General features: G+C 40.2%; 14 protein-coding genes across 22 annotated transcripts in view; 5 read left to right on the plus strand and 9 right to left on the minus strand.

Moving 5' to 3' along the window:
- Positions 1 to 7,352, plus strand: part of galnt14 (UDP-N-acetyl-alpha-D-galactosamine:polypeptide N-acetylgalactosaminyltransferase 14 (GalNAc-T14)) — a 194,687-nt gene extending 187,335 nt beyond the window's left edge. For all 3 annotated transcript variants that reach the window (XM_084378396.1, XM_084378395.1, XM_084378394.1), the window contains one exon: positions 4,449 to 7,352. In XM_084378396.1, coding sequence (XP_084234522.1) covers positions 4,449 to 4,607 — 159 coding nt within the window. In that variant the 3' untranslated portion in view covers positions 4,608 to 7,352. The remainder of the gene's footprint in view (positions 1 to 4,448) is intronic.
- A 412-nt stretch (positions 7,353 to 7,764) lies between these two features.
- Positions 7,765 to 17,700, plus strand: angel2 (angel homolog 2). Of its 3 annotated transcripts, none has more exons than XM_084378192.1 (9): positions 7,765 to 7,948; positions 9,857 to 10,842; positions 11,099 to 11,319; positions 12,108 to 12,177; positions 12,400 to 12,830; positions 12,939 to 13,065; positions 13,607 to 13,676; positions 14,400 to 14,530; positions 14,801 to 17,700. In XM_084378192.1, the coding sequence occupies exons 2-9, from the start codon at positions 9,864 to 9,866 to the stop codon at positions 14,962 to 14,964; spliced, it is 2,193 nt and encodes a 730-aa protein (XP_084234318.1). In that variant the 5' UTR covers positions 7,765 to 7,948; positions 9,857 to 9,863; the 3' UTR covers positions 14,965 to 17,700. The 3 variants fall into 3 exon arrangements, with proteins under 3 accessions (XP_084234318.1, XP_084234316.1, XP_084234317.1); XM_084378190.1 differs by lacking the exon at positions 7,765 to 7,948 and adding an exon at positions 8,747 to 8,873; XM_084378191.1 differs by lacking the exon at positions 7,765 to 7,948 and adding an exon at positions 8,747 to 8,873 and having other exon boundaries at positions 13,610 to 13,676.
- A 4,274-nt stretch (positions 17,701 to 21,974) lies between these two features.
- On the minus strand, positions 21,975 to 60,359 carry vash2 (vasohibin 2). 2 transcript variants are annotated; one of them, XM_084377615.1, is made up of 9 exons: positions 60,272 to 60,359; positions 58,058 to 58,485; positions 47,601 to 47,689; positions 47,330 to 47,386; positions 45,481 to 45,555; positions 38,668 to 38,905; positions 38,411 to 38,554; positions 34,587 to 34,705; positions 21,975 to 29,349 (listed from the first exon to the last, which is right to left on the minus strand). In XM_084377615.1, exons 2-9 carry the CDS (start codon positions 58,376 to 58,378, stop codon positions 29,280 to 29,282), a joined length of 1,113 nt encoding a protein of 370 aa, XP_084233741.1. In that variant the 5' UTR covers positions 58,379 to 58,485; positions 60,272 to 60,359; the 3' UTR covers positions 21,975 to 29,279. The 2 variants fall into 2 exon arrangements, with proteins under 2 accessions (XP_084233741.1, XP_084233740.1); XM_084377614.1 differs by lacking the exon at positions 60,272 to 60,359 and adding an exon at positions 59,592 to 60,265.
- Positions 60,360 to 60,600: 241 nt separating this feature from the next.
- LOC311271392 (uncharacterized protein) lies at positions 60,601 to 64,777 on the minus strand. The gene is made up of 8 exons (XM_084377037.1): positions 64,529 to 64,777; positions 64,031 to 64,333; positions 63,621 to 63,890; positions 63,464 to 63,523; positions 63,151 to 63,240; positions 63,019 to 63,047; positions 62,296 to 62,361; positions 60,601 to 62,155 (listed from the first exon to the last, which is right to left on the minus strand). Exons 1-8 carry the CDS (start codon positions 64,587 to 64,589, stop codon positions 62,051 to 62,053), a joined length of 984 nt encoding a protein of 327 aa, XP_084233163.1. The 5' UTR covers positions 64,590 to 64,777; the 3' UTR covers positions 60,601 to 62,050.
- A 5,224-nt stretch (positions 64,778 to 70,001) lies between these two features.
- LOC311271521 (uncharacterized protein) lies at positions 70,002 to 74,448 on the minus strand. 3 transcript variants are annotated; one of them, XM_084377230.1, is made up of 10 exons: positions 74,365 to 74,448; positions 73,826 to 74,167; positions 73,442 to 73,693; positions 73,264 to 73,296; positions 73,088 to 73,174; positions 72,967 to 72,995; positions 71,985 to 72,041; positions 71,700 to 71,768; positions 70,891 to 71,042; positions 70,002 to 70,666 (listed from the first exon to the last, which is right to left on the minus strand). In XM_084377230.1, the coding sequence occupies exons 1-9, from the start codon at positions 74,423 to 74,425 to the stop codon at positions 70,920 to 70,922; spliced, it is 1,053 nt and encodes a 350-aa protein (XP_084233356.1). In that variant the 5' UTR covers positions 74,426 to 74,448; the 3' UTR covers positions 70,002 to 70,666; positions 70,891 to 70,919. The 3 variants fall into 3 exon arrangements, with proteins under 3 accessions (XP_084233356.1, XP_084233357.1, XP_084233355.1); XM_084377231.1 differs by having other exon boundaries at positions 70,002 to 71,042; positions 73,826 to 74,164; XM_084377229.1 differs by having other exon boundaries at positions 70,002 to 71,042.
- A 2,209-nt stretch (positions 74,449 to 76,657) lies between these two features.
- Positions 76,658 to 78,293, minus strand: LOC311271688 (uncharacterized protein). Its single transcript, XM_084377480.1, has 6 exons — positions 78,209 to 78,293; positions 77,796 to 78,068; positions 77,369 to 77,437; positions 77,180 to 77,281; positions 77,061 to 77,089; positions 76,658 to 76,971 (listed from the first exon to the last, which is right to left on the minus strand). Coding segments are annotated over exons 1-6 (597 nt in total). The 5' UTR covers positions 78,210 to 78,293; the 3' UTR covers positions 76,658 to 76,848.
- Positions 78,294 to 82,216: 3,923 nt separating this feature from the next.
- LOC311271378 (piggyBac transposable element-derived protein 3-like) lies at positions 82,217 to 83,962 on the plus strand (the record flags this gene model as incomplete). Its single annotated transcript, XM_084377019.1, has 1 exon — positions 82,217 to 83,962. The coding sequence occupies one exon, from the start codon at positions 82,217 to 82,219 to the stop codon at positions 83,960 to 83,962; it is 1,746 nt and encodes a 581-aa protein (XP_084233145.1).
- Positions 83,963 to 86,736: 2,774 nt separating this feature from the next.
- On the minus strand, positions 86,737 to 94,631 carry LOC311271524 (uncharacterized protein). Its single transcript, XM_084377233.1, has 9 exons — positions 94,498 to 94,631; positions 91,273 to 91,596; positions 90,854 to 91,135; positions 90,616 to 90,693; positions 90,372 to 90,461; positions 90,241 to 90,269; positions 88,866 to 88,922; positions 88,503 to 88,568; positions 86,737 to 87,570 (listed from the first exon to the last, which is right to left on the minus strand). Coding segments are annotated over exons 2-9 (729 nt in total). The 5' UTR covers positions 91,274 to 91,596; positions 94,498 to 94,631; the 3' UTR covers positions 86,737 to 87,444.
- Positions 94,632 to 97,104: 2,473 nt separating this feature from the next.
- Positions 97,105 to 101,817, plus strand: LOC311271379 (cytochrome P450 2K1-like; the record flags this gene model as incomplete). The annotated part of the gene is made up of 9 exons (XM_084377020.1): positions 97,105 to 97,296; positions 97,422 to 97,584; positions 98,382 to 98,531; positions 98,616 to 98,785; positions 98,913 to 99,092; positions 99,803 to 99,944; positions 100,049 to 100,233; positions 100,808 to 100,949; positions 101,034 to 101,817. 9 exons carry the CDS (start codon positions 97,105 to 97,107, stop codon positions 101,234 to 101,236), a joined length of 1,527 nt encoding a protein of 508 aa, XP_084233146.1. The 3' UTR covers positions 101,237 to 101,817.
- A 7,308-nt stretch (positions 101,818 to 109,125) lies between these two features.
- Positions 109,126 to 114,927, minus strand: LOC311272130 (cytochrome P450 2K1-like). Its single transcript, XM_084378298.1, has 9 exons — positions 114,657 to 114,927; positions 114,382 to 114,544; positions 114,134 to 114,283; positions 113,882 to 114,042; positions 111,409 to 111,588; positions 110,363 to 110,504; positions 109,915 to 110,099; positions 109,591 to 109,732; positions 109,126 to 109,502 (listed from the first exon to the last, which is right to left on the minus strand). The coding sequence occupies exons 1-9, from the start codon at positions 114,861 to 114,863 to the stop codon at positions 109,315 to 109,317; spliced, it is 1,518 nt and encodes a 505-aa protein (XP_084234424.1). The 5' UTR covers positions 114,864 to 114,927; the 3' UTR covers positions 109,126 to 109,314.
- A 6,212-nt stretch (positions 114,928 to 121,139) lies between these two features.
- LOC311271477 (cytochrome P450 2K1-like) lies at positions 121,140 to 127,753 on the plus strand. Its single transcript, XM_084377170.1, has 9 exons — positions 121,140 to 121,349; positions 121,463 to 121,625; positions 121,724 to 121,873; positions 121,965 to 122,125; positions 124,386 to 124,565; positions 126,205 to 126,346; positions 126,610 to 126,794; positions 126,976 to 127,117; positions 127,206 to 127,753. The coding sequence occupies exons 1-9, from the start codon at positions 121,143 to 121,145 to the stop codon at positions 127,391 to 127,393; spliced, it is 1,518 nt and encodes a 505-aa protein (XP_084233296.1). The 5' UTR covers positions 121,140 to 121,142; the 3' UTR covers positions 127,394 to 127,753.
- Positions 127,754 to 130,359: 2,606 nt separating this feature from the next.
- LOC311271516 (uncharacterized protein) lies at positions 130,360 to 135,940 on the minus strand. 2 transcript variants are annotated; one of them, XM_084377219.1, is made up of 7 exons: positions 135,687 to 135,940; positions 134,565 to 134,879; positions 133,762 to 134,055; positions 133,251 to 133,370; positions 132,976 to 133,001; positions 132,325 to 132,396; positions 130,360 to 131,835 (listed from the first exon to the last, which is right to left on the minus strand). In XM_084377219.1, exons 1-7 carry the CDS (start codon positions 135,730 to 135,732, stop codon positions 131,728 to 131,730), a joined length of 981 nt encoding a protein of 326 aa, XP_084233345.1. In that variant the 5' UTR covers positions 135,733 to 135,940; the 3' UTR covers positions 130,360 to 131,727. The 2 variants fall into 2 exon arrangements, with proteins under 2 accessions (XP_084233345.1, XP_084233344.1); XM_084377218.1 differs by having other exon boundaries at positions 134,565 to 134,882.
- Positions 135,941 to 138,365: 2,425 nt separating this feature from the next.
- LOC311271517 (uncharacterized protein) lies at positions 138,366 to 140,223 on the minus strand. Its single transcript, XM_084377220.1, has 4 exons — positions 139,674 to 140,223; positions 139,406 to 139,504; positions 139,286 to 139,314; positions 138,366 to 139,141 (listed from the first exon to the last, which is right to left on the minus strand). Exons 1-4 carry the CDS (start codon positions 139,855 to 139,857, stop codon positions 139,070 to 139,072), a joined length of 384 nt encoding a protein of 127 aa, XP_084233346.1. The 5' UTR covers positions 139,858 to 140,223; the 3' UTR covers positions 138,366 to 139,069.
- Positions 140,224 to 140,424: 201 nt separating this feature from the next.
- LOC311271380 (uncharacterized protein) overlaps positions 140,425 to 141,066 on the minus strand; it is a gene marked incomplete at both ends in the record, with an annotated part of 2,416 nt that continues 1,774 nt past the window's right edge. Inside the window, 2 exons of the mRNA XM_084377021.1 lie at positions 140,425 to 140,441; positions 140,540 to 140,788. Coding sequence (XP_084233147.1) covers positions 140,425 to 140,441; positions 140,540 to 140,788 — 266 coding nt within the window. The remainder of the gene's footprint in view (positions 140,442 to 140,539; positions 140,789 to 141,066) is intronic.

Genomic DNA, 141,066 nt, shown 5'->3' on the forward strand with positions numbered 1-141,066 from the left:
TTTGGGCACCCCTGCTGCTGATGTTTGTTCAAGAAATGAAGGTACATCATCCAACATCTTAGCTTCTCCTCTCAAGCTAAATCCAGACAGTGAACGGTATTTCATCCAACAAGTGAGCGAATCCAACTTCTGAATGATCAGCTGCTCTCCAGTGGAGACAACAGGTAGCTGTGGTCACGTTAAGTCTAATGCTAGGTGAGCATGAGTGACATAAAGTGAGCAGTCTCTGTTGTGCTGCGTGACATGAAAACTGTGTGTGTGTGTGTGTGTGTGTGTGTATGTGTGTGTGTGTGTGTGTGTGTAAACAAGTAAACAGAACCTTTTCAACAAACCTTGTGATGGAGAACAACACCTGTAACCATGGTAACTGTACTACATTAGCTGTAGCTTCAGATTTCTTAGTGAGGCATACGAATCAAAAATGCACAACAAACAATGATAACTGTCCAAAATAAAACCAACAAAACTCAAAAAATCTTGTTCAAAAATATTGTAGTTAGCACTAATCACAGACTTTGTGTTGTTAAGGAGTGCTCTCAGGTTACTAAAGAACATGAAATTAGGGCCAGGATTTATTTTACAACTGATTGATCAGGTTACTTTTCTGCACCGAACAAGTCTGCTCAGACTGGCAACAACAAAGAAATGAAATGCCAGACTCTTGAAATTCCCCTGACGTAGGAAAGCCAAGAAGTATTCATGAAACTTTAATACTCCCAAAAGCCCCAAAGGAGGGAAATTCAGGTCTATCTGCATTCACCCTGTGATGACCTGATCCCAGTGCATCATGGGAGAGACTCCCATGAAATTTTAAGATCCCCTCCACACACGTATTAAGACATACAAAAAATTCCCTTACGTGTGTTTGACCTGTTTTTTGCAGAAAAAAAGTAACTTTCAAAGTAAAGTCCTTAAATCTTCACCTCCTCCTCCCTCATTAAAAATTCTGTAAGATATGTAAAATGCAAATATTTTCCATTTCACACGTTGAATTGCTGGACATGAGATTTCTCCAACGTCTCCCACTTTGAAGCTCATCCTTCGTGTAATGCTGCATTCATCCCACTTCCCAAGTTGGGAAGTCGTTCTTAAGACTTTGGTGTGTTTTTGTACGTCATGTTCGAATGTGGGAACAACATGGACTCCAAACAAGAGGTTGTTTTGCATTTTGTCGCTCATAGTGTTTAAACAACACGTTGACAGCTGTTTCGAAAATTTGAGTGACAAGGAAGAGATAAGGAAACCATACAATGACTATACAACACATACAAAATGTTCTCTGACTGTCCGAGTTGTTGTTTTGACTTGAGAGGGCATTCACGTGAACTTTCCCAGTCAGAAAAAACATGTTTTTCAATAATTCAGCACATGAAGCCACAGTTTGTGCACTGGAGGCTTCAAGTTTCCACATCACACTTGTGTTGCTGACTATTGGACCAGCGCTGGCTTCCAATCTATTGGTAGCCCCGCCTCTTAGAATCAGATCGTCTTTAATGAGAACAGTGAAAATGTACACCTGAGCAATGATTGTGAAAACAGCTCCGCACATACATCACTCTACACACTGGCACTCAAACCATCAACTGTAGGAGAAAGAGGAAAAACACTTCCCTGACAGCAGGGGGACTTTAATGTATTTACAGTATTAAAAGAGAGACTGTGTGGAGGAGGACAGATGTTATTCTCACAGGCCGACGTCAGCAGTGCTGCAGCACTCAGTAATGAGGTGAATACTAATTGATTTACTTTTAATTATCCCTCCTCTTTTTTTTTTCTCAATTAAAAAGCTCAGCGGCCCGTCGCTACACTGTGATGAGCGAGTCATGTCGACAACCCACTATGCAACTCTACAGAACAAAGCCAGTGTGTGTGTGTGTGTGTGTGTGGGTGTGTGCGCGTGTGTGTGTTGTTAGAAGGCCTTGAGATCAAGATACATGACAGCGATACGCTTCAGAGGCCCAGTGAACACAATATGGCCGCTCGCCGCCAATATACACACTGATACAAAGATATAAACACAGATACACACAGATACATGCGCACACTCAAATTACACACATGCACACACAGATTCTGTTTTTTTGTCTTGTCTCTTTTTTTCCTCTTCATCTGTGGCTCTTCCTTTCTCTCTCTCTCTCCCTCTGTCTCTTTATGTCTCTCTCTCTATGTCTCTCTGTCTGTCTCTCTCTCTCTCTCTCTCTCTCTCTCTCTCTCTCTCTCTCTGTCTCTCCCTATGTCTCTATGTCTCTCTCTCTGACGACTGCCTTTCAGACCCACAGCTGGATAAAAGCCTCTTTTCATGTTTGATCATATCTGCCGCTTTGTTTTGCCAGCTAAAAAATCCAGCCATGAATAATGCACATACACACGCTTTCTCTCTCACACACACATCCTCACACCCAATCACACACACACACACACACACACACACACCCATACCGCTGGATCAAACAAAAAAAGTCAGGAGAGGCCTCCATCTAGTGGTGACTGGTGGGAATCACCAGTTGCCTGTTAGAAGCTGCCAGCACCCCGGCAGTAAATTTTCACAACCGCATTAATCTGAACAGTAAAGTAAACAGGAATGATTGGGTGTAGAACAGCTGGTGGAGCTGCTCGGCAGTTAATCGTAGTGTTGAGTCAAACGTCGGCTCTTCCTGTCAACATGTTGAAGTTTAATGCCGCTGCTGATGTATGCGTACGAAAATGTGATTCACTTTGAACTTTAGTGTCTGCCAAATCAAATGCCATGAAAAAAGGAAGTGATAAACTATAAATTAAAGATAAAATGATGACTATCTGAATATGCACTAGCCTGGTATCAAACATCTGATGCTGTCCATGCTGTTGGACCCGGCACCAGGCTGACTCTTGACGAATATGTCTTTGACTGTCTACTCATTCATATACCTGCTGCAGGAACTGCTTCACTCGCTCGTCATAGAATGATTCTCCTGGAAAGATGACAGTTCAACAGTTCAACTATACTTTCACTGTACACATGTGATTACATGTACGTATGTAAATTGGAGATTCATGTAGGTTTACTTCCAAGGGATAATGCCCGACGGTGTTTCCATTATCAGGAATTAAAGGACGAGGTGGTGGCCAAAACTGTTGGACGCAGTGAAAATTAAGATGAACTTTTTTATTTTCATGCGTTCTCCAATCAAGATCTCAAGTTCTTCACAAGCAGTATCTCTGTTTCCCTGGCAACACCCGAGGGTATTACTGCTCCAGTAAATAGGACAAGTCCTGAGTAGAGATCTTGAACTAGTCCGCTCAGCTCAGAGAACTCTTTGGCTCAGCTATTAGCCAGAGAGCTAACATTATGCTTGCAAGATTCAAAGTCAATAACTTTGCCTGCAGATGCCAAACAGTACATATAATTTCACCGTGTGTTTAACAACAAGACTAGCTAACTAGCCAGCAATGTAATATTCAGATTTTCCTTTCATCTAATGTATCTCTAACGCCTAAGTGTCTGCAGCCAGCTGATGCCTGTGCCACTCATTTTAGGTACAGGCTATATTGCATTCGTTCGAACAACAAACACACAGTTATACTGGAACTGCTTGAGTAGTTCCATAGGTGTCCGTATATTAGGAGTTAATTGACGCCCTGCAGCCAATCAGAGATGAGTATTTGTCCAGACCATGGTGTAAATTGTGATGACGTCACAGATTTTAAGTCGCTTTTCTCGACTGGAGAATAGTTTTACAAATATAAAACCTCCGTGGATCAAAAATTGATCATATAAAGATGTTCAAAAATTGGAAGCAAGCCTGGCTCCCTGTATCCAGCTCTATAATACATTCACAAGTTCATCCTGCGTACCACCACAGTCTTAGAGCTTCGGGGAAGCAAGACAGCAAAAAATCTGGGCATACAGCACAAGCCTCCTACGCTTTCTAAATGAACTGTTACTTGTCTCTGGTAGTGAAAGTAAACACAGAAAGAAGCCGCCTGAAAGGGCCATCAGGGCTTATTACAGGTGTAGCCTGAAGACATTTTGTTCTTTGTTTTGTGGGCAAGAAAGTGTGACATCAAATCTCTGCAAATTCTGACATATTGATATTTCTTTGGTCACACTGTGCTCTACCTGCCCTGCAGAGCCTGACTGAAGACCTTTTCACAGGTGTCTCAGCTGACTGCAGGTTTCGGCATCAAGGAGATCATCCAAGCAGCGCCTCGATAAAAATCCTACTTTAATTACTGCTTTACTGCTGCAGTATTTACCACTTTGATTACAGTCCAGTTTAGTTATCAACAGAGAGCAAATCAGCTATACAAATCTGAATAAGAGCCCTCTGATGTTTGCCAAACTGAGCAGTAAACTCTTTACCCTTTGGAAGATGTCCTGTCCTGGCAGTGTTGCCTCGTATTTGCTTGTTGTATGTTGACAGTGTTATTAGCTATTTCATGACCTTTGTCTTGGTTTTTGTCCCCAGCGGTGGCAGAAGTCGGGGACACACTTGGAACACCTCGTCTCTCGGTTCTGTCTGGACTCGGAGATGGCTCTGGACGGGATGGACTCCTCTCGAATGCTGGTCATCAGCCCGTGTGAACTGAGTGCGTACACACAGAGATGGGAGGTCCCCTTCTCCTGACCCCTAACCCTGTGACCTTTCACCTCCCAGAGAACCTGCCCTGTCACCCATCACAGCCTCAAAGACCTGGGCAGAGACAGCTACTCTGACAGAGTGAAGATGCATGAGCACGTCATGTCGAGGAGCTGCAGTGACGGCAGCTGGATGGAAAGTAGAAAGACTTCTTGATGCCTCTTCACTGTTCATCATGAGAGGAAATCAAGTGTGTGTCTGTCAGGCCTGGATCAAAACATCAATGAAGGAAGAGACACGTCAGAAATGTCTGGTTAGTTGAAGGTGTGTCTGTTTGAGGCTGATGAGAAGTTTGGAGGAAGAGTTGAACCAAGTGCACCTTAAAAGATTTGAGTTCAGAAACTTTGCCTGAGAAATGAATGCAGCGATGGAATGGAAGTGTCTGTTTTCAAGAATCTGGGTATTAAAACCAAGCACAACTCGAGTTTTCAGTTTACTTTGTCAAATATTCACACATTTCACTGTCTTCACTGCTGTAGAAAGGCCCAGATCTGAGTTTCAAATAACAAATCCATTCTTCTTCTTAATTTTGGGGTAAACTGTCCCTTAAAATCCAACTGACCAAACTTTGATCTGTCTCACCAAGCAGGATCGTCAATGTAGCTGGATGACCGCACGGAGTAAAAACCAAAATTTGGAACCTGACATTAAGAAATTTCATTTCGTAAGTCTTAACTTCGTAAGTTGCCCTGCTTTGTGAGACAGACCCCCGGATTTCTTTGCACCAAAAGAGAATAAGATGACAGAACCAAAATATCTAACACTGGTACGTCTGGATTTGTCTAAATCAAGTCCTTAGTCTTTACTGTTAGGATAGTTTCTATAACACTCTGAAAATGATGTGGTTTTCTAATCTCTGCCTGGAAAAATTGACATTTAGTCACTAGGATATGCAGGTGAGACATTTTGATGGTTGAAGGCTGTTTATATGACCATATCTTACCCTGAAAACTAACGCATGGAGGACAACTAAAGCAGCTCAATCACCAGAATAAATGTTGGCATTGTATGCTTCTGCAAACCAGGTTTATGTTTGAACTTTGCTTCTTTTGTCGTTTCACAATTCATAACTTTATGTTGTGACAACGCTGTGTGTAAGAGCTGGTCGGGTTTAGGCACCAAAACACTTGGTTAGGGTTTGGAAAAGATCGTGTTTTGGCTTAAAAAAAAAAATTTTTGTCAACATAAGAACAGGTGGAAAATGCCCCAATGTCTCGCTAAAAATATGCACTTTTTTGCCAGAAGGAAGGCCGCGGAAAGTTTAGGGGAAGCAAAGCCACCCCCTCCTCCTTATGTAATCTGAAGGAAATCTGATACAAAAACGTATAAATGTTGATATGACACATATGAAACCTACACATTTAACACATCTGCGGTTTGCCGAAATGTACAATGCCAACATTTTATTCTGGCTACTGGGCTGAGGAAAACACACAAAGGAGGGCAAGACCAAGGAGGTGACGCAAAAGCTGAATTGTAGAAGAAGCTAGCAGGTTCTTACTGAGCTACTAAGCAAAACGCAAAATATGGAGTAAATTTCAAACAGAAAGAAAAGGGCTACGGGTGTACATAGACAAACAGGCACAACGAAGAGTAATAAAGAGAACAGCATGTATGCAGCACATGTCATACTGTTGTCGTGGGGGTCGATCTGCAGATTTCTGCAGTGTTTTGCCTCAAGGATGCAGCTGCTTCCCACTGCACGCTCCCCCGTGAAGTTCTGCTGTGCATGTGAGAAGTTCTGTACACAAGTTTTATTTTGTTTCAACAGTTATCAAACTGGGGGAAAAGCTTTACTCACAATCGCTCGAAATGCCCTTATGAAGCGTCACAATAAATGTTGGCAGTGCACGTTTCTGCAAACCACAGATTTTTTTCTTATGTTGCAACTTTAAGTTTCAATTTTCAATTTTATGTTGTGACAACTTTGTGCTTATATTCTGGTATGGTTCAGGCACAAAAAACAGTTGGTTATGGTCAGGAAAACATCATGTTATGGCTTAAAATAACAGGTTTTGTTGATACAAACACAGCTGGAGAATGATCCAACATCTTGTTAAAAATAATAACTCCACCACCATGCCCGGCACATGACATGAAGGTCAGCTCATAAACATGCAATGTGAACATGATATGAGACGTATTGTAAAAATGCAGAATTGTACAAATGTGAACATATCTGTGGTTTGCAGAAACATAACATGCCAACATTTTATCCTAGCGACTGTATTGTCATGGCATCATTCATGTTTCTTGTGGAAGTTTTGAGGATTCACAAAAGTTATTGTGCTGTTTGGGGGGTTATTTTCAACACAGTTTCCACTCTTGCAGCTTTATCAGAATCCGGAGCGACAGCCAAACAAACTTTTTTTTTGCTCACATACCTGGGATGGTTTGAACATCTGAGCACATTGTTGGGACGTTGTTTGACGGACAAACTGCAGCTGCTGTGGAGATGAAACCTGTGACCCCGCAGTCACGTGACGGTCTTCTTCGGTTTTTCATTTCAAATTCCAACAGAGTCAAAACACAACTCGAGTTAACTACAGACCTACAAATGTTCAAGTTATCTCATCTGCACTGTGCAGGAGTAGAAGTCAGTTTTTCAAATGATGGATTTCTAATTTTGGAGACGAATTCATTTCAAGTCGTGTCCCATTTTCCTGTTTGACATCATCGACTGCGTCATTTTGATATCCTGTTTCACTCCTGAATAAAGGTTTTATAACGGCTGCTGTTTCTTCTTTTTTTACTGAAATCGCTGAGTTGCTTACATGCAGGTACAGAATACAAATAGTGCAGACATACACAAATGATTGAAATCAATTAAATAAAAGTAAAAAACTATAGACTTCTGTCTTTGTGGTATAATATTAATATCACCTTTTATTTTATTTCATGGGGATGTTGTATTGATTGATGTTGTATATTGTTGTATTGATTGTTGAGTATTTGCATCTTAATAATCAGATGCCAGTACAGCAAGAGCCTTTCATCAACCCAAAGAGAGAAGATGTGGAGCTGCTCACCTTTCAGGTTGCTGCTTTCATGCAGATTAAAGAAAATACACTGAGAAGAGAGAGGGGCTGGACACACACACACACACACACACACGGGGGGTAGAGAGAGAAGAGAGAGTGAGTGAGTGAGTAAGTGAGCGGCCGACCCCCCTCTTCTCTCAGACGACCGGTCCTCTCCTTGCCGCTGTACTTCAGGTTTTTTCAACCAGATGGAATTACAATAAAATGTCGCACAGTAGAAGCTGACGTCTTATCTGTTCAACCCGTTGTTAACGGCACCGTTGTCTTCGAGAAGAGGCTCGATTTTACGTAAGTAGAATGACCTTTTTCATTTCGCCATTAATGTTTCCTCTAGCCTAATACAGCTCTTCTGAAAATGGGAAATAAAACGCATTCATTCTCGAGTTTAATCTAAATCGCCATTAGCGGAATTTAGCCTGAACGACTGCTGGTTACAACGAAGGAAATCGTGACATTTTAGGATGCTAATCATAAAAAATATCGAGTCGTGAGCGATGTTTCCAGTCGGACCTCTGTTTCCGCCGGACCGACCTCCCTATAGTCCGTTCACTTATTTGTATCATGTTATTTTATGATAGGAAACGGGTCGAAAAGACTACAAGTCCCAGCGAGAGGAAGAAGAAGCTGGTCGAAATGCCGCATATGTATACGCATGGAAATGTTGTAATAATTATGAAAACGTTCAATAACTCATTGTTAGAGGGCAAATCCATTCAGGGGGCGTTTCTTTGACCGCATATTTTTCTGCTTCTGTTGTTTATGTTACTAGCAGGCAGGCCAAAAGAAAACTAAACCAGTTTCTGCGCTGTATTTTATTCATTATTTTAAGCTTAGATGCAACGCTCGCTATTTTGCAACATGTTTTTCCCATTCTTCATTTTGATAGTAGCACAAGTCTATATAACCTGTTTAATATCATAGCGTTTTAACCCAAGTGAATTGTGGCGCTTCACTTTCCGTCAATCCCCACTTGAAACACCAATTTACTGTTAAAAATCGGAAATACGAGCTTCGCCAGAATACGTGAAGGCAGCACAGGTTTCCGCGGCGCTTAGTTGTAACGTCATATGTTGGTGACGCATAACCTGCTGCTTGTTTTTGATTCAATTTAAGCCCAACCAAACCAAAAGTTCGACCATGTTTGTTGATAATAATCAATATAAATGCGTCCAAGTCGAAACATAAACGATGTCTCTTCCACCCCCGTGGAGAAGTAAGTTAATGTGAGCTAGTTAACGTTTGTGCGAACATTTTAGTCGTGTTTAATTTCAGCGAAGCTAAAAACAGCTAACGAGGCTTTTTAAACAACCAACACTTGTACCTTATTTTTTCACAACAGTAGTTATTACACTTAACGTTATCTTGTCACTTGGTTTTTGTTCTTTGATTTTTAGCTACGTTTATGCAGCAAAAGTATCTTTTCAAATCAAGAGTCTGTGAACAAGTACCTTAAAGGTTTTTAAGTAAACTTGTTGAACTCCACTTTGCCACTAGCAGGCAGCTAATTTAGCCACTTGGGTTGTTTTTATTTGTATATTGTTTTCAGTTATCGGGAGCTGCTGTATCAACTGTTAATATACGTTAATGTAAGATTATAAAAGCAGAAAAATAAGTTATTGTCATATTGTATATGTCATCTCTCTTTATCAGTAGTTTATATTTCAGCTTTCATTAACCCATCACTTTTCTCTCCACTTCCTGTGTCTGTGTTTACTAAACCTGAAAAGATTTGTCAATTAATAGAGAAAAAATTATCCTACAGCAGGTTTAATAAAGAGTGTTTCCGTCTTCTCTCATTGTGAACTGAATATCTTTGTGGTCTTCGGAAATTACGAGAAATTCGAAGATCAAGACCATCTTTCACCATTTTCTGATGTTTTGTAGAACAAACAATAAGTGAATCGTAAAGAGGTAATTACACATGGAAAGGCCTGTTGCCAAGAATGACTTTCATTATTAAATAGTTTAGTTATTTTCAAGGTTAACTCATGAATCCTTTTGTTTGTTCTGTAAAATGAAACCCCCTTTTTCCACTTTCACAATTTCTGACACCACATAATGTTTTAGATTTTTGAGTGAAAAAATACTTAAATGATTCATCAGTTATCAAAGTAGTTGCTGATCTGTGTTTGAACTGTTTCGGCTTTGTTTCTCTTTATCAACTCCCCCCTAATATGTCCCTTTTCCTGCCTCCAGCCACCCCATGTTCCTCCGCCAGCTGACCTCCTCCGGCTCCTCCTTCCTTCCCCACAGCCGTCCCGCTCTCTGCAGGGCCGGCTTCAGGAGCAGTGGTGTCGCCTCCTCCTACCTCCCCCACGTCCCTGCTCCTCATTCATGGTGGTCGGTGCGGGGATTTCCCCCCCGGCCTCCTCGACTCCCCCGCCCTCCCCCACCAGCCCAGCAGGTCTTCTCTGGTAGGACGTTATACCCTCGGAGCATCAGCACCAGTAGTTGGCGTTCATTCTACACCTCTGCCGGCCTCATGATGGAGCGGGCCGACAGAGACAGAGGACCTCCTCACAAACGGAGAAAGAGCGAAGAGGAGAAGAGGAGCGTCAGCGAAAGGGAAGGACACAGAGGAGCAGCAGCAGGGTCTACAGGAGGCTCTAAGAGGGAGCACCATCATCTGGACTCCAGCACAGACAGCCACCCTCGACCAAACCACCGCTTCAAAGATGGAAGTCGAGACCGAGGGAACGATGAAGCTGGGAAAGGTGTCCGTAAGGAAAACAGCAGAGAGAGAGATGTAGAAAGGACTAAAACTGGGATTAAAGACAGACAGCAAAAAGACAGCCGCGGTCGAGATGAGACCCCAAATCGAGGGTGGAGCGCATATCAGCAGGGAGGAAATAAAGATCCACAGACTGCGAGGTCGAGGACACACACTCCCAAATCAAAACCTCAACAGGATAAAGTTCCTACGCACAAACCAAACCCCTGGTTCAAACAGAGAGCTGCAGAGCAGCAGGGAGGCACTGATAGGAATACAAAAGTACCAGAGAGGCAGTTGAAGGACAGAAGCAGTGATGGAGAGCAGTGGCCGGGGCTTCCCTCCAGGCCCTGCAACACCGCTCCTCCTTCAAACCCTAACCCGTGGCAGGTAGCTAGAACCAACAGCCAGCCTCCTCCACCTGGAACTTGCCCGCCTGTCAGACAACAGGAAGACATTAAACAAGGGAAATGTACGTCTTCTTTTTTCAGGAGGTTTTTCATTTTTATTTAATTAATTTTGCTGGGCAGATCATGTTAGTTTCACCTTCTAGAGAGTGTTTAGGTCAAGTTCAGTGTATTGTGGGGTAGAAATAGATGTACTTGATGTCAAACAGGGCATTGTTGTAAAGCTGTTGATATAAATCAAATCTGGTAAATCATTTGGACATGAAACCTTCTGTCTGAGCTCAAATTTATGATCTCTTCCCCTTCCTCTCCTCTTTTCAGCTCTTCAGAGATACTGGGAGGCTTTACCTGGCTGCAGTACTGACATCCAACCACCAGGAGACAGCACAGCGTTTGACTTCTCAGTGATGTCCTACAACATCCTGTCACAGGAGCTGCTGCAGGACAACGCCTACCTGTACCGACACTGTCACCCCAGCGTCCTGCAGTGGAACCGCCGGCTGCCCAACCTGCTGGCTGAGATCCAGCAGCACAATGCTGATGTGAGTGGATTAGACCACCAGAAAGATGGCTGCTCCAGCAGGTTGTAGTCACAAGACACAGGATTCAAAATGATAAACACTATATGGTCAAAAGTATGTGGACACTCGATTGTGTGACTGATTGTTCATCCAAAAGATGTTGGATGAGGGTTGAGGTCAGGGCTCAGGCCAGGGAAGCATTTCTTAGTGCACAGGTGCATGTTCATGTTGAAACAGGAAAGGGTCAAATGAAATTGTTGATACAAAGTTTGAAATAGACAATATCATTAGCTGTCTTTTTATCAGTGCCAAAACTGAAAGTTTTCGGGCTTGCTGAGGTGGTTTTTGCCTTTTTAAAAACAAGTTAATTATCTTAATGAGAGAGACAAACCTTTTCTGAATAATTTTTGATTTCTAATTTCTGCGAACATTTGACTCTCTGTTTCAGCTGTCTGCGTCTTCCCGGATATTCCCATAAAATTCCTACTCCTAGATTATTTCCACATTCCCTCATAGATGACTAAAGCGACTGGTTTTGTTTCATCTTCCTCTCTGAGGTTTATTGGCGGATTTCAAAAATACATTAGAAAAAAAGAAACACAGTTATTGTATACAGTAGCAGGAGCATTTCCCGTTTTTTGAGGCCAAGAGACCCAAAACATGAAAATGGTCCCAGACCTGAAGTCAGCAGAACTATTTGGAAAGGGGTCTGCATACATTTGACCATATACTGTTTAAGAAATACTAAGGTCTAAGCGTGCGCTTTAATGATAGATTTGATAGATTTGATGGAAAATCTCTTTTTCTAGATCCTGTGTCTTCAAGAAGTCCAAGAGGACCACTATGAAAACCAGATCAAACCGTCTCTACAGGCATTAGGTATTGTGTCTATACAAGAGTGTGTGTGTGTGTGTGTGTGTGTCTCCGCTTTGCGAGCAGATGTTAATATGATTGGAAAAAAAATAAATACACAAACACTGCAGCAAATGTGCTTTTATTGTGAAATTGTAAACTTTTTTTGCATCTGATTGTTTGTGTTCATATAGATGTCTTCTCCTTTGTGTTTGTGTGTGTGTGTGTGTGTGCGTGTGTGTATGTCAGGTTACCAGTGTGAGTTCAAGAAGCGAACAGGAAGGAAACCAGACGGTTGTGCTGTCATCTTCAAATCCTCCCGCCTGTCGCTCCTCTCCTCCAATCCCGTTGAGTTTTTCCGCCCTGGCGACGCCCTCCTTGACAGGGACAACGTGGGATTGGTTGTGCTGCTGAAACCTAACGACGTCACGATCCAATCGGATCCCTCTGCCGTTATCTGTGTCGCCAACACTCACCTCCTCTACAACCCTCGCCGCGGAGACATCAAACTGGCACAGCTGGCGATCCTATTTGCCGAGATCCACCGGCTCAACCGCCTCCCGGACGGGTCGACCAATCCGGTCGTGCTCTGTGGGGATTTTAACTCGACTCCCTGGAGTCCGCTGTACAGCTTTCTGACCACAGGCTGTCTGGACTACAGAGGACTGCAGATCGGCATGGTGAGAAGCACACATATTATTTTTGGAAGAACTACCTGATTAATCGATTAATTATAAAAACTTACCGTATATCAGAGTGAAGACTGTATTGTGTACATGCTTTTGCAGGTGTCTGGTCAGGAGAGCAGTCCCAGAGGTCAGCGTCTCCTCAACTGTCCAATCTGGTCTCGCAGTTTGGGAATCAACTCTCAGTGTCGTTACAGGAACACCGATGAGTCCTCTGACAGCCCCACAGGTACGCTCACTGAACCCCACCAGACTTCATGTCATTTGTATTTAATTTTGAGAACCAGCTCACAGTTGAATCCTTGCGTAGACTCAGTTATTTGAATGTAGTAAAGGCTGAGTTAAATTTGATATACATTTTAGTCGATTATTGATTAATTGCTAAAGTAATAATTTAATGCAAAAATTGCAGAATATGCTGTTTACTGCCTCTTAGATATGGAGATAACTTGCTTTTTCCATGTTATATCATTAGCTTTTCTCTGATTATTACTTGTGCTGTCTAATTTAATTATAGTTTAATTAACATAATAAAATAGATATGTATTACCAGTTGTTTACTGAAAGCAATAGTTCCTTAATTAACTTATTTGTTCAATAAGTTTAAAAACTGAAGTGTAAAAACAGTTCTGTTCAGGATCCTGTGCCTCCTAGATTACCTCTGTTCTGTGGTTTAATTTAGCTTTGGGTGGAGGTCAAAGGTGAGCCTCATCACTGACAACTGTCTCTCTCTCTCTCTCTCTCTCTTTGTCTCTACCTCTCTCGCCCAGCAGTAGAAGGAGCGATCTCTAATCTGACTGTAGAAGATCTCGCCAACAAATCGGCTTTTGATTTTAACAGGTATGATCTCTCAAAAGTAACGTACCCATCGCTGTATATTCAGTTTGTCTAACTGCTAAAGAAAGACAGTTTTTGATTTTTGAAATGTTGCAAAAAGAAAATGTGAAACAGGTCTGAAATATGCATGAAATATATAATATGCATTGATGAAGGTTCTCAGTCAGGCCAGGTCATGGTAAATCTAAGTGCTGTATCGTAGGCAACTGGACTTGTTTCAGTTTCACCTCTCATTCAAGAGGCTTCTTCAGTTCTGACTAACTGGAGGGGAGCTGCAGGCTTTTAAACTCTGTGTGGGGGTGTCCTAACAGAGTCGTTAAGGACATGTGAGCTCCGAGTATCAGAGTTGTTAGGGCCACTTGTGGGTCGTTGACCCAACCGGCCAGGTGTGAATTGGTGTTGAGCTGTCTGGGGAGGGAACTCAGTACAGCATTGTAGGTGGGTGATAGGTATTGTCATAGGCTGACTGAAACACGTCCAGTTGCCTACGATACAGCACTTAGAAGTATAATATGCATTGTATTATTCCAATTATTCATAAAAATGTGTCAATTTAATATCAGAAAAGTCCGTTTCTGCCTCCAGCAAGCATCCATTCTTTGAATAATTCATCAAATTCAGACGTTTCTATTCATGTCGATGTGATAATGATGAATAAATAACGCAGATCGTATCGAAGTCTTAGTGTAACAACAAGCAAAACTCCCTGTGTGTGTGTTTCTATAGAGCGAGGATTGAGCACGGCCTGAAGCTGCAGTCCACTTATCAGCACCACCTGATGCCCGACGGGAGACCTGAGATCACCACCTGTCACTCCCGCACAGCCATTACTGTGGATTACATCCTGTACACGCCTGGTACTGACACACACTTCAAAAGAACAAGGAAAAAAATACAATGCAAAATTCTAATTAAAGTAAAGTCAGGGAATATCTGATCTTAACTCAAGACAAATAACCTGTTGAGTTTTTCTGACTTTTCAACAGTTTTTGGGGAAATCTAGCGGTTTACTCCTTCTTGTCCACTTTTGTAATCTTTTGTTTTTTCTCTTCTCCCTCTCTTTCCTTTTTCCCTCTGTCTTCTTCTATCTTGTCACACCACTCTCCTTCTCCCAACTCCTCTTGAAGAATTAATCACACCTCCTTCACTTCCTGGTGGGCGGGGCCTCCATCTGCTGGGCAGGCTGGCATTGGTCGGCCAGCCAGAGCTGGATGAAGTCAACGGTCTTCCCAATCAGAATCACTCGTCGGATCACCTCCCTCTCCTTGCTCGCTTCCGCTTCCGGCGCTGACCTGTGGTGTCAACTAATCCGAACAGCTCTCAGCCTCAAAGCTGACAGGCAGCTCAGGGAAGATGGGAACTTTTAGGATGTAGATTGAACAGATGAAATAAATAGTTAAGTTCCAGATGGCTCACGTTCTGTCTGGAGGAAAGAGAGTTAAGTCAGTTTTAGGTACACGTTTTGATTTGAGTTACTTCTCTGCAGGGAACAAACCTTCTTTTCCTTTTGAGTATTTTTCTTCAAAGTGCCCGCTGGTTTATTTTTTAAGCCCAAGAAGAAACTTGATGCACTTAAATTCAATTTAATGGTGCAACATGATGTGACTTTTAAAAACAGAAGGAAAAAGCAGTGTTGTCAAAGTACAAAATAAAAAACAAATACAGATATTTGAATGCAGGATGTCTTAAATGTTCTCTGAACTAAATGTTTCCATTTTGGACATTTTGCATTTAAGAAGCTTGAGCTTTTTTAATTTTTTAGATTAGAAAATTAGATTGAAAATAAATTCTACCAGTTGGGCATCTGATATTCAGATCATCTTCAGAGCACAATAATGTTTCACATGCAAACAAGCCGAAAGAACAGTTCAGTGATTTTGTTCTTCAGTGTGATAAATATGTGATCATTGTCGGGGTATCGAAACATCGAGAGGTTTCTTGGTAGCGATCATTGTCTATGTAATGATGGACGACATGGCAGCTCCTGAAAAGTGAGGCCAAAACGCCTTGATCACCCCCTGGTGGCTGGCTGCAGCATAGGTCACAACGGCTGCTTTTTGGTTGACTGAGCGTTTCCGTGGCGGAGCCAGCCGCTGAGAGAAATCTGTTCACTCTGTTCATAGGCCTCGGCAGTATGACCATAAAATAATATCAGTAGTATCCAAGATTTAACACTGGTACTTTTTTATCAGACACATTCTTGATTAGAAGTGACAATATTAGTGAGAATGATGTCAAAAATGTAGCTTTATCATATCAACAGTTGTATATCTGCAGTCCTGAGTCTTTCAGACGAATGCAGATTAATGTCACCTGGTGGCGTGAAGGAGTTATTTCCTCTCACGCAGTTGTCAGCTGTTGTCCTCACGGTGTGTTCAAGTGCAGCTTTCTGCCTCTAGTTCTTTTGAAGTCAATTTGTTATGTCACAGCCAAACTAAAAACTCAAAGTACACGTCAAATACATTTTGTAAGATGGTGTGTGTCATTTGAGGTCATTCTTATCATGCTGATGTAAGTTCAGGTTTTAATTTTTCTGATGAATTTGGTTTAAATTAGATGTTTGATGATATAAAAAGGCTGTGTGACATCAGACAGTGGCGCTCCTCTCAAGGATATTTTGGCTTTATTTTGTACAGTGGGAGTGAAGTAAAGTGTCGTCCATCTTTGTATGTGTCAATGTTAGCAACTGTAAATGTGAAGAAAATCGCATTTTCTAAGCATCACCTGTATGTGCAAACACGGATCATTCTTCAGGATCAACACTAACATTTACTGAGTCCTTATTGTTCCCCTGCTGCAGAGAAGGTCTCAGTTATTGTCTTTTAAAACGACTGAGCTCAGCACTTCCGCTTTGTTTCAAGAAGTGAATCTATGAAGGGACAGATTTTAAAAAAAATGTTTAAAGCATGAATTAGCACTTGAAGTTAAAGAGCTGCTGACGAGGAAAACTACTTGATAACATTGTTGGCTGTGATAGAAGGGTGAAGCCACTGACATCTCCCCGGTTATTGTTTCACCAGTTCAGTTAAAACATTGAGCTCCTTCTTAGAGCAGCTGACAGTTGGTGCAACATCTGAATAATCTTGACTTTCCACATCATCAGTGTACTGTACAGAACATTATACTGAAGAACAACAGAGACATCAACCTTTTAGTACGTGTTGACCTGTTGGCACTCCTTTAGTTTAAAGAGCGCCAACAGGTCGACAGCTGAAGAAAATTTAACTGGTCGAGTTATTAAATTACTCTTCAAACAGTTTGAGTGATGAAATCTGAACATTTCGTCTGTCATGACTTTGAAAATGTTTAATATTATCCACTGTGCCAAAAAACAGTTAATCCTTCTCGTTAAACTAAACTAAATTGAAACTTGATATGCTACATTTCACCTGCAGAGTCGGCCTGTAAAAGGTTTTATTTTGTCAGACTGAAACTGTAAACGGTACTGAATGTTCTCACAGACATTGTGATGTCATATCTGACTTTTACATAATCATAAATAACAAGTGGATATATTTTTCTAACAGTTTTGGAGGAGATTGTTTGTTTATATTGATTGTAAATAAAGGAGCTGGTGGTTTTACATGAAGCTGCTGTTGGTTTAATTTTGTCAGTACTGTCTGTGTCAGAGGGGAAGAAGTACCCAGATCTTTTACTTAAGTTAAAGTAGTAATCCCACAGTGTAGAAATACTCTGTTACAAGTAAGTCCTGCATTTAAATTGTACTTTAGTGTAAAAGTATTGGCATCAAAATAAACTTAAATATTCAAACATAAGGACTCATCATGCAGAAACGCCCATTTCATTATAATATGTACATTATATTGCTGTATTATAGTTGTTGATGCATTTCTTCACAAATCTGTGGTACATCATAATTTATGAGTTGATATATTTCATGTTTTTATATATTTAATATATTATCAGGGTTGGGAGGTTACTTTACAAATGTATTCTGACACAGTTACTAATTACCTGTCGAAAAAATGTAAACCAAGCATCACAATATTAAAGAAATGTAACTTGATTCATTTCCATTACTTTTGTATTACTTCAATACCAAACACATGTAAATAGATACAAGAGAAAATAAATATCTGTAACATGACAATAACAATATTTACATCTACCTCTGACATACAAGCTGCTTAAAGGAATACACCGACTTTTCATCACTTCAGCTCCAGGATCTTCACTGTGCACGTTTTGTGTAGGTTAAATATTTTCATGTGTGTTTCTAAAGTAAGACGTCTGTTTTCTTGCTGGTGTTGATTTGGTTGTTGGCTTTTCGGTTCATTTGTCATCGCAGAGATGGCTGCTAAAATCAGCCCACACCAGCTTTGTTCCAGTTGTGCATTGTTCTTCAGGGAGTCTGCTGAGTCTGATGGGATGGAGTTGTCTTTTTTTCTCATATTCATGCATAATGGAACACTGCTGGTTCGTGTGTTTAGTTGTAAATGGAAGTGGTTGTGTTGTCTGTCTGTTTTCTGGTGGGACAGGCAGGATGTTTTCTTCTCCTGTTTGTCTCAGAAAAAGTGTTTGTCTTCCATTCTCACGTCTCAGTGAAAGTTCCTCGTCACTTCAGTGTGTGTGTGAGAGAGAGAGAGAGTACGTGTGTGTGTGTGTACGTGTGTTGACGGATGGTTGCACCATTTACCTCCTCTCCTCCCCTCACAAACACTGTGTACTCAGGACTCAGACCTCTTGGTATTCTGTGCATCACTCTGCACTGCAGCAACACACTCTGCTGGATCTCAGCTGGCTTCAGTCTCTTCATGGGCCAGACTTCCACACCTTTGCTGCTGTTATCGTCATCTCGAGACTTATAGTCGTATTTTCCCTGCATGTCTTTGCAAATGGAGCCAAATTACATCAATGCAAAAAATCCTGAAACGGTGACTGGTGTGACACAAACGACACACGATTGATGGATCTATATTTGTCATTTAGACCACATTGTGATGTCCATCTCAGGAAAGCAGTTAATTTTTTAATAATTATTGAAATCATGTTGGATATCTGTAATTTGCAGTGTTGTAAAAAGTACCCAGAAGTCAGACTCAAGTTAAAGTGAAGATATTGTGTCAAAGTCTTAAAGTATCTGATATAAAATGTGCTTACAGTAAATGACAAAGGTCATTTTCTAGCAGTAAATACACTTATGTATTAAAAATACAAGTAAAAGTTATGGAGGATGAGTCTCGGCTCAGAATAGACCCCATTAACTTTTGGTGCTGATCCAGAAAAAAGGATGGATCCAGGAATTTTCTCTCACTTTCTTTAACACTGAGGGGTTTTTTTCTCCACATTTTCTTTATTTCTCAGTCAATAATATGGATCATGATGAAAACAATCTGTCATGTTTAGGTGGCTGGTATCTATGAGTGAGTACAATTTGATGCTGATCCTAGATCTGGTGATCTTAAATCACGGTAAAGCAGTGATGGGTGGTTTAAGGTTTATAGTGATGTAACCAGTTTGTTATTGGATTAGGCTTGATTGAATTAAAGCAGACTGTTGGGCCTTGGTGGAGGTATACGCTCTACTTGGTGCCATTCTAGTTTAAACTGTAGTAGGTTTCACAGGGCGAGCTGGAAGTTAGCAAAAAGTTGTATTGTAAGGTGTTTCTATTATTTTGGCCACCAGCAGTATATCAGTGAGTGTAGACAGATCTACCTAACTTCTGTCACTGCATTTACATCCTACACCTTTCTGTCCAGATAGCCGGGAAGTTGACATCTGTGGGTCTCATGTGGTTTGACTGCAGAAAGGTTTCTTGGCTGCATCCTGTGACGGAGGAAACCAGCCAGGTTGTTTCATTTATGAGCACTAGATGGCAGCAGTGGGCGGTGTGGTGACCAGTGATGAGCAGTGAGGGTGGAGGACCTGATGTACAGTGTGGTGTATGATATAAGCTGAAGTGGAAGTCGACTAAAGTGCTTTGTTTCCGTGTACAGGTGTACTCCAGCGCACTGTGACATCACTGTTGGTTGTGGTTACAGGTGCAGATGCAAACACCTGGAATGATGTCATTATGATTTCCTGTTGCTGTTTTTCAAACCTATACGTTTTAGTTTGATTGATTGTAGCTGCAGCCTCCACTGTTGAGCATGTGACCATGTGTTGTGAAGGAGCACTGAGTGGTCTCCAGTGGGCAGGGTCTGTGTGTGTTCTGAATGACTGTGGCTGCTTAAAGGACGAATCAAAATTTGAATAATCTCTGTCTTGAAAAGCTCTGATGGCTTCTTTCTGTCTCACCTTGACAGCTCAGTCAACAGCTTCATCGTCACAATAGAGAAAGAGGTGGACACACACACACACACACACACACACACACACACACACACACACACACACACACACACACACACACAGAGCGAGGTGAGCCTCCGCTGCCTTCCAATCCCTAAACTGCTGAATAAATGAGAAATGAAGGATTATTTCTATAAATCTGCTGCCTCCATGTGCTTCAGTAAAACACACACACACACACACACACACACTCACATCTGCAGTAAGCAGATTATCGAGCTGTAGCGTTGTGTGTGTGTGTGTGTGTGTGTGAGAGTGTGTACAGGACTGTCATCTAAAGAGGACAACATTATTTATCACTGCAGGTTCCTCGTGTGTTCCTCTGTTCTTCTTGAAGTTTGTGGTTTCAGAGGGTTTCATGATAATGTTGTGCCCTTTCCTCCTTTGTTTTAGTGGCAAGTGTTTTGCTGTCGAGGGCAGAGTGTGAGAGCCTTTTGGTTATTTTGCGTAAGAAGTTTTGAACTGGAAACCCTGTCATGTACCTTCAGTACACTTCCCTTTTCTCAAAGCTGGAAGTCAGACATCAGAGTTAATTACATTTTCACCGTTCTCAGCCTCTCTATCAACATCATGTTGATCCCGAGCCGTTTGCTGCTGACAGTGGAGGGATTTTGTAACACAAAGCTTTATGTTGTGTTTGATGTGGAATAAAAATCCATCCATCGACTCATCACTCCATCAGCTTCTTCAGCAGCCAACAAATGAACCAGTCAGCCAGCTAATCTCTCAAACAACACGTTTTCCTGAAAGTTTTCAAGTATTTATGTGATTATTACACTGTAATGTGTAAACAAACTCCCTCATAACTCTAATAGGTAAAAGTAAAGTGACCTCAGTGTAAACATTCTGAATTCAAACTTCTAAATGTTGGATTTTTTATGGAATATCAATGTTTTAGAGCAGCCACTCCAAACTTAGGCCTGACACAGCCCAGTTTGAAATCAAAAAATCTTCTCGGGCCACCCAAACTTTTAATCACAGCTCCTATCAACACACGATACCAAGAAGAGCACTTTCCCTAAAAATAAATAAAGAATTTATAAAGAACACTCAAATTACAGTTTTTTACCTTTTTATTTATCGTTAGTGACCTCTCGTGGCCCGCCTGCAGTACCTTCACAGCCCACCAGAGGGCTGCGGCCCTCACTTCAGGAATCACTGCTTTGGAAGGTATTTCAGCCACCGTGTCTTTGTTTTTGTTTGTTTTTGATTATTTTATGTAAAAATAAACTGTAATAGAAGCAGTTGAACAACTAAATGACTTCAAAGGTATTGTTGGCATTTCTGTACCACAGTTATAGTTATCGGCTGCCATATATGCCAATACCAATATTTGTAATAAGCTATAACCAATCAATAATATTGATAACTGTCACTTTAAAAGGCAACTTCACCATTTTTCCAGATGAAGCCGCATGTAATCTGATAAATTTGCCTCCAGTGATGCCACTCAGTGGCTGAGTTGCATTGTGGGTAATGTAGCCAGCAGGTTTAGAAAAGGAAGAAGAATGAAGAATCTATTTAAATCATTGATTTTTAAACTGTCCATACTGAGTCCAGCAGTGTTGTAGGAGTGCGATATACCAGCGGTCTGCTTTTCAAAATATGGTGCCTACATTACCCACAATGCAACTTAGCCACTGATTACATGCAGCTTCCTCTGGAGCCACAAAAAGCTTTATACCACATTGTTCACATATGCAGTAGTACTCCCCAAGACCTGTTAACACACTTTTATGTGTAAAACTGGTGGAGTTACCCTTTAATAGTCGATCTCTAATGTACAACTAGCTAATTTAAATTAAAAGTACATAAAAAATAGATACAGTTTCTGCAAAGTCACAAGAAGCTACAGTCATCAGATAAATGTAGACAAGAACAAAAATAGATGAGTCCTTAAGTGATGCTCAAGTACCAGTTCTGCAAAAATAGCTCTTCAGTCGCACCTTCTCTCTCATCCTTCAATGTGAAAAGTAAAAGAAGACACAGTTAAAAACATAGATCATTTATTAAAAGAACACATGCTGCTACAGTTGTCGATAAAAACAGCTGCTGTCAGACCACTGATACTGTAACAGTAGGAAAGTTACAATAATAATAATTAGACTGGGGGTCACATCTCTTAGTATTGATCTCCACAGGAATACAAAACCACAGCACGTCCTCACACAGGGAACCTGGACGGACCCAACAGCGCCCTTTAAAAATAATATTAATCATTTATACGTGTGTTTGGCCGGGCCGAAGAGGTTTCCACATATTAAAAACCATCACTCCTATTTCCTCTCTCCAGCTGTTGGCTCCAGTCAGATCAGTTTTAAGATGCTGGCTGTAACAGTGGTTTGGGGTTCGACTCTCTCTCTCTCACACACACACACATCTCACACACACACACACTGAATTTTTGCTTGTCTTCTGCCACGTCAGACTCTGAGTCTGATTGGAGGCTGACTATCCCTTTGTTCTACGCAGCACAGAGCACATCTGTCTGCTTTCAAATGTTTCCAGTAACAGGCAAAAAGAAGGGCAACAAAACATTTTTGCGTCACAGAAGTTCAGAACACGTGTGAACAGGAAAACAAAACCAGTTAGCCAATAAACAGGGTGAATAGTTATTGTGACATCTTTTTAACAGAAGGCTTTAACCTCACTTTGAAATACAACTGTGACAGAGTCTGAACGTTTGTCTGCACATGAGCAACTCCTCCACACACACCAAAGACACAAAACTTAGAAAAGGATGTTGTTGTCAGATTGAACTCGTACTGCTGAGGCACTGGAAGCTTCACATGGACATTTTTTCATGTCCAACAAGTATATTTTTGTCAATTCATCAGCCGATTGCACGATTACAACATGTAAAGCTCTTTTTAAAGAATAAATTCTGAATGTTATAATCATTATGCAACAGGGAAGTTTTGGATTGTAATGAAAACCGTTTTTGGAAGCTTCAATTAACCGTGAATATTCAGACCTTCAACCCTCAGGTGAAGGTTGGTGTGTGTAACACAAGCGATCAAACCTAGGGTCCTTAATTACACATTTACTGCTGATATTGTTGTAATTATGAGTCTAATGAGAGACGAGGACGGCACCAGAGACATCAGAAATGCTCCTTTGCTGGTTTTTATGTGCACAGGTTTTGAGACTACTTAAAGGAACTTAAGGTTCCCCCAAAAAAGTTTAGTCACTATGTTCTCACTCTCATGATGGAAAGTCAGGCGAGGTTTCGTAGTCCACTAAACATTTCTGGAGCTTCACAGCCAAACAGCTTTTCAGCATTGTCCTAAACAACTGAAGTAGCTGGAGACTTGTTTTAAAACTTAAAAAAACTTGAAAATTAAAATGGCTCCGTACAGCAAACATAAAAGAGCATACATCAAATATGTTATCTTCATTGTAGCTGCTAAGCTAAAAGCACTGGCGCACCTGATTTCCATCATGAGAGTGAGCACAGTGAATTTTCATTTTTGGGTGAGCTGTTCCTTTAAACTCCCAGTGGGAGTCTTTTGCCACTTTTACGGTGCAGTTGACACAAAGTCTCCTTCCTTCGACTACCAATTTGGATGTCAATTAATCCTGGCAACAGTAGAAGCTTCACAGCATTTGGGTCAGCCCAAAGTGTTTACAGGAAAGAGACAGAAATACTATTGACTTAGCAGATGCCCGAATGCTGAGACTCAGTTGATGTCAAATTTGTGTCCTTGGTCTTTAAAGTTGCCTTAATAATCGCTGATTTTAAAACAGACTGCAGTTCATGTTACAGTACAGTACGTTTAGGACCAGGGTGGAGTTGAGAAACATGGTATCAGCACTTTGGAAACAAATCAAAGGCCATCGAAGAGAACACCTGCTACAACTACAAGGTGTTTCTTTGTTTCAGACAAATGATCCTCATTCAAAACAAAAGTGTACAATCAATGAATCAAACCCAAATGTCTTAGAAATGTCTCAAACAGATTCCACAAGTCAAACCACAAACTTATAAAAAAAACAGAAAAGAAAACATTCAGTAAGGTAAATTGTCAAGCACAGAAGTCTCTATTGCAAACTGACATGGAAACAGATTTCAGTTGCTACATTGAGTATCACTGTTTCAGGTTGTGGGTGTTTTTGGACTTAACATGTCACAGTTTCTGAGTCCGAGCTGAGCAGTCAGGTAGTTTGTCACTGTTGTCGGGTGAAATCCCCAGAACTGCACTTCTGACGTCTTTAAATCCAAAGTTCTTGTGTTCATTTTTGCTCAGAGAGAAATATGTGAAAGTCACGTCCTCGAATCTCCATGTGTTAAGTTCCAAGAATATGTGAACAACAGTCAGAAAATAACGTTCGTCTTTCCTGACATGCTGCTTCTCAAATTCTTCTGTCCGTTTGTCCGCAACCTCGGAGGGATAAAGTAGTCTGAATACTCAAAAAGCAAAGCAGCGTTGTGCTTCTTCTGTCTGCGAACAAACATCAAGCCTGTAGAAAGTATCAACACTTTACCTTCAGTACAAATATTAACATGTTGAGCTGGTTGGTTGGTGCCAGAGTGGAGATGTGACCGATCAGATCTCCGCCTCTGAGCTGTGCTATGGTCCACTGCTGGCCAAACATCAGAAATACGTAAAAATATTCTGCTTTTTCTCACAGCACCTTGAATCAGTGATAATGGCTCAGGCTGGATCTACACAGACTGAAAGCTTGTGAAGAAAAGCTACTAAGAGAGTAATTTCTGTGCAGGTGGTTTAAAAGTGATTTTTTTTTGTGTGTGTAGAACGAGCCACAAACACCTTCCTCCTCCATCTTTGAATTGTGGAAGACAAGGATTCTAGTTTTTTGACATAACCTGCTCTCATACACAGTGCGTGCATAGCTTGTTGTTGAAACAAAAAGCTAGGATGAAATGTTTGCAGCGAAACACGCTTGTTCTGTGAGCGAGAAGACACCTTTAAACATTCAAAGAAAAGTCAGAAAACAATCAAATGACAATACTCGGAAACAATCTGTACACTGCTGATGACTGATGTGATGAAAACACCAAAAGTAAAATGAGGATGTTATTTTACATTTTACAGATATTTAAGATCATCTTTGCTTTGTTAGATATAAAGTTAAAGTTGGACCAGGCAGGATTCATAAAAATGCACTCTTTGCATCAGTTTAAACCACTTTTGTCCTTTTCCACCAACATGGAAAGGGTTCTGTTTCGGGAAGTGCCCCTAATTTTGAACTGTTCTGAACATTTCAACCAAAAATAAATTGGTTCAGAACCCAAAAGTTGGCCAAAAAATAGCAGGTTTTCCTTTTCCTTCCTGTCCATTGATGAGGCATCCTTGACGTCAATAGTTGCTGCTCAAAACTGGTGGAATAGATCGGCTGGTTCCCTAGAAAGTACAAAGGTTCCAAGAATTTTTAATGGAACCAGTTCAAGAACCAGAGGTTCTGTGGTGGAACAGGATTCCATTCCCATTAAATGTCCCCTGGGATTTTTTCGGTAAACAAAGTTATGTTTACTTTCACCATTTGTAAAATCCGGTTTTGAATTTGAAACTTGTTTTTACACCCATGTTTGCTTGTTAGCATTCTTTCTAGAAGCCTCAGTTGCCTCACTGCTACATTTCTTGGCAAAATACTGCCAATAACTGTTGATCAGTAGGAGAGCGTCAAACCAAATGTTTATCATCTCATCTGAATACTAGATTATGCACATGAGATACAAACAGGCATTGGTCCATAACGCTCCTACTGGCCAAAGACTTGATAGACACCCCTTTTTTCACCGAATTAGCTCTGGTTCTTGAAATGGTTCCATTCTAGGTTCTCCGAGACTTTTTGCTGTCTCGCGAATCACCCCGTGTTTCCACCAGTTTTGAGCAGAACAATCGCAATCAATGATGTAACATCAATGGAGGGTGTTGTCAAATACACTGCGACCTGTAGAATATGATACACTCTCTTTGCTTTTCAGGTCGGGTTAAAGAAAACCTGCTATTTTTCATTCCAACTGGAACCAACTTGTCTTGTTCTACACCAAGTCATTTTTGGTTGAAATGCTCTGAGGAGTTCAAAATTACATGCACACCCCAGAAGTCAGAGCACAAACTTCCACCTACAGGAGTTTCTTGATTTCTGGGTGCTCCTTCAGTGCCAAATCTCTAAAGTTGCCTGGTGCAGCTTGATTGAACAAAGATGATCTTTGCGTTTGATTTTGGGGAACAACATTTTTCAGGTTAATCCTTCAGATAGAAACTATAGAAGTCAGTTGTCATTTTTCAAGTATCCCGAAGGCAGACAGTATCATCAATTAAGTTCTAAGTATCTGAACCATTAGAGGGAACCAATATCCCTATTTCTTTCTCTCTCAATAGCTTCCTTCACGGTGCCTATAAGCAAGGCATCTAACCCCTTGAAGCACTGTGTCTTTTCTTATTTAAACTGACTTATATGGTTCTCAGTCTGAAGGGTTCAAACTGCAATACATTCCGTGGATGTAACAAACATGGATGAACATAGATATGTTTAGATGTACAAACATATTTCCCGTATCTAAGTACAGTGTGATAAATATCTGTTGTGATGTCAGGTTTCTGTACTGCGTGATACTGTTTGATCTCCGGCTTTGATATGTGATATTCTACCCTCATTTCAAGCATCAGGCTTGTTCAAATGGACCATGAATATCAGACTGGACGCCTGTGTTTGAGATTTCAAGCTTCGCAGCTGGGATTCATCGAAGGCCTCAACAGGAGAGTCCAAAAAAACAATCAAATTCAAACTTGATTAGATTTTTTTGGACAATCCTTTTGAGACATCACGTATGTGAGCGTGGAACAGTGCATACAGTACTGAACGGACTCTTTTAGGTCACTTGGCACCGAAGCTTCACCGATCTAAAGCGCGATTCCTGACTCTTATTTTGCGAGTTACTGACTGAAAAACTACATTAATACAAACACTTTGTCTTTCTACACTGTCGAACACAAAGCAGAGAGAGATTTGCACCTTCATGTTACGGTGGTGTCCTTTTTAGAAAAGTATTTTTGTGATCTCAGAGCCCTCAAAGGACCCTGACCCCGCGGCCCTGACTTCCTTTAATATCCGCTGACAGCGTGCTCAGAGTCTTGCATCCCTCTGCCACATAAATCTGGGTTGAAGGAGGCCTTTGTTACTCTCACCCAACAACATCTGCCTTCACTCCTTGTTTGTCTGAGTGGTCAAACTGGCTACGGCTGAACTCGGACCAGCTGAATCATTTTATTTTCCAGCTGTGAAGGCAGCAGCAGCAGCCAGCTGGCCAACAGCGTGATCGTTTACTGTGTGAACATGTCGGCTGCAGCTCAGTTTGATCAACACAACAAAATCCACTCGCTTTCTGCTGACTCGTTTTGGAAATACTAGTGATCGGAAAAATTATCTTTATTTTTTATTACAATTTATTGCCAAGACCAGGGCTGCCCAAAGTGAGGCCTTTGGGCCAAAGGTAGCCCACCATAAGGTTCTTATTTATTTTATGCTTTTAAAAATATTTTTGTGAGGGAAAAATACTATGTCAGTAAGCATTAATTATGTAATATCATCTGAGCGCTGTGGGCAAAGTGTCACTGTGCACAAACTCAGTCAATTAAGGGAACGAAGGGATCCTAGCACCATTGTGCATCCTAAATATACCCTACAATACAATGGGTATTTAAGTGTCACTTCTGGCCCTCCAAGGGACAAAGTTTGGGCAGCCCTGGTCCAGATTATTACTTTCCAAGATCCGAAATGACAAAAGTTGATTGAGGGCAGATTGAAAACAGTGTTGCTTTTTCTCTTATACTTGCTCTTTTTTCTTCTGTAATACTTGATACTTTCATTTCTTCAGGCATTTAAAAATCACTGGTTCGGATCAGTGGTTCCCAACCTCTTCTGCCTCATGAGCCCTAAAATGAAACCATGTGTATTAGCTGCCCTTCATCACAGGTTATGGGTTCAGTGGACCAAAAAGAGTCATTTTTCTTTTGGCTAATGTTTCATCTGAAGGACTTCTAGAGGCCTGAAGAGGTGAACATATCCAGTATTACAGAAATCTGTTTTTCAGTTGACAACCTGCTCGTTCATCTTGCTAGAGAAGCCTTCTCTGTTTTCATATCCAGCATTGGATATTGTGAACGTTAACTTTGGTATTTGAGATTTTCTCCATTTCTCTGTTTGAGGGGTGTCTTTCTGATGTTCATGGAAACTGAGCTGTGGTTATGTATTCAGTTTTGTGTCAAGAGAGGGCAGAGGAGGAGGAGAGTGAGAGGGGGTGGGGGGTGCAGGGGGTGCAGGGGGTTTGCCGCAGTGCTCTAATGATACGTCTCTGATCTTCTGCAGTGAATCCTCTCTCCTTTCACTCCCTCTCCACCTCTTCTTCTTCCTCTCTTTTATCCTTCCGTTTCCTCTCCATCGACTCTGTGTCTTTAATTTCCCTGCATACTTTATTGAACGTCCTCTCCTTATTCTAGACTGGTCCGCTCTGATCAATAGACTTTGCATACAGAAGTCTACTTACACATTTAAACTGCTGTTGGTTCAGGAAAAGTCAAAGTGCACCTAAAACTTTACTTTGGTGATCTTTTTTGTAACGATGAAGCCAAAGTGCTGCAGGAGTTGAGCAGCAGCATTTTGGAAAACTGACAGCAAAATAAAAAAAATCATCTCCACTCTCATCCCTGACAAATGATATAACTGCCTACATGTTCAGTAGTGAAATTGTGCTATAAAAATCTAAAAAACGTATCATTTTATTCCAAAACCACCAATAAATTAATCAATTTTTTTGTCTTGTAACATCTTTTCGGCTGTCATGGCTGGTAATCTTTTTAAAACATTACTTTCAACTGTTTATACTGACAAATCTCAACCTTTGCTTCAGTCTCACTTCCTGTTGTCGCCCTTCTCTAAGACACACGATCACTAAGGGGTCACAGAAATACTTGTTGTCAGGACAAGACAGCTTTCAGCCTTTAACTGCTTCCTGCCTGTTGATGGAAATGTTGGAAATGTAGGAGCTTGGGTCAGGGAAAAAAAAACCAGAGCATCCAGATCCCACCGTGAAGTATTAAAATCAGACCGACTTTTTGTCTGAGTCTTCTAAGAAGTTCGTCCCGTTCACGCTCAGAAAAGCTTTTGTAACGTATATCTGTGTGTTCATCATCCACCTCGTCTGCGTCAGCTGCACCCGCAGTGACTCCTCTCCTACAAACACGGGTGGCAGGTAGAGACTCTTAGATCAGGGGTGGCGGAGGACACTGGACAGATATTGGGATGCTTTGGAGGTGAAGTAGGGGATCAGATGCGGATCTGGTAGCCGTCGTTGAGAGTGCTGAGCTCTGGAGGTTTCCTTTCCACCGAGGCCGGCCTGACAGACAGACAGACAGACAGACAGACAGACAGACAGACAGAGGGCAGGTTAACCGTCAGATCATGCAGTGTCTGCTAAAAGCACTGAGGTGGCATCGTATAAGTGTTTCTTCTGGATGGTATAAACTTGTACACCTCAACTGTCTCAAAACTTAACCAGTACTTTCTTTTTTCATCAATTAATCATTTGGTTGATAAAATATGATTAACTTGTCTGAGCAACAGCCACAGGTAATCAGTTTGTATTTACACACAACTAATAAAACCAGCAAATATTCATATTTGAGAAGCTGAAGTGAATTGTTTGTGCATTTTTGCTTAGAAAATGACTTAAAAGGCACAGTACGTATGTTCTGCCACCAGGAGTCTCTCAGTCAAGACAATGAAAAGAAAAGACAGAGTTTGATGACGTCCTGAAGTAGCATGGGATCATGGGAGTTGTTGTGTTTATTCTGATGTTTCCCCAGAATTTATAGCAATTGTTGACCAAAGGAAACCATTGACTATTTTCTCGATTCATTGATTAGTTGTTGTTGTTGTTGTTGTTGTTTCTATAAAACCAAAAGCCCAAGATTTTGTCCTCAAATATCTTCTGTCCACGACCCAAAGATATTCAGTTTACTGTCACAGAGTGGAAAAGAAACAAGAAAATATTCACAATTAAGAGGCTGGATTCAGTGAGTTTACTTTTCTTTTTCTTTGTAATTACTCAAACCGATTGATTATCAAAATAGTATTAAAAAAATAGATTCATCGATGCAACTCTAGTTACCCTGAATAAAATTAAGCATGTTGCAAACAACTCAACTTAGCAAAATATATAACAAAGCTCAACTTGTTTTTAGACATTTTATGCATAAATGTTACATATCATATCTTTAAATGATTAATAGATTATCACAGGTACTGATAATTATTTCAATGGCGACTGATCAATTAATTGAAAAGTTTTTCTATTACGACATGAGCCCAGACACAAAGTATTTCATATTAAAAATGTATAAAGAATTAATAATAGATGAAGGTAGAGGATGGATGGAGGAGGAGAAAAACTAAGAGCATGTTTCAAGCCAGTCCCTGCTCTATAACAGTAACCATAATACCATAAAAAGACACAATGCACCAGTAAAAGAGATGCAGAGGGAAAAGCGGCTAAAGATTCTCAAACCGAGGTGAGATGAGCAGCCATTTTCTGCAGATTTCACCTTTTAAGGTGTTTTTGTTTGTTTCCAAGGTCAAGGATCAGCTCAGGTTTGTAAATGTTTTCTAAGGTAGACAAAGCCTCCAGTCTGGAAGTCTGTGAGGCTCCTGGGACATGCGCGGTGCGACTTGATAAATGTTGAATACAAATAAAAGTGTTTGTTTATTTCAGATTTCTGCCCCTTGAAAGTAAAAGAAAAGAGCAAGAAAATGTAAAATGAGACAGACCAGCTCTCCGTTTCTCGGTTAGAGGTTCTAAAAGCCAGAAAGTCATCAGATTTAATCCTCTGAGCTCTTTCTTCTCTTCTTCTTTCCCTCTTACTGTTTTCTTCATCCCGTCTTTTATTTCTTCAGTGATTTCTGCTTAGTGTGACACTTCCAGGCACTCTGACACATCAAGGAGACGTGTTTGTTGAAGCCAATCTGTTGGAGTGACAGCCTTTTTATTCCTCCTCCTCTCCTCTCTCTATTTTCCTTCCTCTGCCAGGTCTTGTCCTCTCTTCTTCTTTACTCTTTACTCTCCCCCTCTCCTCTCTGTTCAACTTTTTCAAACCTATTTCTCGCCCTCTCTATTTTGAATTCTCCCTCTCTTCTTTCCCCAACTCTTCTCTCTATCCTGGTCCCGGAGTCTGTCACTCTTCTATCTTTGCTTACTTTCCTTACATTTTTATTCTCTTTGACTGTCTCTGCTCAGGGAGAAACAACCAACTGAATTATATATTTAAATCTATTTGAGTGCTGTTTTTTTTGTTTTTAAATATAATTCAACATTTATATATTTAATGCTTTTTTCAACTGTTATCTCACTTTAGTTCAGTGTTGTTTTTTTCATGTCTAGAAGGCAGCACTGACAACATCTTACTCATGCTGCTAAAATAACTGTGCTGTTCAAGTGTCCGTGCGCTCAGCTGTTTAAAGCAGCAGCAGGTTATTACTGTGTCTCTGTCTGAAGTGGCAACATGTTGTTAAGTGTGTAAGAGCTCTGTTGATAACAGTAATAGCTCTTTAAGTGCCACATTTGAGCGGTTTGAAGTGGCACTGTGCTGTTCTGCTGTGTCCTCCTGATCATTGCATCTGTTTCTCTGAACTGAAGAGACAATTAGCTTTTATGAAGATTAAAATAACAATGAATGTGACTGAAGCCTGAAGGGAAAGAAGCACATTTACGCTTATAAGGATGAAAAAGAAAGTTCTTTCTCCAACTTTCATGCTGTTTATCCGCAGCTCCTTGTAATGATGTGTGCAGATTTAATAAGAGAAATCAGTGTGTGATAACAGGTTTTAGCTGGTTTCACCTCCTCACTGATCATCAGTAAAATATCATGTGTCTCTGGCCACTAACAGGCAGGAGATCAAGCTTTAGATTCGGCTCAAGGGCACTTCAGGTACCTAATCTTTTCTTGAGATGATTTTCCAGGACTTTTCCAGGACATTTTCAGTGACGATCTAGTTAGTATGACTGACAGGGATCGTGCCCATATACTAATATATGTTCCTCTCTGTGGAAGTCTAATTTAAAGGATTAAAATACATAATTAAAACCAACTACTAACTGGTTTCCTTTAAAGAAAGATTTCCGGTTTCATTAAACTCACTTGGTATACTACTAATACCATACTGTATAGTATACCATAATAAATATAAGCAATGAGTATATATCTGTAAACTCTGTAGTCTCTCTCAATGTCCCACCCACAGCACCAACTGATTGCTTACACTTCATTACTAAGAGCCAATCAACACTGAAGGCCTTTGTCACAGGCAGGCAGGTGGCTCCGATCAGTGAAGAGCATCGCTGAACGTACAATAAACACCACAATCTCATGATCTATTTCTGTGATGGAAAGTATGTCTGGTTTCCCAGTTTCACTTAAAATGCCCGGAGTCATAACCTGCGGGATTCCACTCAATGAGGGCGAGAGCGTCAGTTTTTAAATCAGTCGCTGCGTGTCACAGTGCTGCGCTTCAGAGTCAAACACTGAGCGCATCTGTCTCGTCTTTTCACTGCAGCTCTGCATTGACATTTAGGGAATTAATATGCAAAGTAACAATGATGGTTAAACTGTATTTCACTATATCAACAAGATGGGAAGAAAGCAACTTTAATCTATAAACCTAATTAAACTACCACAGTTACTAATCTTTACATTTTAAGCATAATGTAACTTACATTATTAACATTACATCAATGCCATTCAGCCTGCAGGTGCTACTGTGTGAGGTGATGTGTTCACAGCACGCAGCCTACTCAAAATACTCTTGTCCATAAACTAATGTTACCATCTGAAAGTTACAGTAATATGATCCTTAACTTAACTTAACTTAGCCCAGATGACAATGTCAACCATTTTGGGGAGCCCTGATAGAAAAATAGGAAAATGTTTAAAAACATTTCCAGGAAAATTTGCTATTGTGTATATGTGTATTCCATGACTGGAAAATGTGTCTATGTGTCTGTAATTGTTTTTGAGCCTCACAACCCCGTGAAATGACTCATTTTATCGTCAGAATTTGAGCAATTCGGTCCAATAAAATTTGGAAAATCTAGAAGAGCCGCATGATTAAATTAGTGTGTCCTCCTTCAAGTTAGTCAAGGTTAGCCGGAGGTTAGCCAGCTCGGTCGGCGGAAGTATAAACTAAAATGGCCAGTAGTGGCACACACTAATGCAAAATAGGTTGGTAACATCTGTGCTTCTGACCTACATATTTTTTAGCTTTACGTAATTTGATACAGATGATTTGATTTTACTTGAGATTAAATGGGAAAGCCTCCTTTTGTCTTCCTGTTATTTTAAACACACACACACACACACACACACATCTGAGCAATTAGCCAGTTAAACCTGCGAGAGCTTCTCATAAAAAGGTCATCGCAGTGCCACGTCAAATGGCAACCACCGGGAATGTCACTAAATCTGGTGCAGTGTGAGTGTGTGTGTGTTTGTGGTGACTCTGCAGTACGGCTGGGCTGCAGCTGTTGTCCAAGTCAGCTTGTGTTACATCCCGCCGCACAGCTGACGGCACGCACAAACACACTCATCATCCTGCATGTTTGTGTGTGTGTGTGTGTGTGTGTGTGTTAAAGTTTCCCTGCCATTGAATTGGAGTGGTGAGTCACCCTGTTTTGAAGAGCTGCTAACCCTGAAAGAATTTCCTCCATCCGGGCTTCATTGATAGTTTTAAAACACTTTCTTATCCAACCGATTTTTGCAAGAGGTATTATATTAATTACTTTGGACATTAATTAATTTACTCTTTTCATTAGTTTGAAACTGCTTCACATAAAAAAGCCATGTGAGAAAACGTCTCTTTCATTGGCCAGGGATGTGGCAGGATGAAATAAAGAGTAAGAAAAGGGACTCACGCACTATAAAATTATTAAAAAATCCAGTAATTCTTCCTAACTGCAGGACTGTATTAATGCCAAATTAAAGAGTAGCTCCTGATGATTCAAACAACATCTTTAGTCATGTTCTTCAATATGTGTAGGATGGCAACTGAGTAACACAACTTTAAATTTACTCATTTCTCTATGGAGTTTGGTTCTGATGTTTTCGCAGATTCTATGAGTGGATTAGTTGCAGCATCAGTGGCCTCATATCCTGCATCTCAGCCACTCTGCTGCTGAGTGTTGGTGGCACATGCACACACCACGATGATAACGCTGAGTGTCAGCTGAACAGAACAGGGACTCGTCTGCCTGGTGATAATGCTGAGCTGTCAACAACCAAGACACACACACACACACGCACACACGCACACACACACACACACACACCACTCGAAGTCTAAACTCTCCTTGACCTGAAGAGCAGAGCCAAGAAGAGAAGGGAGAGAAGGGAAAGGACGAGGGGAGGAACACACAAGAGCTGATAAAACAGCAGCAGCCACCATTCAAACACCGGTGAGCTCACTGTTTGGAAACCTGCCATTAGTTTTTCTGTCTAAAGTCTGTAAGCTGCCATAACTGTGAAAATAGTTTCCTAAGTTTGCTGTCCCAAGGCAGGAAAAAGACGAGCGATGGAAAACACTCACGATTTGTCTCTGCGGTGTGGGAATCGTCGCTGGGGACTGGTCTGTCGTCGCCGCGGTGATAAGGATTTCCCCCGGCTCCGCTCCTTGATTGGTGACTGGGCGCTGGATGATTTAAGGATCTGACGAAAGAAAATCACACAGAGCGACAACAGTCAATATCACCAGTTCTGTGATCATTTATACTTTACAGCATATTTCTCAATAGTTTTCATATCAATATTGACCAACACAAATATCAATTATCAGCCACCATGTAGCTCCACTGAGCTTTTTAGCCTATTTTAGCTCTATATTTTGTTGCTAAAGCACATTCACCATAAAAGAAAGCTCTGATAAACCTCTGCTCTCTCTGCTAACTCAGCACCAAACAGCAGTCAGAATTAAGTCTAACTGATGAAGAAAGTGGAATATGTAGCTGCTAAAGAGACAGAAATATACAGTTATAGTTTGAGATCACAAAATGTTGTTTTACAAACTGTTCCATGTACAGGGAGCGAGTTTGTACGGACAAACAAGAAGATTTGAAACTTGAACTTGGTCTCTCTGCCTGACTTTAAAGTACTTTCCAATGTCCATAGGGTAATTTAAGTAATTGTATATCTTGGTGTATATCTTCTATGTTCTGTGTTTACTTGTTTATTGTTGTGCTGTATGTCACATTTTTGCTGCTGTCTTGACCAGGTCTTCCTTAAAAATTGGGAAATATCATTGATTTCAATGGGACTAACCTGGTTAAAAATGCATTCAATAAATGAATAAATTCAATAAATATTTTTTTAGGAGTTGGTAGAGACCAAAGTAGAGCTAAAAGTAGATTGAGCAGGTGGACAAAAACATGACTTTAAATGAATGCTTTTGTTGCTGTGTTTGCTGAATGTGCGACTGTTAGCCAACATGATATAACCTTATTAAATGTACAAGCCAGTGATTTGTGGTCACTGTCTGTTAGCTTGTTTTGTTATGATTTTCTGCCCTTTAGTTATCCATTAAATAGTCAATTATTTTTCAGATCAATACATTAAAAAGTGTCCCATTCAAATGACTTGTTTTTCCTGCTCAGTGGTACAAACCCCAGAAATATTCACTATACAATTATACAAAACACAAAAAGGTAGCAAATCCTTTACCTTGTCAGTCAATCATTTAAGCTCTACGTCGATGAGTCAGCGCTCTTATTGGTAAACAGACAAACAAAAGTCATGGACTCATTCACCCATTGACACATGCTGGTCTCTACACCCTCACAAAGTGCTACTGAACTCCTTCAGGCATTTCAATGTACAGAAATGATACTAGCGTGATGCCAAAAACCACCACTGCTACTACGCTGCAGAAAGTGAAACCGTGATGAATGGGACCACAAACAAACAATCCGACTGTGAATATGCATGTGTGTGTGACATTTTATTCTCCTTCAATCTCAAAAAACTGCTGAGACACATGATTGTAGAGAAAATACTTTAAAGCTACAAATGAGCCTTTGTGTGTGTGCGTGTGTGTGTGTTTGTGTGTGTGTGTGTTTTAACAGCAATTTGAAGCTATCATTAAGAACTCAGCAGGAGGAGAGAACTGGAGGATGAACACAGATGGCAAGTTTCCCCCCGAAAAAGCAAAAGCCAGGAAATGGCTTATATTCAACAGCTGGTCGTGTTGGTCATCTGGTTCTGATAGATATATGGGTCTGTGTGTGTGTGTGTGTCTGTGTGTGTTTCCTACCTCTCACATGGCCTACATTCTTTCGAGTTTTCTGCTTTAATAAGACTTGAATAATTCTATCTTTTAAACCATGAAATTTCATATCTAGTCCTCGACGCAGTAGTCTGGTACTGTGAGTTCTTCACAAACACACAATTTAAGTCTATACTTGTGAGATACTCAGTGACCTACTGCACCACAAACCATACCCACAAACATAAAAATAATGTTAGCCTTAAACCTCAAACAGCCCTTTGGAGAAGAGAGGAACAAACAAAAAGATCACACTGTCGAGGCCTGAAGTCAGCCGGGCCCTTATAAAGATGGAAGCACACACACACACACACACACACACACACACACACACACACACACACACACACACACTGAAGTCTATAATAAACATTCTCCACAGTACAGCGGAGATTACACTAAAGTCTCTCAAACCACTACACAGCTGACCAGACTGCATGTGTGTGTCTGTGTTTTCATGTGATCGTGTGACAGCTGCACACTCACTGACCTACATATCTTGCTGACATGCAGCGAGTCCATACATACACTGCACCACTATCCCACATACCAGCATCTCACATGTAACACACACACACACACACACACACACACACACACTGCCGTCATGGAACTGCATGTGCTGCAGAAATGAGCAACAAACATAAACCCACAGAAACACAGAAATAAAAACCCCAAGACTTTAGAAAACATTTAACCTCAAACAACCCACTTCTGTGAGTCTTCCTCACACAGACACACACTCACACATTCCTTCCCTCCTCATCATGCCCTAAATCATTCCTGACAGTTTATATTCCATGTTCAGCCCAAAGGAAACTACATCCATCTCTTGTCTCATGGAAAAATATAATAAAGGTGTTCCCTTGTTCGGTCTCAAAGGAAAAAGATGTCTCAGTGTTTTTTTTCCGATGCCGATCATCACAACACAAAACAACCTGCTGTTGAAACCTCAACCTACAGTCTGTCTGGACAAAGGCAATGAGTTAGAAATAAGTACATCAAGATTAATAACGTTGAAGTTAACTCATCTTTACGGAAGCTCTATCTATTTTTTCTGGCGATTTTCTGCATCTGATCTAAATTGTTTTTCTCTCCTGTTTTTATGACTTGAGAACTGGTAGAAAAACGTTCTGCTAGGATACTCTTGTTCCTTAATATATTAAGTTCCTCATATTTTTTTTTCATCTGTGAAAACAAGACTCGTGTCATAAAGCCCTCATCAAGTGTTTATTTTTTTAATACTCATTTTGACCACAAGATGCTGAAGGGCACCTCTACCCCATGTCCTAAATAGGACATTCATTTTTAAAAATGAAAATGTTTTTTTCACTCTGTTTCACAGATGGGGAAAAAAAAGAAAATTAAGATACTTGGAAAGATTATCCTGGCAAAATTTTCTTTTGTCCACCAGTCATTACTTCTACTCATAAACACAGGAGAGAAAACAATTTAGATCAGACTTTGAAAATGGATCACCAGAAAAACAGTCACTTGCCCCTCAGGGCTTCCATACATTTTGGTCGAATAAATCAAATAAGATTTGAATCCTGATGAGAAGAAAATGAACTGCAGCGACAAGTTGTGGACCTGACCAACACTCAGCACATTTAATAAATGTGACCAATAGTAGTTATTGTTTGTTTTATGCGTACATCATGATTGTGTGGTTTTATTCAAACTGATATTTTTGTTTTTTAAAGGTCATGTTTGGCCCGCTTGATCCGATTCTGAGAGACATTTCGGTCTTTTGTGTGGAACTATGAAATAACATGTTTATATTGTATTTTGGCAAGTTACCGCTCCATTAGTGGTACCACTAACAACTGTTTTACTTCAGTCCCACTTATCCCAAACAGTCCATTTTCACTCTACTCTGTTCAGTTGTTACCATCCTGGTTGATTTATATTGTGGTTTGACTGCGGTCTTTATCTTCTTCTGTTTCAGGCTGCACATTTACTGGAAGAAATCGTACAAAACTACTCTGAAGCATATGAAAAGTGTCTAATTTTAAGTTTTTAAAATACAAACATCTGCATCAACACAATAAATACTATTATCAAACCCTATGGTGTATGTCTATGTGTGTGTGTACCTTCATCCTCATGTCCCGGCCGTGTTTCTCCAGCTCCTTCCTCATCTCCTGAGCTCCCAGTCGTGCAACGTTCAGCACCAAATGCTTCCACTCGATTGGTTGGAAGACGTGGGGGTCGTGAGGCACATACAGGCCGATCTTCACCTGCGAGAAACAGGCAATGAAATCAAACGCACCCTTATTGATTCGAATATGTCTTTCCTACCTCCATACCACATGCCCACCCTTCTCTTCCTCCCTTCTCCATCCCTTCTTACCTTCTTCAGAGTGTGCTGGTATCTCTTGTAGGAGCTCTCGAATTCAGCCACCAATTCTCCCAGTGTGCGGTGGGTCAGTGGTTTGTCCATTAGGTCCTGGCGGCGGCTCATGCCCAGTGATCCGTAGCGGCCGTTGCAGTAGACGCCCAGCACAACATGGTGGAAGCAGTGGCCTGAAAACTGTGTCTTAAAGCTGATGGGGAAACGCTCGAGAGACGTCAGCCCGTTGGTCAGGTAGCTGGTCAACACAGCAGAATTAAGGAAAGATCTGGACCCGATTTTACAGAAACGAGTTTTCTGTGTTACAGAAACATGTTTCCTAACTGCATTTCAAAGTTAGTAATCAGAAGTAAAGATGGAGTAGACATTGTCCTAAATTCAAAATGACCCTTTGGTTAAGCTAACACTGATGTTAGCGTGTTGGAGACAGTAACATTGATGTTAGCCTGATGAAGAATAAATCACTGTTGTTAGCCTGTTGGAGAAGCTTATACTGACATCAGCCTGTGGGAAAAGCTAGCATTGATGTTGGCCTGTTAGTGAAGCTAATACTGATGTTAGCCAGTTAGCGTTACATTTCCAAAACCATGTATATACAGTATATTCTTTCCTCCACCAAAACTATTAATGCCTCCAACTTATCTAAGCCAACATTGAACACCTGTTTTTTGTCTATTACAGTGCGCTAGCTAGCCAGTGACAAGTGAAGTGAGACAGCCATTTTAATGGACACAGTCTTGTGTACATTCTCGACACAGATACACACATGACAGGACGAGTGCAGAGTAAAAAAAAATGTGTTTACAGGATTTCTTAAATTGAGGACACAGCCATAAGTTTTGGTTTTGCTTCTGTGATAGGAAGATTGGATTTTTCCTAAGAAAAGCTGTCAGGAAACTTTTCTGTAATGAGGCCCCCGGAGGGCTATTCATTTCCTTGGGATGGTCTGAAATGTTATACTTTTAAATATTTCACACTTGAAAGGATTTATTAGATGAACTAACTTTGAATGCACCACTGGAGCTTCACATTTACAACCCTGAAATACAAAAACAACATTTGAGCAGAGACCTGAGAGTCAGAGTGCATTTGTTTGGATTTGTCACAGCAGAGGCAGCACAGCGGCTCAAGTCATGTGAAATCAGATTCGGTCTGAATCTCAGAAGGCCGGTACTATGAAAATGCCACGGGGTAAACAATGACTGTGACTGCCAAAGTTTGTGTTTGTGCAGCTCCTCCTGTCTCACTCAATCCGTCTGATTCATTGTTGTGGTTCCCCCTTATTTAACAAGAAAAACAAAGACGGAGAGATAGATGAGCTGTCTGGTACCAACAGAAGCCTCAGGAGGTGATGACACACAGGTTCAGGATGTGTGTGTGGTTGACCTAGAAAAACTCACTAGGAGATATGGAGTAAACATGTGCAACTTTTGACCTTTGACCTCCTCATTTCTTTCTCTTTTCCATTTACATAATTTCCACCTCTTTTTCCAGTCTTATTTTCTCCCTTTTCCCCCTTTTCTCCTTTCCTTCTGCTCCATAAAGCCCAAAACTCCAACAACCCAGACTGACACCAATTTCTCAATGTGGAAGATTTTTAACTGTGACAACATCACTGACTCCAAAACACACTATGTGTAAAACCTGGATTCGAAGAATGAAAAAGACAGTTGATTGACTAAAAAACAGAGTAACAGTAACATGATGCAGAACTCGTATGGAAACACTCAGCTCAATGAGATAGTGATACTTCTGTGGCGGAGAAACAAGTTGGAAACAGCATTTTCTGTGATTTCACAGTTTGTGCTCGTTTCACAGAAACCGGTCCGCTTCATGATGGAAATTTTAAAAACTTGCAGCGAATCCAAGTGAAAAAAAATGGTCTATATTTAGTCAGCTCTCATGCTGTGGACTGCACAGTTCAACACAGACAGGGATCCAACTGTAGCAGGCTGTGCAACCACACACACACACACACACACACACACACACACACACTCACAGATCTGGACAGCATCTTTGTCGGCCAGTAGCCCACCATCTGCTCTGTTCTGTCCACGGAGGCCTGCCATTGGCCAGAGCGGCTGCCTGTCACCTCAGCACTGCTGTGTTTTCATTAAATATTTACAAAGGAACATCAACACAACTAGACCACTGATCACACACACGTACCGATGACTGTGTGTGTGTCTTCATACTGTAGAGAAGCCTGCATGCGAGCTATTACTGGTTTTTAATTTTGTCTGCTGTGTAAATGACTAAATCTAACTGTCAGAGGTGGGTGAACACACAGGTATAAATCAAACTGACATTTACACAGGCACAACTAGATAGTTGTTAAGTTAAAATGAATATATGTGTTGTTTTCTTGTAGTTTCATGGTATTTCAGATTTCATTCTGTGCGCAGTTTCACTAGTTCAGTCTAATCATAATCCTGTTACTTCTACTGAGAAGTAAAGGAAGCTTGTAACTTAATTTCATGGTGATAAGTTTGACTCTGGATGTTAGTAACAGATAATAATAGCAACACGAAGACACTACAGACACTAAGCCTGAAGACACACAGCACACCACGATGTTCCTCTCTAATGATTGGTTCATTAAACAAACACACTTCCTGTGATGGAGGACATGTGATGCTGCTAACAGGAGCTCTCTCTCTCTCTCTCTCTCGGTTGCCATAGAAACCACTACGATAGGATCATCGGCCAACAAGTGAAACGTCCCCTCTCTCTTTTCTTACACACATTTTATTACTTTGAAACGGACGTTATAATAATGATCGTATCCATCTATCTGTCAACTGCTGAAACGTGACGCTGGAGTTCTGCTTTCATCCTGAGAGCAGACGGGCTGTAATCGCCTCTTACACTGCATGAAATCCTTCCAATGTTATATTCCACTGGTCTATTTTTGCAAGGTAAGTGAGAAACATTATCTGTGGATACAATACAGGGCTAATCCAGTGGATTTTTTTAAATTCACTCTTTATTCACCATTTCTGTCCCTTTTTCCATCCCTGTATCACCGCTCCTTCTCTCTGAACGCTCTCTCCCCCTCCCCCGTCTCTTCCTCCGGTTTCTCTCTACGTTCCCTTCCTCGCTTAAATTCAAAGCGGCAAGATTCTAGATAAGGAAATACAGTAAAAGGCATAAAATCATCTTTATGTAGGGTGCATTTTTAATGATTCATGTGCTTTCTTCCTCGTCATCATAAGAGAAGCCTAGGTTTACAGTTTCCTTAATTACGGGAGACCTGAATGCTACAGTACACAGTGATATTATAGACAATAAACAGTGCGCTTCCAACTTTGTGGCAACAGATTGCAGAATGCCCTTTCCTGTTTTTCAACCGACAGTGTCCCCCACACAAAGCCAGGTCCCCGAGCAAATGTTTTTTCCACTTTGGCATGAAAGAAGTTGACTGCCCTGCACAGAGCCCTGACCTCAACCCCATCAAACTGGACAGACACGGGCACGATATCAGTAGCTGACTTCACTAATGGCCCTTTTCCATAACGTGTGCTGGCTTGGCTCGTCTCGGTTTGACTCAGGGAGTTCTATCTCCATTACAACAGGGCTACCAGCCAGAAGATGTGTCTTTAACTGATGACGCTCTTGTCAAGTTGACAGTGTTCTAAGGCAGTGGGCTGATCTAGCTTGCTACAAGTGGTCATACCATTTAATTTCCTATAAATTCTTCACAATGAAAGTGTTTTTCCATCACACAGGCACAGACACACCAAACCGACATCACAGGACTAGTGGCGACAAAGGCACACGCTGGGTCGCCTCACATTGCTTCTGTTGGACCAAAAGCTGCACTTGAACACGCCTCAAAGACAACAGCGAATGGCCAACTAGTTCAAGAGACCAGATAACTCTCGGTGTTACTGCATTTCTTGCAACAGACAGGCAAGCTAAAAGTCAAGAGTAGTAGGAGTCTGTTGTCTGCAGCTCTTCATCCAACATCTCACTATGGCAGTTCGCACTCTTCCTCCCTGAAATACTATTAAACAACAGCAGCCAACAAAGCCTTTGCTAATTGGGTGAAAATCAGGACATGTTGGCACATTTAAACTGGTAATGGACACGCGAGTTATGGTTTGACCATGAATCTGGATTTGACTCGACACGGCCAAACGTGCCAATGGAAAAGCCATAAAACACTTGTGAGGCTTAACTGGAACAAATTAGGTGGTTTTGGAATGAGATCTTTAGCAATCACATATGCATGTAATGCTCAGGTAACCACATACGGTATTTTACAACTTTATTATGAAAAGTTCTTTAGGAATAAGTTTGTTCTTCAACTTGAGGCTGCTTTTATACTCCAGTCTTATTCAGCAAAACACTAGTCAGTGATGGTAATACAATGAGACAAGGAGTCAACACACACAAACCCACACATGGCGATGGAGTGGCCCGAGCTAAACCTGGAATATCCTGGAGAGAGTTCAGATCACTGCTAACAGGGAAGGAAAGGATCCAGCGGCAGAGGACAGACACACAGACGGGAGGACAGACAGCTCCAACTGCCACAAGCTAACAACAGTCACTATTCATCCCTCTGACCGCTCTGCTTTTCTGTCCTAACTTTCAAAAAGATGACTTTAATGTTGGTTTTTGGACATAAACTGACTGTAGATGCCAGTGCAAGAACAGTCATTAGGTGACTGACAGAGTCAACTGGTTAGGTTGGTATCACAATCTCTTAACAATACAAGGTATGTGAACAGGGTGTGTCCACCTCTGTCAGTGAGCTTTAAAACGACAGCTGCTGACCTCTTGCAGCAGGTAAGGCCTCATAGCTCAGTGGTTAGAGCACTGGTCTTGTAAACCAGGGGTCGCGAGTTCAATTCTCGCTGGGGCCTACCTTCCTTTTGAGGTACTGGTTGACCATATGGACAGGTGAAAAGTGACACTGCACAAACACACTGTCCCCTGTTGATAAGACCAATTGCCTTGTCTACTCTTAGCTCCACTCCCTCTGGCTCACATGTCCCTTCTCTCTTGAGCTCTTGCCACTTTTTCTATTTCTCTCCTCCTTTCATCTCAAGGCTAAAGCCAGTCTCAATTACAGTCACTGTCAGCGGCCACCCTGACAGCCCTGGAGAAAAGCCAGAGTGAAACTAGCACATGTGAAACTGGACCACAGAAACAGAGAAATCTCTTATGTGTTCACACGTTTGCACCTCACACCACACATCAGCTCCTCTATAACCTGTGGTGTGGGTGATTAAATATGGACAGAGCTTAGTATCCTGTTGGAAATGCCTTGATAATGCACTGAGGAACTCACCTTCAGACTACAAAGCTGATAAGAGAGGCATTTGGGTGCTTTGACTCATACATTGTGATTGTCAAACTAAACTATAATAACATAGTGTACAATTCCAGTGAGAAAACTACATTTAGTCCCTCACAAACTGATCGATACTGAATTTATATTTTAAGTATTTACCCAAAGTTCTGATCTTGGGTTATTTGATCGGTGAATGAAAACTTTTATCAATCAGTTAATGCACACTTTTTGTCTTTTCTTTGGTTTCATTTAAAGGACCAGTGTGTAGGATTTGGGGGCACTATTGGCAGAAATGGAACCTAATAATCATAATTAGATTTTCATTAATGTATAATCACGTGAGCCAGTCTCAATAGCCACCATTCTTCTACAGTAGCTCAGAAGGGACAGACAGAACACTAAAAAGAGCCATTCACATTTATTTTCACATTTTTAGTGACCAGCTTAGCGTCTTTCTCACAGTAAGTCGCAATCTGCGACCTCACTGTGAAATGCCACTAAATCCTACACACTGGTCCTTTAATTGATCAATATGTTGATTGACTGATTATGAATTCATCAAATCATTCATTGTTCATCTGCTAACTGATTTTTAAAAATTCTTCATTCCAACACTTTCCTGATTCAGAAGGATTCACAATGATATCAGCATGTTGTAACATACAGTCACAGTGTGCAGTTCAAAGGAAGCAGCTCCATCATTAAGACTGTGGAAAAGGTATTGTGTGAGCAAAGTGTTCAACACGTCTGGCCACAGTGGCTGCATGTGAAGAGATAATTATCAAATGCAACCGCTGATTTATAAAATGGGGCTCTGTAGTCCAACCAGAGCTACAGTATTTGCCCACTAATGAATAATCATTCACTGTTTCTAATACTAAAGGCAAAATGAGTGTGATTTCTAAACCCGACATTCAAAGTTGTCCCCTCGCTACCCCTCACATCCTGTCAAGCCAAAGGCTGTCATCCAGAAGCATTACAAAACTAGAAACACACAGGCAGAGGGTAGGGCCTTTGCAGATAGAGACACCAAGCGGGATTATTTAGTCTATTTATTGTTTTTTTTATGAAATACATAATCATTCTGCCTGCACAATGTAACTGACCAGATCTGTGTAGACTGAACAAAACTGGAAATTCAGCTGTTGCCAAACTACAGACTGCTGCTTTAAAATTTAAGCCCTGTGAGATGATACTAAGCTTGTGAGCGTGTGTGTGTATGTGTGTGTGAGAGAGATATTGGGGGTTAAACTTGGAAGAGGGCTTGTTGCCAGGCAACACGGTTCAGTAAGAGCTGGAAAGGGTGCTGGTGGTGGGGAGGGGTGGGCCAGGGAGAGGCATTAGAACATTAGAGCAACATGTCTCATTGATTTCACCCACAGATAACAAAATAACCTCTTGGCCCACTGCTGGTGTGTGTGTGTGTGTGTGTGTGTGTGTGTGTGTGTGTGTGTGTGTGTGTGTGTGTGTGTGTATGTGTGTGTGTGTGTGTGTGCAGGAAAGGATACATTCCCAAGATGACAGCTTCGAGACATTTGATTGGCAAAGACTCCCTGATCATCTCTCTTGCTGTCTCCATTAACCTGGAGGAGGAGGAAGATGAGGAGGAGATGAAAAGGAGGAAGTGGAAAGAAGGAAGGAGGGTGAGTGAGTGGGTGAGTGAGTGAGTGGGAAGGCAGGGAGAGGAAGAGGAGGTGAAGAAGGAGGAGCAGAAAACAGGCGGAGGGCGAGAAGAGAAGCAGGAGGGAGGAGAGGCAGGAGAATGTTGAGAAGACGAACAGGGAGAGAAGAGCGAGGGACGAGTGAAGATATGAAGGAATAACAGCGAGAGGAGGATGAGGGGAAGCAAGGAGAAAAAATAGAGGGGGGGTAAAATTGTTATTTAAAAAGCAGTCAGAAATGTATATTCATTGGATTCATTCACAAGATTTTAAACAAGGTCACACTACCTCCAAGTAGTAGCTTTTTATGTTTTTTCTAGTTGCAAGTATATCTCAGCCAGATTTCTTTCCTTCAGTTTTACAATGGTGCATGTCTTTAAAAGTGGGTGCAAAGGAAGTTTTGATTTAACAAATTAACTGTTTATTTCCCAACAAATATTTGACACGGCACACACGTGATGACACACTGATGTACCATGTTGTTGCTAGCTAGCTAACTAATGAATCTCAGTTCCACTCAAAGTTGGAGATCGATTGGTTGGTGGATGTCATGATATTACTGGTTTTAAATTGGTTGGTTCAAGCCTACATAAGAACACAACTATCACTATCACTATAGGTGAGGTCACGGCTCTTTTTCCGCTCTCTACAGGGAGGTCGATGGTCGGGCTTGGTGGTCACCACTAGACCGTGTTTCCCTCTCCACAGAGCTGCGTCCATGCTGGAGAAAGGTCCGGCTGCACCAATCATCATTCTGATACAGGGCAAAAACGCTCTGGCTTGTATTTTCAAACCAATCACAATAGTCTTCGCTAACGCTAAAAACCGGATGCAACGATGGCGACCCTGCAAATAAAGGTCAGGGGGAACTTGTTTTACACGTTTGGTAGCAAAGTAACAGATGCTAGCCTGTTTAGTTTCGTGATCAGAGCAGGGTTAGGGTCATTTTCCACTTTCAGCGTATGGATTGCTAGTTGCTAGGTTGTTATTGTTGCTTCTCGTGGAGATGGAGATTTTGAAAATGGTAAAACAGAGAGCGGAAGGGGAGGAGAATGCCGGCTGAAACAGTTGGACAATGGTAGGCTTTATACCAACAGCCTGCATCCTGTGAGTCAGACTACCCGTTAATCAAATGAACTTATCAGCCGCGGTTACTGACAACAAATAGAAAAGACCAAATATTCATCAAAATGAAGGTACAACCTCTTCTGCTTTTCGCCTTGATTAGATAAAGTTTTCCTCAATCAGATGATTAGAATCTGTCTTTAATCAGTACATCCACTTAACACCAGATTACTATTTTTAGGCTACAGACTTGATTAAAGCATTCACACGGTTCACTGAAACCTCCCCTCTTCAATGACCCAATGTTTTGTTGCCATTGTTTGTAAAGTGATGTATTTATAGAGCCCCTTAATGCAGTCAAAGTATATGGCTGTTACACACTACTGACAGACACTGCTCTCTATTTGGTTCATTTTTGAACACTTCAGGCACATTTAATTCAAAACATAAACTAAATCCAGCTATGAAAACATTTCTAGATGTGTAAAACATGCTTATACTAATTAATGAATGTGAATGAAAGCTGTTAAGGTAATCAGAAAGAGGTGTTTACATTAAGATTCTGATAAGCGGTTTGTTTTGTTGATCTAATTACACTGCATGTATGATTTTCAAAGCTGAATCCACTTACCCACACAGTGGACGGCTCTTCTTGATTTCAAAGAATTGAGTTCCTGTGTGGTTGTATCTGAGGGGAACGTTAGGGACAACAGTATCATAACAGTAGTTTTGTCATTGTTTTTCAGCGCTCCTGAAGTCAGTGTTACACTGGTGTTTCTGTAATTTATTCTCTTTGAAAACATGATGAGACACAGACTAACTTCCCCAGACAGGTGTAGCTCTCATAATGAGATCTGTTGTCATGGCAGTGCATGTTGCTTCGTGTTTGTGTTTAAGGATACTGCAGAGCCTTCATGTAGTTCTGGACGGCCACCAACCAGTCTGGGACTGACATGGACGGTTTGAAGTTTGGAACCGAGGGAACAGCATGCTGAAGAGAGAGAGAGAAAGAGATTTGTACACATTATTTCCAGCAAGTCGACATGTGGTAACGTTCGGAGCTCCCATCATTAAAAATCTGCCTTCCAAATGTCCCGTGACTCTTTACAGCTCACTGATGTTCCACTACTGCTGGAATAAATGAACACTGGATACACAAGTCAACCACAACAGTGACTCCAAAAGGAGTTGGAATGCTGTCTACAACATAAACGAAACAAAATGTGATTAATTCAATGTTTAAAATGTTTGTGAGTTGTGCTTATTCTGAATTAAATGGCAGCAACATGTTTCCATAGAGTTGAAACGGGGGCAACAAAAGACTGGAAAAGTTGTGGAACGCTCCAAAAACACCTGTTTAAACAGGTCTTCGTAAGACTGTTGTTGGCGGTTCGTTTGCAAATTATTGCATTCTGTTTTTATTTATGATTCATCAGGATTCCCAACTTTTTAGAATCGTGGTTGTATTTATACCACTCTCATATCAAGAATTATGTATGTAGCTCAGGGGCTGCATTTATTTAGCCAAGAGTGAGAGTGATACATCATTAGTTCACTCTTTTAAATCCACCAGAAGTTCTTGAGTCAGCATAGAGATATTTCTACTACTACTCGAGTGAAACAAATGAAAACCTCAGTCTTGGTTGCGATACAGAAAGCCTGTCTCTTTAATTAAACGTGAGTGTGAGACAGGAGACAGGAGACCAGTTAATATCTTCTTGCAATATTCAATGAGTCATTAAATTTCAACAACTGCAGACCATTTAATATCCACAGAAATGTAGAAAAGCCTGTTCCTCCTAAGGTTAACCCGATTATTAAAATGCTTTCTTTTTGTGTTTGTTGTTTGAGGAGGGTTACTTTGCGTTTGCTGCACTAAAAGACTGAAGAATGAAACAAGCATTTCTGCTCCGCCTGTACAAATGCGGTCTAGCAAGCCCCAAGGCCATGACGAGCGTGACCTCGACCCTTATTTCACACTCGCTCATCTTGACAGTGACTGATGTATCCACTCCTTTCCAAATTCCACCTCATAATTACAATAATATCATAGTAAATAACTAAATAATGACCACAGGTTTGTGGATGATAGCAGTGCTGTCCTGCCCCTACTTCCTGTTAAAATTCTGAATATTTCCAGTTAATACTCACTGAAGCTTCAAAGCCCCTAAAAAGGTATTTGGGACAGTGCTAGTTTCTTATTTTTTCTTCTAGCATTCTGTGCAAAAAACCACAAACAAACCCTGTGTGTTTAATCCGTAGTAAACAGCTGATCGTGTGTAGCCACAGGAAATAATATGATAAAAAGAGATGAATGGCACATAACAAAGGCCACTCTTTAACCCAGAATGTGGAGGTTATGTGGTGTTCACTGGGCCAACAGACATCCACACTATAAGAAGCGAAAACCGCTATGGTGCTTCACCTTAACAAGACCCATTTCAGAAAGGAAACCTAGGTCACAGATGTGGCTTCATGAAAAGGACGTGACCGCACCGGCAGAGTGAGTCAGACTGAAACACAAACCGACACTTCCTCTGACACACAGGCAGCCTGTGTGCTGTGTGTGTGTGTGTGTGTGCAGGAGGGGTGAACTATAGCAGCAGCCCCATCATTTCCTGTGGGTTTCAGCTACACTGTTTATTTACAGCAGAAAGAGAGAGCTGAGGGGGAAGACAACAGGGCAAAATGGAGGCTCTGATACATGTTGTGTTTGTTTTTTGCTTGGGGATGCAACATTGATATATTGCCCCAGACACATGCAAACACATATGTTACTGTATAAGCAGCCAAGGACATTAAAATCTCAAGTTTTAAATGAGAGCCTTATATGGGATTTCATCTGCAGTCAGCCATTCAGACAGTAATTACATCAGACTGAGTCAATACAGGAATCATTTAGCCACACAACCACTCATTTCATACAAGCACCAGATCAAACCAGATGAAAGACCAACCAGTCCACCCTGTCAGTCAGTCTATTGCCGAATGAGTAAATCAATCGGCCAACTGGTCACTCTTCTAGTCATCAGGCCAGTCAACTGTCGTTTAGTCCATAAACCAGTCTGCCAGCCAGCCAAAACCAGTAAATAGCAGGTTTTACTGGCACATAATCACCCATGTAGTGAAATCCACACTAAGGCGTAATACAGCATCAGCTGACACACACACACACACACTCTCTCTCTCTCTTTCTCTAAAGCTGCTTTCTGCTGGGTCAGGGAGTGAGATGACTGGTGATCCCTCGCTTTTTATCATCGTCTCCTCTCGTCTCTCCGCTACAGAGGACTGCCATCTTTCTGCTGCTGCCGTCACATTCAGTGCAGAACTTCCATACGAAAAAGCTTGATTTTAAATCCAGAACGATTAAGTTACATATACAGTCATCACAGACAGCTATCTGACCGTTCAGTGTGTCCTTGAGCAAGTCAGTGAACATTCTGCACGCTGTATCAGCTGTGTTTCAGATTCACATTTTGCAAAATATTTACAACCAGAGCAACTTTTAAAAAGAAACACAGCATGACAAATGTGTTACCGTTTATGATGCGTTAAATGTAAACTGCAGCGTTTTGGCTGTCCACAAACCCAGAAACTGTTGAGAGCAGCTCAGGTGGGAAGTCAGCCCATCACCTAATGAAATTTGATGTAGCCTGAAATTTTCTGGCAGCTACGTCAGTTACAGCTGTCACAGTCTTTCATATTAAAACTGTGTGAGAGGAAAAGGAAACAGAGGCAGCTAAAACACAATATGTAAATGAGGTAATTGGCCCATCAGCAAACCAAGAGTATGTTACACTGTAAACACAAAGAGTTGTTGATGAGTGACTCCTCCTCTCCTCACTTCATGGTCCCAGTTTAGACTGGTATTTAATCTGTCTCTGCCTCCCTTCCTGTTTTCTCCCTCCCTCCCTCCCTCCTCTTCTGTTTTCTTCTACTATCCTTCCTCTCTTCCTCCTCTACCCTGTCTCCTTCCCCCTCATAGTTATCTCAGAACTCCGTCATAGCCCTTCCTTCTCTATCTTCCTTTCTTCCTCCCTCCTCATCACTTTTTTCCCCCAGCTGTGTGTTTTTACTCCCTCTGGCCCTCTACTCCACAGCCAGGTCGGCAACCTGAGCCAGCCATCAGCAGAGACAAAAAACCAGAGGGACTGTAACCAGAGACAGAGACACAAAAAGATAGAGCAGAGAGAGACCTTGTAATATCGGCTATGACCTTCCTGGTGTTTGAATTTTGAATCGTTGGAAGGAAATGGGGGAAGGGGAGCAGTAGGAAGTTGGAGAAAGAAAAACAGAAAGTCAACAAGCAAAGCACAACATATTCAACACCAGTCTGAAGAACAACAAAAGTAAAATAAGTTGATTCACTTCTGATTGACAATTTATATACAGTTTAACTTAAAAGATAAAAATGACTATCTTTTGTTGAGCTGTGTGCCTACATTTTCCTAAACAGTTCCAAGAATGTTAAAACCCAGAGAAATACGTAATGTTATTTTAAGTAATGGTGCGTTTCTTTGAGTCGACTGTCACTATAACTTCCAGAAATTTTGAGTGAGGAAGGAAGTCAGCAAACGTGAATTAACATAAAGTGAAAAAAACTTTAAAACTTGTCACTGGTCTGTGATCATTTCTGCTCGAGTCACATCAGATAGCTTTTTCATCGGCAATGGTGTTTTTTTAAACAATGAAGAAAATCATTTCCACGACCCCACGCTACTTTACGTGATCAAATTGTGCATTTTGCTTTTGTTGTTTTGAATGAGAAACCCCAAGCAGCAGACATGATATACTGTGCAGTTAAAAGATGACTTAAAAGCAGTAAAAGTAACTTAAACATTGCTCCTGCTGCATGGTACTGGTCTATTATAAGATATCTACAGTAAAAACAAACAGAAGTGGATTTAATTTGCACAGCCCTTAATAAATATCTTAATAAAAGGTTATTTCCTATCAATTCAAGCAGTTTTTAATGCTGACAAGACATTTTTTTTTTCTTTTCATTTAAACATCACTAGGTTATCTAAGTATCAGGTGTGCGGACATTTGAGGAGAAGAAATACTACAGATAGCAGCGCACACTAATACCTTCAAGAGGAGACAATACTGTCTTCTTTAAGACTAGTGGAAACACAAACGTAGGTGTGAATTTTAGTTCAGACTTCTGTTCTGGACACGAAAGCAAATTGATGAATATGTAATTAGATAAAATTCACAAATATAAAGCATACAATGACTGAAAACCTTTTGGATTTTACAATACACATCAGTCGAGTCACAAATCTCCACTTCAGCAGCACTTACATACACCAACCTTTCCAGTTTTATTCCTATCTATATTCTAAAGGTTTTTACAGAAGGCTTAGTTCATATATCATTCACAGCCTGATTTATATAACTTTATTCCTAAAAAAAATATTTTTTTTGAGGCTAGTTCCTGGCTGACAATATTTTCTTATTTATGGAGTGATAAAAAGAACTATCCAATGTTCTCTATGTCATAACATTTGACTCTAATATGTCCTGTGTCTAATATGAACCTGCCTCTATCCAATGGTTAGATTTCTGTTCTGGAAATGTATGCAAATTAGTGCATTTTTGGTAAGTAAATGTGTCTTTTGCATATTTAAACATGCATTTGAGGAACCTTAAATAATATATTTGTAATAGATAAATATATTACAAAAAAATAGTTGTCTACATGCAAGTTATCAACTGGGGAAGGTTAATGGTGATATCTATTAGCTATTCTCCTGTAGTATTTGTTCAGTGTGCATTACAAATGGAGCAAACAACTGAGCTGAGCTGAAGATGGAGAGAGAGCGAAAGATTGTATTTCATGTTGTCAAGATGTTTTTAGCGCGGGACATCCCGAGGAATGCTTTTCTGTGTGTGTGCGTGGGTGTGTCTGTGTTTGTGTGTGGCAGGACAGACAGCTGAGACACAAATGATTAGGCGAAGTTTCGACATCAGGCTTCCCGTTTCTTGCCAGCATCCTTTTAATGCGGTTGTATGAAATGTGATGACAGCCTTTTCGTGAGAACTTTTACTGCTTCGGTGCCGACAGCTGTGGCTTGTACCGCAGGACTACAGTAATCCAGTACACAACACCTTCTTGAAGATTACCGCTGTAGTCTGTAGTTCTTCGCCTCGGAGCACATCTGTCTAAACTAATCCACGTTGGCAGGAATCCATACATATCCAAGTCCAATCCAAAACATGCCATTAGTATCCTGTATTGGGCAAATTCACACAAGCCTCTGCAGACAGAAGATTAATAGTTTTTCTTGCTGTAGGTTGTTGAGCCGGTTCTCCTGCTGCAAATGCTTAAAAATGTCCAGTTCACATGTAATCTGTTAATGCCATCCACAATAAAATCCTGTTGTCACAGCATGAACAGACACATTTGACTTCAGAAAAATTGAACTACAACGGATTATAGAAGTGGAAAACAACTGTTATCCTAATTCTTTGGTGACAACATCTACTGTACAGATAGTTTTAGTTCCTGCTCTCCGATTAATGTTTTATTTCAAACAATTGAAAAGTGAAAGCCTCAGAAAGGATTGAAAAGTGAATAATGATGTTTAAAGGGACTGTAGTGTTGGTTTGTGACTCATTTCTACCTTTAACAATAAATATTTTAGATACTAATAAATACCTTGAATTGAGTGATTTGTTTTTCTAGCTGTGCTTTGACAGAGTTTGGTTTCTGTTTTGTTTCCTTCGCTAGTCCAGTTGGTATCCAGAGATTATCCACTACCCAGATTGTATTAGAGGGATTTGGTTGCTGTGCCAAGACTTCAATTCTGTTAATGAGGGCATGGAGACTGGCAGCATGGACTCTGGTCACTGACAATAACTCTGACACACGCTGTGTTCAGTCTACCTGAAGTTACCCCAAATTCCATTTGAAAGAGACCAACAGGATACTACAGTGTTTACTTTCTGAGTATCCATCAGCAAACCATCACTTTCCCCACCCCAAAACTGACCTGGCTGACAATGTAAAATACAGAGTTCTTCTCAGCATTAGTCTCGCTTTTTTGTCGAAACTCTATTAATGGCTCTCATATATTTTAATATTTATTAATTATTACACATGGCAGCTGTAATAAATGTCAATCCCAAAGTCTCAATAATAAATAAAGGTTAATTTAACATTTTGGCATTCTTTCTTAAATCAGACTGTTTGTCCCATTAGCAAAGTGACTGCTTTTCTGGGTCAGTGTATCAGTGACTATCGTTGGTAACCATCTGCTTTCACACCATACACACTCACACACTCCAGAGTCATGTTACATATCAACAATACACAATACTGCAACGTCAACCAACTGATGCTTCAGGTATACGCATACAGTGCCCACATTGTACACAGCGGTGTCCTAGCAAAGCAATTCAAAGCAAAACAAATTCATTAAATACCATTTTTGCATATATGATGGTCCGTTAAAATAGGTATTAAAAGGTATTAAAGTACATCGACTACTAGCAAGCAATTACCAATTGTTACACACTGCACTCTGGCACTCAAGGCACCTTATTTTTGTTCACTCAAGAAGAGATAAACTGAAAAATAAACCCACATAATATAAGGTTGTTTTACCGATCTTTTTAAACTTTAAAATAGAGCTAAGATGCCCTTTTTAGTTTGACGTGTCAGTAAATCATCAAAAAAGAAAGAAAAAGAAAGCTCATAATAATGGTTTTCTAAAAATACGATTACATGTTGTTGTTCTTAGTAGAGCTGCAATGATTAGCCAATTGATTGGTTAGTCAATCGGATGAAAATTAGTAGCCACTATTTGGATTATTAATCATTTCAGTCATTTTTTAAGCAAAAATGTCAAATATTTGCTGCTTCTCTTTCTAATCTATCAAAGTAAATGAAGAGTTTGGGTGTTCGGACTGTTGGTTGGTCACTTTGGGCTCTGTTGATGAGCCTTTTTCACAATTTTTTGTAGACTGGACCATTACTAATGAAAATCACTGGCAGATTAAAAGTAGATTAAAAGAATCAGCAGATTAATCAATAATGGAAATTACTGTTAGTTGCAGCCTGAGTTATTTTAGTTATTAGTGGTCTTTTGCCTCCTGATTCTTCCGAAGTGGAGGTTGCAGTTTATCAACTGGTTGTTACTATTTTCACACTCCTACGGTGACATATTGTATTTTCCTACTTGAAAGGCTTCCAAGAAGCTTCACAGTTACAGTTGGCTCAAACTTTAAAATGATGTTCATGAGCAACCGATACATTAGATCTGAAAGAGTGTGCATGTGTGTGTGTGTGTCCTCCTGCCGTCCTTCTGTCCAAAGCAACAGTAAGGGATTTGGCACTGTCAGCCAACCAGGTCACTAATGACCACATGGCCAATTAGTTGAGCTAAACAACAAGCAGATTCCCTCCTCCACAGCCTGAAACACAACAAGCATTCATCCAAATCACTGACGGGAAAACTATGAGAAAAATCTGGGCTGAGAGGCCTCAGTGGCTGCACACAAAGATGTGTATCATGTGAGTGGGGACGCCATTTCTGCCACCCAGAAGAACCAGTCGCTCAACACAAACAAAGCTTACTAAGTCAATAAGGAATACAATTGCTTTGGGTACTGATGATGGTATTACTACAGTTGTTATTACATTTTACATGAATGTAAGTGAAAGCTAGTTTGTTATGCTGATTTTATGTTGTTTGCTTGACTTTACCCTTTGAGGCTTAATATTAATTCTAATAGGGATAAAAATTCGGATTATTTTCTTTCTCATTTAATCTGTTAATTACCTAATTACCTTACCTAAAATCCATTTACAACGATATAAAGGAGAGAAAAGCTGCAGCTATTCACATTTAAGAAGCTGGAACAGGCAAATGTTTGGTGCTTAATTTACTTAAACAAGTCAGTGATTATTAATCATGATAATATTGTGATTATGTTGTTTTCAATGTTTACTGTGGTGACGTAATAATGCTCAGATATTAGGTGGTTAAAGTTCTTTCGTTTGTTATGTAAAACTAAAGATGTTGTAAATGATATGCAGAAGATTCTTCTTCTATACAGATCATTCTTTGTTTGTTGCACTGAAATTTTCTACAAGGCAGTCAGACGTCAGGATCAGCTGAACAACAACAGCACATCCCTGGAGCTGTTTTGGGTTCTGATGTCTTACTCAAGGACACTTCACAGGACGGGGAGTTGATGCAATTGGGGTTTTGTTTGCTTATACTGTAACAGTGTTTTTAATGTGAAAGATTCATTTTCAGTCACTCTCTGACCTGTTTGTCTGTGTCGTTTCAGTTCCTGAATTTCTTCTCAGGAAGCATACGTACAGTATTTTTTTTACAGCCAAATTGTTATGATGTAATGTGTATAATGTGATGTGCATTTGGCATGTGTGTGAGTCAGGAGTCACAGTGACTCACACACACTGAGAAAAATCCAAAAAGCAGAATGAACATCAGCTGACAGGTGTGGTGCCCCAATTTAGCACACTTGTTGTCATGGTAATGTGATGCATTCGCATTCGCGAGTATGAGTGTGCACCTGAGAGTGGGTGTATTCGTGAAACAGAGGGTAAAGACAGGTTGACATTAACACCTAGGCCATGAAACTGTGAACACACACACCCACACACTTCTCCACAGACAGCTATTATGCCTGACACAGACTAGGAGACATTTTAAAGCCGTACACAGATGTTGGAACAGTACGCACACCAGGAGACAAAGAGATTAGCAGTACTGTAAAATGGGTTTTATCTGCAGGTAAAAATATAATAATCATACAATATTTCTATTGCTGAAAAAAACAGTCTAGAAGTGCAATGATTAGTCAGATGATTAACTCTTTGATTGACTCGTTTTTTGCAACGATAAGATTTTGCTGCTTTTCTCTATTTTTTTTTTTCTCTTTTCAAAATGAATATGTGGGGCAAGGATAAAAAAAACCCTAATATCTGCCATTTTAGAGACTAAAAATAATCCCCAGACTAACTGATAATGGGGCTGCAACTAACAATGAGTTTTATTGTTGATCAATTTATGATTATTTTCTCTATAAATCGATTTGTTGTTTAGTCTATAAATGCTAAAAATGTCTATCAGTGTTTCCCAAAGCCCAAGATGGTGTCATCGAATGTCTTGTTTTGTCTCCAACCCAAAGACATTCAGTTTATAGGAATAAAAAAATAAAGATGGCATTGAATCTGTTTATTCTTAAAGAATTACTTAGGCCGACTAATCAATTGTCAAAACAGCTGACAATCCGTTGTTGGGTTAACAACTAATCAATTAAATACTGCAGCTTTAAGTGATAATGGAAAGCTATAGATGGAAAAAATCAACACTGTGCTGCAAACATCAAGCATGTTTTATGAGAAAACAATTAGCACTTGAGAAGAACAGAGTAGCAAACCTCTCACCCTCTTCTGTCGGATTAAAATCATTCCAACTTAAAACTCAAAAGTGATCTGATAAAGATGTGTGTTTACATGCCCCAGCAATTAATCACAATATAACTTTTTTTATCATGGTTAAAGTGGTTCCACACGCTGTGAAGCGTCTAATCTACTAGAAATATCACAGAAGAAGTGGCGCGAGCGTGCGCATAAAGTATATTATTCCAACCAGAGAGAAACACTCAGATTTCACATGGTGAATATTTTCCTATTAATTGGAATATCAAAAGGATTACACCACCCCTCTCCATTTGATTGAAAATTCATTCAGATCAGGCCAGATCGGACCAGTCACTTCTGATTGAGGTATGATGAGGCATATTTATTCTGATTGAGTGTCTATTCTGATTATCGGTGGAATATTAGAGTCCATGTGCACGCAGATGCATGTGTATACTGAATACACATCTCACACACACTGAAAGCTGGTCCCGTTATATAGCCAGTGCCTTCTCTTTAGTCAGCGTACAGCAAGAAAGCTGAGCAGCTGTCAAACTCATCCATTCTGTCTTGTCACACCAGAGCACAACAGAGCTGCTACAACGCAAAAAAATGCAGATAACTTTAGATTCCTTCATAGTAGAGAAGCCATAGAGAACCCCCAGAGGGAAATCCTTCATAAAGAGTCCATGAAGACTGAATGTGTTGCCATCAACCTCAATCATACTGCTGCGGTCATGTCAACACCTCCCATGTCCAGTTTTGTTGACTTTTCATGACTTAAATTCGACCAAATGTCTAACTGCTCCTAAAATGGTGTTGATTACCGTTTTAGGATTTTTTTTGGTAGGAATTCGGTTGATTCAATCAATTCAGTTCAAATAATTATAATGTAATAATAATATTTTGTCTAAAACTTCAGAACACTTAGAGATAATGTACCAATCATTGTTGCCTTACCTTGGGCAGATATGCAGCATTTCGTATCCTGTCCACCATCTCCTGTCCCTCAGGATGCACAGCAGCCACATGGGACCACATCCTCTCCCAGGTAGCACTCTCGATGGGAAAACCAGTCCTATTAACGTAGAAAAGAACCCCTCCATCCTTCTCCTCTTCCTCCCCGGGGGACCTGGAGCTGTTGTTTGGGGGAGAGGCGGAGGAATCCTCCTGGGTGCTGTAGCGGAGGAGGCAGTGTGAGCTGGTGCTCTTGGACCGGCCATGCCTGCTCAGCTTGGCCGGGGAGGTGCCGGCCCGGCTTGGGGAGTTGGGTCCCGTCATTGATCCCAGGAGGAGGAAAAGTTAGGGCAGGCAATCCTCCTCCAGCTACAAGAGCTTCTCCTTGTTTGTCAGTGTCGGACAGTACATGTTGATCTTAAAGGGCAAACCTGGCAGGGAAAAAAACAAAATCTTCATCCATAGCAGAACACATTCTGAGTTTTCTCAAAAGCAGGGTTCTAGGGTTTCTCAAAAGCATACAAAAGTGCTAAAACATGTTTCCACCAAGCTACAATTCTTTTTAAACATAAGGTGCTACCCGCCAAGGAGGTGCAGCCAAAAAAGATCTGCGCCCTTCCTATTTTAGAAGAGGAACGATGGTGCTACAGCAGAGTATGAAGCCTTGACAACATGACAACAAATCCCTATAGGGAAGCAAAAGCCTTCTCAGTGTGGCACCAGACGACCATGATTGATTTCTTTCATAGAAGTCCAATAAATTCAAAAAGCATGTATATGTCAGCAAAATCGAAACATTGTGTGGAGAAATAATTTTTCCCAAATGACCCACAGAACAAACAGAAGATTAAGTGTTAGGCAAAATCCTTTTAAATACGTGATTTAATCAACAATGAGAATCACACAAGTAGCCAAATAACCAGGTTACCGGATAACGTTTAAAGAGATTATACTGAAATAAACTATTTAAGTACGTTTAGTGATGCCAAAAGACTTAAAGGTACATTATGTAGTTTTGTGTGAAGGAATTTTAATTAGAAGAGAAAGTGATTTATTTATTTTTATTATGTCTAAACAAACCAAATAAACAAACTCTTCATTTTCGTGACTGAATAAACTGAATAAACAAACTGACCCTTAAAGGACAACACAATTTCAAACTGTTTTACTTTGTTTATATGTGGCGGACCCTGCCAACAGTATTCTGGGGACCTTATTTTCCTCTGAGAACTTGCTTGTTTATTCAGTTATAGAACAAAACATTTTTTCTGAAATTGTATTATTATCTCATAAAATTCTGAATTTGACTTTCTTCTCAAAAACTGCATAGTGCCCCTTTAAAATGAGCTAGCCCATATGTATAATAGACATGCTACTATACGACACTGACAGCATAAACGAAATTAAAAACATAACTTTCAAAAGGTCTCCAAATCTCAGTAGTCAGAACCACACAGACACAAGTTCATATCGATATGAAGGATTTTTCGTGAGAGGAACCACTGAAATATCCTAACAGTTATTAACACAACCGTACCGTATTTTCCACCGGGGCTCCGATTTCAGATGAACAACGGATGCTAAGGTTAAAAGGCATTTGACTCGAAAAACACACGGTGAGACGAGGTAGGTCCCATTCATAACAAGGCGTCGTTGTCCACCACAGGCTGCAAAGTCTTGTTTTGGTTCGAGGCTTTGTAACTTCACCCCGGCTTGTATGTGTCAAGGTAGCAAGAGAGCTAACGGCCGCTGGGCTGGGGATGCGGAAGATTCCACTAAAATAAAAGCAGTACGTTTGTCGATCTTGCGTTTATAAAGAATAAGTGCTACGAATCGTTGGAGCATACTCATAAATCCACCACTTCTTTGTCTGCGAGGGTCTCAAGTGTGTCAGTAAATTCAATGTATCGGACACTTCAACCAAACGATGTTTGTTCTCTCCGTGGCTTTTTTTTATTTTGAAAATGCCATCCGGAAGTCCTTCTGTTTTGCTAGCTAGCTGACACTAGCCCTCTCACTACACTGCGGGGGCCGTTGCCTCCCACCACCCCAGTCCGATAAAATGACCTCTTTTGCGCATTCCTCCCCGTTAGCAGCCTGCACGGCGCCTCGGTATCCACTATCTCCCCTAAAAATCCGGCTTCATGTTGATAAAAAACGCTCCTTCAATCCCTTACATGATGAAATCATTAGGGATAAAACGGTCCTACTAGCTACCTTCTGTTCTCCTGTATCTCTCCGTTGCACGTACCCCCGGTAGCCACCAACCATCGCCGGCTTCGGATTGGTCGAGTCAACAAAGAGGGGCGGGCTGGAGAGTACGCGCTACCATATTTGGAAATGATGACCCTCTCTGATTGGTGGGTTTTGACAGAAGAAGGCGTCAACAAGTGATATATCTGCAACAAATGGGATTTTCTGCCCCTTGTTGCAACTGTTGATTTTGCACATTTTGTACATTTTCAGGTGCCTGAAAGGTTCATTCTCAAAACAAAAGAGAAGAGAATACAAAAGAATTTAATTCAAATTAAGTCAATCAAACAGAGTTGAATATAATACATTTATTAGTACAACAAAATCAATTAGACAGAACCAGTTTTAATAAAAGTCCCAAATGTGGTTGTCAATAATGATGACTCCATGATATCACAGATAAAGGTAATATTTATCTAATTAAATATAAGCTATAAACTATAAACTACAGCTGAAACATGCTTTAAAAAGTTACAAATACAATCACTCATCATCCCTGAACTACCACCCAACAATACAGACATCACAACATAAAAATTCACTCAATTCATTGAGCAAAATGTATCATGTTAATGACTGTTTGACTATTAGGTTTACTTTGTGGTAGTACCTTAACTTACAACTCCCCCTACTGGACAAAAAGCTTTTTACAACAATACAGGTGGGAAATGTGAACAAATGGTTATGCTGAAAGAGAAAACTGCAACAATACAAGGCAAGCTCTAAAGAACTTGCAGTTGTGAAAGCTGGCTGTTGAAAAGCTGAAGCCAAATGCACATTGCTGGCTGTAAAAACTTTGAATAATACCAAGAATATATAAAAACTGTGGACATTTTTCAGGTTTGTTGAAAAGCTGACTCAAGGATTTTGGAAGATGCAATGATGAGTAGAATAACTGTCTCCAGTAACGATTCTTAGGGCAAAGTTATAAACTGAATCTAGGGGTTCAAGTGGAGGCAGGGGCAAGTCTGTAAATAAGTTCACCATAAGCCAAGACAGACAAGAAGACGACTTCATTTATCCGCTTCCCTTTGAGCACAGAAAATTAGCTCTGTACATTTATACTCTGAGACCCACTCAACACTTCAGCACTTTTTGTCCATTCAGAGTGGTAATTGGGAAACCATGGTCCACAATATCTCTGGCGCTACAGAACGTTTATTTAGTCTTTTGTTGCATTCAGCTCCATTTTCATATTAAAAAGTGCATCTTGCAATTTGTCAAAGTCTAATTGTAGGATGTCAGTACTGAGTATTGTTATGAAGGATGTAATATTATTTTTAAAAAGCTATATTGTGCACATGTTCAGGTTCCTAATTTTATTTTGTGTTACTTTAGAACAGGTTTACATGCTTTAGTGCTCCAAAAAAGCACATATCTTTTCCTCATACTCTATCTGAAACGCTCTGTTTTAGCTCCTGTCTCTTTAAGGCCCCCTCTCCAAAATACCTAGTCTCCTCTGATTGGTCAGCTCACACATGCCTGAGCCAGCACAGCTAACAGCAACCGAGCAGCTGTGCAAAATCAATTCTTACATTCCAAACTAGCTGCTAGGCATAACAAGGTCACGGAATTAAAGGTGAAACTGCTGACGAGGCGTTTCCTTTCCTTCCTCTCCTTTGACCTTTTTAACTTTCAAGATCCTTTACATGGAAAGCTTTAAGTAATGACAAATTATTGTAAAATAACATAATGATATTAAATGTAACATTACAGTATTGTAACATTACAGTAATATTTCTTTTAGTTGATTGTAGCATACAGGCTTTTTGGATCAATAGAGGCTCCAGCAGAAGAGGAGGGAGTTTTCACAGTGCTGTAGGTCACCTCTTCATCAGCAACTCGAACCTATAGGACACAAAAGGAGCACAGAACAATATATAAATTGCACAGGAGGATATGGTAAGGCGTAGTTCATCACAGAGAGGCAAGACGATGAAATGAAAACACCACAGAAACATTGTTATAAAACTGTTATAACAGCTTACCCAGGCTTTACTGTTGGTCTTCTTGGTGAAGCTGACGGAGGTGTAGGAAACATCTTCAGGATCAGTCTACACAGAGAAGTCAAGTTAGTGGTGCTCAGTAACATGTGGATCTAGATTTCCTACACTTTAGTACCCTGCCTGGGAGCTTACATCTCTTTCAGTCTCTTTCAGGATATCTTTGAAATTAATGACATTAGCGGTATGAAATGCCTTCCCATTTATTATGTTGACTCTTATGTTTTAAGACTCTCTGCGTAACTTCATTTTATTCTGTTCTGGTGCAGTGCATCAACATCCCTCCTTTTTTTTTCTCTGTTGCAGAAGGAATTTCGGCTCAATGGTCACTGTGTTTCTCTCACATTTGTACTTTGACATAACACACAAACACCAGTAAGTGCCTCGTAAACCTTATAATGTTCCACATCTTTGATACATATTGAGATGTGTTCACCTTTTCACTCCCATTCATATTAATTGACTCTTTCCCACTATTACAGACTCAAAATTCAACTTTCGTACAAATTGGACCTTTAAATGCAGCAGTGCAGTTTAGCTCCCAGTCTGTAGTATATTTTGCATTCTTCAAGCTCACTTTTACAACCATTCATAGTTCTTCAGCTGTTGCTTCAAAAAAGGTAAAGCCAGCATAGCAGTTTAGAGTCAGCTTTTCAACATCCAGCACTCAAACTGCAGTTTCATTAGAAATTATTGACTGTAACTCACCATGTTTTCTTCCCTCTGTGTTGTGTTCCCTGAAAAGACATAAAAGAGAGTTCTGTATTAAGTGTCCCCACTGAAAATTCACATTTAACAAAACATTTTGTTGGTAAAAGTTTAATAAGTGGCTGCTCTCACCTTTATTTCTCTTCCATCTAATGAGCGCCACAACAGTTATTAAGAGTGCAGCTAAGCCCACAGCCACAATGACACACAACCACAACGAATCTGTCAGTAAAATGAGAAGATGTTTGGATACTGTTTTCTCTTCTGTTCAACACGCTGTAGCTGAAAGAGAATATTTGAATGTGCTACACATACATTTACTTTATCTCAATCAAACAATTTCTGTTTGTAAAAAATGCAACCATTTAACATCATGAATACACATTCTTGGTCTAGAATTCATACTTTAGATAGAAAGTTGAGAGAGACAGACAGACAGACATACAAAGAGATTTTTGAGAGATATCACGTTCTCGCTTTGTAGGTGTCTCGTTGTTTCCAGATCCTGTTGAACATAAACAAATTCAGTTTTTTGATCAATTTTCACTCAGCGAATCAGTGTCTCAGTATGAGGTGATTCAAACAGCTCATCATATTCTTACCTGAGTGCTCAGAGTTGAAGGTAAACTGCTGCACGTTTCTCTTGTTACCATCTGTCACGTTACACTTCAATAAATTCTCTGATGTATAAATAAAATGAGATGTCTTAAAGGTCACATTGGACGAGCAGTTAGACCGTGTTGTCTTTAAGTCATTGTTGTCCATATCCACATCATTAGTCCCGAACAGCCACTTCACTGTGTATTGACACCTTCCTCGAGTCACCACAGAGCAGTTTAATGTCACCTTATCATCATCCTTATGTTCAGTCACTGGTGAAGAAGTGAAGAAGGGCATATTGTGAGTTAAAGATACCAACAGTAAAAATATCACTATACTCACAATGATAGCAATGTTTCAGTATATTGTTCTAGCAAGACAGTTTGAGCTGAAAAGATGATGATGTAAATACCTTTCATAACAGACAGATCAAGACTGACCCCACTACAGATGTAACGACCAACATCCTCGACTGTGACCTTCTTTACAACCAGAGAACAGTTCTCTGTAACACTCAGTCTGTCTGATTTAGCTTTGGCTTTTTCACAAATCTGCCCATGTTCAATCAGACCTCCTGCTGATGAGCGAGGAGTACGACTGAAGAGCCAGGTAGTACTGGCACAGTTATGGTGATCATTTGTCACAGCTTTACACGGTAAAGTGACATCACCTCCTTCTTGGACAATGACAGAGACAGTCTCTTGTCGTGTTAAACCTGTAGAAGAAATTAACATCAACAAATAAGTAAATAAGGTTATGCCTAACATTGATAGTGTTTGTGATGATCGTTGCAAATGTTCCTAAAACTTTGAAGGCTTTCAAGAAACCACTGAACATACCATGTTAAAAACAGACAGCACGGAGCACCAGTATTATTCATATTACTAAAGTTATTCTTATGCATCCTTACCTGTAAACTGAAGCAGGAGAATCAGCTGTAAAAACATCTTAATCCATCTGAATTCAACCATTGTTTTTCTTCTTTCTTTTCTTTGCTACTTCTCGATTTTAGTCGTCTCTCAACTAATGCTTCTCAACCTGCAGTGTGACACTTCCTGTGGATAATGTGTGACACTTCCTCATCCGACACATATTTTATTTTTGGTCATCTTTTTGAGTTTTCACTTCTTCCTGTCAAGCAGTCAACACTGACATGAACTGGGACAAATATCACACTGACAGGTCTGGCTTAGTAAAAGGTTTTACTGGCTTGAGCAGGTGACATTTAGATGTAGACACTTAAAATAATGGCATATGAAACAATAACAAGAGGTGCATGTCTGTAACATGTACAATAATCACTGAGCACAACTGAGCACAGCACGTTTATATTATGATCATTTATGATTTAAACAAACAGCCTTATGAACGTTCATAACTTCTACATGTTGTTATTGAACCTACTGCACCCCCTTCTGGTCAAAAGGCATTTGACAGCAAATCCTGGAAATTAAATGTGATGAGAGAAAACATCCTTAGTCCTTTTTAAAAATCATCAGGATAAAATGTAATATTACCTCCAAGATACGTCATATTAATACATTTCCCACAGAGATAAACCCCTTTAAAACATAATAGGTTAATCCAGGTGTAAATAATATCAACTATGTAACAATAACACTTTATGGTAAGGTAGCAATCATATTCTTGAAGGGCAATGCCACTTATTTAACACATTATAGTGTACTTACAGGTCTTGGGGAGCATTACTGCATATGTGAAACAAGTAGTATAAAGCCTTTTGTGGCTCCAGAGGAAGCTGCATGTAATCTGATAAATTGTCTCCAGTGATGCTGATCAGAAATTTCTTAGTTTATATACCACAATTCTACTCTCAACTACTCCTCTTCTTTTTCAAAACCAGTTATTTCTTGGATAGCCATATTTTGATTTCATTTAGGCATACCCTGAGACACGTTAACTGGTGGTTGCTGGTGGAGTAGATAGAAAAATAAAGCAGCACAGTAAGAAAAGAAAAAAAACCATTAGAGCATTTAAAAAAACTGATTCAACACTACGACATATATACATAGTAGACTAACTCTGTGGAGCTTTAAAAGTAGTTAAATACTGTTAGATATGTAACATACAGTATATTTAATAACATGTATTGTATCTTCTATTTGTTTGGTTTGTTGACAGTTGCGTCGAGGCTGCTGGGATCAGCAGAGCCTCCAGCTGAACAAGAGGAAGCTTTCACAGTGCTGTAGGTCACAGCATCACCATCATTATCATCATCGCCCCGAATCTGAGAAATTAAGGGGAAACAGCAAACGGATAAACAAAACGACAGCGTAACATGGCAGTGCTACATGATGGAAGACAACACAGTGCAAAATATCCAGCTGTGATACTTAACCTAGTCTCTACACAGCAACTCAGTGCAACAAACCAACATATTTCATTCTCTTTCATTCATTCATGACCAACACCAGTATAACCAATCAGACAGCTTACCTGGACTTTACTGTTGGTCTTTCTCGTGTAGCTGATGGAGGCGTAGTGAACACCGCCTTCAGGGTCAGCCTACGCAGAGAGGACAACATGGCAGCTCAGGAATATGTAGATTTACACTGACTCACTCTCATGCTGTTATTCTGACCTCAGCTCCATCTATTTTGAGATGTGATGTTTACATGGAGCATGAGAAACCTGGTTATTTAAATCCTCGTGTATGTGATCAGAACAGTATTGAACTTTCTGATCATCCGCCTGCAGGTGTGTCTCAACTCAGTATGAACCAAGACGAGGTGTTTACATGCCACAGTGTCCTGGTTTCTACTCCAGGTGTCTCAAAAACTGGGAGAAGAGCTTATGAAGGTTTCTGAAAACAAAATCTGATGTTTTACAATTGCAAAACATTACCAGGATAATCCAAAAAACACCACCATAACATCATAACAGGATACCAGTGGGCATGCTGAGAGAGTGATGACCCTCGTTCTTTTCTATTCTGGTGTTCAGTTGCACCATTTCCTTCCCCTTTTTTCTCTCTAGCAGGAGGGTGAGAGTTGATCTCGTACGGTTATATTTTGGAGAACAGAGACAGATGTCAGTGATCTCTGGGCTCAGAGTGCCCTGACTGTTTTCTGGAGCAGGCTGAGTCACTGCAGGGTTTGAGGTCAGCTCCTGGTCAAACACAGTCTGGTTACATTTGGTCAAAAAGCATCTTACAGTTCAGTTAATGCCAGAAAGAGCTCAAAACAAGCGACACATGTGAAATGTAATACTATGAATGCATTACGGAGTATCTGTATTATGTTTTATTATCCCAGGTAAAACATGTTGTGGTGATTTTCATGACTCTTATTCTCTATTCTCTTATTCTCTAGTCCAGCAGATAAATTCCTCTTTTCTTGACAAAATGCAGTCAAATACAACAATTAATACGTTGCTATGAAGCATATGATGTTCCCTATGTTTTCACTCTGTCAGAGAGAAGTCGGCTCAACTTTATTGCTCTTCTGAAAGGCTGAAATTTTTCTCGTCCATGGCCTGATCAGCCTGGAGAAAATCTAGTACTCTGCACCAGCCATGTTGTATTGGTAGTCACTGACAATCTACTGATTCAGTCGTGTAAGTATGAGGATGCTTTTGTTCAGTCATCATTATTATTTTGTTTCAACAGCTACATGGAACCACAAAACACTAGCTTGAGCTATAATTGTATAAATATTGTCTAAAATTCATTTTTCAAACTCACAGTGTTGTCATCCATCCCTTTTTTGTTTGCTGCAAAGACAAAAGAAAGACTCGACCTCAGTCTCCAGAGTGAAAACTAAATAAATAATAATAAAATCTGCATCCTGTATTCTCACCTTTAGCTCTCCTCCATCTCATGACTGTAGCAACACTTATCAAGACTGCTGCTACACCCACGAATACAATGACGTACCACCACCAATCTGGAATGAAAATCAACACGTCACAATTTTTTTCCCATGCAGTTATGAAACATTCACTATTCGCTATTTATCTTAATCATTACAAAAACTGCCCCAACTTTTCTCCATTGTTCTAATCGTTGGCAGTTCGGTTGTTGCTGCCGTTGTGTCTTCACCTGGAACTGACGACAACAGACTTCAAATTGTAGTTTATTTTTCACAGAAGTGATTTTAAAGCTCATCATATTCTCACCTGTTTCCTTCCCTGGAGATATTCAGAAAGAAAGACAACAAGAGGAAGATCATTATTTCAGTATTGTGTTCTCACATGACGGTTTGAGCTGAAAGCATTATAATGTAAATACTCACCAGTTACAACATACAGAAACACAGAAGTTTCTGAACATTTTTGTCCTGCACAGAAATGTCTGCATGTGTATTGACCAACATCATTAATTGTGACCTTCTTTATGACCAGAGAACACTTCTCTGTGACACTCAGTCTGCTGGCCGATCTGGTGTCTTTCTGAATCTTCCCATATTCAAACAGCGTAACGGTGCTTTGAACACTGAAGAGCCAGGTGGTGCTGCCACAGTTATCATCTGTAGCATTTTCACAAGTCAAAGTAACTTCATCTCCATCTCTGACACTGATGGAGAGATGGAGTGGTCCAGTTACAGCTGCTGAGACGACCAGAGAGAAATATTACAGTCAGAGTCAGAAATTGCATTGCATTACAGTTACTCCCTCTAGAAGAGAACTGTCACAGTATATAGAAATTATGAGAAAGTAAAAAACCGAGGATAGACAATAAGAGTGTATCAGTACCTGTAATCTGGAGCACTTTTATCAGCAAAAAAGACATTTGAATCCATCTGAATTCAACCATCGTTCTTCCTCCCTGTTTCTTGCTCACTCTCTTGACCTCAAGATCTTCCTAAAGGGATATATATAGTGTTGGCTTCCTGTGATTGGTGGGGCGTCACCTCCCCATAGTGACCGTCTTCTTTCCCCTTATGTCAGTTGTTTTATTAGTCAAATATGAGCTGTATGAGTAAGTCATGGTGCAGCCGGATGACATCATCTTTGCAGCAGGAGAAACAAAGTGACTATAAATGTATCTATATCTATATCTATATCTATATCTATATCTATATCTATTTTTCACAGTTTCCACTCTGTCACTTGTTTAACGGGGCTGTCATGGTGGAGATAAGAGATGTCACAACCCACTTCCTCTCATCTTTTTTCTTTGAGTTTTAAGGAAAACTAAATGTTCAAATGACACTTTTCCAAGTGTCTTTTTTTAAAAGGTGCAAAATGTAAGAATTTAAGTTGAAAACTAAAATTATCAGTAGAATGTGAAGAAATAACAGTTTTGACATTATGACATCTCTGTTTTGTGTTGCAGAGATATCTACTGAAGTTAGCATGCTAACCAGCCAGCCCCTGCCTGCCCGTCCCGTCCAGGTCCAAAGCTCTTGTTCTGGTGTCTTTAACACAGACATCTCTGGTGCTCCGAGTTCCCAGTCTGGACTGCTAGTTACACGGCTAACTGAGCTAACCAGCTAATGGTAGTTACGGTTAGATGGTTAGTTAGCAGTTACTCGAATAAATGTCCCTCCCCCTTTTTGTTGTTGGTATGAATTCAAAAGACAATTGTTACATATAGCACCTTTAAATATATCACTATATCACGATGAAATCTCCCATGTTAATTACTTGCATTAAGTCATTGTTTTTCCTCAAAAGTTATGTTTAAATATGCAAGTAAGGCATTACAGAGTTAAAATGAACTATTTTGCATAAAACAGAACAGAAAGTTGAACATTGGATAAAACTGGAATAAAAATTCATGTTTAATTTGATGACATATTAAGTAGAGTATTAGTAGAGTCAAAGAGAGGGAGTTTTGGATATCTCTTTTTATCACTCCATAAATCAGAAAATACTTTTATGTATCAGAGGTTCTATAAATCTGTCTATGAATCATGTATGAACACACCCATTTATATAAGACTTCACAATATAGATTGTAAGAATAGAGATAGGAATAAAATTGTAAAGTTTGGTGTATGTGAGTGCTACTGAGGTGGAGACTCATTTTGAGAAAGTGACCTTTAAAGATATAAATGTATTGTAAAAATGTACAATGAAAAAATATTGTAAAAAAAACCCCATCAAACTAATGGTAATCCTCATAAAACTGATTACTTACATTATAAGTTATTTTTGTGTCGCATGTTTTCTTGTATTTAATGTTTACAAGTGCAAATGAAGCTTCATAATTAAATATATGATATTTTTCATAAACATCCAGAACAGAAGTCTGAACTAAAATAAACACCTCAATGAATATTTTGGACTTTATCTTCCCACTAATCTGAAAGAAGACATGTTGAAGCAAAATAGCCCCAAAATAATGGTGTTTTCACCTGCAGTGTCTTTCCTTAAACAATTGCAAGGATACAGAAAGAAGTTTACAAAAAATCTTTAAATATGAACACATTTATTGTATTTTTTTGTCAGGACACAATTCCAAAATAAAATGTACAAAGCATAAACAATGATACAAGAACTCAACTCAATAAAAGACTGATCCCTCTTTAAATAACTCTCCCAGTAATGATCCATTTAAAGGTCCAGTGTGTAGGATTTAGGGGGTTTTAGAGGCAAAAACTGAGATACATTAGTATAATCACCTTCACCTCATGTTTATAGGAGCTACCATAGGGGAGGCTGAGACAACAGGTGTTGAGTTGCTTGCAATCTGCAACCTCACCACTAGATGCCACTAAATCCTACACACTGGGCCCTTCAGTTCAGTGGGTATGGAGTTCCACTTATTGATCCACTGAACAGAAAAATATGTGTGACTAATGGATGGTTTACAAAAGAACAATTCACAGTTCCAGGCGTTAATGAGTCAAAAACCCTGAGAGGTACAGCCAGGTGCATGTGCACCTTACGTTCCTGGTTGGACAGACCAACACCTATCACTGAGCTGAATTAGGGCTGATAGCAAGTTTGCAAAGGAAAATATATAAACATTTCCTTATATTGTTAAGAATCCAGCAATATGAATGTTAGATATTTACTTCTACTTTTTCCATTGTGCTGCTTGTTATGCTATGACGCTCCATTCCGGCAGAAAGGTCCAATCCTAGGAATGATCATAACAATAATTGTAACAGATTAAATACGGTTATATGTTCAAGTAAGAGCTGAACAATTACAACCAGACGCAGAAGTTTTTGTCTTTTCTTCATGTATCGGAGAGCATGAGGTTAATATACAAAAACATAAATAAATATTTAATGCTCTTCAGGATTTAGGCTGCGTATACAACGTTCTAATACAACACAGTATGAGTGAATAAAAACTGACTTGAATCAATGCAATGATATGAGTTGTTATTATTTGTTGACGGTGGCGTAGAGGCTGCTGGGGTCAACAGAGGGTTCAGCAGAAGAACAGGAAGCTTTCACGGTGCTGTAGGTCACTGCTTCATCTTCATCATTATCACCTTTACCACAAGGCTTTGAAATAGAAAGAGAGGGAAGTATGACACATAAACTACACAACAGAGTTCAAAGACGTGTCTCTAATTGATGATGCATATGTCTTGAGTAATGGTCAAAGGGGCGGCTGTGAATCCTCTACCTCCCTGCAGTGCTATCAAAGAACAGCAATCAATGTTGGGTTTACACCAGCAGTAACAGCAGAACAGGGATGCAGCAGGAGAGAAACTAAACTTCAAAACACAAGGAGTCATTCCGAAGCTAGATGTCACCCCAGCTCGCTTGGAGGAGGGGCAGGTTATCTTTGGACCTACTCCAGAGAAGGTCCACCTCTGGTGTAGCTGGGCTCAATTGGTAAAACTGGCAATGGAAAACCAGATCAGTGCAGCACAGTTTGACTGGCCATGGCCAAAATTGCCTGTGGAAAAGCCCCACTAGTGCCACCTTCTGGTCAAATATTTCAATTTCTCCAATACTTTTGACCAAATAAATACTAAAACTAATGATATCACCATCAGCTGCACATGTGTTTCTTCCTAATAAGCACATATTGATAACATACTGTTTGATCACAGCAAAGATTACACCTGCTCAGCATCGGCATGTTAGTGTCTCATGCATGTGGTTGGGATGCTACATGATGCATTCAGCTCAAAAACCACCAGTTTAGCCTACCTGGGGTTTACCGTTGGTCATCTTGGTGTAGCTGATGGAGGCGTAGGAAACACCATCTTCAGGTTCAACCTGCACAGAGAAGATAACAGACCGCAATGACTGCTCAGTTCAGAGTGTGTAATCAACATTAGTTACATAATATCCTCTTTTTTTCTTTGCTGCAGAACAATTAGACTCACTGAGATAAAAAATGCAACTGTGTGTCTCGTACCGCTACATTTTGGAGAAGAAACTATAAATAACAGTGAGTGTAACTTTGCACTGGGATGAAGTGTGTGATCTCACCATGTCCTGACTGGTTGCTACAGAAGACTGAGTCACTGCCGGGTTTAACTTCTGACCCTGGGAAAACACAGTCTGTTACAGTTTTCCATTTACATCCATGGATACTTATTATAGCACACATGGTAACACTTCATAATAAGGTCCTTGTACTAAGTGTTAATAGGTAAAATAAGCAAAAGCTATGACAGATTGTGAGACAACAGGCCCTTGGGCACATACATTTGGAAAAACCTGCTACCTTTTTTATAGGAGAAGTCCAGATTGAAAGAGAAACAGTGTCTCCCTGTAGTTTTTTGTGTCTTTCTGTTGTTTTATGTCTCTTTGTAATAGTTATGTGTTCTTGTAGTTGTTTTGTGTCTTTCTGTCGTTTTTTGTGTCATAGTTGTGTGTCTTTTTGTAGTATTGTGTCTCTTTGTGGTACCTTTGTGTCTCTTTGCAGTTGTACGTACCTCTGTAGGTGTTTTGTGTCTTTCTGTAGTAGTTTCATGTCCCTTTGTAGTAGTTGCGTTCCTAATACCTTTATTGTCTCCTTGTGGTAGCTGTATCTCTCTCTATAGTATATACTATAGTACCTTCCTCTCTGTAGTTGTTTTGTGTCTCTTTGTCATCATTTTGTGTCTCCTTGAAGTAATATAATTGACTTTTGCAAAGATATTTTAACAGCCAGGGTCTGTAACCAGTTGGCCTGTTTAGTAGTTTAATATATATATATATATATATATATATATATATATATATATATATATATAAATGCTATTATTATTATTATTATTATTTATATAAATAAGCACGTCATAAGGACTTATAATGACCTTATTACCTAACTGATACTTATTACAAGGACCTTTACATAAAGTGTTACTGTACATACTGTGTGCTTGCTGTGAATTCACATATCAATCTTGCTGAACTTTGCTGTTGCAATAGTGTCAATTAACCTCATAACTGTATAAACATTTGGTTATTAAGGTTTCAGACTCACAGTGTTTTCATCCATCTGTGTTTTGTTCCCTGAAAACACAAAGTCGACTTTAGTTTCCACTCTAAAACTACAGTTTTTCCAAATGTCTTGTAATAACAGTGTCATCTTAAAATGCTCTCACCTTTAGCCTTCTTCCATCTGATGACAGCAACAGCGATTATTAAGAGCGCTGCTAAACCCACAGCCACGATGATCACCCACCACCAGACTGGAATGAGAATAAAAACTTTATATTTTGACTGCCAACTAACTAATAACCAGAGAGAGAGAGAGAGAGAGACCAGGAGAGTCACCTACCTGGGATACCAGGAGAGCCATTTCCTTGTTGTGCTTTAGTGCCATCCACCGACAGATGAATACGTTAAGAAAAACAACATATAGTGATAAACTACTCATGTTTAGTACATGAAGAGTCTAAATGAGAAATGATAATGTAATCTTAACACTTAAAATTCATTAAGTACACAAAGTGTACCTGATCTATCATTCCACAGCAGCTTTTGTCCACTCTGATCATCTGTCACTTCACAATCAGGTAACTTGTAATAGTTTGACTTCTGATTAAGATGAGGAGTTTTAAATGTCACCGTGGCAGAACAGCCAAGTCGTACTGTCTCCACTCCATCCATATTATCATCATACAGCCACTTCACTGTGTGTTTACATCCACGATATGTCAACACAGCGCAGGTCAAGATGTCTCTATCATCCACCTGGTGTTTCTCCACTGGTGAAGATGAGATAGACAGACAACAAGAATAAAATTAACCTCATCACTGTCATCATTAGTTTTGTAATGTTTAGTATTTTGTTCTAACAAAACAGTTTGATGTAAAAACATTAAGATTTAAATACTCACCGTTAACAACAGACAGATGAACCAGAGCATCTTCACCTTGTTGTTTTCCTGATTTGTCGTACTGTCTGCAGCTGTAACGACCAAAATCCTCCACTGTGACATTTTTAATAACCAGAGAACAGCTCTCTGTCACCATCAGTCTGTCTGAGTTAGATTTGGGAATCTCACTTTTACTGATCTGTCCATGCTTAACCAGCTCTTTCGCTGTTACCTCATAACGACTGCCAAGCCAAAAAGTACTGTCACATTTGTCCTGATGTTTGATCACATTGTCACAAGGCATAGTGACTTCATCTCCAACTCTGGCAGTGACGGAGGTGTCTTTCAGTCCAGTTACTGCTGCTGAAGATGAGAGATAAGCATGAAAAATGAACTCTGATAAGAATATATGTGAGGATAATATTAAATATAACAAACAACAGCAAATGCTCCTTATACAAGAATCCACTCAACACACAATGTTTGAAACAGACAGCAAACCTTCCATAAACACTATTAGTGATGTTTTAGATCATTGTATTTGTTCTGTATATCCTTACCTGTAAGCAGGAGCAGCAGTATCACAAATAAAGACGTTTTAATCCATCTGAATTGAACCATGTTGCTCCTCTCTCGATCTCTTGTTCCCACGCCCTTAACTGTCAAAATGTCTGAACTAATGCTTCTTTAAGAGAGACGCAGCATTTACTTCCTCTTATGAGTAAAGTGTGACTTCCCTATAGTGACCAAAGAACCTATGAAAGAAAGATAGACCACTGTGTCACTGGTTTCTGTGCACTTATTGCAATGGTGAAAGTGCAACTCCTTTACCTGTCCCCTCTCAGTTTCACAGGCTATTATCTGGGTGATGGAGGCATCCAGCTAATGTGTTTTCAAGGTATTCAAGGTTAGATTTAGGCTAGATTAGTTATTTCCTGTTTTATTTTGTAGTTTTATCCACGTGTCATGTTTTGCCTTCCACTTCCTGACTTTGTGTTATGGTGACCGGGCATTAGCTACCACGTGTGAGGCCAACTCTCTGATGCTCTTTCAGGCATTTACACATACAATGTAGATATGTTGGGTTTTATTCTGCTTGTCCGTGCATCTCCCATAAACTATACAGAACTGGCACCAAAGTCTGACTCCAAGTATGATGATGACGATATGTCCTTTCATTCTTTCAGAGGTTCCTTGACGGTGACCTTTGGCTCCCCTGCTCCAGGCCTGAAAACCTCCTCCTCCTGACGGCCCAAAGCTCTTGGGCCAGAGGTGAAATCAGCTCTCCTAGTCAGTTAGCTAATAGGACTGCTAGCTTTAGCTGCTAACTATACTAACTAGCTGTGACTGCTCACAGAGCTAGCCAGCTGTGCCACCAACTGAGCTAACTAAAGTTATTTTTGGCTATGTTCGATCAAGTGGGTGCATAAAGGTCAAGCAGAAGACAACAAGGATTTTTTCTCAGCTGCGAGTCATACAAAGCTGCTCTAGTTGACCTCACACAAAAAAAATCCCCCCCAGAGTCTGATAAATGCAGCTGTGCGGTTTGGTGATGCTGATAAAAAAAAAAGATGATACTTTAGTGGTTTCGGAGTTGTTGGTTCCTCATTACAGTTTGTTGTTGTTTCTAAGAAATGAAGAGGAAGTGTTTTGATGTGAATGTGGGTACGACAGCAGCAGAGCTCTGAGGTGTCCGATGACCAAATCTGGCTCTGTAAAACAAACAGAGATCTCTTTGGTGCTCTCTGAACCTATGTTGAAAACATATCCTTAAAGTTTTGGGGTTTTGGTTGCTCAGCGCTGCATATTTGTTGCTTCACCACTGTCTTCTTTCTGGCAGTTTCACTTCCGTCACCTCTCCAGACTCATTGCATTGATGTGAATTTAGCGTGTTTGTTCTCATGTGTGTGATCAAATTGATTTGCAATAAGAATCAGTAATTGTTTTTCAGCGGTGTAATGTTTGGCTCGGTTGGCTATGTGAGCTCTTTTCCTTGTCAGTAGTCCTGCCAGAAAATAAGGACATTTTTCTATAGGCCTCACTATCATGATGTGATCTGGCTGTTGATATGTAGTTCACAGTCATACCAATGTTTCTGACTTGTTTACCCGTTCTGCAGAACAAAATGTTGTATTATCAGTATTGCATGTTTTTGCAAACCATGAATATGTTGAATTTGTACATTTCATATGCATCATATCAACATTTCTAGAATATGGATCATTGTACCTTTTTTTATCAGTAGGAGGAGGTGTTGGTGGTGGTTTGACAGCTACCAAGATGGCTGCCAACACTATTAGTTTCCTGCTTCAACTGACAAGACTGTGGCAACAAAACTAGGTACTTTTACCAGAACCGTGGGACGTTTGACAGGTGAAATTTGACAACAAAACCACATTTTTTTAACATCTGGACATTTTCCAGCTGTCTTTGTGGAAAGAGAACTGGACGTTTTAAGCCTAAGTCTAAATGTAAAGAAAATCTATACGCAGAAATGTACAATACCAACATGTATTCCATTCCACTCCATTTCATTCTTCTCTATTTTCTCAATCTTGCGAATAAGATTCCAACCCGTTAAGGAATAAGCCAGATATTTCAACCAGGTGCAGCAGAAAGACAAAATGATAAAACTGAGCGTCTTCACACTGATGTTGTCCTACTGTCTGTATCATCAACTGTGACATTTTAAAAGAACAATTAGACTTTGCAGGACAGTTAGAACAGTTTTACCAAAAAACGAATAATTAAGTTTTACAGAATTTAAGAAATAATGAACAAAATGATTTTTCCTCTAAAAATATCCTTACCTTGCACTATACACATGGCTTCAGTTATACAAAACACAATGCATGAGAGGCTGCAAGCACACTTTAATTTGCAGAATATTTCATTCTCAGTTATGATAAAGAGACAGCTCATTGAAACCCACACTATAAAATGTACAAAAGATAGTAAAAACCTCAGGCAAAGATAAACCTTCAACAGCCATTAGAGAAATCTTGTCTAAATAGTTAAGCAGGAAGAAACAGTTTTGCCAGTGATTATTTTCTCATTTTCTTGTATTTTCTGACTTGATACGGAAGTTGTTGACAGGTGGAGACAGAGGCAGAGGGGCCATCAACGTTTTCATAGGACACTGTGTCATCGTCCTCATCATGATGCACCTGTGAAGAGCAAAACAACGATTGAGTTGAAAAAGTGCCCCGAACTCCCAGATGATATTTAGAAACTGAACGACAAATCTTCAACTCACAGTGTTGTCATCAGGTGGTCTCTGGTTCCCTGGAAAACAAAGCACAGAATAACATTTCAGCTCTAAACTGACAGTTTGTGTTCATCAGTCCAAACAAATGTTGGTGTGAATTTTCTCACCTCGAGCTCTGATGAGAAGAACAGTAATCAGCGTAATCAGGACGAGTTCAGCCGCATGCAGAACCAACATGATGCAGCTGACAACAAAAAAATCTGTACAAGCTGTGGAGCAGAAACATCATGTCAGAGAACAAAGTTATTAATGTGAGAGACAGATTATACAAACAAACAACAATGTTGAGTCACTACCTCGTAGTTCTGTTGAAGCATCATCAGTTGTCGTTGGTGGTTTTGTTGTTGTTGCTGTTGTCTCCTCACCTGAACAGATGAACACAACTCAACAAACTGTTCAGTACAAAACTTGTGCTGTGACATGCAAACTTCAAAACCATAAAATACCAACATTTTCAGCTTTAGATAAAAAAGAGCAGACACACTTTTCATTTTCCAGTCTGAAAGACTGTTATTGTGCTGACATATATATTATACACAACATAATATATCCTGTTTGTTTACACAGCGGCTGTGGAGCAGGAAAAAGTGTTTCTTCAACCTGTAAAATTTTACTACGCTGCTTTCTGACTTTCTTGTGCCGTCGAGTTTGATGTTTTTGTTGTCACGTCAGGATGAATTGATTTGAAACAGCTCATTACAGCATATTCACCTGGTTTCTCACCTGAAGTCTGAGAGCTGAATATGAACAGCTGAACTTGTTTGGTGTAAATGTCCGTCACTTTACACATGAACAACTCGAGATGGTCGGACTTGTGATGTAAACTCGTGAGAGTCACACTGGCTGAAGCGTCGGACCGTGATGTTTTTACATCGTTGTTGTTGTTTGTATCCACGTCATGATCCACATGCAGCCACTCGACTGTGTGTCTGTGCTCTCTATATGACGTCACAGAGCAATTTAACGTCACCTCATTGTTGTTTTTATGTTCGGTCACTGGTGAAGATGGACATATATTGAGAGAAAGACATCAAGAATGAAATGAACTTTGTCACTGTAATCATAGATATTATAATGTTTCAGTATCTTGTTTTAGCAACAGTTTAAGCTGAAAATACTATGATGCAAATACTCACTGGTAACAACGGAGAGATCAACCCCAACAGGGTGACCCTGTTCTTCTCCTGATTTGTATTGATAGCACGCATAGGCACCAACATCCTTGAGTGTGACCTTCTTTATCATCAGAGAACAGTTCTCTGTAACATTCAGTCTGTCTGATTTATCTTGGGCATTTTCACCAATCTGCCCAAGTCTAATCAACTCTACTCCTGGTGTGTTTCCTAAGCCCCAGAAGACCCAGGTAGTACTGTCACATCTTTCCTGATCCTGTATCACATTTGTACAAGACAGAGTGGCATCATTTCCATCTCTGACAGCGATGAAAGATGCTTCTCCTGTTACTGCTGTGGAGGAAGTGAGAGAAGAATATTAGGTAACACTTTAAAATAACGATCATTAGTAAGTCCTTTATAATACATTAGTTAATAATGAACACATCATGAACAAAACATTAATAAACCTTTGTAAATGATTAGTTAATACTAAATTAACATATCACAACTATGTTGTAAGTCATCTACAACTGACTAGTTAATTATGAAACATTTGTGAAATAATCATTAGTAAATGTTTACCTAATGATTTGTTATGTAATGAAAGAGGCCTGTTCTTCATCTTTTATAACTCATGTGTAAATGTATTACTGAATCATCTATAAGTCATTTACAAGTGCTTTTGCATCCCCCTAATCTAAAGTGTAAACACCCCTCGCCGCATCTGAAACTTTCACACACAGAGGCAGATGCATTGGTGCAGGATCCCCGCATGCAAACTGCTGTGTGAAGGGGGCTAGTGTGGCGGCCAGGAGGTGAACCAGCGTCCCGTGGTTTAAAATGCAATGGATGGCAGCGTACTTAACCACTTGACTATCATATCAAACTTATGTTGGCATGAGTATACTATATAACATATATCCACTAATGTTAAATTTAAAAAAATCTAACAAGTCATTTGCAGATGACTTAAAACATAGTTGTGATATGTTAATTTAGTATTAACTAATCATTTACAAAGGTTTATTAATGTTTTGTTCATGATTTGTTCATCATTAACTAATGTATTATAAAGGACTTACTAATGATCGTTATTATAAAGTGTTACCGAATATTAAGAAAAAATATTGTTGTATTTGATGGACTCGCCCTCTTAATAACACATGGGTTGAATTACATTTTAATTATAATAATGACTATAAACTTTTACTCATCAAGTGCCGTTCAAAATCAGAGTTAAAAGGTGCTTTGCAATGCAAACATCGAGGACAAGGTAGAGATTTAAACCGGAAAAAAATATACAAGCAAAACTTCACATTAAGACAGAACATAGGGCAAATACACAGTGGACATTTTTAAGCAGCTTCTTTAAACTGATCATTTTTAAAATTTGTCTTACCTGTCAAATGAAGCAGCAGCATCAGAAATGACGACAATTCAATCCATTTGAAAACAGACATTCTCCTGTCAGTGTCCGTCAGATGTCCGTGTCTAATCGCTCCTTGGATTCAGAATTTAAAGGTTTTTTTTAGATGGGCGTCACTTACTCATAATGTGTAATCTGATGACTTTATTCCAGAGAAAGGAAGTGGTTTTTGTGTGTGTTGCTCTGCCTGTTCTCTCCTATTTGTTTTAAACTGTTTGTGCGACATCTTGGAGGTTTGGGGAAGTTCTGCAATGAGACTAAACCGAGGCTTCACTGTGGTCCAGCAGTCACCTCCTACCTCCTACTTCCCTCTTCATACCATCCATATCACTATTAAAGTTCCTATGAGGTCAAAAGTGATGTTTAAGTGTTTTCATCACATGTCTTGCTCTATCCCACTGAACAGGCAACATCTGTGGACGTCCAAAACAGGTTGATATCATGTCCAACGGGCCAGGCCATGATCTGGACGTCCACTGACAGCCAGAATTAGTCGAAAAACGACATTGAGAAAAGACGTCCAGTCAGGCCATAATGTAAACGTCCACTGACAGCCAGAACTAGTTGGGAAGGAGCTAGCCAGCTGTGCCACCAGCTGAGCTAACTAAAGTTATTTTTGGCTATGTTCGATGCAGTGGGTGCATAAAGGTCAAGCAGGAGACAACAAGGATTTTTTTTCAGCTGCGAGTCATGCAAAGCTACTCTAGTTGAGCTCACACACAAAAAAATCCCCCCCAGAGTCTGATAACTGCAGCTGTGCGGTTTGGTGATGCTAATAAAAAAAAAGATGATATTTTAGTGGTTTTAGAGTTGTTGGTTCGTCATTACAGTTTGTTGTTGTTTCTAAGAAATGAAGAGGAAGTGTTTTGATGTGAATGTGGGTACGACAGCAGCAGAGCTCTGAGGTGTTACCCTCCGATGACCAAATTTGGCTCTGTAGAACAAACAGATATCTCTTTGGTGCTCTCTGAACCTATGTTGAAAACATATCCTTAAAGTTTTGGGGTTTTGGTTGCTCAGCGCTGCATCTTTGTTGCTTCACCACTGTCTTCTTTCTGGCAGTTTCACTTCCGTCACCTCTCCAGACTCATTGCATTGATGTGAATTTAGCATGTTTGTTCTCATGTGTGTGATCAAATTGATTTGCAATAAGAAACCAGTGATTATTTTCTCATTTTCTTGTTTTTTCTGACTTGATACGGAAGTTGTTGAAGACAGAGACAGAGGGGCCATCAATGTTTTCATAACGCACATCGTCTTCATCATGATGCACCTGTGAAGAGCAAAACAACGATTGAGTTGAAAAAGTGCCCCGAACTCCCAGATGATATTTAGAAACTGAACAACAAATCTTCAACTCACAGTGTTGTCATCAGGCGGTCTCTGGTGTCCTTGAAAATAAAGCACAGAGTAACATTTCAGCTTTAACCCTGTAGCACCCCGTGTTGCAAATTGGTCACATCACTTTTAACAATTCTAAAAAAATGCCTACGAATGTTTTTTTTTCTCAAGACCACATTTACATAGTTAATGGGTCCTATTGTTTGTCCTCACAATGCTATTGGATGGAAAAGATGTTTATAGGTTCGGTCATCTGGCCCTGAACTCACTCTACCTGCAAACTTCCTGCTGAGCTCATCTCCTATTTTTGCATGACTGGATTTGTCAGGATTAAAGTAAGTAAAATTCCTTAAATAATTTTTTTTGTGTTTATTACAATGTCTAGAACATGTACATATTTAGTTATTTTGGAAAACATTCATCAAATTTGATTTAGAGCTTCTTATGTCCATGTTGCAATTCGGCCACGCTGGATCATGGTGGTAGTCAAAATAGCCTGTGCTCCTTACACATTGCATCAGGACACTGCACTTCTCACATGGTCACAAATTGAAAAACAATGGAGTAGAAATTTAAAGTGTTAGATGATTCAGTGTAACTAATCTTTAAATGTGTTTTTCTGTTAAACTTTTACTTAGTTTAGACCATGATTAAACACATGAATAAATTGTATGGGGTATTTGAAACTCCATCATCTATAGCAGTATTTGAAACTCCCTGTATCTTTGTAGTTTCTTGTTTGTTTTTTAACTTCTAAATGATCCTGAGCTATTTTTCTCAGTGTTGCCCCAGTAGCAGTTTGTAACATTAGGAGATAGAAAAACAGGTTCTGAATGTTCTTGAGTTGTTGGGGGGATGCCTGTTGTATTGTTCAGGGACAGGTGTAAATGGTCTTGAATGTGCACCTGTAAGTACTCTGGGGGGATGCATGTGTTCCTTTTAGTATGATAAGTAGAGAGCATAATAGGCCAGCCAGACAGTATTGTTTGAATGTAGTGGTATTTGATTAGCATTTGTATTGAAATGATAATACTGATGGACATACTAATGGAAATACTTAGATCTCTACCCTCAACACATGGTCTACCACCCTGTCTATTCTATTTATCTACTACAATATAAGACCCATATGTATTATTCACATATTTAATTTTATATTTTTTTACTTTTTCCATTTCAGAATGCCACCAGCGCAGAAAGGTCACCTATTCAGTGTGCAGGATGTGATTGTTGCAGTCCAAAATGGAGAGAGCGATTTCGAAATGGACTCAGATGACACTGATGCAAGTGACTCAGAGAATGAAGATGCAGGTGAAATGGACAAAGAAAACCACCAACCAATTGACTGCCCAGCCAATGATGATGTGGACATCAAGCCCCAACCAAAAAAACACACCGTGCCCCGTGACAGGTTTCGCTGGCTGAAAAAGGAGTTTATCAGTCCCAATACTGATTTTTCTGGTTCAGAAATCCCCAATGATGCCACCTCCCTCCTCACCCCACTCAAGTACTTCCAAAAGTTTGTGACAGAAGAAATGATCGAGGCTCTGACGAGAAACACAAATGAGTACAGCTTGCAAAAAAATGGAACATCTGTTGACACAAATCATAAGGAAATTGAGAAGATGCTTGGCATGTACCTGAAGATGGGCCTGATGCAAATGGCTGGAGTCCGTATGTATTGGGAGACAGACACACGGTACACCCCTGTTTCTGATGTGATGTCCCGCAACAGATTCCAAACTCTGTTGACTTCATTACACTTCACAAACAACTTGACTGTGTCAGAGATGGAAAAGAAGGACAAACTCTGGAAACTCAGACCATGGCTGAATTCATTCAGGGAGAAATGCCTGCAGGTGGTACCCGAAGAGCACAACTCTGTAGATGAAATGATGATTCCTTTCAAGGGGAGATTTAGTAAAATCAAGCAATATATGCGCGGCAAGCCTAACCCATGGGGGTTCAAACTGTGGGTGAGAACTGGAATCTCTGGCATGCTCTGTGACTTTGATGTGTACCAAGGGAGTGTTGATGGAATACGACAAGCCAAATCTGAACTTGGACTTTCAGGTGATGTTGTGATGAGGCTCGCCTCCACACTTCCAGAAGGTCAAAACTACAAGATCTACGCAGACAACTACTTCACCTGTGTCCCATTGGTAGTCAAGCTCCTTGAGCGTGGAATCCATTATGTGGGAACAGCGAGGCAGGTACGCCTACCCAACTGCAACCTTGAAGATGAGAAGAGCTTGAAGAAAAAGGGGAGAGGAAGCTTTGATGTCCGAGTGGAGGGGAACCACAACATCTGCGCTGTCAAATGGTATGACAACAGAGCGGTCACACTTGTGTCATCCTTTGCTGGACCAGAACCTGTGCAGAAGATTCAGCGCTGGGACAAAGCCACCAAAACATTCATTGATGTTGAGAGGCCTTACATTGTTGGTACCTACAACAAACACATGGGAGGTGTGGATTTGTTGGACTCATTTGCTGCCAAGTACAAGTTCCCCATGAAATCCCACCGCTGGTACATTTACATCTTCTGGCACACCATCATCCTTGCTGTAATTAACGCCTGGCTCCTCTACAAGCGGGATTGTAAAGTGCTGAAGATGACTAAGAAAGAGATACTGAACAGGAGACAGTTTCAGGCACAACTTGCATCCTCTCTCATCCTGGTGAACACACACAACACAACGCCCAAGAGAGGACGACCATCTTCAGGGAAGACGACCATGTCTACACAGACGGTGACATCAGGGAGCCCTTTGGATCCTCAGAAGAGACCATCATCAACAGATGTGAGTCCCCCAGCCAAGAGGTCACTGGCTCACCCCCCACTGGATGTACGGAGAGACATGATTGGACATATCCCAGAAAAGACAAAGAGAGGACGCTGCAGACACTGCAACAATGGTTACACAACCACACTGTGTAGCAAGTGCAATGTTCGCCTGTGCTTCACAGATATAAAGAACTGTCTCAGGGACTATCACTGCAAGTGAACACAGACAACATTGAAAGTGATGGAGGAAGTGATGGAGGAAGACGTTTTGTAAATACATTTTTTTCCCCAAGATTTTATTAATAAATGCTTGTTCATAAAACAATGATTGTTGTGTGATTATTATTCATGATATATACTGTTATGGGGTTAAGTAAGCAATCAACCCTGCAAATGAATACTTAAATGCTCTGTATATCTGTTCAGACAAACTGAGTACAAACACAGAAATTCTGCTCCCAGCTATCCCCAGCGTGACTAATTTGCAACATTTCCCTAAAAACTTACTAAAAAGTAAAAAAAATTAAAACTCTTTAATTTCTACATCAGAGGCCTCCTAAAACAATATCTGAGAGGTCAAAAAAATTTTTGCTCATTTTTTTCTATATCTGGGTCTTACAGGGCTAAACTGACAGTTTGTGTTCATCAGTCCAAACAAATGTTGGTGTGAATTTTCTCACCTCGAGCTCTGATGAGAAGAACAATAATCACAGTAATTAGGAGTTCAGCCACACGCAGAACCAACATGATGTAGTTGACAACAGAACAATCTGTATGAGCTGTGGAGCAGAAACATCATGTAGTATCAGGCCCAACAATGGCCTGAAAAAAATGATGTGAAACCTATGGGATTACATCAAAACCTATGGGAATACATGCAAAAACTCATAGAAATTCCTCTGTGAAACCCATACAAATAAACATGTGAAACCTGTGGGATCACATTTTAAAGCGATGGAATTAAATGTGAAACGTATGTAAATACCTATGTTAAAGCCATACAAATGCACATGTGAAACCCCATGCAACCCACCTCATGTGAAATTCATGTTGCAGTATGTGGTAACTTATTCTCTGTATGTAATCACTTCATGTCATCACATGTGGTGGTTTTGGTGTAAGGGTGCCAACAAGCCTCTCAGTGAACATCTCTGAGGCCGTATGCAGCCTCAGAGAATGACGGAGGTCAGTTACTGTACTGAGGTATTTATGGAGTGTCCTGATGGACAGATACACGGAGTACTGACTAACACTAACTGCTTCTTAATGTAGCTGCTGTTGGTTAGTCAGTTGGGTTAACCGCGCAACTTCCTATTTGCTGACTCAGCCAGAAGCCAAACTCGGTACTGTATTTCCTGTCGTCATACTGGCCCTTGTTTCCCTTCTGTAAAGCTAATTCAGCGCTATTGACAACTCTAAATGCCAATCAATATTCATGACAAGTCCCTCCATTTACACGTCTCGCAGACAATCCTTCCACTGCCACCTTCCACCAGGTGAATCCAGAAGCCTCCCCGAGGATCAGACTCCCACCTGGATCCAACCTGAATAAAACAGGATGACACGCGAAACAATACAGTGACATCTAATATGTTGACAGGCTTTCCAACAGGCAGGCTTACACTGAGAGCAAGTTCAGGCACTCATCTATCACTAGGTTTGTGATGTTGCTGTCCGTGGTGCTGAAGTGGATGACTCTCACCTCAAGTGTTTACAGAAACATATATTAGTGTACTGTTTAGCTTTAATAACACAAAGTAATACTATAGATGCTAATGTAGGTGAAACCAATGTTAACTAACATTAGTTACGTTAATTTTTCACATATAGTGATAATCTTTGATGTTATATAGTGATGTTAACTTATATTGTAGCCGGTGGTCTGTTGGGCTTTTACACTTGAGGAAGCAGTTACGCCAACTTTACGTTAACGATACTTTCATGAATCAATTCAATTGATCAAAAAGGAGAAAATATTCAACTATTCAACTTGCACTTTGATTAATTAAAAAAAGTAAACCAGGGTTTATTTTTACTTTTACTTTTTTTATAACAGAAATTTTAACCTTTATGGGAGTACTTGTACTTTTACTTGAGGTGTAAAGATTTGCAGTACTCTAGCCACCATTGCAGACTCAGGTAGACCTTATGATCGGTTCATTTCCCAAAAAAATGTTCTTGAATAAACAGCTTAAATGACTAAAGAAAGAGGAGAAAAATATTGATTTGTTGAAAATGTATGAATAGTGTGGTTGACTGTGATTTGAAGTTACACAGGGAGACACACTGTACTGAACTTATGTGTTTGTAATTATAATAAGTAGAAATTGTCTCATCCTAAAATGAGTCCTAAAAACATCTGAGAGGACATGACCCACTGATGTGTTTTTAAGGATGATGTGGACAGAATCAAGCCCTCTGACTGGACTGTAAACCAAACACCTTCAGTCACTCCTTCAGAGAATGAATGTACACTTCATCCACAGCAGGGATTTTCTGTGTATGAGCCGAGGACGTGACTGAGTTGTTATTATTGGTTAACGTTTCCAGCCACCCCCACTGAAACTTCCTACCCACCTCGACTATCACAGCCAGAAAGACAATTACCGGTCGCTGCGAAGATGTCTTGCGGACGTCACAGATGACAACAGGTATGAATTTATTTCCTAAAGTGTTGTGAATTGAATTGGCTCTAAATTTTCACAATCTTTGTGTTTTTTTAATGTTTTTCTGTGAAGCAGCTGATTACATGTCTGTCATATCTAATCATGTATGTTTTTGTGTATTTCTAAGTTCCAACCCTCAGAAGAAGTAAGATAACGCCTCATTCAATTTTTATAACCTATTTATATTCATTTTATTTCTTAGGAAATACAGAAATACACTAAAGTTTTTGTCACACTTTTCTAAATATTGTGTAATGGACAAGGATAGTGTCATAGATTCAGTCTGGGGTTGCGCTAGATAGTCAAAAATCATTTTGTGATTATTTTGATTTTGATTGTCAGCAGATTGCGATTTTAATTAGATTCAGGATTAATGGGAATGATCATTTTTGCATCACAATTTTAATTTTAATTGAAAAAAAATGACTAAAATCATGATGTGACATTTGTTGGAGTTTGTACAGAGCAAACATGTTGTTTTACATTCAAAGAAATTATGTGTAACCAGGGCATCTCTGCAGCAAGTCAAGCTGAAGAGCATGTGTTACTTGACCTGAATAAACTGATCATGCAGCTGTGTCATGTCAGTGTCACTGTCATCACATTAGAAGCAACACGTTGGAAAAAACTTTCAGCTGATACACTTAACAATGAAAACAAATACAGAAGCAATAAAACATAAGCCAACAGTTGCACATTCATCCCTGAGCACAGTTAAGCACCTGATTGCACGCTCATCAAGCTAAATCCATCATGTTTTATTCTTATTTAAAGAAGCACAGCAACCAGACATGTGACCGCTGGGTTATTACTTTGTCTACTTACACACTAGTTAACCTATTACTCCCCCTTCTGGACAAAAATATTTTTACGACAATACAGCCTGGAAATGATCATAAATATTATCCATCCAGTATCATACAAGATGTGAACGGCAGGATTTCGATATTGCAGATTCCAAGATTCCAATATTCACTCCAAAACCAGTCGGTGAATATAGAAAGCTGGCAAAATGGTGCTGAGTTACTGTGGTCTCTTATTTCTGTGGTTTGTTGATGGTGGCGTAGAGGGCACTGGCATCATCAGAGGCTCCAGCAGGAGATGAGGAAGCTTTCACAGTGCTATAGGTCACCGTATCATCTTCATCATCGTTGTTTTTCACCTGAACATGAGAGGCAAGAGGGAAACGTCACCACTGGAATTGTAGAATACATTTAACACAGGCTATGGTCAGACTGCAGGTAAATCAGATTTGTTTCCGAGTATCTGTACTGTTGTTTGCGAGTGATCAGATCTGATTTTGGTGTCCAGACATCACCAACCTATCCGCATGAGCTGCTGTGGCAGCGATGCAGCTTGTAGCCTATGTATTCAAACCAAAACCATGGCTTCTGAGCATGAATCTCCTGACCTGATCTTGATTCAATCAACATCACATGCAACAGGACAATGTTGACTTATATTTATTTTAAAGAAATACACCTCAGTAAAAGAGCACTTTCTTTCTCCGAGGTCAAAACGGCCAGTGCTCATGCCCCCTCGAGGACTCCATGCACACGTATATGGTGCTCTGCTAATAGCAGCGTGGGCCCTGCTCAGCTGCAGATACACTTATCACTCTGGGCTTGATGTCGTTCTTGTGTGTCCTGACACATAAGACAAAGCCGATGTGAGAAGCGAGAGCATCAGAACTGAGACGCAATCCAATTTGAATCCAATTTCAAACCACCTCCAAATGTTTGTTTCTCTGGATATGCCAAAAAAACAGAATTGGGCTAGTCTTTGCATTTAGCTACAGATAAAGTCAATGTGACAAAACTGAACTGGACATGAGCTCTTAAAGTCCTGATTTTGCTGCCATCTGACAACTGAAATAGTATATAGGTTGGTCGGATGGTGGTCGACAGAGGTGGGGTGAAAGGTGGTCACCGACAAAACACAGTATTCTTCCTCTGTGGACTATAAAACTGTGGATCTGTAAGATAGCAATTGCTTATTTACACATCCAGCAGTTACAGAGCCACACAGGGCTGTAATTATATTATATACTGGGGGATATACAACATCACCAGTACAACCAGTCAGACAGCTCACCCAGGCTCTACTGGTGTTCTTGGTGTAGCTGACGGAGGCGTAGGCAACACCATCTTCAGGATCAGCCTACACAGAGAAGACAACACAAAGACGGCTCAGTAACATGCAGATTTACAGGTAAACTGACTCTTAATGACTTTTTTCTGTTTTTGTTGCTGTTGGTTTGATCTCTGGATGTTTTTTCTGTTTGACTGTTTCTCCACATCACCAAACACTTCACACTTATGACTTCCTGCTTTACATAGTTCTGTGTTTTTCAGGTACATCTCCTTCCTTCCCCTTTCCTCTCTCTTTTGCTCAAGAGTTACAAACATGCATACGCACTGAGTGTGACTCTGTACAGGGTGCAGGGTGTCATCTCACCGTGTCCTGACTGGTTTCTGGAGCAGACTCAGTCACTGCAAGGTTCAAGCTCTGACCCTGAACAGACACAGGTCACATTTCCATGAATAGAAAACACAATTTGTTATATGTATATGTATAATATTATATGAATATTACTTAAAACATAATATATTTTATATATTATACAATATATGAAAAACATATATTGGAACAACATGGTATATTTGTCAATTCATATAGATGAAATTTCCTTTGATATATGAGAAAATACAATGTATGTGCATTATAAGATATATATTTCAATACATAATGTATGAAGACACACATTTCATACATAAGTCTGTGTCAGCTCTTCATATCAGTCATATATGTAATAACAAGGTGAAAATGAACTCCTGTTCATCAACACATAGTTATGACTAATTAAACTCACAAGATATTAGTAATATCTCTTTCACACTGGCCAAAAAACACTTGCTAACATCTGGCTTTTGTCTTCAACGTGAATGTGCCCATTTCTAAACAAAAAAACACATATACAGGTTCATTTTGGTGTAAAAGTGGTATAAGTGAGCTTTACAGAGTTGAGATTTTTTCCACCTACTTACAGACATGCTAAGTTAAGCTAATCGTCTCCTGACCCAGCTCCACACTACTCATCTAACTTTCTGTGTCATGGTCGCCGGTTATCACTTGTTATTTTTGCTAACTGTTCATGTTAAATAACGAAAAAGACTCCCGCACTCTGTCCACTTCACTTGTAATTAAGTTTAATGACAACAGCGCCTCAACACTTAGACCTTCATCAGGTCATCCTGGAGGAAGGTTTAAGTGCCGAGGCGTTGTTGTCATTAAACTTAATTGCAAGTGAAGTGCACAGTGTCTTTTTCCTGATTTTGTCGGCCTTCGGTCTTCTCCTACTTAAGGTGTGCACAAGCTGCACATTCTGTTCATTTTAAATAAAAAAGAAAGTGAAAAAGTGTATTTACCAAACTGCTGAACTTTTCATTTAAAAGATATGTTTCCACTTGCAACCTTTTTGACCTTCAGTGCATCACAGTCAGTACTAGATACACTTTTGCTCCTTTGCTCTGCAAGGTCTAAATTGTTGACCTAGAGCCTGACCCACACTGTATATCTGGGGCTGATGCCAACACTGATATTCATATAGTGGCTGATTTGCTTATATATAGAGAATATATACATAAATACACACACATTTTTTGCAATGGTTCCGCAAATGTGGCTAGCAATAAAAAGTAAGAAAAAAGTTGCACATATTGGACAACATATACATACAGTATATCAACACTGACATATCTGTGAGAGACCCATACAATCGGCCAACTGATGCACTCTAATAGCAACATTTGATTATTAAGTTTTGACTCACGTTTTTTTCATCCATCTGTGTTTTGTTGCCTGAAAAGACAAAAGAGAGTCAAGTTTAGCTTCCATGGCGAAAAAAATCCAATGTGGTCAAAGCTTCTCGTTGATTAAAGCTTCATCTGTAAACGTTCTCACCTTTAGTTCTCTTGCACGTGATGACCATGACAGTGATTATTAGAAGTGCAACTACTACGCCTATCGCCGCAATGATGTACAACAACCAATCTGGAAAATGAATGAAAACATTAAAAGCATTAAAAGACAGAAGAAAGTTAACTCTTGTAAGAGAATATCTTCACCCACAGCCAAGTGCTGGTTCATTCATACTTCTGGCTTCAAAAGCTCAGAGAAAGACTGAAAGACGTAGAGATTCTGTTACCGTTGATCGCAGGATCTGTAAGTTTGCTGGTTGCAGTTGTTCCTACTGATGTTGTTGGTGCTGTTGTTGCATCTTCACCTGGATGATAAAATAACAAATCCCCCCAAAAAATGTACGGTGAGAAAAAAACATCATGATGTAAAGGAATGTAACCATACATCTTTAAAACTATGTATTTGGTATATTAAGACATTAGTTTAAGGTGATTATAAACAGCTCATAATAAACATGATCTCACCTGGTTTCTCACCTGAGGACTGACGGCTGAAGCTAAATGTCTCCACGTTTTTACTCTCAAGATTAGTCACCTCACACTTGAATAACTCACGATGCTTTGACTTCAGCATGGGAGAAGAGTCCGAAAATGAATGGGTAACTGAGCACTGTGGCTGTGAATCGTCTTCGTGATCTTCAACCACATTTTTACCCTCATACAGCCACTTCATTTTGTGTTTACACGCTCCATATCTCAACAAAACACATTTTAACGTCACATCATCCAGGTACTTCTGTTCAGTCACTGGTGAAGATGGAAATAATTGTGAGAGAAAGACAACAAGAGTTAAATTAACTTCATCACTGTGATCATAGCTGTGTTTCAGTATATTGTTCTAACAAGACAGTTTGAGCTGAAAACATTATGATATAAATACTCACTGGTAACAACAGACAGAAACACATTAAAGTTTGTATGCTGTCTTGATTTCTGACACTGTCTGCAGGTATATTGACCAACATCCTCAGCTGTGACATTCTTCAGAACCAGAGAACAGTTCTCTGTAACACTCAGTCTGTCTGATCTAGCTCCGGTGTGTTCTCCAATCTGCCCAGAACTAATCAGCACTACTGATGCTGCGCCTCCTAAATCTGCAAAGAGCCACTTGATATCGTCACAGCTGTCGTGATCATTGTCCACATTCGCACACGACAAGGTGACTTCATCTCCAAATTTGACAATGGCATCGTGTCCAGTCACTGCTGCTGAAACAATGAGAGAGCAAAATGAAAAATGAGGTGAAATACAAAGATGGCATTTCTTCTGACAGTGTGAAGAAAGTTTAAAATGGGGCTTAAGTTTGCAAAGTTTATTCTGTTGACTTATTAGACTAAATGGGTTTACATCTCCCAGCTGAATCTACAGGGGCTATCAGAATGCTGCCTCTTGTGGCTCTTGTGGTACAAAGTGGTATTACACTTCAGGGTGAGCCGGGGCTAGCTGGTAAGCATGCTTACTTCGGTAGATAACTCTGCAACACAGTACATAGACGTGTTCGACATAATGTCAACAAATTGGCCCTTTAAAGGCCATAACCTCAAAATTAGTTTGTTTTGCACACACACACACACACACACACACACACACACACACACACACACACACACACACACACACACCAAACGTTCCAGTTGTCTTATCTATATTCTGAAGGTTTACAGTTTGTTCACATATCATCCATAGCCTGATTTGTAGAGTGTTTGAAACAATGGCAAAAGATGTTTTAAAATTCCCAATGAATGACCTTTTTTGTGTATTTGAACATAACATTTTTTGAGATCGTGGAATACCAAAAAAGAAGTGTAGCCTAAGTAATCAACAGGAGAAGTTTCATGGTGATTAGCTCAATCTTTTACCCCATTCAAGGATCTCCCCTAAAATCAATCTAATGTATTTATGTAGTATTACACTATAAAGTTGTGTTTCCTAATCTGTCTAATATTTCTATATGCATCCTTACCTGTAAACTGAAGAAGCAGTATCAGAAAAAAAGACATGTTAATCCATCTGAATTCTGTCATCCTCTTTTTGAGAAGGGTCTCTGAACTAAAGCTGAAATGAAGCATCTTCTTCCTGTGACTGTGTCACTTCCTCATTGTGATTCTGCTTTTTCTCTCTTTTGTAGGCGGAGCATATGAGCTTTTAATTTTGCCTAATTTCTGAATCTAAAAAGCCAAAGTACTTCTTTTTTTTAACTAAAACTTTACTCTGAGAAACAGTGAGGGGGTCAGACGCCACAGCAGCCTGACCCACAAATATCTTGTGAAAATGGAGCATGGAGGATAGAGAAGTGGTGGGAAATGAGACGAGCGGGAAGAGTTGAGGAGACTTTTTTCTAAAGATGCAGCAGCACAGGAGGAAGCTGTGGTTCGGCCGTATCCTCAGCCCTTCCGATAATGTGGCGAGAACCAAACTATTTTTATTTATTTTTTTTACACACTGTGAAAGCATGGTTCGCTCATGTTCTGTGCACAGGAAAAGTTTTGGGATAGCATCTTGAAAATCTGACAATTTGAGTCCAAACATCTACTGTAGGTGTATTAAATACTGTAGATATGTTAAATACTGTAGATATAATAAACACTGTAGATATGTTAAATACAGTAGATATGTTAAATACAGTAGATATAATAAATACTGTATATATGTTAAATACAGTAGATATGTTAAATACAGTAGATATAATAAATACTGTAGATATGTTAAATACAGTAGATATGTTAAATACTGTATATATGTTAAATACAGTAGCTATAATAAATACTGTATATATGTTAAATACAGTAGATATGTTAAATACAGTAGATATAACAAATACTGTATATATGTTAAATACTTTAGATATGTTAAATACAGTAGATATAATAAATCCTGTATATATGTTTAATACAGTAGATATAATAAATACAGTATATATGTTAAATACTGTATATATGTTAAATACTGTAGATATGTTAAATACAGTAGATACAGTATGTTAAATATCTCACTCCAACCACAGGAGGGCACCGCAGCCGTTCTGACAGGTTAGTCACAAGTACAACAGACTAAATACATCATAATGTGATGTTTATAGATAGATTACTAACACTGCTATATATATATGATGTATGTTACATATGTTATGTATGAGCACATCCATAGTTGAGTCTGAATAGTGGCTGAAGGCAGAATTCTTCATGTTGTGGCTATATGAATGTTTTCAACTGATCAAAGAGATGAGTGAATTAATTCAAAGCCGTCTAGAATTAGTTTAGGATATTTTGATGACAGAGACAGCTCACCACAAATTACTTAAGGTAATCCACAGACCTTGTTGTGAGTATTATCATGTAGGAACTACTTTCTTTCTACCGAACTACACCCAACAACCAGTGTTAATTTCGTTGATGAAAACTATGACGAAAAATGTTTATATGTATATATATGTACATCTGCCATACCATATATATTTATATTGCACTGTATATTTGTAAATACATGGAGTGGTCATTGAACAGTTAAGATTGTCTATTTTATTTCATTTTATTTTATTACTTTATTTTATTGTCTACTTAACTATGTTATCTATATCTTTATCTCTTGTTTCCGTTCAGGCTATATTTCTATTTCTACTTTGCACGGAGCATCTGTAACAAAAACAATTTCCCCCCGGGGATTAATAAAGTATTCTGATTCTGATTGATTCTGATTACTCAAGCACTACAAGGAACTTTTAAGTGTTTATGAAACAGTCTTGTGATTTCTCTGATGATTAAAAATGATCTGCACCAGCAAACAAGACCATCAGCGAAATGACCGCTATTTATATAGAGTTATTATTAATGCCTGTGATCTTTACGTACAGCAGGCGCTGGTGTCATACCACGTTTGTCAAAAGGGGGCACTAGAACAAATCTGGAAGTTTCTCGAAGTCACTTTAAAGCTGGAGTTTGTAGAATATGTGAAAAATGCATGTGACTGGGATGGAAACAACTGCACTCATCAACTCACAACATTACTCCTCAAGTGTGACCACAAACCGCCTGCTTTATTAGATTCACGGTCATTTCAACTACACAGCCAATTACTACCACACATTTAGATTATCAGCTACTAAAACTTACATTGGAGGCTCACCTGTCCAGGAGAAGAACAGCAAGCTCAGTGTCAAGCTTCAGCTCGATGCTATCACTAAGCTCTCTCCACCTCGGATATGCTTGTCCAGTGTTTACACGCGATTTATTCTATCTATTGTCAGTCTCCCTCTTAGACTCTCGTTTCTCTTCATCAGTCATCCTTTTTTTGGCTTGCTTAGTCGTGTACACTTTTGTTGGTAATGCCGGGATAACGGCTTTTCCTGCCGGGACGCCCGCCGTTGCATCTTCACGGAATGAGAATGTGCATCGACTTTGGTCGAGCAACCAATAGGAACGCCCAAAACAGCTTGCTTTGTAAAATGAACTGTGATTGGCTGAACACTGCCGTCACAGCACTGATTTTTTAAAGCCTGAATACAGAGCCAAGAGAAGACACAGAAGTCCAGTGTTCTGTCATAACACTATGAATTACAATATGCTGAAAGGTTATTATTGATTTTTGACCGAATGACGCCAGAAATAACTTACACACTCCAGCTATAAGGTCAGTTTTTCCATTTTCTGCTACTTTAGACTTCCACTACACTTAATTTTGGAGGCAAATACTGAACTTTTTACTCCACTACACTAATTTGAACTTTAGCTACTAGTTAGTTTGCAGATGCATCAGAGCCAAAGTAGCACGTTTTGAATGCATTTTTCTTATTGGCAATTGGCAAAAAAAACCAAACTGATCTGATGATCAGCAGACCCATGGTAAACCATAAATACATACGGTTAATTTAAGTTTAACTCATTTTTACTGGTACTTTCGATATTACATTTAATATCTCCTTAAATATTTACTCAAATACTATTCGTATGTTATTTTTACCTTTAGCAAAATAATATTTTTTAACGATATCTTTACTTTTACTCATGTATGACCTCTGGGTACTTCTGATAACACTTGATTTGAGGATTTTACCAGGTGTTTATATGTCTGTCTATCCTAAATAACAAGACAATTGTTTAAAAAAAAAAAAAGTCATGTTTTACCATCTGCAGGAAAGGCACAAGACACAAATATACTTTGTTTTTATACCCACAAACAGCTCATCATAATCTGACCTGATGTCTCATTTGAGGACTGATGGCATCTGAAGGTAAACTAGTCCCCTTTTCCAGTGTCTTTGTTCACAATTCATGTGTCTGCACAGAGCAGGACAGCATCATCTTATCAGAGCCTGTTCAGAAACTAGTGAAAATGGAGATATTGTAAGAGAAAAGACAGAAGTTAACTCTTAACTCATTTTTTTCAATTAATGTTTGATCACAAAAGACTTTTGTCATTTAGTCAACACTCTCATGCTCACTGATTTAGACCAGTGGGTTAATGATTCTTCAGTATTAATGATTATCAGAAGTCTTAAACAGGACAGAGTTCCGCGATCAGATGTCACAGTGGCCTTGAACAATGACACTTTCCACATTTGTTGAGTGCTTGCCTGTAATGTTTAGTTTCACAGAAGATAAACTGAGGACAGTGTTTGTATAATTGGTACCAAATGATGTCGTCATGTTCCAGGAACATTCTGAAGAACTTACAGCAATTGGTTCTTTTTTAGTAAGTGAAATGACCCATAAAATGAAGTAAAAGTAGAGCAAAGGTGGAGTAAGCTGTGGTTCAGACGGGAGTTAAAGGAGCTAATTTGTTCAAAAACAAAAAGTTGATGTTTTACTTTTGTGCAGGGTTACAGGGTTACACTGTGGAAACATAGGTCTGCTTATGATTTACTTCTTTTTACTTCTTTTAAATTTGCTTTTATCTGCTCTCCATGATTTAGTATTACGTCTGTATTTTCTTGTCTTTAAAAAGATGTATTTTATTTATGAGTAATATAATGCAAACCAAACTGGTGCGTTTGCTCAAGCAGGCGGTGATGTAATAGCAGGGGGCAGTGTGAGACCTTGTTTTGCCGCCAAGATTATATTTAAGAGCACATGTTCCACTGTTTCAACACATTACTGTGGAAGAGTGAGCCGAGGCAAGCCACGTCTCCCTGCGTCATCTTCTTTCCCCGTATTTCAGGTTAGTAATGTGACAAAATGCTAATCGTAAGATGATCGTCTGAGCTGCACAGTTTTGGTAGAGGTACGTATTTTTCTGGCTCCTTTAGTTATTTCTGATTTAAAATACTTGTTTGAAACAGCGCGTGTAATTTTATTCACTATTACTGTTCCGTACAAGTCCAAGTGATGGTTTATAGTATCTGTCAGGGCATTTTGAATGCAATCATAACTTTATTTGGAGATAAAAATCTTGATTTGAAATTGACACAAAGACAAAAAGTGTTTGTTCTGGGTTTTGTAGCATGGACAATGTGTGTAGAGAGACAATACATGTGCAGTAACAGTAAATGTTAATTAAATGAAGAATAAAAAAGACGTAAGATGTAATTAATGATTAATGAGAAAGCCTCAGCCAAGGCAAGCCGCTTCTATCTGTGTCATCTTCTTTTCCTGCATTTCAGGATACATTCTGCTGCAGTGCGGTAACACAAAGCTCCTCAAAGAACAAAAAGCAGCAGGGCGGTAAACATTTTTTGGAAGCACACATAGAAGAAACAACTTCAGAGCAGTTTTTTTAAAGTCATGGCGATAGCAGATGTTTTGCTCCAGCCCTCCAGTTCTGTCTCCCTCCTGGGAGCTCTGGTGGTTCTGCTGCTTGTCTACATCATCTCCTCCAGCTTTAAAAACAGAAAGGAGCCTCCAGGACCAATGTCACTTCCTCTACTTGGTCACCTCCTGCCACTACTCAGAAAAAACCGCAAAGCATTTCTGGAGGTGAGGCAGTGCTGTCAGAGAAGCGTTCTTGTTGGATAGTTTGTTGTTTCTGCTTCTTTAGGCAGCTCTATAACCTTCTCTGCTTTTTTTCCTGACTCGTCATGATGTCATGCCCTTGCTCGTAGTTGTCCAAGAAGTATGGATCAGTGTTCACCATCTATCTGGGACCCAACAAAGTGGTGTTCTTGGCAGGATACAAGACAGTGAAGGCAGCACTTGTCAACCATGCTGATGTGTTTGGAGATAGACATCAATGGCCGGTTGAACACGAAATCTATCAGGGACACGGTGAGGAAAGAAGAAATAGTTCCTAAAATCATTTTCTTTTTCTGTATTCTTTTAACTACAACCCTGATTCCACAAAAACTCGGGACGCTGTGTTAAACATTAATGAAAACAGAATGCAATAATTCATTTGCAAACAAAGTGTGTTTACAGTTTTACGAAGAGTTCCTGAGCTCACGTAGTAACCTCCTTCATACAGTCGGGTGTTTCACAAAGTGGTGAACCTCGTCCCATCCTTGCTAGTGAACGGCTTCTTCTTCTTTGCTTCTGACATTTAGTTTCCTTAAAGGTAAACTAAATCCTGTCCCTTCATATGCAAACCTGGTAGTTGGTGGTGTGTTTACAGCCATTTACAGTTTTCTGGGGATGGTCAGACGGCTCGTGCACGTGCGTAATATTTCAGGATGATTGAGACGTGTGAGGTAAAGATGCCTGGGAACACACTTCGATGGGGTTTTCTAAATCCGTTTTGCGTGTACACACATTTCCACCCTGATATGCACAGAGTTTCATACATTGAGTCCCTGATGTTTTTGGAGCATTCTACAACTTTCCCAGTTTTTTGTTGGCCCTGTCCCTGTTAGAAACGTGTTGCTGGCATCAAATTCAGAATAAGCAGATATTTACAAAAAACAATGAAGTTGATGAGGTAAAACAACAGAAATACTGTCTTTGTTACTGTCTCTGTGCTTTAATTACAATGCACGCAGCGTTCCACTGTTTTCAAAATCGGGGTTACAATTTTGACAGTCTTCAACTGTCATTTGCGTTTCTAACATATTTTGTTTATTTCAACTCAGGTATTATATGGTCCAATGGACATTCATGGAAACAGATGAGGCACCTTACCTTGAATAACCTGAGAAACTCTGGGATGGGCAAGAAGGCGTGGGAGGACAAAATCATTGAGGAATGTGACTACCTCATCGAAGTCTTTAAGAAATTCAAAGGTAAATGTCTTTGTATTATAATAAACAATATGAAGATTATCTGTAAAAAAAAACCAAAAGAAGTATCTTTTTTTCTGTTTGCAGGAAATGCAGGAAAAGATTTTGATACAACCCCACCAATATACGATGCAGTCGCTAATATTCTCTCCTCCATGGTCTATGGCAGCAGATTTGAATATGGAGATCCAGTGTTCACAGCCTTGATAGAACGCACAAGGAGATACACGCATCTTTTGTTCTCCCCTTCAATGCAGGTATCATTTTATATTTTTGTGAAGACTTTAACAAACGTATGACATAAATAACACCTACAAAAGAGAAAAAGTTTCACTGGTCACTCTCCAAGTAAAGTCTGTGTTAAATGATGCTAATCCTCGACAGTTGTACAACCAGTTCCCGTGGTTCTACAAATTGTTTGCTAAAAGGACGGAATACTACAGATTGACTGCTGCCAATGTGAAACAGAAAGTGGAGCTGTGCCGTCAATTGAAAGAGACCCTCGATCCGCAGATGTGCAGAGGCTTTGTGGATGCCTTTCTGGTCCGAAAACAAAATCTGAAGGTATGAAAACATACAAACACAAACACTGTAATTCTGAGGTTCGCAAACTGGACACTTTCCTCACCGTTGCTGCTCCTTGAGATTCTGTCCGTGAAAATAAACGTTCCCAGGTAGGCTGAGCAGTGTGATACCCAGATAATTGGAGCGCACCCTCTGGTCCCTCTTTCTGAAAATGGGAGCCACCAACCCAATCTGCCACTCCTGATACTGTCCCCAATTTCCACACAGCACCGGAGAGGCGTGTCAAACAAGACAGCCCAATAATGTCCGGAGCCTTTAGCATCTCAGGGCAAATCTCATCCATACCTGGTGCCTTTCCACTGAGTAGCTTCTTGAATATCTCAGCGATCTCTGCCAGGGATATGGGCCAGACTTCCCCCAAGTATTCAGACCCTGCTTTCTTCACAGAGGATGTGTTAGTCAGATTCAGGAGCTCTGCAAACGTGTTCTTATCACTGCTCAACAATATTCCCAGTCTGGGTCAGCAGTTTTCCTCCCACCTGAACACTGTCTGAGTCAAGATTTCAAATTGTGTGATTCTCTGCTACTGAATGATACCAAACATCATAAATGAGAAGTAAAATACATATTTCTTAACAAGTGGGTGATATACATTGTGAAATCCAGGTGTGAAATGTTATGAATGGCGATCATGTCAGAAACATCACATACTTCCATGTAGAACTGCACTGACGGGTTCTTTCCTGCAGGAATCTGGGATTACCAACAGAAACTTCAGCAAAGAAAACCTTGTGCTGACAGCTATGAATCTGTTTAATGCTGGCCTTGATACAACATCAAATACGCTGAGATGGGGACTTGTGTTTATGGCCAAGTTTCCAAAGATACAAGGTAAGGAGCTTAAGAGATCCACAAATTCAGAAAAACAACATACAGTCCAAGCCACACATCATTAAACATTGTCTTCATTAAAACAAAATCTTTTCATCTCCAAGACCAGGTCCAGGAGGAGCTGAGCAGGGTGATCGGACATCGTCAGGTTAAGCTCGAGGACAGGAAGAAACTGCCTTTCACTGACGCTTTCATCCATGAGACACAGAGACTGGCCAACGTCGCCCCCATGGCACTTCCTCACAAAACCAGCCAAGATGTCACCTTCCAGGGTTACTTCATTAAGAAGGTCAGACTTAATAAAACACACAATATCCTCTGTACGCATCTTCATGATTCAAAACAAAATGTGACATCTTTCACATGCGGGTCATTCCATGCCAACTCACCGAGGGCCTCCCAGTTCATGTCATGAACTTGGCAACATGTTTTCATTTAAATAGTTGTGGTGAGTGATTACAGTAAACAACATAATAACTGGAAGTCTCTCATTTTCTCTCATTTTCAAAAAACTTGCAAAGTCACTTTCTGGCAACCAAACTTTTGTCCTGTGTAGCATTAATCTCTGTCACATCCATAAGTTATTTGGTCCTGCATAGAAAAACTGTGTTTTTTTGAGTGGCACAGATCTTGTTAAAAAATAGCTTCAGAGCTAAAAAAAAAACCACACTTGTTGGGTTGAGAATACATATACGTACAACGAATCACAAAAATGCTGAAATTTAGCTCTGACAGCCAAAGTTAAGAAATTCATAACTGAAAAATTACTTTGAGCACAGCTGTGGGATTTTGCATTTTTTCAATAGAAGATTCAACAAGATGTTTTTTAAGGAGAAGCTTTAAAATGTTTTTGTTGTCCACAGGGGACCACAGTGGTTCCTCTCCTGACATCTGTCCTGTATGATGAGACTGAGTGGGAGAGCCCATACACCTTTAATCCTGCCCACTTCCTGGACAAAGATGGAAAGTTTGTCAGGCGAGACGCCTTCTTGCCTTTTTCTGCAGGTTTGTGAGATGAGGCATTTCTTCTTGTGAGTCTTCAGCCTTCTGGCAGATGACCTGAAGCCTTTCCTTTGTTCTGTCTCACAGGCCGCAGAATTTGTCCTGGAGAGAGTCTGGCCAGGGGGACGCTCTTCATCTTCCTCACCACCCTCCTCCAGCACTTCCGTTTCAGTCCTCCTGCTGGAGTTTCAGAGGACAAACTGAATCTGGATACATGTCTTGGCCTCAGCCTCAACCCCTTATTGCATGAACAGCTGTCCCCCGTATGTGAGGAGGGCTTGAAAGTTTAAAAAGGATTTTATCAGAAGCAAAAAATACTCAAAACCGCTGATGTAATTAAGAAAATGCATGTTTAATTGCTGCTTTACAATTGAAGAAATTGTGATTTATCAGTTCAGCAGGTGTTCACATATAATTTTTGTCTGCAGTGTAAAAGTTAAAAATACAAGAAGGAACTTTTAACTGGTTATGAACAGACTCAACTTAATACTGATCCCTGTTAATGACCTACATAAGTGAGCGAGACCATCAGCAATAAGCTATTTCTGAATAATTTATATAGTTATTCTTAATGCCTGTAACCGAGGAAAGCATCTGCTCTGTAGTCTGGTAGTATTGTAGACAAAGACTACTTCATTCAGTCCTTGAAACAGGCTGGTATTCGCCTGTACAGTATGCAGAACTGGCACTTTTTTGTGATGATGTTTTTACATATGAGTACTCCTCACAAGCTACTCAATTCTGCTCTCTTGTGGAGAAGTTGGTTAAAAAAGCATGTAATCTTATATATACACCACTGCATTACACATATGTTTGAAGGAAGCATATACTCTTTAAAAGTAGTTACAATATATAGAGGAGACTGAGGAGCTGGGGAAAACAGGATTTTAATTTCTTAATTTAATCTTAATTTTGTATTTATTTAGTACAATCTTCAGATACTTTACTTGAGTATTTTTGTTTCTGTTACTTTATACTTCCTCTCCACTACATTTATTTGATACATTTAGTTACAGATTCATGTAATTCTATTGTTTATTTGCTGTTAGTGATGTGGTACCAATCAGATATTGTTGTAGGTGGGACACTGTGTGAGAGGATGTTGCCAAAGTAACACAGTTTTAAATTAGTTTATTTTATTGGCAATCTGACAGAAAAATCACTGATACAGATAATCGGAAAATGCTGCAAATGCTTAAAACAGATTTTCATTTTCATTTTCAGTTTTTCATTTGTTTGTCGAAGATCAACACGATTTGCTGTAATTTTGTACTTTGGGTTACAATAAACCCACAACGGTTGACTCTTTCTCCGCCTCTTTCTCTTCATTGACTCTTGCGTGTCTTGACTCTAGTTTCAAGTTGTGGTCAGATCAGGAAACCAAGAAAACACCTCCATACCATCCATATCAACAAACAGGAACTCAAGGCATCCCAAAGTATACTTCCTTTTGGTGCCCATGTTAACCAGTTTGGCTGTTCTGACAGAACGTGCCATGGCACTGTGCTCTGCAGCCAGCTCACAATCTGCAGTGATCGTTTCAGCTGTGCTATTCTCTGTGTGCTGCGAGAAAATATGTATATACTTGACATATATACGCCAAGTAGACCCACTGATGATTAGAAATAGTGTCACTGCTGTTTACATATTTATTCCTACGCATTGTCAGTTGTGTTGAAATGGAGAGCATGAGAGAAAAGCAGACACACTTGTACTTGCTAATGGCTAAGCCACTGCCTAAAGAGACTCATACATGTAACAACATGGGAGCCTTGTCCTGTAAAGCAGAGATGTGAAATCAGAACCAGCTTGTTCGGTTGCCAGAGGAAGGCCTGACCAAAAAGATCTGAATGAGATTGAGCACACAATTATCCTTGGTCAAGAAATGTTTTTGCAAAACCAAGAACAAAAAACTGTAAAAATACAAAATATCAATAAAAGTACAAACTAAAGAAGCTCTTGAAACACAGGCAGGAACAGGAAGGACACAGGAGATACAGGACTGAACGGGACTGAGACACATAAACAGAACAGACGAACTGACAAAGAGGAAGACAAAGACATAAATTCACAGGGGGTGATTAACTGATGGGACACAGGTGAGAGCAGGAAAAGGTCGGGAAGACATACATAGTTAAACATTCAATTTAAACATATTATCACCTGTTGATTAAAGCAACGGCGTCAAAGTGAAATTGTAAAAAACACATTCTGCTCTCCCTTTTTCTCTATCCTCCTCTCTGCAATAATCAAATGTTTTTGTCACGAGATGCTAATTTCACATCTTAATTGTTGCTTAATTTGTTTTTTCCTTTAGCTCAAAGGTCACAATAAACTGAACGCATGCAGAAAAAGAATATGTTTTATTGACCTTATTTGTCAATTTTCAAACATTTATTCACCTTACTGCCAATTAGGAGAGCCCCATTTTATAATTATATTGTTTCCACTGTATCTATTTTTATAATTTATTTTTTGAATTCATCATTTTTATTTTCATAGTTTATATTTCTTGTGTGTTTGTGAAACTCCCCTGGCATTCTGTATCCATGTTTGTAGCTTGCTCTGGTACTGAACATTACATTCAAAAAATAAAAAAAGTTTAGTTCATCATTCAAAAATATGAGCCCGTTCAATCCACAACGCTGCCTGAAGACACTTACAGACATTTATTTTGATTTGATTTATGTATTGCTCTGCATGTGATGGATTATCTGTGGCATCAAACAGGGTGATGAATTAATTTTGTTAGTTCGAATACAAAGGATGAATGCACCAAATGACACAACAGGAGCATCAGTGTATAATGCAATTCACATTTACCAGTCAGGTTAAATGTTATGATGCATATATAGTTACATGATATATCTACAGTATGTGTGTATTGTTAATGTTGTGCTATGATTTAAATACCATGCATTAAACACTAAAAGGTGGTGTAATAAAACTATTTCCCTAAAGATGAAGTAAGCGTCAATAGAGTGCAGTAGTAATGAGTCCTAAAACCCTGAAACCAGTTAGCATTTTAGCACTTCTGGTTCCCTTGTCTCAAAGTCAATGAGTTTTTTGAATGGGGTTTCAGTTAAATGTCTGAAATGTATTAATCATAAAGCGATACTTGGTTGCTAACAAGTGTCTAAATGAGACTACAGAGGTTGTCAGGGAAATTAAATGTCATCACAGTGAACACAGAGTCTCATCTACTCACTAGTCCATCTTTACAGTCCAACTTTAGTGACAAACTATTGTCACTAAACTAACTCTAACTTGTAGATTGTCAGTTTATAGAAAATGTGTATAGTAAGACGCTTAGTGGTGGTGATGTTTACATCACGTGATTGTGATGTAGTCTGTTTACAGCCCAACCACTTCAGTGTGCTCCTGCACATCAACACTGCCAGCCACTTGTGGAACATGATGGCCAAACAGTCTGTCTATTTTTTTGGTATTTGGAAGTCTGAACCTCTAACGCCTGCTTCCTTTTCTCTTGAAGCTTTTCAGCTCCTCCTTTTCTTTTTGACATTTTCATCTGACCTTGCTGATGTCGATTTACATCTATAGATTGTAAACGCAACAGAGGGCAAGCAAGGCCATTGGTCAAACACATTTCCCAGCAAGCCTTCCTTCGTAACTTTTGGGAAGAAAATTGTGAACAGTTTAACTGACTAACACATTAATGTGGTAGGTGGTGATGGTGAAACATACAGTGCAGCTCCAGCCCCGTAGTTCAGATAGTCAGCAGGCAGAGGGGACGAAGCTGACGACCTCCAGTGTCTTTAATTACCACCACTGCCACATGAGGGCACTCTAATCAAACAAATAAAAGGAGCCTTGCATAGGTTCAGATGGGATTCAAAGCTTTTCCCCAAAGGAATTTGTTGTGTTCTGTAACGCTGTTACATTGGAGTGCCACTAGAAGGCACCACTGAATAATACAGGACTATGTATGTATGTGCAGAGAAGAAGAAGAAGCTGTTGTTATGATGCTTGTACTTCCTGCTGAGGATGTTGAGTAAAGTTCCCTTGAGCTTAAAAGTTGTTTTTCATTTTTCACTACACCACAAATTGGCGACGAGGATTTCGACAACGACGACGAGATGTCTGTGCACGTTCCTGCGCCTGCAATGTTTTTGCCTTGTCCGGGAGAATCGGCTATGCCGTTCGATATGTGGCTCCGTATCTTCAACAACTACTAGGTAAGCAAGAGAGCTACTTTACTTCATTGCCTTGGCGTTGAGGGGCAGAGGATCTTCTACTCGCTGCCGGATACGGGTGCAACTTTTGAAGATGCTGTGACAGCGCTAGAGAAACACTTCTTGCCCAAAGTTAATGTCGTAGTGGAGCGACATGCGTTCCGACAACGATCACAACTTCCACACGAGACGGTAACTCAGTACATAGCTGCCCTCCATGCACTTTCTGTTAAATGTGCATTTGATGCAAATACAGACGAAATGATTCGGGACCAGTTGTTGGAACACCTGCAGTGTGACAAAATGAGAGAGACTGTTGTTAGAGCCCGATTTAACTTTGGAGAAGGCTACTACATTAGCAACACAGATGAAAGCTGCTACAGAGCAGGCTAACAAAATTAAGTCAAATGGTGCTGCAGTGCAAGCTATGCAATCCAAGCCTCTCAATGTGAAATACAAAAAGAACTATCGCCCCGCTGCTACAGCTGCTACTGTACCTCCCTCCCAGCGCAAATCTTGCTTCAGATGTGGCTCAGATTTTGTCAAGCATTTAGCAAATTCCTCCCAGTGTCCTGCAGCAAAAGTACAGTGTAAATCCTGCCGTAAAAGAGGACACTATGCTAGGGTGTGTCGTTCAGCCCCATCCAGTGATGTGCATGAAGTGCAGTTACCTGATGTCACCACACTGTACCTGGAGAATTCGACACATGCCCCAAAGAGACTGCTATGCGATGTTAATGTTGCCACTTCTACTACTCCTGCTGTGTCAATGCAACTTGTTGTTGATACTGGTTCTGCTGTGTCAATACTGCCACGCCACATCTACCAGACATTCTTCCGAGACAACCCACTGTCTGCAGCCTCTACCAGGCTGGTGACCTATAAAAGAGACAATATTCCTGTACTGGGATGTCTGCATGCTCAAGTATACATGGACAACACCTCTGCTGCAGCAATGTTCTTCATAGTGGAGAGAGGGACGGCACTGCTAGGTATGGACTTATTCACTGCCCTGGACCTGTGCATCAGAGGGGATAGTGTCCTCACCTCAGCCTCAATGTTGCCCACACCGGTGATGTCTACAAACACTACAACATCTACTGCTCCTGACATTGGGTGTGTAAAGAACTTTATGCATAAGGTTAAGCTGGACGCCAACATCACACCAGTGCGTCAGAAGCTGCGGCGTTTGCCTTTTGCAGTCAGAGACTCTGTCTCTGCTGAGCTCGATCGCTTGCTAAAGGCGGGCGTCATAGAGAAGATCGATGCTTCTGCCTGGGTTTCCCCCATCGTGGTCACTGCTAAGAAAAGTGGTGGAATCCGGATGTGTGCTGAACTACGGGAACCAAACAAGGCGGTGGTCACCGACAGCTATCCACTGCCTCACATCGATGAACTGCTGGCCAACCTGCGAGGAGCTAAGGTATTTTCCACAATTGATCTGGCAAATGCTTACTATCAGTTGCCTCTCCACGAGGACAGTAGAGACATTACTGCCTTCATTACACATGAGGGTCTCTTCAGGTTTTGCAGGGTGCCCTAGGGCCTGGCGCCGGCACCCTCTGCTTTTCAAAAAATGATGGCGACAATTCTACAAGGCGTACCGGGTGTACAAAACTACCTAGATGATCTGATCATTTATGGGGCCACACCTGCTGATCACGACCGTAGCCTCAGAACTGTCCTGCTCAAACTAAAAGAGGCTGGTTTAGTCCTCAATGACAACAAGTGCCATTTCAAGCAGACTACATTGCGGTTTCTTGGTCATGTCATCACTGCCTGACTACTTATGGTCTGGGTGCGGTGTTTGCTCAAATACAGCCTGACGGCACTGAGAAACCTGTGGCTTTCGCATCCCGCACACTTACTACAACAGAACGCAAGTACTCAATAGTTGAAAAGGAGGCATTAGCATGTGTGTGGGCTACAGAAAAATGGCGGACATACTTATGGGGCCATCGTTTCACTCTGCGCACGGACCACCAGGCACTTACCACTTTGCTGACCACCAAGGGGATAGGCAGAGCTGGGATGCGTGTGGCACGCTGGTCTACACGCCTACTCTGCTTTGACTACGACATGGTGTATCGCCCAGGGTCTCAAAAGTACACCGCTGATTGTCTTTCTCGTCTCCCCTTGCCGCTGCCTGCCGAGCCATCTGCTGATGTGGAGCCTGAAATAGTGGCTCTGATCTCCTCCACACTGCGAGCTCTCCCGGTGGCTGATTTTGAAGCTGCTTGCTCTTCATGCCCTGAAATGACAGCTCTGCGTGAACAGATTCACCGTGGCTGGCCTCCTTCCATCAGAACGGTGAACCAGGACATGAGCCCCTACTACAAGGTGAGAGAGGAGCTCTCAGTGAAAGACAGTTTAATTTTCAGAGGTTCGAGACTTCTGGTGCCACCCGCTGTGCGCCAGACCTTGATAGCTGTGGCTCATGAGTGTCATCAGGGAGTTGTACGTACAAAACAGCTCCTGCGAGATCTATATTGGTGGCCAAAACTGGACTCCGAGGTTCAGACCGGCATAGCCTCCTGTGTTGCTTGCCAGTCAAATGATAAAACGGCCTCCACTCATCCTGCTCCCCTGCAACCTGTCCAGCTCCCCAAGGGCCCATGGCAGAAACTGGGCCTTGATACAGTAGGGCCATTTGAAACAGCTCCCCCTACCTGCCGTTACGCCATAACACTAACAGACTACTACACAAAGTGGCCTGAACTTGCCTTCTCCCAAAGTGCCACGACAGCAGATGTTGTAAAGTTCCTGATGTCCACTTTCAGCCGCCATGGCAACCCTGAGTGCATTGTCACCGACAATGGACCTCAGTTTACCTCTGCTGAGTTTGCTGAGTTCATGGATTCACACAGTATGCGCCATATTCGAACGTCTGTATACTATCCTGCAGCCAATGGCGCTGTTGAAAGATTTCACCGCTCTCTGAGAGGCTGCCTGCAGACAGCCATCTTGCAATCACAGCCATGGAAAGAGGCTGTGCTATCCTGGCTTCAGGTTTACTGGGCGACACAGCATGCCACCACCTCTGCTTCACCCCATGAACTGCTCTATGGCCGTAAAATGCGCACTAAACTGGACATTCTACCTCTGCCTCCAACTGTGATGCCTTCACCTACAAAAGTACGCGACACAGTAGAAAGGAATCAGGACAAGATGAAGCGCTACACTGATTCAAAGCGAGGCGCACGTGATCCTCCATTTCAGGAGGGAGAGAAGGTGAGGATAAGGATTCCTCGCCCAACACCTAAAGCCCACCCGAGATTCTACCCACCAGTACAAGTGGAAAAGCAGGTGGGTCCAAACACCTTCCAACTCAGTGATGGAAAAAAGTGGAATGCAACTCACCTGGCCCGCTTTCCACTTGGAACTGATGATGGACACACAGAGTCCCTACTACACTCACAAACCCCTGCACACAGTTCCCCAACCCCTACACGCTCTCGAGTCAAGCCTAAATGACAGCAGGACTATGTTGTTTATTGACATGTTTTCATGAGAGTCCTCCCTATTACTCTATCTGGTTAATGTGGGTGTATGTTTTGTTAAATGATAGTGCCGCATACCTATTCATGCAATTGCCCTTTATGTTTTCCTATTCAAGGTGTTACAGGTTTATACATTTGAACTGGGTGTCACTGTAATTACAGTAGACTAGGCTTTGTGCCATTGATTTCTAGCATTAATGAGTCACCTCTGTTGAAATTGTCTCCCTAGTAGGGATCAGACGTACTTCTTTTATTTTAATACTGAACCCAGAGTATTGTTTTACAGGGAGAGGAGATGTTGTGTTCTGTAACGCTGTTACATTGGAGTGCCACTAGAAGGCACCACTGAATAATACAGGACTATGTATGTATGTGCAGAGAAGAAGAAGAAGCTGTTGTTATGATGCTTGTACTTCCTGCTGAGCATGTTGAGTAAAGTTCCCTTGAGCTTAAAAGTTGGTTTTCATTCTTCACTACACCACAGAATTGAAATAGCATAATAACTTTATTGAATATATAAGGAATACTGAATGAACATAGGGATGAATTTTGATGAACTTCAACAATCTATAATAACCCTGTTACACATGAGTATTACACTTAATGAATTACAATCTCCTCTTTTGCATATGACTACGATTAATTTATTACAACATTTTCAAGCCCTCCTTCTCCTCACACACAGGAAACAGCACACAGTTCATGAGGTGAAGGGTTGAGGGTGAAGCCCACACGTGGGGTCAGATCCAGTTCAGCCTCTGAAACTCCAGGCGGAGGAGTGAAACGAAAGCGTTGCATGATTGTGGTGAAGAAGATGAAGAGCTCCATCCTGGCCAGACCCTCTCCAAGACAAATCCTTCGACCTGCGCGATAAAAAATGAAGAGTGTGCAGGTGAGGCTACGTGCCAGGAAACTGATCATTGACAAGAAATAATGCCTCATCTCACAAACCTGCAGAAAAAGGCATGAAGGCATCTCGCTTGACAAACTTTCCATCTTTGTCCAGGAAGTGGGCAGGATGAAAGGTGTATGGCTTCTCCCACTCACTGTCATCATATAGGACAGATGTCAGGAGAGGATACACTGTGGTCCCCTGGACAAATGCAGGAATGTAAAGGCTTTATTATATTATCAGCTACATTCTGTTCGTCATTAGTATGAGGAAATAAAAGCCCAGGGTAGCCCAGGATGTTCACCAAATTAAACAACAAAGTTTTTTTTTTTAAATATTAGTTGAGTTTGATCTTCCTTATTAGTTATTTAACTCAGTCTGACCTTTTTAATGAAGTAACCCTGGAAGGTGACATCTTGGCTGGTTTTGTGAGGAAGTGCCATGGGGACGATGTTGGCCAGTCTCTGTGTCTCATGGATGACAGCGTCAGTGAAGGGCATGTTCCTCCTGTCCTCGACCTGCACCTGACGACTTCCTATCACCCTGTTTACCTCCTCCTGGACCTGCTCTGTGAAATGAAAGGAGAGTAACGGCAAAATAAAAAAGGGAAAAAGGAATTTGCCTTTCGCTAACACGCTCAACATAGCTCAACATCTGCATGGTGTCATTGTTCATGCTGGCATGAGGACATAAGCATTTAGGTCAAAGCACTGCTGCTGCTGTGAGCATTGTCTTATTTTTGTTTGTATTTTGATTATTTTTGTGTCGGTTAAGCACACAGTTTGAAATGATGTGTCAGTATTTGAGATGTGCACAACTTCTACTCCTTACCTTGTATTTTCGGGTACTTGGCCATAAGTAGAAGTGCCCATCTGAGTGTGGTTGCTGTGGTATCAGTGCCAGCAGCAAACAGATTCAGGACTGTCTCCATTAGATTATCATCGTTGAAGTGACTGTTAGTCACCTCAGATTCCTGCAGGTAAAGATGTATAAATCAGTTTACATTACTTACATTTAGAGCTGTAATGTTTCATGTATTTGTGCTACTTCTGCTTGTCGGAGGTCACGGTCAAACTGCAGGTCCATGCAGATTACATACTATTTTTTTCTTTTTCGCACGATGGCGAAGGCATGATCCGCCCTACTCTGCCTCCGATTGGCTTACCCTGACATTCTGACCTAATCTGCCGCAGCACCCTTGAGTGGAGAGAGTCACGACAAAGGAAGGTCAAAATGCCGATCATCATATGATTCATGGAGACTTCAGATAGTCAGATACCATGGCATACCATGCCAACCGAATAAACCACACAGACAGGCAACCAGGAGTGGACCGCCCAAGTACCATCATTCCACGCATGCCAAAGTTAGTCATGGGGTTTCTACAAGGTTCTGTGCTCGGACCAATACTATATACTAGGTATAATTGTAGTATACTTCCTTGAGGGAATATTATTATAGAACAATCCTTAAATCTTCATTGTGATGCAGACGATACACAATTATACTTGGCAATTAAACCAAATGACACTAGTCAGTTATTTGGGAACAATTTGGGTTCCTGTTCAGCTGAATGGAAACACATCAAGCGTCCCTTACCCACATTCAACAGCATCATCTAGACTAAAAGAAATGTTTAGTGATGTATTTGTCTTTTTTTTTTTAAGTTGTACCAAAGATCACACCAAACCGTGACTAAGATAACGTACTTTGCCACAAAACTCCAAAAATTGTCAGAATACATTTAAAAGATCTCATAGAACCACATCTCAAACATAAACAAATACATTCAAATATTAGGTTTTAAATCCAAGTTATAAATAAAAAAAACAGTAATATGAAATGTGAAGATAGATGATATGATAAGATGATAAAACCTCCAGATTTTGCTTCTTAGCCAGAAAGGCGTCTGCAAAGCCTCTGCACATCTGTGGATTGAGGGTCTCTTTTAAATGACTGAAGAGCTCTAAGTTCTGTTCCTTATTGAAGGTGGTGATTTTCTGGATTTCCCTTCTGCTGCCAACCCATTGGAAGATCCATGGGAAGACGTTGTACATCTGTAAAAAAAAACAAAAAAAAACCTGCTTTATACTATAAACACCAGTGTGAAGTACTTAAAGGTGCAATTTGTAAGACATGGCCTGAAATGAAGTATAAAGTATTAAAACATGTGCTAATATTATCAACAGAATGTGAAGAAACAACAGTGTTGACGTCATGTGAAAGACCAGACATCATTCAAACTCGACAGAAAGGATATAAAACTCAGCCAAACTGCTTTGGTTTGTCTTTCCACAATCACGCTGTCCGAAATGCTGTTTTCACCCCACAAGTGCCTGACTTCCTCTTTCCACTACCACTTCAAACCATGATGTTTTCCAAACCCTAACCAAGTGGTTTATGTGCCTAAACCTAACCAGAGCATAAGCAGAGTGTTGTGACATGAAAGAAATAGAAAATTGAACCAAAAGAAACACAAAGAAACATTCCATTTTAACTTATCTGTGGTTATGTAGAAACCTATGAAGCTAACATTTATTCTGGCATTTGAGTTGCTTTCAGCTCTATTTCCATTTTCATCGCCAGACTTATAGTCCTGGTCAGAGCCACTGTTAATCACTTCTGTACTGTATCCCCTGTTGTCAACCTGGCTTTGGTCTGTCTGGGAGGTGTGCTCAGTCTCAGTCGGGTGCTCAGCACTGTTCACAGGGAAGCTGCTGAGCCCAGTTGCGTTGTGTACCATCTAAACACCAACATTCTCCAGGTCCCTTGCTGCTGGCTCCCAGCACATTAGGTAAGCTAATGGGACAAATTTGTGCATCTGACCTTATCTTAGGTGGTTTTATGAGAAGATTTCTGCTGGAAAACCTTTTGGATCATCAATTGGATGAACCTTTAGGTCATACAGTATAAAAATGCTCAATTGTTGAAGCAGTAGTGTGATGAGCTGGCCGAGGTTGGGGCAAATGACTTGTGAGGGCAACCAGGGTGCGCGTCGTGTGTATCATTAGTTTTGCTTTATGGCTTTTTATATTCGACTTAGTGGGCCCTATTTAGATGGTCCATAGCGCACTGTCTGAAGTGCATCGCACTAGTGCGTTTAGGGTGAGTCCAAGTCTATTTTGCTAGTTAAACGGATGGATAATCTGAGTGCAAAGTGCAACGCAGGGCATAAAGAGGTGGTTGGGCGGAACATGAATCAAACCAATCCGAGGGTTGTCTCCCATTCCCTTTAAAAGCCAGGTGTGCCATGGTCATTGATTATTAAAACTCCAGACTTGTTTCCTTTAATAACTACAGCTTTTAGTTTTGCTAATTAAATTTGCCATTTTATTTGTTACAGTGACACGACTGGGTTCATGAAAATGTTTGAAATAACTGAAAATAGTCTCACAAATCCTAAAATCAGAGTGTATACATGGAGTGAAACCACCTGTATAGGCGCATCTAATGTGTCCTTTAAATAGCAGGAGGCAGACTTCACTTTTGACTTTAGACCAGCTTTTTGGTCGTCTATGGCGCAGTCGTTTTCTGCTGCCTCAAGATAGCAATCTACCGTCAGTGCACCTGACCGCACCTCATTTTAAAACCAACACGCCCAGGGGCGCACAAGTGGGTGCAAGTACATTTGCTGTTTACGCAATTTGGGTACTGGGCGTGAAGATGAGTACGTCATCTGAAACTAGCAATTACACTTTGCACCGCTTTGCATTGGGTTTAAGATAGAGCCAAGTGAGTTTATTGTTTTTGGATATTTAAAAGAACACTTCCACTTTTGGTTAGGTTTAGGCCATTAAACTACTTAATTAGATTTAGGCACTAAAACTACTTGGTTAGGTTAAGGCATTAACAGTTCTTGGTTAGGCTTAAGCATTAACACTACTTGGTTAGGTTTAGGCCATTAAACCAATTGGTTAGGTTTAGGCCATTAAACTACTTAATTAGATTTAGGCACTAAAACTACTTGGTTAGGTTAAGGCATTAACAGTTCTTGGTTAGGCTTAAGCACTAAAACTACTTGGTTAGGTTTAGACATTAAACTATTCACTTTATGGAAAAGGTCATGGTCTGGATTACATTAATAAGTCAATGGTCACTTTTGGTTTTGCAGGTGACAGGGGCAGCAATGATCACCAAAAATAAAAATCAAATCTGTCTCAGACCAGAATGTGCATCAAGCACAACACACAAAGTTTTTGGGGAGTCCTGTCAGTTAATGGGGCCAATAAAGCCAATAAAGGACCAAAAGATAGCAACAGCAAAAGTATAGTGAACATCAGTTGGCAGTTATTACCACTTCTAATAATAAAGTGACTGCACTGAAGCTTCCACAGAAAGAGTCAATGATACCTGTATTGATGGAGAGCCCGCAAGTTGAATTCTTTTGTTTGTTGTATCTACCATAGATGTAAACCTTGGGTCATGGTAGTCAAATCTGTTGCCATAGACAATGGAGCAGATGATATTAGAGACCGCATAGTTTATTGACTGGGTTGTATCAAAGGCTTCTCCTTTAGAATGGGAAAACAAAAGCAAATTAAAATAACATGAAATAAAATAACAACAAAAAGGTAACCGACTTGACAAAAGTAAAACATTTACCTTTGTGTTTCTTGAAGACTTCAATGAGGTAGTCACATTCCTCAATGATTTTGTCCTCACATGCCCTCTTGCCCATTCCAAAGTCTCTCAGGTTAGTCAAGGCAAAGCGCCTCATCTCTTTCCATGTATCCCCATTGGACCATAAAACCCCTGAGATTAAACAATAATCTGGGTTGAGATGACAAACATTTGCTCAAAGGTAAACAGAACAACAAAATGATTTGCTCTTTCATTTTTTATTTCCTTACCGTGTCCTTTACTGAGTTCATGCGCAAGCACAAAGTGATCTCTGTCTCCAAACTCCTCAGCGTAGTTGACAAGTGCCTCCTTCACTGCCTTGTATCCAGCCAGAACCACCACTTTTTGGGGTCCAAGGTAAACAGTGAACACTGACCCATATTTCTTGGAAAGCTAAAACAGTAATACATTGTCTTTGTCTTTTTTTCATTTGACAAACTCATGTAAAGGCAGAAAATGTTGTATAAATATTGTATTTTAATTTTAATTCCAGTCTCTTCCTCACCTCCCATAATGTGTTGTAGGGCTTTTTAAGGTCCAGCTGCAGCAGGTTACCGAGCAGGGGAAGGGGTTTTGGTCCTGGAGGCTCTTTCCCATCTGCCTGGGAGCTGAAGCTGGAGGAGGAGATGATGTAGACGAGCAGCAGGACCACCAGAGCTCCCAGCAGGGAGACAGAACTGAAGGACTGGAGAAACAGATCGAATATCCCCATGATTTTAAAACAAATGTTTTGATGTTGCTAATGCGCCAACAAAGTGTGGTTCATTTAGCTCTGTGAGCATAAATGAACCATTTAGCTCTGTGAGCATTTAAAGCATTTAGCTCTGTGAGCATTTAAAGAATGATTAGTACATTTTATGGTAGGCAGATTAAGGGAAGGGTCAAAGGTTTCTCTTATCACAATGCTGTGCTTATGCTCTGGTTTGGTTTAGACATTCCAGTGAAAAAAAACGGTTTTGCTTGGCAAAAAAACCCGCCAGCATGAGGTGATATGCCACGTTTGGTACAAATGTCAACATCGGTGGTAACATTATAATATGGTAATATGGTAGTAATATGGTAACATCATACCCTGGTGACTGGGCTGGACAAAAGGTGGTGAGGTTGTAAAAGAAAAGACAATAAAACTTTGAAACCTCACGGTCCAAACTGGAAACTACTTTTGCATAGATATAAAAGTCAAGCAGTTATTGGGTCATACTGTATGCCGTGTTTCTAAAATTTGTACAAGAGAAGAGGTGTGAGGTGGTTTGGAAGCTGTAACTCCATTCAAAGTCAATTCAACTTGAGCAGTGAGCTGGTCATGACGATGCAACCTGATGATGCAGAATATTTCTGCATTCAAGTGCAGACATAAAAGCTGAATGAACGATATTATTTGCAGTTTAAAATGACTAAAATCTATGATTAGGAAAAACTGGAAAATGAAAGTGTATTTTATTCCATCATTGATATTGAACCTATTCATTGCTCACACTACATGGGACATAACTGTACAAATTATAATCTATTATCATGAATGTCATGAAGTCCTCTTCACACACAGGAAACTGCACACAGTTAATGAGGTGAAGGGTTGAGGGTGAAGCCCACACGTGGAGTCAGATCCAGTTCGTCCATGTTAATCTAAGTCTGCAGAAGCCCCAGATTCCAAATTTGGGATCTCAGGGTTTCCAGAGTATTGGATAACGCTGGACAAGTTGTATGGAGTCACTTCATGTTATTTTTTGGTTGTAAAGTCCCTAGTTATTTCAATTGTTTAGGAGAATGCTGCAACACTGTTTTGCTACGAAACTTCTCTTGACTTTCCATCAGCATGGGGGTGAGTATCCAAATCAAAACTATCATAGGCTTTCTGTTGAGGGAACCAAGGCAGTGCTAACTTCGGGGTTAGCCTACGAAAATACGTCATCCTTACATAACTCTATTTGGGTCCTCTTTTGCCAAACATAACACCACATCTTACTCAACCATAGGAATCAAAACTGGGACTTTACATGTCTACATATTCAAACAAAATTTGAGAAATCTTACTTCTTAGATCATAATATCAATGAGCATAATAGCAGTTTTTATAGTCCTGACCTCCAGATTTTGCTGTTGGACCAGAAATGCATCCACAAAGCTTTGGCACATCTGAAGGTTGAGGGTCTCCTTCAAGCGACCGAACAGCCATATGTTCTGTTGCCTGTTGTCAGTAAACATCCTATAAGTTTCTTTCTTTTAGTAATCCATTTACCATTTCAAGGGAACCAGTTGTACACATTAGAGATTTATACATATATCAGTATGTGACACAGTTTTATCAGGTAAGTTAAGGTAAAAAAAAAATCTTCAACTCAGTTATTGAATTGTTGCATTACATATATTGAAATCACAATTGATCTTAATAGCTATATTAATAATGTTAATGAATATATGAAATGATATCTGTATTGACAGGGAGTCTGCAAGTTGAATATTTCTGTTGTCTACCAGGGACACAAACTCTGTCATCATATTAAAATCTATACTGGAGATCGAACAGTTCATTGGCTGGGTTGTATCCAACACTTCACCTGCAAGGAGTAAAACAATAAAAATAAAATAAAAAATAAAAAAATCACGAGGACTCATGACCCTCTTTTGAAAACCCAAACTGTTGCTTGTCATGCAGTTGGAAAATATAAGACATTAACCTTTTAACCTCTACCTTCAATACATTATAGATAACGACAATCCTGTTAATTTTAAGCTTTACTGGGTCATCTATTGCTTACAGTACCTCACCACAGGGGCAAAGATCACCACAACAAAGGTTTTATATTAAACAGTCCTTTAACTTGTTGCCTGTCACCTCTCCTCCAGTAATGTCTGCTCTTATTCTTATCTAAATGACATGTAACAGCAAACGAAACCATCAGCAAAAAGACTGCTATTTGTATATAGTTATTGCTGCACATCATCAGGATTCAGACTCTGGCAAAAACTGCATGAGGTCTCTTATTTGCAGAAAAACGGAACAAAAAGCGAGCTGAAAAAAAAAAGTCCGAGCACAAGAGCTGGCAACAAAAACGGAAGGAGCAGGCAGGGCAAAAAGGAGAACAAAAAACTATAAAAATACAAAATATAAATAAAAGTACAAACTAAAGAAGCTCTTGAAACACAGGCAGGAACAGGAAGGACACAGAACGGGATTGAGACGCATGACAAAAACAGAACAGACAAACTGACAAAGAGAGGAAGACAAAGAATACACAGGGGGTGATTAACTGATGGGACACAAGTGAGAGCAGAAACGGGTCGGGAAAAAGTCAAAGTGAAATTGTAAAAAACACATTCTGCTCTCTCTTTTTCTCTATCCTCCTCTCTGCAATGATCAACTGTTTTTGTCATGAGATGCTAATGTCACACCTTAATTTGTTTATTCCTTTAGCTCAAAGGTCTCTGGTCTGGAAAATAAAATGAATAATTATAATTTCTTTTTGAATTCATGATTTTTATTTTCATATTTTATATTTCTTGTGTGTTTGTGAAACTCCCCTGGCATTCTGTATCCATGTTTGTAGCTTGATCCGGTACTGAATACACTTTTTTAAAAGAAAAATGTTTAGTTTGACATTCAAAAACCTGAGCACCTCTAATGCACAACGCTGCCCGAAGACACATGCAGGCATTTATTTTGATTTGATTTATGTATTGCTCTGCATTTGATGGATTATCTGTGGTGTCAAACAGGTTGATGAATATATTAATTTTCATGTGTTAAAATACGAAGGATGAATGCACCAACTGACACAACAAGAGCATCGGAGGACTTTAAAAATGCAATTCACAGTCTGTCAGAGCTTCCAATATATCTATGTGTGTATTTTTAATGCTGTGCTGTGATTTAAATGTCATCACTCATGTTGCATTAAACACTAAAGGGTGGTGTAATAAAACTATTTCCTCAAAGATGAAGTAAGCGTCAATAGAGTGGTGTAGTCATCTCAAAGTCAGTGGTTTTCAGTTAAATATCTGAAATAAGGTCTGTGGTTAACACAGGCTGAAGATATTTACACGTTTTGTTCTACAACTTATATCCCAGCGCTTACGTGTCTTAAAAACGGCGGTTGCTCACAAGTGCTGTAGTGAAACTACAGAGGTTGTCGGGGACATTAAACGTCAACGAAGCCAACACAGAATCACATCTACTCACTAGTTCGTCTTTACAGGCTGTCTAGTTATAAACTATTCTGACTGTAACTTTACAACTTGTAGATTGATCAGTTTATAGAAAACCTGTATCGTAAGATGGTAAGTGATGGTCTTATTTTCAGCAATAATCCAAAATCCAATTCAAAAATCCCATAGGCTTTTAGTGGAGGGAACCACAGTGATGCTTACTTCCAGGTCAGCCTAAAAAAATACATCATACCGCTCTATAGACTCCAGCATTTGATTGGCCTCTAAAGATTTTCTCAGCACATTGTGAGTTGTCAGTAAGTGTTACTTAAGATTGATATGATCTTGGTCATAAAGCTGAATCAATACATATCTCTTGGATAGAAATATGCTCCTTAACCAGATGCTTTCACACACAGAGAATAATAAAATAGGGAATTTAGATAAGAATAAAAGCCAACATCACTGGAGGAGAGGTGACAGGCAACAGGTTAAAGGACTGTTTAATATAAAACCTTTGTTGTGCTGATCTTTGCACCTGTGCCGAGGTACTGTAAGCAATAGCTGGTGACCCAGCAAAGTTAAAAATTTACCAGGATTGCCGATATGTTTTTAAATTTTTATTTAAGGTAGAGGTTTAAAGGTTTAAAGGTTAATGTCTCATATTTTCCAACTGCATGACAAGCAGTCTGGGTGTCAAAAGAAGGTCATAAATCCCTGTGATTTAAAAAAAAACCCAACAGTTTTACTCCATGCAGGCGAAGTGTTTGATACAACCCAGCCAATGAACTGTTCGGTCTCATATATAATCTGCTCCACTGTCTATGGCAGCAGAGTTGAATATGATGACACAGAGTTTGTGTCCCTGGTAGATAAAACTAACAGAAATATTCAACTTGCCATGTTGTTGCCATGCCATCTCCTGGTGTTTTTTTGGCAACCAAAACTGGCTATGTTTCACGGAAAGTTGGACGATTTCCAGGCATTTTTGTAGTAACCAAAACTGGGTGTTTCTCACAGGTGGTCGGACCATCTTCTGTGTTTTATCGGCGATCAAAACTGGCTCTTTTTCAAGGGAAGTGAGACGTTCTCTCTCTCTGACATTTTGTGGTGAGCAAAACAGGAATTTTGAACCTAACCATGTTCTCTAACGCAACCATGTGGTTTTTGTGTCTAAACTGAACCAGAGCAAAAGCACAGCATTGTGATAGGAGAGAAATAGAAAATTCAACTTAAACAAACATAAAACTGCAACGTAAAGAAACGTTAATTTTGAACCTATCTATGTTTTGCAGAAACATACTTAGCTAACATTTATTCTGGAGATTGGGTTTACCTTTTCCTCAATTAATCCTTAAAATTTGTACTCTCTTTTTCTGACCCAAATAAAATATAAACAATTAGAAGAGTGCACTCAGATCTCTGCCAGGTGTGTCTAAGGGTGGGGAACAAGGGGGTGCAGGACATGCTGTACACTGGCCATGACAGGTGAGGTGAAAATCTTTAATCATCTTGTTACGATGCCATGTTCTGCAGGAAAACTTTGGGTCCACTTTGACACACTGCATTCACCCAAACACCATAGCAGGCCAAATACACCCCGTTATGGTAACTGCACTGTCATGATTGGACTTTGTGGTGGCCCGTTTTTGTGATTTTGTTTCTACTTTGTTTTTCAGAGGTGCATGGTGAGGCTGGGCATGGTTTTTCTGCTCAGCCCGTTACATGCACTCCTTGATGGCAGTGGCACTCCTAGCAGGACAGTGCAGACTGTCACACTGCAAGAACTGCTCAGTAGTGTCCAGGGGAACGTGACAACAAGGTCAAGACATCACTATGGCATTCAAGCTCCCCAGATCTCAACCAGATATGGCATCCGTGGGATGTGGTGGAACAAGTCCACCTAGCAACCCACAGGACTCAAAGTTTCCACCAACGCCCTGGTTCCAGATTGCACGACCCCCCTGCCTCAACAGTATAGAGCTGAAATCCTGTCTGGTGCTCTCAGTTAACACAGCCCAAAGTATACTGGAGCACATGGGTCAGGACAACACATTTTTATTCAATGACTAACATTTAAATGCCATGTGCATTTTCATCAGAGTGGACATGGCGAGCAGAGCAAATTTTTAAAATGGGAAGACGTGAGTGACCCATCCAGTTTCGTCCTCTGTGAATCATGAGTCATATCAGTCCAAATGTTTTCTTCTGTTTGTAATTTACAGAAATCAGTCCAGCTTTCCTTTTTTTACTCTAGTAAAAGTGACTGACTTCTTCTTCAGGATCCTTGTGTCAGGACTGATCTTGGGAAAACGGCTTTAAGTGTTTGTGCTGTAGTCTCATGGAATCTTTAAGAACTGAATTCTCTTGTATCACTTGCACGCTTTTGGTCTTCCCTTAATAACCGTCCACTATCGGTCTCTGGTTTGCTTTTTGTTTGTTTGCTTGATGTGTTCATGCTCGGCATCACTTAAAATGAGAGTCTCCTCTGAAAAGATTTAAGCATTGCCTCTTTATGATTAAATTAAAGGACAAGTAAAAAAACAAAAAACATTATGATATTATAGAAAAGTGTCATGAGATGACTTTTGTTGTGAATTGGCGCTATACAAATAAAGACTGATTGTGAGCACAAGTATGAACATATCCTCTCAGACCACAAACAGTGGCCTTAAAAGACCTCAGGGCAAATATTGACTGGTGTTCAGCAACCTTTGTCCCTCCCCTTAGTCTGGCTGCTATAACATTTATTAATCATTATTCAAATGCTCACACAACTAAATGCCCCATAGGGAACCACACTTTGTTGGCGCATTAGCAACATCAAAACATTTGTCTTAAAATCATGGGGATATTCGATCTGTTTCTCCAGTCCTTCAGTTCTGTCTCCCTGCTGGGAGCTCTGGTGGTCCTGCTGCTCGTCTACATCATCTCCTCCTCCAGCTTCAGCTCCCAGGCAGATGGGAAAGAGCCTCCAGGACCAAAACCCCTTCCCCTGCTCGGTAACCTGCTGCAGCTGGACCTTAAAAAGCCCTACAACACATTATGGGAGGTGAGGAAGAGACTGGAATTAAAATTAAAATACAATATTTATACAACATTTTCTGCCTTTACATGAGTTTGTCAAATGAAAAAAAACATAAAGACAATGTACTACTGTTTTAGCTTTCCAAGAAATATGGGTCAGTGTTCACTGTTTACCTTGGACCCCAAAAAGTGGTGGTTCTGGCTGGATACAAGGCAGTGAAGGAGGCACTTGTCAACTACGCTGAAGAGTTTGGAGACAGAGATTGCCTCAAGATTGCACATGAGCTCAATAATGGACACGGTAAGAAAATAAAAAATGAAAGAGCAAATCATTTTATTGTTCTGTTTACCTTTGAGCAAATGTTTGTCATCTCAACCCAGATTATTGTTTAATCTCAGGGGTTTTATGGTCCAATGGGGATACATGGAAAGAGATGAGGCGCTTTGCCTTGACTAACCTGAGAGACTTTGGAATGGGCAAGAGGGCATGTGAGGACAAAATCATTGAGGAATGTGACTACCTCATTGAAGTCTTCAAGAAACACAAAGGTAAATGTTTTACTTTTGTCAAGTCGGTTACCTTTTTGTTGTTATTTTATTTCATGTTATTTCAATTTGCTTTTGTTTTCCCATTCTAAAGGAGAAGCCTTTGATACGACCCAGTCAATAAACTATGCGGTCTCTAATATCATCTGCTCCATTGTCTATGGCAACAGATTTGACTACCATGACCCAAGGTTTACATCTATGGTAGATACAACAAACAAAAGAATTCAACTTGCGGGCTCCCCATCAATACAGGTATCATTGACTCTTTCTGTGGAAGCTTCAGTGCAGTGACTTTAATATTAGAAGTGCCATGTGTAAAGATAATATTACCGGTATAACTGCCAACTGATGTTCACTATACTTTTGCTGTTGCTATCTTTTGGCCCTTTCATTGGCTTAATTGGCCCCATTAGCTGACAGGACTCCCTAAAAACTTTATTTGTGTGTTGTGCTTGATGCACATTCTTGTCCGAGACGGAGATGATTTTTATTTTTGGTGATCATTGCTGCTCCTGTCACCTGCAAAACCACCGTTAACTTATTAATGTAATCCAGACCATGACCTTTTCCATAAAACTAAGTGAGTAGTTGCCTAAACCTAACCAAGTAGTTTAATGGCCTAAACTTAACCAATAGTGGAAATATTCTTTTAAATATCCGAAAAACAACAAACTCACTGGGCGCTATCTTACGCTTGACACAAAGTGTCATTGCTAGTTTCAGACTGATGCAGTTCTCATTTTCACGTCCAGGGCCCATGTTGTGTAAACAGCAAATGTACTTGTTGGTCTTAAAATGAGTTGCGGTCAGGTGCACTGATGCACTGGTGCACTGATATTGCTGAGGCAGCAGAAAACGACTGAGCCCTAGACGACCAAAAAGCTGGTCTAAAGTCAAAAGCAGAGTCTGTCTCCTGCTATTTAAAGGACGCAGTGCCGGCCCTGACCAATTTGGTGCTCTAGGCAAGATTTTAGCTGGCAATATCGCATCGCAGTCAATTTCACATTACACTCACACAGAAACTGCATGTATGTATTCAAGATTTTATTTCTTTTAAGTGAAAAATATCACACCAAATAAAAACTGAAGAAAGAAATAAGTGATAAACGAAAAATACAATATAAATAAGGTACTGCACAAACTTATTAAAGAATATTCTATTTACATACAAAATAAAAACAGTGAACACGAAAACAAGTGACATAAAATGAATTAAAACTACATTATAAATAAGGTATTGCACAAAAATATTACAGAATACTGTCACTCTGCTGTGCTGACGTAGAGGGGACAGGAGCACCTGATGATGTGTCACTGGGGGTGGTGGTGAAACATTTTAAAAGTGCATCTGATGAGAGAGGAGAAGTATATGTGACCACTGGATGTTACATTTTAATAAAAAACAGATGCTTGGTGTGTGCTATACATAAGACTAATATAATAAAGAAAATACAATGAGATTCATTCAACTTTATCGTCATTGCAATGCAATTCAGTCTAACCAGAGTGCAAAAAGTGCAGTCAAACTAATAAACACAATAAACCAAAGGCTTACAACTGCCCTATTACTTATAAAGGGGATGGAAAACTAATAGCATTTTAACTGACATACAAGCAGGAAAACACAGCCAACAGGTTAAAATAACACCTGAACAGGCCTGACGTCAACTTTCCAAATGTCCCTGATGAATTTAAGGTGGAGTAACATTAACTTCATCGACTCTAGCTATTTACTAATTATTAAACAATGCTACTATCGTCCGAAGTAAGCTAGCAAGTTAACACTCTGCTCCAAAGTTGCTTCCGACACCTCTACATCAGATAAATATTCTGCCATGTTGCACAGAAATAGCCGACCAAAACAAAGTGAAACAGCTGAGTTTTTGCGGCGCATGTCTATGACGTCATCAAAAGTTTGTTTGAAAAAATCCCCGACGACAACAAGGTAGCTGAGCTGACATGATGATAACACTGGCCATTCATGACAAAATGTAGGTGAAATGAGCGAGTTTCGCAGCAGATAATTCCTATGTAGAAGCTCCATTGCCGTGGCCCCCGTGCGCTGTGGTCATGATTGGTTGGATCTAACTAACGTCCGAAGGACTCCAAGCTGCACTACAATTGTCTGTGTGAGTACAGTATATGAGCATAATTACACCTATAAATAAGGTCCAGGTGTCAAAAAACCGGAGCTCCCCTTTAAATAATATTTCGAAATAATAGTAGTAATAGCACTGGTAAAAAATAGGAATTTATTTTCCCAGCGTTTGTGGCGCCCCCCGTGGATGACGCCGCCCTTAGCATTCGCCGTTCCTCATTGAGGACATACTGTATTTCTCCCCTCTCATCCCACCTGTTATTGAGGATATCAAGATGATACTTTTCATGACTCATACTTTATACTATGTTTCAGGCCATGTCTTACAGATTGCACCTTTAAATGCTTCGTGTTATTTTAAACACTACTGTATATAGTATATAGCAGCTTTTTTTGTTTGTTTGTTTTTTACAGATGTACAACGTCTTCCCATGGATCTTCCAATGGGTTGGCAACAGAAGAGAAATCCATAAAATCACCACCTTCAATAAGGAACAGAACTTAGAGCTCTTCAGTCATTTAAAAGAGACCCTCAATCCAGAGATGTGCAGAGGCTTTGCAGACGCCTTTCTGGCTAAGAAGCAAAATCTGGAGGTTTATCATCTTATCATATCATCTATCTTCACATTTTACATTAGTTTATTTTATTTATAACTTGGATTTAAAACCTCATATTTGAATGTATTTGTTTATGTTTGAGATGTGGTTCTATGAGATCTTTTAAATGTATTCTGACCATGATTCAGATTTTTGGAGTTTTGTGGCAAAGTTCGTTATCTGAGTCACGGTTTGGTATGATTTTTTTTTTTTTTTAAAAGAACAAATACATCACTAAACATTTCTTTTAGTCTGGGTGATGATGCTGAATGTGGGTTAGGCTGGGGTACGCTTGATGTGTTTCCATTCAGCTGAACAGGAACCCAAATTGTTCCCAAATAACTGATTAGTGTCATTTGGTTTAATTGCCAAGTATAATTGTGTATCGTCTGCATCACAATGAAGATTTATGGATTGTTCTATAATAATATTCCCTCAAGGAAGTATATATATAGTAAAAAGTATTGGTCTGAGCACAGATCCTTGGGGAACCCCATGACTAACTTTGGCATGAAATGAGGATTCAGTGTTAACTTGTACAAACTGATATTGATCTGATCTATTGGTCTTCCAACTCACCATTGTGTGACTTCCATGCCAATCAGCTTGTTGTGCTAACTTCAGCAAATACTATACAGCTTAAAGTTTATGGGTGTTACTCAGGCTTTTGAACTTGGGTTCAGCATGAAGTGTATTGATCTACATACTACTTGGAATTTTTTTTACCCAGGGTGGCGAAGGCATGACCCACACTACTCTGCCTTTGAAGGACTTGTTGCATTCGTCCCCAAATAACAAAATTGTTGTGGCCCAGATCTGGTCAACACAGAGACATTCATCCGGCCCACATACTACGTCAAATGATGGCACTTGGGCGGTCCACTCCTGTTTGCCAAATCTGAGCCACAAGCAGGTCATGCTATGGCCACATCTCAACTAAGAGCGAACCGAACAAACAAGAACTGGTCCAAAACTGGGCTTGAATCGGGCCCAGACATGGGTCAGTTGTGGTTTATTTGGTTTGCTTTTGGCTGACATGTGGCCATGGTATGGCCTGCTTGTGGCTCAGATCTGGCAAACAGGAGTGGCATCATTCCGTGCGGTATGTGGGCTTGATGAACATGGTCTAGGTACAGAGTGTCACGTAATCTCTGTTCACTCAAATGGATACTTTTTTTAAATTAATGGTGGATCATGGAGCCTCTCAGTTGTTCCCAGAAGTTAGCTGCATATACCAGCAGCCCAGTAGTGGAAATCAATCAATAAATAAATCATGTATTAACTACGAACTGCCAAACATCAAACTTTGGTACCTCTGTATTCATGCATTTAAATTGCCCACTTAGGAACTTCACAGAACTATCTGAAGTCTCCATGAATCATATGATGATCAGCATTTTGACCTTCCTTTGTCGTGACTCTCTCCACTGAAGGGTGCTGGGGCAGATTAGGTAAAAATGTAATGTAAGCCAATCAGAAGCAGAATAGGGGGGATCATGCCTTCACCATCCTGCGAAAAAGAAAAAAGTAGTATTAGTATTAGGACCATGACCTCCGACAGTTCAGCACAAATACATGAAATGTTACAACTCTAAATATAAGTAATGTAAACTGATTTATACATCTTTACCTGCAGGAATCTGAGGTGACTAACAGTCACTTCAACGATGATAATCTAATGGAGACAGTCTTGAATCTGTTTGCTGCTGGCACTGATACCACAGCAACCACACTCAGATGGGCACTTCTACTTATGGCCAAGTACCCGAAAATACAAGGTAAGGAGCAGAAGTTGTGCACATCTCAAATACTGACACATACAATTCAAACTGTGTGCCTTACTAACACAAAAATAATCAAAATACAAACAAAAAGGAAGACAATGCTCACAGCAGCAGCAGTGCTTTGACCTAAATACTTATGTTCTCATGCCAGCATGAACAATGACACCATGCTGATGTTGAGCAGGCTCTACCTATGTTGAGCGTGTTAGCAAAAGACAAAGTCTAATTTTGCCCGTTACTCTCCTTTCATTTCACAGAGCAGGTCCAGGAGGAGGTAAACAGGGTGATAGGAAGTCGTCAGGTGCAGGTCGAGGACAGGAGGAACATGCCCTTCACTGACGCTGTCATCCATGAGACACAGAGACTGGCCAACATTGTCCCCATGGCAGTTCCTCACAAAACCAGCCAAGATGTCACCTTCCAGGGTTACTTCCTTAAAAAGGTCAGACTGAGTTAAATAACTAATAAGGAAGATCAAACTCAACTAATATTTAAAAAAGAAAACTTTGTTTTTAATTTGGTGAACATCCTGGGCTACCCTGGGCTTTTATTTCCTCATACTAATCATTAACAGAATGTAGCTTATAATATAATGAAGCCTTTACATTCCTGCATTTCTCCAGGGGACCACAGTGTATCCTCTCCTGACATCTGTCCTATATGATGACAGTGAGTGGGAGAAGCCATACACCTTTCATCCTGCCCACTTCCTGGACAAAGATGGAAAGTTTGTCAAGCGAGATGCCTTCATGCCTTTTTCTGCAGGTTTGTGAGCGGAGGCATTATTTCTTGTCAATGATCAGTTTCCTGGCACGTAGCCTCACCTGCACACTCTTCATTTTTTATCTCGCAGGTCGAAGGATTTGTCTTGGAGAGGGTCTGGCCAGGATGGAGCTCTTCATCTTCTTCACCACAATCATGCAACGCTTTCGTTTCACTCCTCCGCCTGGAGTTTCAGAGGCTGAACTGGATCTGACCCCACGTGTGGGCTTCACCCTCAACCCTTCACCTCATGAACTGTGTGCTGTTTCCTGTGTGTGAGGAGAAGGAGGGCTTGAAAATGTTGTAATAAATTAATCATAGTCATATGCAAAAGCGGAGTTTGTAATTCATTAAGTGTAATACTCATGTGTAACAGGGTTATTATAGATTGTTGAAGTTCATCAAAATTCATCCCTATGTTCATTCAGTATTCCTTATATATTCAATAAAGTTATTATGCTATCCTTATTCCTTTGGGGAAAAGCTTTAAATCCTATCTGAACCTATGCAAGGCTCCTTTTATTTGTTTGATAAGAGCGCCCTCATGTGGCGGTGGTGGTAATTAAAGAGACTGGAGGTCATAACTTTGTCCCCTTTGCCTGCTGACGATCTGAACTATGGGGCTGGAGCTGCACTGTATGTTTCACCATCACCACCTACCACATTAATGTGTTAGTGTAACAGCTGTGCTGGAAATAAATGCCTTGAACCTGAAAGAAGTTGTTGAGTGGTCCCTTCAGTCTGCTGAGATAGAACCAGAAAGATGGGGTTACACATGCATATTAACGGTCATGAATATCTTCAACACAACCAGCAGTGTGCTGGCCATCACCACATTGTTTGGCAAGCTTTTGCTTGCACCAGCTTGATTTCCCTCTTCATCTGCCCTACACTCTACTTTTCTACTATTCATTAATAGCCATTAACCAACTAACCATTAACAAACTGGATTAAAAGTTCCAGTTATGTCAACCTCTTCTATATATGGCATGCTAGCAGATATATAGACCATATTCCCTGGTTTTACTTCACCATTATGGTTGGTTTTAAGTTACAACCTATTTTTTTTATCTATCTATATTTTGCCTTTGGCTATGGGAATGTCGGGAATTCGGGAACCCTCTGGAGGCCAGAGGTGAATGCGGGAACCCTCTGGAGGCTGGCAGCGAAGGCTCGAACCTTCTGCAGGCCGGCCACGAAGGCTTTAACCCTCTGGAGGCCAGAGGCAAAAGTGGGAACCCTCTGGAGGCTGGCAGCGAAGGCTTGAACCCTCTGGAGGCCAGAGGGTAAGGCGGGAACCCTCTGGAGGCCGGTGGTGAAGGCTAAATCCCTCTGGAGGACGGCGGCAAGGATGAGCAGGAGGCGGGGAAACACTTGTGGATGTCGGCCAGGACGCCGACAGAGATGTACTGGGGTTGGTCGGCCGGGACACTGACGGAGATGCACTGGCGGGTGCCCGCAGGGCCACTGATGTAGAAACACTGGCAGGTGTCGACTGGACTGCCAACAGAGAAACACTGGCAGGTGTGGGCCGGACCACTGACTGGGAACCACTCGCAGGTGTCAGCAGGGCCGCGGACTTAGAAACACTGGCAGGTGTCAGCAGGGCCGGCGATGGAGAAACGCTGACAGGAGTTGGCCGGACAGCCGACAGAGAAACACTGGGGTTCGTCGGCTGAACCCCCGACAGAGAAAAACAAGAGTTGGTCGGCCGGGCTGCCGACGGAGAACCACTGGCAGGTGTCAGCCGTCGACAGAGGAGCAGGAACAGGTGTCGGTCGGGCCACCGATGGAGGAGAAGGAACAGGTGTCAGCCGGGCTGCTGACGGAGAACCACAGCAGGTGTCAGCCAGACCACCGATGGAAAAACACTGGCAGGAATTGGCTGGACCGCCGACCGGGAAACACTGGCAGGTGTCGGCCGGGCCGCCGACTGGGAACCACTGGCAGGTGTTGCAAACTATACATGCTGTGTTAAAAATTAGTGAGCTAACCAAATAATGTCATCAACATCACATTTGAGCCAGGCAGACAGGCACAGCCCATTCATAGCCTGTTACGGCAGGTTCAACTCTCCCTCCGCTCTTGCAGGCATCTCTCTCTTGCCTCGGTTGCCTTGATTGATTGATTGATTGACAGTGAGGCCTAAGGGGGAAGAGGCCTCGGCTTTGATTGGGCCAGCCCAGTGTCAAATCATGAATAATGGGCCAATCTACCTGTTTTATTAGCCAAACATTCCTAATAAATAAATAAATAAATGGTCATTCAGCCCAAAAAACCTGAGGCCCACTGGGAAATGCCTGGTATACCAGATGGCCAGTCCAGCAGTGGAGTTTGTTAAAGTCAAGCCAGGTCAGGGGGACCAGGAGGTTGGTCCGAGGGGCAGAGCAAGTCCGGGGGGCACCCAGACGGTCGTGACCAAGGGCAGACACCCCCCGGATGTTTTCATGACTGAATAAACTAAACAAACAAACTGACCTTAAGGGACAACACAATTTTGTACTGATGTACTTTGTTTATATTTGGCGGACCCTGCCAACTTTCTAGCTTCAAACAGTGTTCAGGGACCTTATTATCCTCTGAGAAGAGCTTGTTTATTCAGTTATGGAAAAGATGATTATTTCTGAGTTTGTTTAGTTTGTGTTGTTAAGTTAAGTTTGTTAGTTTCCTCATCAATATTGTAAATATAAAAATTCTGAATTTGAAATTCTTCTCCAAAACAACATAGTGCCCCTTTAGCCATGACAAAGCAGTTATTTAGTCAATATAATATAGATTAGTTAATAAATTTGTAAACATATCCATGAATGGAAATCTTTTATTGTATATTAATGATTGCTGACATGCTGTATTGCTGTTTCCATGACACTTGTGATCCTCCAAACATATTTTTCTGTTTGTTTGTTTTTTTGTTTGTGTGTAATGTTTTTGTTTTTTTTAAGAGATATCTTATATTTAGGGTCACAACATTTAAATTTACCATGATACGTGCACAGTCATCTTATAATTGTTTGTGTTTTATGATGTTTATGAGTATCTAAAACGTTTTGAGCTGGTTGCTCTGATGAGAGCAACAGGAAATGTGATGCTAGAGCTCTGACCCAACAGGGAGGAACATGAAACTCTTTCTTCCTTAATCTTTTAAAACCACAACCCAAGACACACGATAGATGTCGACACACAATGATTGGCAGACTTATTTATAATATTACACTTTGGACCAAGCCAGAGTGGGAAAGGCCAAAAAAAGTTAAGTGCAGGAAGAGGATATTCTTAAAAAATAAAAGTAAGCACATTAAAATTACTCACTACCTTAACCAATAACACAGTAGATAACTAGACTAACATACAGTTAATACTGAATTTGGGCACTCATCTTCAACTTCTAAAGAAAATTCCAGGATTATTACTATGTATAAATAACATGGGCTTATCACAGCAGTGCTAATGCAGTACCTACGGAAGCCCTGAGGGGCAAGTGAAGACATTAAACTTGCCTCAGATCATGTGTATAATGACTGAAGGGATAAAGCCAGGTTTCCAACAGTTTTTTGAAGCATTTTGAACACAAAACATAAAAACTCACAAAAGTACTGTACTCTTACTGCTGCAACTGACAGTAACCATTATAACCATAAACTATATTGGAACATAGAACTGTTCATATATCAGAATGAGGCTGTTAAATGCTACTGCTTGATCTGACATGCTGATAATACACAATATTCCACCCACGACACTGACGGCAGATTAAAGCAAATTGTAACACATTCTTCGCCAAAAGAAAGACACTGACAGTGCTGTGACACACCCTGCTAACACCCAATAGATGTATCTTGTGTTTAGAGTGCATGGGGAAATTAAAACACCCCTGGAAGAGCACATGAATGTTTTAGTCCTACTTAGAACATGAGGTAGAGGTGCACTTCAGCATCTTGTGGTCAAAATGAATTGAAAACTTGGTATCACACAACAAAAAACACGGATCACAAAATAAAAAAGTAATTGAGGAACCAAGAATAGAAACAGTTCAGATCAAACTTAGAAAATGGACCGACATACAAAAAATCTCACTTGCCATAAATTCCTGATACAAAATGACACAAAAAACAACAACATAAAAAAATAATTTAGGCTTAAAGCCTGACCTGACAATGCTAAATCCCAAGTGAGGACACCTTTGGAACCCACAATATGCTCACGAAAAGTTTGCAAATTAAAATCCCTGTTACAGCGAGAACTTATTAGACTATTCAGTGCAATTACTTTACTAGTTGAAAAACAGAATATTGACTGAAATATCTGTAAAAACTGAAATAACAATAATAATGGTCTTTACCTTTTTTTCTTGTCAAAAGTTATGTTTGTTAACTTGATTATCTATTGTGATAAGAACACAAAAACAAAAAAACAGTCAAGCTGCCAATTCTGGGCTGAGTAATGGACCACAGACTCCTCCTACCATCAGCGCAGCAAAGCTAGAAGCAAATACTAATGCTTAAACATTTGATAAGAACACTGCTGCACAAACTGTCCACTTTCTATCAGACAGAAAACACTCTGGTAGTTTTTATGACTATGACATTATAACTGTAACTTTCATTTCCTCTGATTCACTTTGGTTTGCTGACATAGCTGTAGAGGCAGCTGGGATCATCGTCTGCTTCTGTCTTCACTGCCGTCTTGACTGTTGAATAAGTGACTTCCTCTTCCTCTTTGACCTGTGTGACACAAATTAGAGGTTTTACATCATTTACCACAACATTTACATTTATAGTTCTGTAACTCATTGGTTGTTGGTCACACCAGGACCATATATGAAAAAAATGTTTGTCAGGGACTGAAATGAGAAGATACCCTACACTGCAGAGAGTATATGAACACTTAACATGTACATCCATATGTTGGACTTTGTATTGTAAAACCATGTGCACTAGTGTCCTGTCCAGTTCATCCTAAAGGTGTTGGACGTGTTTGAGGTCAGTCAAGTTCTTTCACACTGAACTAGGAAAACCATGTCTCTGTGGAAGTGACATGGGAGCGTTGTCATCTTGGAAGAGCTGCCACAAAACTGGAAACATTCAGTTGTGTGAAACATAATTTTAGTCTGTAATAAGATTTTAGATCAACAAAAAATAAGTGAACACGTGTGAAGCCTAAAAATAGAAAACCACAGCTGAATAAATACATAGGTGTTTTAAGTCTCTCACCTTTTTCTTGTTGGGGGCCTGTTGGATAGTGTGGCTAACAGTGATGTAGGTCAGATTGCTCTCTGGCTCATCCTGAGTGCAAACAACACAATGATTCATGAAACACAAACAGGTACAATTTAACTTTGTTTTCACAGTAAAGACAAAAAGACTTTCTACATCATTGTAATATAACTGATAACAATGAGCATGGGTGTACATTGTTGTAATTTTACCTAAACTTAATTGGATTTAATAAAAATCACCTGATCTTTTCGGTTTAAGTCACGTATTTGTGTTTCTTTACATGCACTAACATCAATGTTAATTCCTGGACTGTTATTTTTATTTTTTTTCATCATTCATCTGACAGGGACCTGCCAACCAAACTCTAAATATGTGGATTTATTTCACTAGAAATTGAGCAGATATGCTGATTGCAAAGATTTCACTCAAATGAATAATGCAGGATTAATTTTAGGAGAGATCAGTTAGTATTTCTGCATCATGAGACAAGTCAAAGACCAGTGAACCATCTTTTTTTAACCAAATCTAAAAATAAGGAAAGGTAAACACACTATGATTTTGTAGAGAACATATAAGTACAATATTTTTGGTACGTAGTTTAATTGTTATCTTTATTGTGATTGTGTCACAATACGTTTTACTCACAGGGTGTTGGGCTGATTTTTGACCATCTGGAAGAAAATGTAAAAATTCAAAGATTAGTTATTAAATATCATCATTCTGTACATTTTACACATTATCACATAAATATTGACAGTTCCTTTAAGTTTGTTGTCCTGGTTAATGTCAAGTTGTCATCTAAATGTCAACCATGCAATAAAAGTGACATAACTGACCAAATGACACTTAATGACAGTCACTAACATTCATAAAGACTCCTTTATGTCCATGTGTTACTGTATTTACTGTGGTTTACTGACCGACTGTCACTGTGGCTCTCTTTCTGTGTTTGATGAGAACAGCAGCGATGACAACCACCACGACCACCACACCGCCCACTGCACCGATGATGATGTAGGTCTGTAGGTCAGCAGAGTGATCTGTAGTGAGAGGACAGCAGTCAGCCAGAGAAGTGAAACTCATAACACAATATGTAAAAATATGTGACCTCTCCTCTTAAAATACACAATCTAATGATCGAGTGATTTACAGGATTTACATGTAAAAATAATCAGATACAGATTTTGATTTTCATCTTATCCTAACATCACTTTTCTGTCTGTAGTCAGCTTCTATCTCATTCAGCTCTAGTCATTAGTTTCCTGATCAACAAACTGGCAGCTTTGCAGAACGTTACATAGAAATGTGTGTATTTTTAATATGACTGTCATAATAATACTTTAATTCCAACATGTGAAACTTTGAAAAAAACATCAGGTGAAGCTTTGTATCATCTTACATGAAGCAGATTTGTCTGACTGATCATCTTACCTGTGAAGACAGGTGTGTAGTCAGCTTCTGTCGTCACATTGTTCTTCTCATCAACCACCAGACAGGTGTATCTCCTGTTGTGGCCGCTCTGACGCTTCACAGTGAGAGAAGACACACACTTCTTCTGTCCAAGGAACTTGTACCCTTCACCTTCACCAAGCAGCACAGTTCTTGTCTCATCCATCCAGCGGATACTGATCCGTGGACATTGATGATCAGTGTATCTGAATAGGGAGCACTCTAATGTGACTTCACCGTCCCTCTTTGGATCAGCGTCTGGTGGAGATGGAGAGACTGACAGAAAACAAGAGATAACTGTTCACTCAGTGTGAAAAATGTTTGGAGGACTTTACTACAAGGTCTGAACAAGTTTCTCTTCATCTTTTGTCTTCATTGTTTTACTGCATTAAAATATGAAGGTGTAGTGAAATAAATGGATTCAAGACCTTTCAGTGTTGTTTCAACAATACAAATGACTTCATAACATGAAAAACTGAAACCTGTAAAGAAAATGTATGAGCAGATTGATCTGTCCATCTCTGTAAACTGGGGGAGGGGAACTTTTTACATGAATGAAGGAGCAGGAGCTCTGTGATCATCTTAAAACAGTGAGGCATTCAGTTCACTTTGAGTATTATGGACATGATCTTCTCTTCCTTAAATGGAAGGAGTGTCTCCATATTGACTGGATGAATGATGGCTGCTCATCACTGTTCACCTTAATAAAGACACTGACAGACACCTGTCTGTCTCACTGGTTGTCCCCCTCTAAAGAAGAAAATGAGGAAAATAATGAGACTCACTTGTCAGAACACTGAGATATGTAAATATATCTGTATGAAGATTGTTCCCCTGCCGACAGATGTAGCGACCAGCATCCTCAGCAGTGATGTTTTTAATGATCAAAGAGCAGGAAGTGTCCAGACTCAGCCTGACAGCTCGGACTGAGTCCATCATAACTTTTCCTTTCCAAACCTCAGTGAAAGTCTGACACTGATCTCTGTCATAAAACCATTCAACATTAGAGCATTTTGGATCAGAGGATGATGCTCTGCCACAGGACAGGATGACATCAGGTCCAGCTCTGCTGTAGAGATGGATGTCTTCTACACTGACGCCTGCTGGAAAGAAAAGAACACATGTTCTGTAAGAAATGACACATCACATATAAAATATCTGCATGAGGACTAAACAGTGAACAACAGTTAACAACTATGAGGATTTTATTTGATTCTTTAATCAACAAAGAATTGACAAAGATTGTCCAGGTCTGAATTGTGACTTTACATTTACAATGACAGAGAGGGAGTGTGTCCCCCTCGGCCCTCTAGTGGTCGTGTTCATATAAGAGAGTCATTTTCATTTCTGTCTCATTAATCAGTGAGTTGTGGCCTCTTTAGGATACAGCTCACCTCCACTGTTACAACACAGAAAAAACTCTTCTCAGTCGATCAGAACAAACAAAGACCGACTCTGATCAAATACAATCTGCACATCTGATGTTATTGACTTTGTTTTGTATTATGTGCACTTTTATCATCCTGTTCAATCCATGTAGTATCTGCATCCAGTTGTAATGTGATTACTTCAGTATTCTGTCACATAGGTGGAGTTTAAAGAAAGCAAAGAGAGCACAGAGAGCAGACTGACTATTTGATCATCACTTCCCTGTTCTTGACATCTGCATATCATGAGTCTACATACTTTTAACAATGTAAAAATGATTGAATCATAATTATTATCCTCGTCTCACACAACCATCGGCTCATTTACACACCAGAGAGTTTATCAAAGTTCATCAAAGTGTCTTAAAGCAGGAAAACAGTGACTTGGTCATTTTCCACACTACCATTTATCTAATAGGAATGAAAATTCCAAACGTTTGTAAAATCCTGATCAACATTTAAATAAGAAAACAGCTTTACCTTCAAACTGAAGCACAAAAATAAAGATTAATCCCAGCAGAGACATTTTGTGTCCATTCTCTGTCAGCAGGCGGACGTCGTGTGAGGCTTTTCTTCTCTACAGCAGATTTGTAGGTGATGCTGCAGTTTCCTCTTTGTGGTCGATTACTGTGTTAAAATAACTTGAGAATTAACACCCGTCCTGCCAGACATGAGAGTTAGACTCACGCCACTTCTGTTCCTTCTAAACAGACTGCACACGACACACTTGTGTGTCACAAACTGAAGTTGTGTCAGTTTATAGATTACAAAGCAATTCCATTTTAAGAGCATCTGACTTCCTGGCTTTGACAGACTTCTTGAACAAACTGACTCAAATAGAGCTAATGCAACTCTACACATGCTCCAGGAAGTGATTCCTCAAATATACACACATAGTTTGTGTTAACACACTTTACACTTCTTCATTTTCTTTTCTATGGAGTTGTGAAATATGATCAGGTGAAAAGCTTTATCTCCAAATGTCAAAACTCAAAAGGAAATCCTCTTCTGCTTTGATGATGGTTATTTGGTGTCAACCAAAGGAATTCAATGAGATTTTTATTTTTAGTCCGAGTAATGGAAATGTGTTCAGTTCCATTCTGTCATTTCTGTGGCGCAACCAAAACAGGAAGTGAAATGTTTTGTGAGAAACAGAATGACAAAAGTAACTCTGCGTTCCATCACCCATACTGCCATACTATTTAATATGCCAGGAGAAGATTGAGTTTGCCCCAATACAAAGTATGTGAAATGCAGTATGCCAGTAATACCAGGATGTCCTACTACATCCGTTTGCATTTTGCAGTATAAGACCCACAATCCTCTCACGGTGTGTCATGAGAATAAAAACAAAGCCCAGAGAGCAGCAACATCTGACAGCTCACTGACAGATGACAGACACCACAATGACACATGAAAGCACATTAAGTGTAAGTACTCTGTTCTTTGTACTCAAAAGTTTGTGTTGAGGCTGCGACAGATATCGGAGCAAGAGGGTCAAAGTTCAAGGTGCATTGTTATTATGAAGTAATACGTTCCAATTGTATGTATATGTCACGAACCTCTAACTTCACGAACACTCAAAATCAGGTTCTAGATCCCCCAAATCACACACACAGACAGTAGGCGAGGTCAGGTACGAAAAATATAACAGCTTTATTAATATTTCAATGCATTAAAAATAGTTACACAATCCCACCTGCCCAGCCACCTCCCCCCCCAGCTCTCGACCAATAACAAGACAGGTAAGTTTTCTATAGCCACTCTAATGTTGTATCCCAACTCTCCCCTTTCCTCCTGGCTAAGGGTGCTAGAGGAGTAGCTCAGGAACAGACACTACAAGAAATTAACCCACACTTTTCCACTACACACACTCATTGAAGAGAGGACATTTCACAGCAACCACTTCCTTCAAATTAATCACTGCACACGATTATCAATCTTATAAACCCACACAAGGGGTGGGACACCCCCTTTTTCACAGCAAACAATACCCAGTGCAACACCCTTATGGCACCCCCTGGCCACTAGAGGAGAGTATAGACAGTTACAAGTGAGGGTGGAATTTAGCAAGAGGTGGCACTAATTACCTATGATATCAACATTGTCATGACGAGGTGCAGGGATAGCGGCCGCTGGCTGCACAGCGGGATAAGAAAGTTAAATGTCCGCTCTCGGTCGGGGAGCCACGACCGAGAGAATCTAAACAATACTGGCTCTCACCGCCCTGGGGCACCACCGGCAGGGTCCCGAGCGGCAGGGCGACAACACGGCTGTCCGTGGTGGCGCAGCGTCTCCACACTCCACCAGCAGGCCGACCAGATGCTCTTCCAAGGCGTCCCGAGGCCGACGGCTGCCAGGGACAAACAGAAGGGAGAATCAGCAATGATTTCTTTATTAATGGGGCTTCACTCACACACGCCACGAAGGTTGACGTTTCAACTTCCCTTCACCCATGAAATAGCGAGCGTCGAAAAAAAAGGTCTTTCAGGCCTCGCCACGATCGCCTCCGGCTGGTTGGCGTCCGTCCTCGGTCCTACTCTCCTCCAAACAGGCGAACAGCGGTCCCTCACCCCCTGCCGCCTGTACCGAGCAGTCGATGGCTTCCTTTGGGCTCTCGACTCCTCGACCCCGTCGTCTCCGCTGGCCTGCACGAAAACCGAAAATCCTCGCGCGTCCCCCGTTGTTCCTCTTTTCTCCTCAGGTGAGCCCCCTGGCACACCCCCCGCTCCGCCAATCGCCACGGCCCCCTAGAAGGCCTGTCCTGCGGCCGACCAATCAGCAACCAGTCCTAATCTTTAGGCTCATCCAGGTCAGCTGTGGACAAAGAAGAGTACACACCACCCCCCACAGTCTCAACAGTCCCCATGCTTCCGCAATGAATGAGTTCAAGTCCCAATCAGCATCTGTCCATGTACAAAGTTATTTTAACGATGCCAGTCCACAACACATCAGTCCATAAAACAGTCACTTTCTCATTTCGGTACCAAGCCTCAGTCTACTGGTGACATATACTGCATACAACAGTATGTAGTTTGTAAAGGCAGCTGCAGTACGTACTGACAGGAAAAAGAAGAAGTATGTAGTCAGGCTGAATGCTCACAGCAGGGTTGTCTCATATGACTTTATTATTGATGGTGTAGGGACAGATACAATATACACAGACAGACTGAAACAGCTGTCTGATGAAGTATCACAGTGTTTGTAGCAGATGCTAATTCACAACACCCGTCCATAGAAGGGCTTTTATGAAAATAAGAAGCTAAAACATTGTGATAAAAAAGGCATTAAATCAGGTTCAGCACAGTACAATGAAGTTCATGTTTAAAAGCATGACAGCGTTTAAAGAACATGGGACAGTTTCCAGCCATGTTACTGGAAACAACAGCAGATATGTTTAATGAGATGTCGGGACAATTTGCAGCTGTGTTTGAGGAAAGAGAGCCAGATAAACCAAACCACGATGTTTTCCTAACCCTAACCAGGTGGTTTTTGTGCCTAAACCTAACCAGAACATAAACACAGCATTGTCACAACATAAAACTGAAAACTGAACAAAGAGAAAGTCAAAGTGGCTCCATAAAGACATTAAAGTTTCAACATATTTGTGGTTTTGCAGAAATGTACATAACCAACAGTTATTCTGGCGACTTATCTGAAAAACTCTGATTAAATTGTGAATCTTTTATCAACTGAAACTACAAAACAGCTGCTTGTTTTTGGGACAGAAACAGTTCAAGCTTTTACATCAGTTAAGCTGTAAAATGAAAAAACAATGTATCCCAAACACAGAACGATCATTTTAACTCAAAGCTTGGGTTAGTCATGAAAGGTGATGTTGACGTTGGTGTGGAAGCTGCTGATCAGTCCAGTCTGGTCGCAGCAGGACGTGCTTCATCATTTTCATAAGTGACTTCGTCATCATCCGCATGCACCTGAGAAATACAACACAGCAAAGAAGATTGTGACAACGTTTCTACCAGAGAGTCTGCAGCCTCTGTGCTCACAGAAGGAACAACAGACTGAAATTAAAGTTACATCTTTCATTTTACAAATCATATTAGTTGTTTTTTACTCACATTGTCATTATCAGGTGGTTTTCTGTCCCCTGGGGGAGAAACAATAAAAAGGAGCATTAAACATTTAAAATATGATTTATATGAACCAGTTCTATAAAATCATGGTGTGGATTTCCTCACTTGTGTCTCTGATGACAAGAACAGTGATGACAATCATCAGGATCAGTCCTGCAACTCTCAGAGTCAACATGATGGAGCTCAGAGGGACATTTGTGGAATCTGTTGAACAGGATTTTAAAACGACATGTCAGTTAATGAATGAGGACAATATTTAACCCCTGCAGGACAAAACAACCATCAAGTTACAAATGTTCCTCTTGTGGAAATATTTCATCTTCAACATGTGAAACTTTGAGAAACTATCAGTTGAAGCTTTGTATCATCTTACCTGTGAAGACAGGTGTGTAGTCAGCTTCTGTCTTCACATTGTTCTTCTCATCAACCAGCTGACAGGTGTATCTCCTGTTGTGGCCACTCTGACGCTTCACAGTGAGAGAAGACACACACTTCTTCTGTCCAAGGAACTTGTACCCTTCACCTTCACCAAGCAGCACAGTGCTTGTCTCATCCATCCAGCGGATGCTGATCTGTGGACATTGATGATCAGTGTATGTGAACAGAGAGCACTCTAATGTGACTTCACCGTCCCTCTTTGGATCAGCGTCCGGTGGAGATGGAGAGACTGACAGAAAACAAGAGATAACTGTTCACTCAGTGTGAAAAATGTTTGGAGGACTTTACTACAAGGTCTGAACAAGTTTCTCTTCATCTTTTGTCTTCATTGTTTTACTGCATTAAAATATGAAGGTGTACTGAAATAAATGGAATCAAGACCTTTCAGTGTTGTTTCAACAATACAAATGACTTCATAACATGAAAAAGTGAAACCTGTAAAGAAAATGTATGAGCAGATTGATCTGTCCATCTCTGTAAACTGGGGGAGGGGAACTTTGTACATGAATGAAGGAGCAGGAGCTCTGTGATCATCTTAAAACAGTGAGGCATTCAGTTCACTTTGAGTATTATGGACATGATCTTCTCTTCCTTAAATGGAAGGAGTGTCTCCATATTGACTGGATGAATGATGGCTGCTCATCACTGTTCACCTTAATAAAGACACAGACAGACACCTGTCTGTCTCACTGGTTGTCCCCCTCTAAAAATGAAAATGAGGAAAATAATGAGACTCACTTGTCAGAACATTTAGATATATATCTGTATGATGATCCCAATTCTGCAGACAGATGTAGAAACCAGCATCCTCAGCAGTGATGTTTTTAATGATCAAAGAGCAGGAAGTGTCCAGACTCAGCCTGACAGCTCGGACTGAGTCCATCAAAACATTTCCTTTTGAAACCTCAGCGAAAAACTGAGACTGATCTCTGTCATAAAACCATTCAACATCAGAGCATGTTGGATCAGATAATGATGCTCTGCCACAGGACAGGATGGCATCAGGTCCAGCTCTGCTGTAGAGATGGATGTCTTCTCCACTGACGCCTGCTGGAAAGAAAAGAACACATGTTCTGTAAGAAATGACACATCACATATAAAATATCTGCATGGGGACTAAACAGTGAACAACAGTTAACAACTATGAGGATTTTATTTTATTTTAATCAACAAAGAATTGACAAAGATTGTCCAGGTCTGAATTGTGACTTTACATTTACAATGACAGAGAGGGAGTGTGTCCCCCTCGGCCCTCTAGTGGTCGTGTTCATATAAGAGAGTCATTTTCATTTCTGTCTCATTAATCAGTGAGTTGTGGCCTCTTTAGG

The sequence above is a fragment of the Pagrus pagrus genome, assembly GCF_965226575.1.
Source record: "Pagrus pagrus genome assembly, chromosome: 16".
NCBI lineage: Eukaryota > Metazoa > Chordata > Actinopteri > Spariformes > Sparidae > Pagrus > Pagrus pagrus.

What these genes read in the sequence shown, in the direction of transcription:
- LOC311271516 (XM_084377218.1), bottom strand. Translation starts at nt 135,732, where the DNA reads ATGTCTCTGCTGGGATTAATCTTTATTTTTGTGCTTCAGTTTGAAG. An exon ending in CTACACACCTGTCTTCACAG is followed by an intron (nt 133,371 to 133,761) that starts GTAAGATGATCA and finishes CTCTCACTACAG; the next exon opens with ATCACTCTGCTGACCTACAG. An exon ending in GAGAGCCACAGTGACAGTCG is followed by an intron (nt 133,002 to 133,250) that starts GTCAGTAAACCA and finishes ATTTTCTTCCAG; the next exon opens with ATGGTCAAAAATCAGCCCAA.
- LOC311271477 (XM_084377170.1), top strand. Translation starts at nt 121,143, where the DNA reads ATGGGGATATTCGATCTGTTTCTCCAGTCCTTCAGTTCTGTCTCCCTG. An exon ending in CCTACAACACATTATGGGAG is followed by an intron (nt 121,350 to 121,462) that starts GTGAGGAAGAGA and finishes CTACTGTTTTAG; the next exon opens with CTTTCCAAGAAATATGGGTC. An exon ending in CTAAGAAGCAAAATCTGGAG is followed by an intron (nt 124,566 to 126,204) that starts GTTTATCATCTT and finishes CTTTACCTGCAG; the next exon opens with GAATCTGAGGTGACTAACAG.
- LOC311271517 (XM_084377220.1), bottom strand. Translation starts at nt 139,857, where the DNA reads ATGGATGAGACAAGCACTGTGCTGCTTGGTGAAGGTGAAGGGTACAAG. An exon ending in CTACACACCTGTCTTCACAG is followed by an intron (nt 139,505 to 139,673) that starts GTAAGATGATAC and finishes CCTGTTCAACAG; the next exon opens with ATTCCACAAATGTCCCTCTG. An exon ending in AACCACCTGATAATGACAAT is followed by an intron (nt 139,142 to 139,285) that starts GTGAGTAAAAAA and finishes TGTATTTCTCAG; the next exon opens with GTGCATGCGGATGATGACGA.
- LOC311271392 (XM_084377037.1), bottom strand. Translation starts at nt 64,589, where the DNA reads ATGGTTGAATTCAGATGGATTAAGATGTTTTTACAGCTGATTCTCCTG. An exon ending in TCTCCTGCTTCAGTTTACAG is followed by an intron (nt 64,334 to 64,528) that starts GTAAGGATGCAT and finishes TTTCTTCTACAG; the next exon opens with GTTTAACACGACAAGAGACT. An exon ending in CACAGAGGGAAGAAAACATG is followed by an intron (nt 62,362 to 63,018) that starts GTGAGTTACAGT and finishes TTCTCTGTGTAG; the next exon opens with ACTGATCCTGAAGATGTTTC.
- LOC311271524 (XM_084377233.1), bottom strand. An exon ending in GTCCTCAGGTGAGAAACCAG is followed by an intron (nt 90,694 to 90,853) that starts GTGAGATCATGT and finishes TTTATCATCCAG; the next exon opens with GTGAAGATGCAACAACAGCA. An exon ending in CAGAAACCAGTCAGGACACG is followed by an intron (nt 88,569 to 88,865) that starts GTGAGATGACAC and finishes TTCTCTGTGTAG; the next exon opens with GCTGATCCTGAAGATGGTGT.
- angel2 (XM_084378190.1), top strand. Translation starts at nt 8,824, where the DNA reads ATGCGTCCAAGTCGAAACATAAACGATGTCTCTTCCACCCCCGTGGAG. An exon ending in TCCAGCAGCACAATGCTGAT is followed by an intron (nt 11,320 to 12,107) that starts GTGAGTGGATTA and finishes CTCTTTTTCTAG; the next exon opens with ATCCTGTGTCTTCAAGAAGT. An exon ending in TTACATCCTGTACACGCCTG is followed by an intron (nt 14,531 to 14,800) that starts GTACTGACACAC and finishes CTCCTCTTGAAG; the next exon opens with AATTAATCACACCTCCTTCA.
- vash2 (XM_084377615.1), bottom strand. Translation starts at nt 58,378, where the DNA reads ATGACGGGACCCAACTCCCCAAGCCGGGCCGGCACCTCCCCGGCCAAG. An exon ending in GAAGCTGTCATCTTGGGAAT is followed by an intron (nt 38,906 to 45,480) that starts GTATCCTTTCCT and finishes TGTGTTGACCAG; the next exon opens with CTACCTGACCAACGGGCTGA. An exon ending in CCACACCGCAGAGACAAATC is followed by an intron (nt 29,350 to 34,586) that starts GTGAGTGTTTTC and finishes TCTGTCTGTCAG; the next exon opens with GCCGGCCTCGGTGGAAAGGA.
- LOC311271688 (XM_084377480.1), bottom strand. An exon ending in TGCTTCAACAGAACTACGAG is followed by an intron (nt 77,282 to 77,368) that starts GTAGTGACTCAA and finishes TCTGCTCCACAG; the next exon opens with CTTGTACAGATTTTTTTGTT. An exon ending in TCTTCTCATCAGAGCTCGAG is followed by an intron (nt 77,090 to 77,179) that starts GTGAGAAAATTC and finishes TTTGTTTTCCAG; the next exon opens with GGAACCAGAGACCACCTGAT.
- LOC311272130 (XM_084378298.1), bottom strand. Translation starts at nt 114,863, where the DNA reads ATGGGGATATTCGATCTGTTTCTCCAGTCCTTCAGTTCTGTCTCCCTG. An exon ending in TGAACTCAGTAAAGGACACG is followed by an intron (nt 114,284 to 114,381) that starts GTAAGGAAATAA and finishes GTTTAATCTCAG; the next exon opens with GGGTTTTATGGTCCAATGGG. An exon ending in AGGGTTACTTCATTAAAAAG is followed by an intron (nt 109,733 to 109,914) that starts GTCAGACTGAGT and finishes GCATTTGTCCAG; the next exon opens with GGGACCACAGTGTATCCTCT.
- LOC311271521 (XM_084377230.1), bottom strand. Translation starts at nt 74,425, where the DNA reads ATGGTTCAATTCAGATGGATTAAAACGTCTTTATTTGTGATACTGCTG. An exon ending in CAGATGGAAGAAGGCTAAAG is followed by an intron (nt 72,996 to 73,087) that starts GTGAGAGCATTT and finishes TTGTGTTTTCAG; the next exon opens with GGAACAAAACACAGATGGAT. An exon ending in CACAGATGGATGAAAACACT is followed by an intron (nt 72,042 to 72,966) that starts GTGAGTCTGAAA and finishes GTGTTTTCCCAG; the next exon opens with GGTCAGAAGTTAAACCCGGC.